Raw genomic sequence first — 144,179 nt, 5'->3', positions numbered from 1 at the left:
AATATGAAGTTTAACATTTTAAAGAGTTTTTTCATTGATTCAAACACTTAGAAAAACATTCTCTCCTTGCTTCACAAGGAGACTAACAAGGCTAAAAAATCTGAGCCCAGGGTGTCCAGCAGAGACTGGTGCACGAACCAAGGACCATGCATGAGAGGACGCATATCCCTGCTCAGATGTAGCCCACAGGAAGCTCAGTCTCCTTGTGGGTTCCTGAGTAAAGGGAGCAGGGGCTGCCTCTGTCAGGAGCTCAGTTGCCTGCTCTTTGATCACTTACTCTGGCATTTCAGCCTTACTAGGCCACCGAGAAAGAGGATCCAGGCAGTCCTGATTAGTCTTGATAAGATATGGACAGATGGCAATGGTGGAGAACTCTCCCTTTCAATGGCATAGAGAAAGAGGAAAGGAGGTTAGGACCAGGAGGAGTTGAGGAAGGGGGCTTCAATTGGGATATAAAATGAATAAACTATAAATAAAATAATAATACATTTTAAAAATATTTTCTCCTTCCTGTGAGTGCTTCTTTCGGTCTGTGTGTTTGCACATATAAGCCAGCTTCAGAAGAACACCACTAGCCCCCAGCAAAACACTCTTAAATAAAGAGACTTTATACCAAAAGAAATATCACATTGTAGGAACTGCCAACAGTTAGTCAGGGAAGTGCAATTCACGTGTGATATTCTAGGCATGCTTTCCAAACTGAACATGATGACTTCTGTTCCTGCTGCACATGGCTCTCAGTATGATTACAGAAGTATAGGCTGTCCATGCAGGATGGATGTTTAATCCCACAGCAAACGGATCACATGTACCTTGTCCCATTTGTTTCATCCTACTTTAATATCAATTACAGTGACTGTAGGCTTGGCACAGTTTTAATACAAAGATTATATGATTGCACTTGGTTATTTATCAACCATGAAAGGAAAACTCAATATTTCTTATCTCTATTATCATTGCCTATTCCCATCTGCCTCCAGCAGTTACAACCTTCTAAAAAAGAAGGTAACAAATTCATGGTCTTGTCAGTGCAGTCTATATTGAAACACAGACAGGAATCTTCACGTGATTCCCGGTTGATTAAGCACATTAAGAGCATGGTGATTAAAAGCAAACTCACAAACTTAACCAAAAATAATTATTCTTAGTACAACAAAATAGTTTTAGTTTTTGGATTTTTTATGTGAAATTGGTGCATTGATCACCAAATACCAACCAGTGATTTTAAATACCCTCCATGTAAATATGATCAAACTAATTTTTAATGTGCATGCCAGTTACTTAGGCAACTATCATCAGAGACAAAAAGGGAAAAAGATGTTCCTAAGGGGAAAAGAACATTTTTAGAGTTGCCCTTCCTTGGGAAGAAAACATGAGCTTTAACATGGTTGTTTTCACCCGTCCACCATTTGTAAACTGGACTTGGAGGGTGTGTCTGCAGCTAAGATAGGCAATGCAGTACTGATGATCTCTGATCAGCTGAGGTTTGAGGTCACATTTACACCCTTTCTTAAAGATTTGTACTTGTATTCATTCAGATGACTTAACACCAATAAGACACATCTCTGAATGTAGGTGAAGTCAGGAGCATCTTCAAGAATCCAGAGAACTTTACTTACCTGGAGAAACCTAGAAGAGAAAGAGAAACAAATGGTGGCTGGTAAAGCCATACCTGATATTTATTCTCACCTTCTCCCATAACCAACACTGGTATCCCCCAACTCTCTACCACCATCTATGCTGGTTCCAAGGGTTTATATGGGGATATGATTCAAATTTTCATTCAGCTGGAAACTGAGCCCCAGAGTTAGAATTCTGCTTCTGGGTGGAATCACTGTAGCTGTTAAACATGCAGACAAAAGCCTTGAACCCATGTGGATTTACTCTTGTGGTTTTCCTAGAATACCATAGGCTAGGACTGCAAAAGTAACAGACATTAATTCTATAGCAGGGAAGACTAGCAGCTCAAGGTGTGTCAAACTTGATTTGCAGTGAGGCTTCTCTCTGGCTTTTTGACATTCTGCTTTTCTCTGTCAACCATTTTATTAAGACATTAATCTTCTTTGGATAAGTCTCCTTGATTTCTAGAGTTTATGAATGATAACAGTAAATAAAATGGTGTTTATAACTATGGTTAATTATCTTGATTTGGACAACTTTCTTGAACTGACACATATGTGTCAGACTTGAAAGCAATCACAAGGGACCTCAAAGAAAAAGAAATCATACACATAGAGGAGTGAAAGAAAATGTGATCTTGGTCACAGAATATGCGATACAACCCCAGAGGATGTCATGGCCTTCGGAAACCATCAGAAGTAAAGAGCTGATTCCATTAGTAACACCAAGGGCTCATAGCCCCAGAATTTGTTCCAGTAGTCCAGATTTTAGACTTCAACACTCCACAGCTGAGAAGAAACAAACCTGCTGTTTAAACTGGCAAGTTGGAGGGGCTGAGCCAAGATGGCGACTAGCACACACAGTTTCTGAGCTGTGGAAGAGCTGAACGCGTGAGTTGGTAAGTTGAAGGACTTCTGAAGCCAGGGAAAAGATGGTGAGGCTTTCTAAGTGACAGGAAACAGCACACCAGGTGAGAACTTTGGTCTCTGGTCACCCATGGACTTGTTTGGGGAAGGAGAGAAACGATTATTTGATCTTCCAGCACTCCCCTTTCTCGGACAAACCACCTCCTTGGCATAGCCTACTCACCAAGATTTTCAGCTCAGAGCTAAATTTGCCTGGGCTCTACAGCCAGCAGCTGAGGCGGAGCTCCTAGCCCCTTAGCAACAACTGCCAGCTGTACCGGGCTTGGAGTCCCAGACCCAGCACCATCCTCCCAGGATCCCAGGTCTGTTGGCCACCATACTGGCCCCGCAGGGTCTCACAGCCACTGACTGTATGGCCCACCCAATCCCTCAGTGACATAATTCGCTTTATACCCACCAAAGCCCAGCAGACTCGCCATACAAGCTAAGCAAAACAGGCACTGGGGCTCCCAGGCCTCGAGAGCAGAGTGGAGGGCCCCCAGGACTTCCCAGAAGGCATCTGGACCAGCAACCCAGTCTCCAGCTGCAGCTGGACTTCCTAACCTGGTGGCTGCAGCATCACTGAGCTAGCAAAGCATGTCAATCCTCCTGCATAAGACCAAGCAGGGCCAAACCAGAGAGCAGAGAGCCCAGATACCCCAAACCCTGCCAATGTGACCTGCTTGAGAGTGAGTGTGCCCTTAAGTGTCTGCAGAGCCCCAGATCCAGGGTCCTTCTAAAATAGAAGCCAGGCATTGGACCCCTCTTACTGACATACCCACTGTGGGAAACAGAGGGTCACTTGGGACAGTGAAGCCCCTGCTCTGAAGGTCCAACTGAAGAGTTAAGGCAGTTAATGCCAGAAATTGCACCATGACCATAACCAGTGCCTGCCACATATACAGTGCATGCACAAATAACCACCTAGAAGCCTGAAAGGCAGAGCCCCTCTTATACACTCAAGGATTCAACATTCTTTATCACTCTGTCCCTGGAAACACACTTCCACGCACACTTCCACACACACACACACACACACACACACACACGACTGCATTTACCCTTTTGCGCCAACGTACATTCCTCCCACAGGTACAGATAGTGCACCAACACACACAATAAGGCCATGGGACCTCTCTCAGCTTCGTGAAGAACTCTCCAGACGCAGAGAGAGACAGTACCAGTCTGAACTACAGAATCAAGAAACAAACTGGGAAGGGTTCAGATAAGCCAATGGCCAGCCGTAGGTGAAAGAATGCATCCAATATAAATCAGGGGGTTGACTTCACCATCAACCCCAAAAATTGATGGCTACTCCAATTCATCAGAAGCACAGGAAAATGACTTTAAAGCTACGCTTACCAAATTATTTGAAGCTCATAAAGAGGAAACAATTCTTTCAGAGCAATAGCCATGCAAATTCAAACAGTGAAAGAGGAAATGAACAAATCTATCAAATAGTTGGCCAGTCCATTGGATGCAAAGAAAGAAGAAATGGATAAAATTCTTAAAGAAACACAGACAAATATTACCAAACAAATAGAAGCATAATTAGGGATGCAATTAGTAGCATATAAACAGGAAATGAACAAAAAAAAATAAAGACCATCATAGAGAGACAGGAATCCATATTCAAACAGATGAAGGAAATGGTGCAAGGCATGAAAACAAAATTAGAATCAATAAAGAAAACACAAACTGAGAAAACTCTTGAGCTGGAGAACTTGGAGAAAAGATCAGGAACCACAAAGGTAAGCATCACCAACAAAATACAAAAGATGGAACAGAGAATCTCCAGAGCTGAAGATACACTTGCAGAAATTGATACTTCCCTCAAAGAGAAAGTAAAATCAGAAAAGTCCCAAACACAAAATATCCAAGAAATCAAGGACGCCATGAAAAGATGAAATCTAAGAATAATAGGAATAAATGCAAAAGAAGACTCCAGGCTCCAAGGTCCAGAAAATATTTTCAAGAAAATCATAGAAGAAAATTTTCTCAACTTAAAGAAAGATGTCCATAAATATACAAGAGGCCAACAGAACTCCAAATAGACTAGACCAGAAAAGAAACACATCATGTCACATCATAGTCAAACCACTAAATCTACAGAACAAAGAAAAGATATTGAAAGCAGCAAGGGAAAAATACCAAGTAACATATGAAGGTAGACTTATCAGAAGCACACTGGACTTCTCATCAGAAACTATGAAAGCCTGAAAGGCCTGGGAAGGTGTCATGTAGACTCTAAGAGACCACAGATGCCAACCCAGACTATTATACCCTGCAAAGCTTTCAATCAATATAGATGGAGAAAACAAAACATTCCATGACAAAAGTAAATTTATGCAATATCTACACAGCAAACCAGCCCTACAGAAGATACTAGAAGGAAAACTCCATTCCAATGAAGACAACTTCACCCAAGAAAACATAGCACACAAGAAAATATCCCACCCAAAATTAGAAGAAAACAAGCTGTGGAACACAGTAAGACCACCGACTCCAATATAAAAGGAACTAACGTTCATTGGTCACTATTATCTATCAACATTAATAGATTCAACTCTCCAATAAAAAGACACAGACTAACAGAATGGGTTCAGAAACAGGATCCAACATTCTGTTGCATCCAAGAAATGCACCTCTGCAACAAGAATAAATAATACCTCAGAGTAAAGGGCTGGAAAAATGTCTTTCAAACAAATCGACCCAGAAAACAACCTGAAGTAGCTATCCTAGTATCTAATAAAATAGAATTTCAACCAAAATTAATCAAAAAAGATGTGGAGGGGCACTAAATTCTCATCAAAGGAAAAATCCACCAAGAGGACATCACAATTCTGAACATCTATGCCCCAAATACAAGAGCACTTACATTAATAAAGAAAACATAATTACAATTTAAATCACACATTGATCCCAACACCTTAATAGTGGGAGACTTCAACACCCCACTTTCACCAAGGGACAGATCATCTAGACAGAAACCTAATAAGGAAATAAAGGCACTTACAGAGGTCCTAAATCTAATGGATCTAATAGATGTCTACAGAACTTTCCACCCAAAATCAAAAGAGTATACATTCTTTTCAGCACCTCATGGAACCTTCTCCAAAATAGACCATATAGTTGGTCACAAAGCAAGCCTCAACAGATATAAGAAGATAAAAATAATCCCCTGTATTCTATCTGACCACCATGGACTAAAGCTGGACTTAGAAAAAAGCCTACAAGCACATGGAAACTGAACATCTTTCCGCACAATGACAGCTGGGTTAAGGAAGAAATAAAGAAAGAAATTAAAGACTTCCTAGAATGCAATGTAAATGAAGGTACAACATACCCTAATTATGGGACACAATAAAAGCAGTGCTCAGAGAAAAATTCATAGCACTAAGTGCCTCCAAGAAGAGAGTTGTGACATCTCATACAAGCAACTTAATGGACCAGGCTTTCTAGGCTTTCTGAAAGCCCTAGAAAAAAATAAAGAAGCAAATACACCCAAGAGGAGCAGAAGGCTGGAAATGATCAAACTCAGGGCAGGAATCAAACAATTAGAAACAAATAAAACTATTCAAAGAATCAATGAAACCAACAATGACATAGCACTGATATCCAGTACATATAAAGAACTAAAGAAGTTAAACAGCAAAAAAATCAAGTAATTGAATTAAAAAATGGAGTACAGATCTAAACAGAATTCTCAATAGAGGAATATCGAATGGCAGAGAAACCCTTAAAGAGATGCTCAACCTCATTAATAATCAGGGAAATGCAAATAAAAATGACCCGAAGATTTCACCTTACACCCATCAGAATGACTAAGATGAATAACTTTAGTGACAACACATGCTGGAGATGTTGGGGAGAAATGGGGACCCTCTTCCATTGCTGGTGGGAATGTAAACTTGTACAACCACTCTGGAAAGCAATCTGGCACTTTCTCAGATAACTAGGAATAGCATTTCCTCAAGATACAGCTATACCACTCCTAGGCATATACGCAAAAGAGTCTCAAGTACACAATAAGAACATTTGCTCAACCATGTTTATAGCAGCCTTATTACAACCCAGATGCCCCTCAGTGGAGGAATGGATGCACAAATTGTGATATATCTATACAATAGAATATTACTCATCAATAAAAAACAAGGAAATCATGAAATTTGCAGGTATATGGTGGGATCTGGAAAAGATCATCCTGAGTGAGCTATCCCAGAAGCAGAAAGATGCACACAGTGTATACTCACTCATATAGACAAATAATATAGGATAAACCTACTAAAATCTGAACATCTAAGGAAACTAATCAAGAGGGAGAACTCTTGCTAAAATGCTCAATTCCTATCCAGAAAGGCAAAGAGGATGGACAACAGCAGAAGAAGAAATGAGGGAACAAGTCAGAAGCCTGACACAGAGGACCTCTGAAAGGCTCTGCCCTGCAGACTATCAATGCAGATGCTGAGACTTATGGGCAACCTTTGGGCAGAGTGCAGGGATTCTTATGAAAGAAGTGGGAAACAGTAAGATCTGGAGAGGACAGGAAATTCACAAGGAGAGCAACAGAACCAAAAAAATCTGAGCACAGGGGTCATTCCTGAGACTGATACTCCAAACAATGGAGATAACCTAAGATCCCTGCAGAGATGTAGTCCATGGCAGTTCAGTATCCAAGTGGGTCCTGTCTCTGACATGAACTGATAGGCCTGCTCTTTAATTACCTCCCCCTGAGGGGGAAGCAGCATTACCAGTCCACAGAAGAAGACAATGCAGCCACTCCTGATGAGAACTAATTGACTAGGATCAGAAGGAAGGAAAAGAAGCCCTCCCCTATCAGTTGACTTGGGGAGGGGCATGCATGCAGAGGGTGGAGGAAGGGAGAGATTGGGACGGGAGGAGGGAGAGAACGACAGGGGGGATACAAAGTGAATAAAATGTAATTAATAAAGAAAAAAATTAAATTAAATTAACACACAAAAAAATAGGGTATGAACCTAAACAGAGACTTCTCTGTAGAGGAATATAGAATGGCAGAGAAACACTTAAAGAGATGCTTAACATCCTTAGCCATCAGGGAGTTGCAAATCAAAACGACCCTGAGGTTTCACCTTACACCCATCTAAATGGTTAAAATCAGAAACTCAAATGACAACACATGCTGGAGAGGTTGTGGCGAAAGGGGAACCCTCCTCCATTGCTGGTGGGAATGTAAACTGGTACAACCACTTTGGAAGTCAATCTGGCACTTTCTCAGACAATTAGGAATAGTGCTTCCTTAAGATCCAGCTATACCATTACTAGGTATATACCCAAAATTTGCTCAAGTACACAAGGACATTTGCTCAACCATGTTTGTAGCAGCTTTATTTGTAATAACCAGAACCTGGAAACAACCAAGATGTCCCTCAACAGAGGAATGGATACAGAAATTGTGGTATTTTTACACAATGGAATACTACTCTGCAAACAAAAAATTTGCAGGCAAATGGTGGGATCTAGAAAAGATCATTCTGAGTGAGGTATCCCAGAAGGAGAAAGACACACATGGTATATGCTCACTTATATAGACCTGTAAGATATGATAAACATAATGAAATCTATACACCTAAAGAAGATAAACAGGAAAGATGACCCAGGTTTAGATGATCAATCCTCACTTAGAAAGACAAATAGGATGTGCATTGGACATAGGAGACAACAAGTAACAGGACAGGAACCTACCACAGAGGGCCTCTGAAAGACTCTACTTAACAGTGTATCAAAGCAGATACTAAAACTCATAACCAAACTTTCGGCAGAGTGCAGGGAACCATATGAAAGAAGGGGGAGTTACTATGACAGGAAAAGGATAGGAGCCCCACAAGGACCAAATATATCTGGGCACAGGGTTTTTTTCTGAAACTGTTTCTCCAACCAAGGACCATGTATGGATATAACCTAGAACCTTTACTCGGACGAAGCTCGTGGTAGCTCAATAACCAATTGTTTCCCATAGTAAGGGGAACAGGGACTATCGCTGACAGGAACTCAATGGCAGGCTCTTTGACTCCCCCACTCCCCAAGGGAGAAGCAGTTCTGCTAGGCCACAGAGGAGAACTTTGCAGCCAGTCCTGAAGATACCTGATAAAACAGGGCCAGACGAAAGGGGAGGAGGTCCTCCCCAGTCAGTGGACTTGGAAAGGGGCAGGGAGAAGCTGAGGGAGGAAGGGTGGAATTGGGAGGGAATAAGGGAGCGGGATACAGCTGGGATACAGAGTTAATAAAATGTAACTAATAGTATAAATAAATAAATAAATAATAAAAAGAGACTGAATTGAAAGAGTTCAATGACAAAATTATGGGGGTGGTATCAAGGAGGAAGGGGTAGAATATTTATGTAATTCAATTATAATATAAAAGTAGAACAAATATTTCAAATGTACTTTATTAATGTTGAAAGTTTAGGGATATGCATATTTTATGTATTCAATAGAATCAACATTTTAATATATATGTGATATAATTGATTTTATAAATTATTTATTAATGTTGCTAAAAAATAAACTGGCAAGTTGAGGGGCTGGAGAGATGAATCAAGAGTAATAGTACACACTGTTTTTATGAAAGACCTGAGTTTAATTCCAACAACTCACATGGGGTGGCTCAAAACTTCAGTAACATAGAATCCAATGCCTTCTCCTGGCCTATGTGTATCCTGTACTCAGGTGTTAATTTCTATAGGCAAACATGCACGCACATACATAAATAAAAATAAAATAAATCTAAGCTACCAAGCTCATGGTAATGTTTCAACATAAAAAACAAAAATTTTGTCTTCCTTTAATATTTCTCAGCTGGGTTATATAATGGTGATTAGGAGGCCAATCTTTTTTTGGCACATGAACTTTATTTTTTAACAGTAAACTAAATACAGTAAAAAAAAAAGTTATGAACCAATCAAGAAAGACATATGTAAACATTACATTCAAAATCTTTAGCTCATTTGTATTTGGCAACCTTGATGAAAATGCTATCAATCCTACCTTGGAGAGTATGAAGGTGTTTACCTAAATCATTCTCAGTCACGTCTTGTATTTATCAACTTAAAAAGAAAACACCTTTTAGACCTTAAAACCTCTTCTTAAATCCTAAACAACTTAAGCCTAACTGTAAAACTCTAGTCTTCAACCCCATCAAACACTTAAGAAGGAATAAAATTATTACTTAAGTAGAGCCAGTTTCCTAGTCAGTCACTCATTCTCTCTCTATAACTCTATAACATCATATCCAGCCTTCTGGACATATTATATCTGGCAGGCATAATTGTGAAGCAGAAAATATGAAGGACTTGCTTACCCTGTGATAGCAGAGTTTGGTGTCAACTCAGCCTGCATCCAAGTCTTGTCCATATTGGAGAGTATGATGTCTGTAGAGAAAGATGGGACATTTTTGCCCAGTGGCTTGCTTGCCGCCAATGATCTTAAGGGCTCTTCACTAGCATTTTAAAAGGAATAAGGGTGGGACCATTGCTATACTGACAAAAAAAAAGTGACTTTTTTAATTTAAATATTAGCAGCAAAAGTAGCTCCATACTGAAATGATAGCATAAATCATATGTACTTTACGAAATTACAGTGCATGTATGCTTCAAAACATCACATTATACATAGTCAGGACATATAACTTTATTTCTCAATTTAAAAATACATTTGAAAAACTAAATAGAACTCGAGTGACAACACATGCTGGAGAGGATGTGGAGAAAGGGGAATCCTCCTCCATTGCTGCTGAGAATGTAAACTTGTACAACCACTTTGAAAATCAATCTGATGCTTCCTCAGAAAATTAGGAATAGAGCTTCCTCAAGATTGAGCTATACCACTCCTAGGGATATATCCAAAATATGCTCAGGTACACAACAAGGACATTTGTTCAACCATGTTTGTAGCAGCATTTTTTTTTGTAATAGCAAGAACCTGGATGCAACCCAGATGACCCTCAACAGGGGAATGGATAAAGAAATTATGGTACATTTACACAATGGAATACTACTCAGCAACTAAAAACAAGGAAATCATGAAATTTGCAGGCAAATGGTGGGATCTAGAAAAGATCATCCCGAGTGAGATATTGCAGAAGCAGAAAGATACACACTGTATATACTCACTTATAAGTGGATACTAGACCTGAAAGAGAGGATAAACATACTAAAATCTATACACCTAAAAGCTAAACAAGGAGGACCTGGGTAAAATGATCAGTCCTCATTTAGAAAGACAAATGGGATGGACATCGGAAGTAGGAGAAAACAAGAAACAGGACAGGAGCCTACCATAGAGGGCCTCTGAAAGACTCTACCTAACTGTATCAAAGCAGATGCTGAGACTCATAACCAAATGTTGGGCATAGTGCAGGGAATTATATGAAAGTAGGTGGAGTTAGTAAGACCTGGAGAGGACAGGAGCTTCACAAGGACCAAATATATCTAGGCACAGGGGTCTTTTCTGAGACTGATTCTCCAACCAAGGACCATACATGGATATAACCTACAACCCCTGCTCACATGTAGCGCATGGCAGCTCAATATTCAAGTGGGTACCCTAGTAAGGGGAACAGGGACTGTCTCTGACATGAACTCAGTGGCTGGCTCTTTGACCTCACCACTACCGAGGGAGGAGCAGCAACTGTACTTAATATAAAAAAAATTTTTTTAATTAAAAAAAAGAAAAGAAACTTAGGAATAGCACTACCTCAAGATCCAGCTATACCACACCTAGGCATATACCCAAAAGATGTTCCACCATTCAACAAGGATACTTGCTCAACTCTGTTCATAGAACCTTTATTTGTAATAGCCAGAATTTGGAAACAACCTAAATGTCCCTCAGCAGAAGAATTGATACAAAAATTGTGGTACATTTACACAATGGAATACTACTCAGCAATTAAAAATAAAGAAATCATGAAATTTGCAGGCATATGGGTGGAATGGGAAAAATATCATCCTGAGTAAGGTAACCTAGACCCAGAATGACACTGATGGTATAAACTCACTTATAAGCGGATATTAGCTGTATTTCTTTTCATTTGAATTTTATTTTTAAATTAAATTTTTATTTTTTTACATTAATTGCATTTTATTCGCTTTGTATCCCAGCTGTAGCCACCTGCCTCATTCCCTCCCAATCCCATCCTCCCTCTCTCATCTGCTCCCTGCCCCTCTATAAGTCCACTGATAGGGGAGGTCCGAGCTCCCCTTCCATCTGACCCTAGCTTATCAGGTTTCATCAGGACTGGCTTCAATGTCCTCCTCTGTGGCCTGGCAAGGCTGCTCGTCCTTCTGTATGGAGCAGGGGATCAAAAAGCCAGACACTGAGTTCATGTCAGAGACAGTCCCTATTCCCCTTACTATGGAACTCACTTGGATAATGAGCTTCCATGGGCTACGTCCAAGCAGGGGTTCTAGGTTATAACCATGCAAGGTCCTTGGTTTGAGAAACAGTCTCAGAAGAGACTCTTGTACCCAGATATATTTATTTATTTATTACAATGTGTTCACTTTGTGTCCCCACTGCAGCCCCCTCCCTCATCTCCTCCCAGTCCCACCCACTCTCCTTTTTCTCCTCCATCTCCTTTCCTAGTTATGAAGATGCAAATTGAAGGAAACACAAAACTTCACAGTCTTCAAGGATCAGATTCAATATAAATACTAGAAGTATAACTCAAGAAAACATAGTTTGAATATAGCAATATGAATTTGTGTATATATTATCTATTCATCTCCTATTACTGTGAGAATTACATGCTCATTCACATAGAACACAAAGTTTAAAGTTTTTGCCAATGCAAAGTAATCATTAATATTTTTATTTTTGCATGTCTAAAACAAGAAATTGAACAAGAAAAGAATTACCTGTGGCTCTAAGACAGAGATGTGATAATCTCTTCTATTGCAAGTGCTAGTGTACCACCAGCTGTGAGCATAGCAAAAAAAAATTATAATAGCAGCATATTATTTAAAGTCAATGGCCTAATTTAAAAAAAATCCATATTCCTTTAAACTCTTCTGTTCAGTAATTACTATATGTGTGTGAGTGTGTGTTTGCATGTGTGTACGTGTGTGCAAACACACACATTTGGGTCAATGGGAGGAAATCATGTCTACCCTTACTAAAATCAAAAGTGTATTTTCAAATTTCAAATAGATGAACCATTTCTTTATAATGAATCTTTCTATATTCCACAACACAGATTCAAATAGCCTAAGCAATAAGTTTTCCATAATGCATAACTAATCATACATTCACCCACTGAGTTAAACAATGAGCTTCGCAGGAATTGTTACGTGACCTAGCTGTAAATGCATAGGATTTATTGCCCTATAAAAAGGAAACTTCTCACTGAAATTTTGTCCTTTGCATTTCCCATGGGAAAAAATAAAATCAGAGTGTCTGTCACTGTCCTCCAGTGCTAGTCAATGTCATCTGAAACTTTTTTGTCACTGCTCTTATAGCCATTACCCTGGATGGAGAATTTAGTAAGGAGTGAAGGTTCAATGTGGGGTTATATTTTGTCAAGCTTAAATCACTAACTGGAAGTCACCCATCACCTCAACCACAGCACAAACATTAATACATTGTGGTATACAGTTCCCAGTTCAGGTAAAGTATTTGCTTAATGTGGTTTCCACTTGTTTAAAATGTTAACAAGAACCCCATGCAGATGTAGCCCATGGAAGCTCAGTGTCCAAGTGGGTTTCCTAGCAATGGGAACAGGGACTGTCTATGACATGAACTCAGTGGCTGGCTCTTTGATCACCTCCCACTGAGGGGAGAGCAGCCTTACCAGGCCATAGAGGAAGACAATTAAGCTGGTCCTTATTGAGACTTGATAGGCTAGGTCAGATGGAAGGGGAGCTCAAACCTCCCTTATCAGGGAACTTAGAGGGGGGCATTGGAGGATATGAAGGAGGGAGAGTGGGATTGGGAGGGAAAGAAAGAGGGGGTTATAGCTGGGATGCAAAGTGAATAAAATGTAATTAATATAAAAAATTTTAAAGTAAATACATAAATAAATTTTTAAAGACGTTTTAAAAAAAACAAAGCTTTCTAAAGTCTGGTTTTATTCAAATCATCACACTGACATCTTGTGGCTGCAGTTGATAGAACAGAAAACTTGGTTACCTCACTCAGGATGATCTTTTCTAGTTCCATCCATTTGCCTGAAAATTTCATGATTTCTTTGTTTTCAGTAGCTGAGTAGTATTCCATTGTGTAAATGTACCGCTATTTCTGTATCCATTCCTCTGCTGAGGGATATTTAGGTTGTTTCCAGATTCTGGCTATTACAAATAAAGCTGCTATGGCATAGTTGAGCAAATGTCCTTGGAGTGGTATAGCTGGATCTTGAAGTAGTGCTATTTCTAATTTTCTGAGGAAGCAACAGATTGATTTCCAAAGTGGTTGTACAAGTTTGCACTACTACCAGAATGGAGGAGGGTTCTCCTTTCTCCACATCTTCTCCAGCATGTGCTGTCACTTGAGTTTTTAGTCTTAGCCATTCTGACTGGTATAAGATGGAATTTCAGAGTTGTTTTAATTTGCATTTCCCTGATGACTAAGGATGTTGAGCATTTAAGTGTTTTTCTGCCATTCGTTATTCCTCTATAGATAATTCTCTGCTTAGTTTTGTACTCCATTTTTCGTTGGATAATTTGATTTGTTGGTGTTTAGTAAGGTAACCAAGAAAGAGAAAAACAAGCATTGTATACACTCACCTATAAACGAATATTAGCTGTATAATATATAATAGCCATAATAAAATCTACAGACTTAAAGAAGCTAAGCAACAAGGAGGATCCTTTAATCTCATTCAGAATGGTAAACAGGATAGACACTAGAAGGGTTGGAAGAGAGGGAACAGGTTGGGGTCCTCTGAAAGGTTGCACCCAAAAAGGGATTGAAACAGATCCTGACACTCACAACCAAGCTTTGGGCAGAGCACAGGGAGTCTTATGGAAGAAAGGGTGGAATAGAAGGACTCAGAGGGGACTGGAGCCCCACAAGGGGACCAACAAAGCTAATAATGCTGGGCTCATGGGGCCCTGCAGAGACTGATGCAACCAAGGATAATGCATGGAGGGGACCTAGACCCCCAAATCAGATGTAGCTGATTGGCAACTCAGTCTCCACGAGGCTTCCCAAGTAAGGAGAGCAGGGACTGTTTTTATCATGAACTCATTTGCCTGCTCCTGGTGATGCAGCCTTGCCAGGCCACAGAGGACGATGATCCTGGCAGTCCTGATGAGACTTGATATGCTGTGGGCAGATGGCAGAGGAGGAGAGCTCTCCCTTTCAGTGGAGTAGAGGAAGGGGATGGGGGAAGAGGAAGTTTGGGACTGGGAGGAGTTGAGAGGGGGGCTTCAATTGGGATATTTGAAGAATAAATTGTAAAAAATAAATAAATAATTTTTTAAAAAAGAACAGAAAACTGATAGGGTTTGAGATACATTGAAACTTCTTCTCCCACAGCATGATGGCATCCAGACTGTCTGGCAGAGGCTACACAGGCTGTGTTCCTCTAGGCCTGATGGGATATGATCCAGGAAGTAAACTTCCATATAATGTAGATTTGATGTTGCTTGGTAGAAAATGTCACATTCTAAATTAATCGTAAAATAAGAAGAAGCTAAGATGAAAGCAGGAATTGTCTTGTACCACATATGCTCCAAAAAAGGATGAGGATGTCAAAATCTGCCTTGGCACCTGCACTATTTTCTCTGACTTTAACATTCACAAAACATACGCTTCTAATAGCATAATAGCTTAGCAGATATAGAGGCCAGGCAGCTTCAGATGAAGGTTAAAACAGAGGCCAGTCTACATAAAGCATATTCCACCTGCCTGGCTGAGTCAGGGAATACACAGAGGCCTGCCTAGAGACATACAAATTTCAAACCCATTTTGTTGCTTTAAATTACACAACCCCGTTTTATTTTAGTTTTCTAAGAAATCTTCATTAGAAACATAAGCACATGTTCCAGGATAGCTAGATATAATAATCATGCAACTGTATCTACCTGTAAAATCATGAAAATCATCAACAGTGGAGTTAGGATCTAATTAAAAATGAATTTTTGTCAAGCGAAAGTAAGTTTTCTTAAGATATATATAGATATAATTATAGATAGATAGATATAGAGACAGAGATAGAGAGTTTGCCCTTCCTGCTCTCCCCTCAGTCCCTCCCACCCACCTCTACTCTGCCCCGCCCCCATCCACTCCTCCATTTCTCTTCAGAAAGGGGCAGGCCTCCAATGGATATCACTCAACCATGGCATATCAAGTTCACTATAACTAGACCTCTCCCTGCATATTTAGGCTGGGTAAAGCAACACAGTAGGAGGAAAAGGGTCCCAAAGCAGGCAAAACAGAGACAGGCTCAACTTCCTTTTTTAGGACTCCCACAAGACCAACTTGCACTAATAAAACATATATGCAGAGGGCCTAGGTCAGAGTCATGCAGGATTCCTGGTTGTTGGTGCAGTCTCTGTGAGGCCCCATAAGCCCAGGTTAGTAGCATTATAGGAATGTCTGGTTTAGGAAAATGGAAAACAATCTATAAAAATACTAGTTTGCATTGTATTGCTTATCTTCACTGGGTAGTACACTTTGTCAAGGAAACAAATTCTGGAAAGTAAGAACACCACGTCTTGCAACATTTGGATTATAAAAACTAGGGTCAGATGGAAGGGGAAGAGGATCTATCAGTGGACTTAGAGAGGGTCAGAGAGGAGATGAGAGAGGGTGGGTGGGATCAGGAGGGAATGACAGAGGGGGCTACACCTGGGATACAAAGTGAATAAACTGTAATTAATATAAAAAATAAAAACAAAAAATGAAATTGACAAAATACCAGTTTGAATTAAGCATTAAAATTCAGGTGTGCTTGCTCTGTCACTGTGTATCAAAGACGGCTTACTCTTTGCCTTCTGTTCAGGCTGAGAAACAAAGTTACTCTGACCTGTCTGATGTCTGTTGGAGGAGATGGTCACCTGTTTGTGCACTGGTGACCAGCTAATAAAGTTCCGGTTCATTTTCACAGGGGAGGGTGAGCTGGTGATGGACATTGCTGTGAGCAAATATGATTAAACAATATTTATGACATTGTAGACCTTGAGTAGGAAAATATAAGTTTGAGTGAGAAATCAACATTCTTTCCAGTTCTACTAGGTACCTAGCTCTCACTGTTTTGAAATACAGCTCTGTGAATCCTAGACCCCAGGGTCTAGCATTGTTTTTGCTGGATAGCAATGGCAACTAAAGATGTATGTCTATGGCTTTAGCAGCCAAAAATGATCTTGGAAAGGGCTTCTGCTGCAGAAGGAAGAATATGGCAGATGTTGACAATGTAACTGCTGATTGACCAGCTCTTTTTATCTCCTGCCTCCTTTTCTTAGGAAATGATATGGTAGTATAATGAATAACAGGCTTCTATCTTTAGTAAAAATATTTTTATTAAGTTTTTTAGAATTCATGATCATCCTTCCCTAATTCCACCTCTCTACTAACCTCCAACTCTGTGTCCTTTTAAAAAAATGAAAAACAAAATCTATCCAGTCCAGTTTCTGCTGATCCTAGATTCATGGGTGGATTGTTGACTGGAACATAGAACACCTGCCAGTGACTACACCCTTAAAGAAAATTGTCTCTGTTTTCCCCAAAACAACTGTCCATAGCTCCTCAGTTAGGGGTGGGGACTTATGATCCTCTTCCCCTCCTTGCTGGAATGTTGGCTAGTTTGATATTGTGCGGGTCTTGTGCAGAAAACCACAGCTGCTATGAACTCATGAATGCAGTTGTCCTATCATGTCTGGAAGATGCTGCTTCACCTCAAAGACCAAGTCAAAACTTTCTAACTTACAGATGCATTAATGAAACTAATACTGTCATTCTCTGGCTTAAAATTTTTTCTTTGAAATATGTTGCATTGCTTTATAAGTGTGGAGAGCAACATAGATGCATGTCACTTGCTCTACAAGAAAAGAGTCAGGATAGTTAAGCATAACTAGGTATTTCTGTTTCAAATTTCTTTATGCATCAGCTTAATAGCAGAGTTCACTCAGACTTCACGATTTTCACTTTGGTGATGTGTATTCATTTGAAAGCATGTAGTTTAATTTTGTGACAATAAGTTAAACTCTAAGTGCAGGCACCAAAAAATTTTCACTTAATCTGACACTGCAATTGATATGAAAAATCACAATTGGTTAAGGAATACAGAACACTGAGATACCACTCATTTTTTTTTCTGATGGCTTTTTTTCCCCATCGGCTTTCTTTAGTTAGTTTCAGTACAATATCACATTTCTTTTTCCATTTTTAACTGCCATTTACAAAAATAAAAATAAGATACCAAATCAAATAAACCTTAAAATAATGGATGTACATACATGTACAGCTACCTAGACAATAATGGACATGAGCAAGGCTGCTGGTTTTCTACCTCCTTTGCAGTCCTGTTACGGATACCCAACATTCTAGAAGCCATAAAATTCTGCTTTCAGGTGGCAATTCTATTGAAATATAATTTATTGATACCCTTAACAAGGTATTTGTGATTATCTAATGTACAAAAAGGGTTTTATTTTATCATTATTAAAGTTAACTGCAAAGAATGAAAGGCTTTATCAAGTAGCCCCGCAGAAAGCCATGAGACATGCCATGTTGAATTCAAAATAAGTAAGTTTGAGACTGTGCAATTTATCTTTTTAATTTTATCTTTTTTATTACAAACAAACAAAATATTCTCACAGAATATATTCTGATCATGGATTCTCCTCCCTGAAACTTCTCCCAGATCCTACCTGAAGTGGAAATTCCTGTTTTCCTTGAAGACTGAATTTTGTCATGTTATATAGTGTGGTGCAAGCTGGGCATGTAATGTTTTGCCCTGGTTGGCTTGTGAGAAGGCACTTGATGTTTTGCTGTGACCCCTCATGTGCAAGGGGTGTGACTTTGGCCAGCTGAGAACATCAGTGGGTGGTGTTTGAGAAGGGGATATATATATATATATATATATATATATATATATATATATATAGAGAGAGAGAGAGAGAGAGAGAGAGAGAGAGAGAGGAGAAAGGCCCATGTAGAGTGAGATATCTACATTGCTGCCCTGATCTTCATGCTTCGACACTCAACTTCATAGAGAGAAACATTTCAGAGATCTTCTCCAGGCAATGCAACTGAGTCTTTGCAATTTTTACTGACTTCGTGTTGCTGCTTGGTGTTGCTGCTTGGAGTTCTGGTGTCCTGATGATTAAGTCTGGTAATCCCCTAATGACTCATAGACCATAAACAGCAGGAAGTAGATAAAGAGCCCTATAGCCCTTTTCCCTACTAATCTATCTAAGGTTGTTGGTGGGAAGGGAGTTGGTAGGGAGGTAAATGTGCTTAAGAACCCTAAATAAAGTAGGGTTGGAGAAAAATCTAAGCCTACACCTACCCATCTACCCACCTGTCCACCTACCCAACTCCAACCTCCACATTCAAAAGCAGTCAAATAAAAACGAACCAGAATTTTTTAATTAAAAAAAAAATAGAAGTACACATACACAAACCCATAAAGGCACAAAATTGAAAACTATAATATACAAGCCAAAGACATACAATAAGGTTTTTAAAAAAAGGAAAAAGGAAAAGCAAATCAAAGAAAATAAAATGCCCAAAGTGATAAGAAACAAAAAGTCTACAAAAATACCATTGAGTTTGTTCTGTGTTGTGTTGGCCACTTTCTGCTGGGTAGGGGGCCAATCCTGAAATGTTGTTACTATACCACTTGTGCAATTGCCTTGCTGTCAACCTTTCCCTTAAAAAAATTAATAACTGTTTCCACAGCAGCAAGCGGAAACACTGCACTGGGAAGGGCTCTCCCACATCCTCCTGCACTTTCTGTGGCTCTGACCTGCGAGTTCCTGTCTCTAGTCTGGATACGGATCTGCTGCTTCATGCTTCATCTTGATCCCCATTTATCTTCTGTTTCTTACTCTTAACAATGAGTGTCATGTTCCTTTTACTGCTCTACTTCTATCTCGATTAGCAGCTGTTGCTAAATTATCTTAATTCTTATATTCATCATGCACAAAGGAAATCAAGAGTGCTCTGAACCTTTTGAAAGCAGCTTATGAATATTTAGCCTTACAGTTCAAATGCCTATCTTTTCACAAAGTGAGAAAAATCTTTCCACTCCCCTAAAAATTATCTCTTAAAAAATATCATAATAGTAATTCCACCTTTATCTTAGTATCGAAATGCCTTAATAATGAGAAAAAAAATTATAAGATCTTGAGACTATCAAGAGATTTAAAAAAATCAGGCAAAGGCTAAAGTGAAAGATTCTTTTAGAAATGTCTCCATTTTCCCACTCCTCCCTTTTGCAAGTATGTCTTGTTCAGATAGTGTTCTGCTATGTAATTCATGCGGGCACAACACTTGCAAACAATAGCCTGTGGCAGTCTTTCCAAGCATTGAGACCAGACTTGGGCCCTCCTTGTTACGTAGGTGGGAGAGTGTGGCTGGGGTAAGAAGGCTGGAAGAGAGAAAGGAAACCAACCGTTGGGAGGGGTGCTTGGGACAAGCCCAGGCACTGGGGCAGGGATAGGGTCCTGGGAAGATATGGGGGTGGGGGGGTGACTCTAGCTGAGACTCCTAGCAACATGGGATATAGAGTATGAAGTGGCCTCTTCCCGTAGCCAGGCAGGACTTCCAGTGAAGGGAGACACCAAACCATCCACAAAGCCTTGGACACAAAATTTAGGCTGCCTACAAGGTATGCATGGATAAGATGGGGCAGAGGCTGAAAGAAGACCCAAACAATGACTGCCCCAACTTGAAGTGGACCACAGGAGAGAGAACCAACTCCTGACACTATTAATGATATTCTGCTATGCTTTCAGACAGGAGCCTAGCATAACTGTCTTCTGAAAGGCTCCACCTATTCCCAGATTGAAACAGATGCAGAGACCCACAGCCAAACATTAGACAGAGATGCAGAAGACTTATGAAGAGGTAAGAGGACAGAGGCACCCACAGTGGACAAGATCTCCACAAAAAGACCAACAGAGTCAGCTAATGGAGGACTATAGTGACTCACAGAGACAGAGCCACCAACAAAATTCATGCATGGACTGGACCTAGGTCCACTAAACATAAGTAGCTGATGGCAGCATCTTGGTCTTCATAAGAGTCCCTAGCAATTAGAGTAGGGGCTGTCTCTGACATGAACTCCATTGCCTGCTTTTAGATCACTTTCTCCTCTCTGGGCTGCCTTCTTGGGCCTCAGTGGAAAAAGATGCACTTAATCCTGCCTGATAAGACTTGCTCCAAGGTGGGTTGGGGATGGGCTCCTCTTTTCTGAGGAGGATGAAAAGCAGAAGAGGGTGGAGGAAGGACTAGGAGGATAGGAAGGAGGGAGCATAGATAGGGATGTAAAGTAAATTAAAAAAAATGAATTTTATAGGAGAGGAGCCTACCTCAGAGGACTTTTTTTTTTTTTTTATGGTGGCACACACTTTTAATCCCAGAAATTTGAAGGCAGAGGCAGGTAGATCTCTGAGTTCAAAACTAGCCTGATCTACAAAGAGAATTCCAGTATACCCAGGGCTATACAGAGAAAAAACAATAGAGCAAAACCAAAACAAAACAACAAAGAATAACATTAAATAAAAACACGTTCAACAAAGAAAAAAGAAATTACTCTAGTCCAAGAAGACTTCCAACTCTTTCTAGCATTGGGGGAAGAAAATATAGTGTCTTAAACTTAACCCTAAGAAGGCAATGATTTGTTTTCACTGTTATTTTGTAAATATATACGTTTGCCCCTGTCCAGGTGCAAAAGTCTCACTCCATTCTTTCAAGTCTATCCTTAGATCACAAATCCAGATAGAAGCATGCCACTTTTCATTTTTCTTCCAAGGTTTCCATAAAAGGTCCTCAGAGGACCCAATGTTTGGCTATGAGTCTCAGCATCTGCTTTGATACCCTGCAGTGTAGAGTCCTCAGAGGACTTCTTAAGGACTCTACACTGCAGGGTATCAAAGCAGATGCTGAGACTCATAGCCAAACATTGGGCAGAGTACAGGGAATCTTCTGAAAGAAGGGGGAAATAGAAAGACCTGGAGGGGACAGGAACTCCACAAGGGGAGCAACAGAACCAAGAAATTTGGGCACAAGGATCTTTTCTGAGACTGATACTCCAACCAAGGACCATAAATGGAGATATCCTGTAACCAAAGCACAGATGTAACCCATGGCAGCTCAGTGTCCAAGTGGGTTCCCATTAACTGTCTCTGACATGAACTGATTGGCCTGCTCTTTGATCACCTCCCCCTGAGGAGGGAGTAGCCTTACCAAGCCACAAAGGAAGACAATACAGCCACTGATAATGAGACCTGATAAGCTAGGGTCAGATGGAAGGGGAGGAGAACTTCGTCTATCAGTGGACTGTGGGAGGGACATGGGTAGATAAGAGGGAGGGAGGGTGGGACTGGGAGGGGAAGAAGGAAGGAAGCACAGGTGGGATACAAAGTGAAGAAATTATAATTAATAAAAATAAAATATATCTTTTAAAAAATTAAAAATTCTATTCTTCAAGAGTAAAACATAATGCTTAATGTGGGGCACAACAGTAATTGCTTAACAACTATGAACAAAAGCCTGAGTTCAATACACACAAACACACAAGCACAAACATAGTAGACACATGCGCATGTACTCACGCACACACACAAACACACACAGAGAGAGAGAGAGAGAGAGAGAGAGAGAGAAGAGAATAAATGAGAAATAAAGACACTCTCAAGCTAAGAAAAAGAGAATGTTCACTAAATACCCTTTTAAAGAAAAGATAAGATAAGCCACAAATGCAAAATAGATGTTTAAAAATAAAACATAGGTAAATAAATACCAATAGAAAAGCATAAATGTGGGTATTCACATTAAACTATTTTTCCATTCAGAAGTTTTCTAAACCACACATGATGCCTTAGAACTTTTAACAGCAGCCGAGACACAAGACACTCTATCTTACAATACAGAGAGTAAGGTTCCATGAGTATAAGCTCTGATATACTTTACTTATTGTCAAAGCATCAGTAACAATAGGCTTAGAGGTTATTTGTTTATATTGTAGAGATAAGACCAAACTCTACAAACTTGGCACTAAGTTTACAAATATAAATACTATAAATAAATTAAGAGAAGGAGGAAAGTGAGCCCTGTGCCAAAGAATAGAAACTTTCAGCTATGAAGAAAAATCTAGAGCTGTAAGGCTCAATGGAAGGGAAATAACAAATAGTACCTACCATTGAGATGTACTAAGAGTAAGTTTCAAGCACACTTAATATGCTCACGTTAAGTATGTAACTATAGAAGACAGTGAAATATATACTTATTCATACTTAACACTGTACTATAAATATCAATATCAAACCAGTATTCTGTTTAAACCCATACAATAATTAAATGCATAAATGAGCATACTAACATGAGCAGATTTTAATAAACTAGGATTGTATGTTTTAATTTTATATCAACTACTTAAAGAACTAATATATGTCAGGTTAAAGTGTCTGATAACTAGAAGAGGAATTCAATAGGAGATATGAATAAGCAAAATTAAAACCATGGGACATGGCTGGAAGATAGTTGAGTGGATAAAACGTTTGCTATGCAAGCATGAGGACCTGATTTGGATATATGGTGCTGTACCTTTATAAAGCATAGCTGGAATTCCCATCCAAATGAAACGAGACATAACAAAGAAGAGCAGCATATGTCTGTAACCCTAGTTCTGGGCTTGGAGTCAGGCAGACTCTAGCAGCTCATTAAGGAGCCAACCAAGATAAAACAACAAGATTCAGAGAGACTGACTCCAGAATTAGGTAGAGAGAATTAAAAGGAAGCAGCTGATGTCACTGACTTTAGCCTACAAACACACACACACATACACACCACACCACTACAACATATACCGCACATCATACAAACACACACTATACCATGCCGTACACCATCCTCATACCAAAAACAGAAAAAGGAAAAAATAAATTTGTAACACCATCCTACTTTGCTTCTCTATTGCTGTGATAACACTAAACAAAAACAACTTTCAAGGAAGGGGTTTATTTGCCTTACAGGTTCCAGTTCATGAGTGAGGGAAACCAAAGCAGAAACCTGGAGGCAGGGACTCTAGCAGAGCCCACAGAGGAATATGATTTACTACATTTTTTCCTTATTCCTATATAGTTACCTTTCTTCTCTAAGTCAGGAAAACCTTCCCAGGGCTAACAGTGCTCCGCAGTCAGCTGGGCCCTTTCTCAAGAAGCAGCAATCTGGAAAATGTCCCTAGACTTGTTCATAGTCCGACCTGTCAGAGGCAAGTATACAACCCAGGTTCCCTCTTCCCAAGTCAGGACTTCTAGGTGGCTCCAGTCTGTGCCAAGTTATACAAAAACTAACCAGTACAATTTATGTTTGTCAACTTGACACAAAACACATTGCTAATAAACCATAAGCTTTCCTTTCTTTTATCATCCCCATGATCTCATGTTAATGACAGGATATATATCACAGTGTACTTTTAAAAGCTCGCGTAGTCTTTATACAGTCCAAGATCTCTTAACTATGATCTCTTGTCAAATTTAAAATAAGTTAACCACTTTCTTACTCCAGGAGAAGAAAACCAAGGCACAATGCAATCAGAGAAAAACAAAACCCAAATCCAACAGTGCAAATACCCGTCTGACATCTGGGATTCAGTCATGATCTCATCTCCAAGGGGTTTGGAGGCCTCCACCTCCTCAGCTCTGTCATCTGCAGAAAATGCTGCCTTTCTCAAAGGCTCAAATTGGTTGAACACCACATTTGCTGCTGTTCTTTTTTTTACTTTTTTATTTTATTAATTACAGTTTATTCACTTTGTATCCCAGCTGTAGTCCCATCCCCCATCCCCTCCCAATTCCACCCTCCGTCCCTCTTCTTCTCCTATGCCCCTCCCCCAGTCCAATAATAGGGGAGGTCTTCCTCCCCTTCTATTTGATCATAGTCTATCAGGTCTCTGCCTTGGGCTACCTCTGTGGAGGGGTTCTAAGTTATCTCCATACATGGTCCTTGTTTGAGGTATCTGTCTCAGAAAAGACCCCTGTGCTCAGATTTTTTGGTTCTGTGGCTCTCTTTGTGGAGCTCCTGTTCCTCCAGGTCTTTCTATCTCTCCCTTCTTTCACAAGATGTCCTGCACTCTGCCCAAAGTTTGCTTATGCATCTCAGCATATGCTCTCATACCCTGCTGGGTGAAGTCTTTCAGAGGCCTTCTGAGATAGGCTCCTGTCCTGTTCCCTGTTTTCTCCCTCTCCTGATGTCTGTCTCATTTGCCTTTCTGATGAAGACTGAGCATCTTAGCCATCCCATGTTCTTGATCTCTCCAATGCCCCAGGGTTTACACTTCAATTAAGATTGCACCTTAATGTCCAGCCTTAGCTTCATTTTATGATCCTTTCACTTCTGCCTCTTTCAGGACACCAAAGCAGACACCATGTGAGAGGTCTATATATTGCCACATTTGGCTTCCAACTTGAGATGCAGCCTTGGCTGCCTCTGAACCAAAGATTTTGTGTGCTGACCCTGAGTAAATAGTTGCCAAAAGGTTACACCTCAGTGATGCTGCTCTCTTGTTAATCACAGCAGGTCTTTCAGCCCCTGCTAGTGAGCAATTTATTGTCTCAGTAAACCAATGCTTTCACTTCCACAAATTTTTAATCAAAAATATCATATACATAGTCTGAATGAAATATTTGTTTTCCTCTGATAATTAACAAACCAGGCCTCCATCATCTGAGATTCTTTAAACAATATTACCTTTGTAAGATTCCACAGAAGAATAATCCATTATGCTCTAGCACTAAATGATGTTTTGCTTGCTTGTTTGGTTGGTTTTTATTTGTTTGTTTGTGTTTTTATTTTTTTAGAAAAGTCAAAAATCCAAAAATCTTCCTCCTTTTACAGTTCAAAGTACAAAGGCCACATTACAGGTCCATCACAGAAACTCAATCCATTCCAGTTACCGGTGCCTGTTCTAGTTTGTTTCTCTGGTGTAGTGATGAAACACTGACCAAAAGCAACTTGGGGAAGGAAAGGAATTATGTGGCTTGCAGGTTATAGCTCTTCATTAAGGGAGCCAAAGCACAAATGCAAGGCAGAAGTCCAGAGTCAGAAACTTAAGCAGAGACAAGAGGGAGAAACCCTGCTTACTGCTTTCTCTTTTCTGATTCCTTCTGACACAGCACAGGTCTACCTACCTAGGGATAGTACTACCCAGAGTGGGATGGGCCCTTTTACATAAATTTAGCAATCAAGAACATGCCCTACAGATATGCTCATAGGTCAATGATGGAAGCAATTCTTCCGTTGACTGCCCTTCTTCCCCAGTATGTCAAGCTAACAACTAACACTAACAATGACACCCTGTTTATTATTACCAAATTACTGTTTTCCCTCTCCTATCTTCCTGTACTCTTTTCTTCTTCCCAACCATCATTGGCATTTTTTTTTGTTTGTTTCTTCTTTCTACATACAGGTTCTACAAGCTTTTTGTATTACCCATCTCCTGTGCTTTGAGGAGTAAGTGAGAAATACTGAAAACAGTGCAGTAATCCTTGCCATCCGTATCATCTACTGTGGACAAGTGACCGAAGCTGGGCCAATAATAGTACTTCACATTTCAATCCACACGCATTTGCCACTTTTAAGATAAAGCAGCCAGGCATACCAGGGTCCATCTCTGTTGACTTTCCTATTAGTGTTGATGAAAAATAACTTGTATCAAGACGCATCTGAAAAGAACAGGACATTTGAAAAAAAAAAAAAAAAAACAGAAAGAAGCCTGAAGACATGAAGGTAATGCCAGAGTATGCACCTGTGGAGAGAGGTAAAGATTTTGACTGGGGTACATGAAGACACTGGGGCTTCCCCTGTGTTGTATATTGTTTTTTTAACCCCAATATTTTTCAAATAAATATTTCTGTTTTACTGTCTTTCTACATTTTAGTGTGTTTATTACAGTTCAGTCAGTTTTCCAATTACTTGCAATTAAGTCCAAATAAATATTTTTGTAAATTCCATTTCTTGGCAAAATGTTCTGATATTCCGTTTTAATTTTCTGGGTTTTGAGGAAGTATCCACACATCCACATTTCTTGAAAGGTGAACACTGGGCAATTTAACTATGAAAATGATGACTGGCAGTCATCAGAATGTAAAATATACTCAATTGGCCAGTTGCAAATTCTACTTCCAATAATCTGTGTAAGGATTATCTCATTCAATGTTAATATAACTTATTTAAAAATAAAAAATCATAATTAGATATTTCAAGGTTATTTAATAGTATACAAAAAGTCACCAAATGTCTAAATATTAAATAATGTATGTAATCCTACATCCATAGTTACACAGACACTATATCTGAAACACTGATGATATCACTATATGTGACTCACTGAGAAATAATTACGGTCAGTGAATGACCCAATGCCCTTATAATTCGCAATTTCTATTCTGTACTTTTTTTCTTGTGTGTTGAATGCTGCAAAACAAAGTAACTTCTTTACTGTAAGCTGTATATTTGATCTCATCATACACAGAATGAATATTTACAATTGTGAGATAGCATCAAGATGCCTTTTAAGGTAAACCATGTTATTGTTTTATACAATGTTACAGGCACAAATCCATTACAGGAAATTTAAGAATTTTTGATTGTTGGTCTGTTTTGTGTGTATGTACGTACAGGTATGTGTGTGCGCCGAGGGCTCATTTGCAGTTGTGTTCATGAGTGAAGTCCCAGGGAGACATCAATTTCTTCTCTTGTCATCCTTCACCCTATACATTGGGGAAGGTTGTCTCTGAACCGGGAGCTCATGCTTTGCTTTCTAGGATTTCTGGTCTTCTCACATGCTCGGAGATTATAATACAAACCAATACCTTTTTTCAAATGAGTTCTGGGGATCTGAAGCCCAGCTCTCAACCTTCTGTGGCAAGCTCTTTTCCCATTAAACCATCTCTCGGGCCTCCTGATACGTCATTTCTATCACAGAATTTGCTTCTCCATTTTGCTTCTTTCACAGCTGCTTGTACCTCACTCTCTAGTTTTAGAAGGTTATGAAGAAACGTATAAAAAGCAAAGTAGTTTAAGCTGAGACACATCATTTAAGGTTATAGGAGGTAATAAAGTTTGGAAGGAGAAGGAGAAACAGATTCCTAGTACAGACTCTTCTGCCAGGCATTCGCCTGGGAGGAACAGAGAGCAGACCTTGCATTTCAAAATCTATCTTGCATTGATTTCTCCAGCACTGCTGGAGGCCAGGCTTAGGAAGGATGCACCTAAGCAATAGGAAATCTCAAGGAGGTCTGAGGACTGCAGTGTTGTGCCTCTTCCCACAAGTGATTCATTCACTTGAGGAGAGAAGGCAGCGGTAAATTGGAATGTGTGAAGGTGTGAGCATGTAAACAGAACAGATTTGAACCACCGTCTTCAATGGAGAGGAACATGGTATATTGGATTTTTTTTCATGATATGACATAGTACAACTTAGTATATTGTTGCTGCAAAGAATTTATCATGAAAGGTATCCCAAAAAGGTGTAAGCATATTAATTTTGTTAAGTTAATAAATCAAATTCATTGTTCATTTACTAAGCTTTTAAATGTACACTATAAAAATACAACTCTAACAAAATATGTTTATTAAACATGTGGATTCTGTGTAAATTTTACATGATTTTACAGTCTTTCCATAACTGCACCTTCCCAGGCTTGGTTGAGCTCAGGAGCCTGACTTCCTAAATGTTACGTAAGGTATTGTAGCCTGTCTTTCTCTCAACACTGAGTAATAAATTGAATCACTCCCCTAAAAACGTATGTCATGAAGAAAAGATGTTAGAACAAGGCTTCACCTCATTATTCTGCACCCTAACCCTATATTTAATAACCTTCCAGAGGAAGTTTCTTACCTTTACACTAAAGATTAATTCAGAGGTTGATAAGTCCCCTATCTCTCATAAGATATGTGAAAACGGAACAAATAACGTAACTGTATTCAGGAAGAAAAACCTATTCAAACAATGGCTTTTATTTATAAACATAGAAATTCACTCTCTTTTAACACTGATTTTTCCACTTGCAAATTTTAAAAGATAAAATGAGAGCTTGAGAATACTAGGAATGGGCCAGTCAGAAAAAGAAAAAAGAAAAAACACAATTTGTATGAAGAAGCTTTTCCACTGTGAATAGTGTTCTGGTTAGACTCCTGCAAACTTGACAAAAGCTAGAGTCAGCAAGAAAGCAGGAACATCGATTAAAAAGATGCGACCACCAGACTGGCCTGTGGACAAGCTTGTGGGCCATTTTCTTCCTTAATGATCGATGTGAGAGAGGTCATCCCACCCGGAACGGTGCTGCCCCTGTGCAGGCACAAAATCCACTGAGCAATCCATAGGAGAGAGAAAGCCAGGAAGATGCTGTCCTATGTGGACTCTGCTTCAGTCTGTGCCTTGAGGCTCCTGCTCTGACTTCTCCCAGTGATTGATAATGATGTGGAACTGTAAGTTGAAGAAAACTCTTTCTTACCCAAGCTTTTTTGGTTATTTTGTTTGTTTGTTCTCTTGCTTATTTTGTTTTTATTCATTCACTGACTGTTTATTAAATACGTGCTTGGTGAGTTGCTATGCCTTATGCAGGTCAACATGATGGTTAATCCTGGTTGCCAACCTAATTGGGTTGAGAGACACTTAAGAGACAGTAAAAATACACTTTGTGTTGTGTTTCAAGAATGACTTAGAATGTGGAATAGCAGCAGAGAGAGGAAGACCAGTAGTGAATATGGGCGGCACCTCCCAGTGGGGTAGGGATCAAGATAGGGCAAAGCAGAAGCAGTCATAGCAATAGAAACCCTCAGATGAGCAGCGTTTCTAAGGTTTAAAATTTAGATATTTCGATGATACTTCATGTTTTCTTTGTACCACAAAGTGCATGAAAGAGACCAGTCATTCTAAACCAAACCTTTTCTCAGCTGCCCTTAGAAGTCATATGCCTAGGAGTTAGTATGATGTGTAAGGATAGGAGTTCCACAAGGACCAAATATATCTGGGCACAGGGGTCTTTTCTGAGACTGATACTCCACCAAGGACCATGTGTGGATATAACCTAGAACCTCTGCTCGGATGTAGCCTGTGGTAGCTCAATAACCAATTGGTTTCCCATAGTAAGGAGAACAGGGACTATTTCTGACAGGAACTCAATGGCAGGCTCTTTGACCTCCCCACCTCCCAAGGGAGGAGCAGTCCTGTTAGGCCACAGAGGAGGACTTTGCAGCCAGTCCTGAAGATACCTGATAAAACAGGGTCAGATGAAAGGGGAGGAGGTCCTCCTCAATCAGTGGACTTGGAAAGGGGCAAGGAGGAGATGAGGGACGGAGGGTAGGATTGGGAGGGAATGAGGGAGCAAGATACAGCTGAGATACAGAGTTAATAAAATGTAACTAATAATAAAAATAAAAAATAAAATAAAAAATAACACTAAAAAAAAGAAGTCATATACCAGTTTCTAAACTGCTATAACTAAAGAAAAACAATGAAATTCCATTTTTCCCTACTGACTTCTGTAATTGATAGCAAAACACCTAAGAATTTTGTAAATTTGCATTACTTTTGAGCTGGAAATGTCTTTGATTCTTAGTTCTGAAAGTCTTAGTCAATGATGCCTTATTATTTTCCCAAAAGCCTCATTATTCTATGACCACAGCAAAACCTTTGCAAAGTCAGAGATACACCTCATAATGTTGCTATGTTAAGAAAAACAAAATGCTTAGAAAACAGAGGTTGTGACTCACTCTTTTGAAGAATAGTATAGTGGAAAAGGTGAAAAAAATGTGGTTGCATGTAACTATGGTATAAAAAATAGCAGAGTCAAATATTTGAACCAAGCCAATAACTGCATTTCAGTAATTGATTCCACATTGTACTATATAAGTCCATATTTTTCTGGTAATTTCGCTCTGACTGAAGGAGAGAAAACTATTGCACAAGCTCTTAAATGAGAATATGTATCAGGAATCTGTACAATTAAATAACAAAAGAACAAATAACCTGATTTAAACATTGTCAAGAAACAATGCAAATGCAGACGTTCCTAAAGAATATAAAGCAGTAGCCAAGATGTTTGTGTGAAAGTGATCAACGTTACTGTTCACTTGGGAATGTCCATCAAAACAACAAAGAGATTTGATTTTACATCCTTTAGACTGGTCACTACCAGGAAGAAAGATAAATGCTGGCAGTGATTCCAAAGAAAGAAAACCCTTTGATCTCATCCATGTACAAAACTAGCATTAATGTGAATTGTTACACCAATGGTAGAAAATGGTATGAAGATCCTTTAAAAGTTTTTTTTAATTGCTATATGATCTAATAATTTTAATATAGCAGAAGTATGTACAGGTATCTCTCAGTTCACTGTGATGTTCTTTGATGCAGGAAAGAAGAAAAGTTAAGGGATGAAAGGCAAGAAGGAAATCCATCTGCTGAGAATCTAATTTGCTTTTCTGCAGATGGAGTTAGGAAACCTCAGCACCACTGATAAAGTCAACATTCTCTGTAATATTCTCATACAATGAAGATAAATACAGCAAGCATGTTTATCTTGGGTGACAATATAACATTGACTTTTGCCATGTTTACAGTTTAGTTCATCTCTAAATCTAGATAACATGCATCACAATACCTTATGATTGTATGAAATCTTATGATTTCATTTACAAAGTATACTCATTTAAGAGAAATAAGTACACTAGCTTGTGTATTTTACTTGGTTTTAAAATTTATTTAATTTTACACTTTGCTTAATCTTTTTTTTGTATTTTCTTATTTTTCCTTCATCAGATTTTTCATTTTCTCTACTGCACCATTAGAAAGACAGTTCAGCTTAAAATTATCTATATGTATTTAATTTTTAGAAGATAACAAGTTACACTCTTCAAACAATTTGACATAATAATCTAAGGATACTATATAACATTTGCAAAGACAATACACACCGTTCTCCCTTGAGAATTACATACCCAAACATAGTTATGTCTTATTATTTCCTTGACAACCTTTCCTTCTACTAACCCCTGTATTTAAGATCTATGTCAAAGGTAATCCTTTAGTAGGCTCCACAGGCTAGCTTGGTTGCTCAGTGGTTAAATGCACTTGCCTTCCAACCACACTACCAAACTTTGGTGCCCAAGATTTATATGATGGAAGGAAAAAGCTGGCTCCTGCAGACTGTCCTCTTACCTCCCTGAGGTTCACAAACTCAGACTTATTCTAGCTCATCCTGAAATTATTATCTTAGAAAAACAAGAATTCAGGTTAGCCTGCATCAAGGCCTCTACAAAAAGTAACAAGGAGGAATGATTCCGCCTTCACCACTATGAACACTAATCATCATAGCCAAGACTTAACAACTTAAATGTCCATCAACAGATCAATGAATACAGCAACTGTGGTACAAACACATGCGTGTGTGAGTGCACACACTCAAAAACACATGCACACACTGACATCTTATTTGTTCTTAAACAGGAGAGAAATGATGACATTTGTGACAAGATGGGAGAATCCATGAGACACTGTGCTAAGCAACAAGCCAAACAGAGAAAGGGAAATACATGGCCTTTGTTATTTGTGAAATAAAAATAAATCAGAAAGAAAAAGAACAATGGTATTTACAAGGTGCTGGTGAATGGAAGAAACGGAAAGATGCTAATAGGGTCCAAGTTTTGTTTCTGAAAGGTGAGTTAATTCTGGAGACCTCGTGTATAGCAATGGAATAATAGCTGACAGTGCTTTGTGCATACATGGAATTTTTGAAATAATATACCTTATGTTGTTACCAAACACCTATAAAAAGAATAGATGGATAGTAAAACTGAAAACGTTAAAAGACAAGGTATTGTTTTTGAAGTTTATTTTTGTTATTATCCTATTGATATATATCCCACAATCCACTTCATTTTTGCATACAAATGACTTTTAGGTGTGTGGGTGTGTGAGTGTGTGTGTATATGTATATATGTGTGTGTGTGTGTATACATATATATACACATATATGTACACATATTATGTCCAATATATAATATACTTTTTTTTCTAACTTAGAGAAAAGCTGAGATGACATTGCTGCAGCAGAAACCACTGCTGGGATTACACATGGTCCCCCACATCAGTGCTGTCCTCGGGTTTCTGTGCTCAAAACTCTGACTAGAGAGAATATGAGGCAGTAAAAGCAGAGCAGTGTTATAGTCACAGGATAAATGGGCAAAGGACTCTGAGTCCTGTATCTTGGGTTTTGTTATCCCTGATCATAGAACCATAGCAACTTAATGAACCCGTTGCCTTTTATTACTTTAATGTCAAAGCTTCTGATACCCAGATAACAAACCAACTGATGAAGTGAGTAGGTTAATTTTCATTTTCCAGTATTTTCTTAACTTAAGGTTACTTAACAATGGAGAAGTGATTATATTACTTTCTTCAGAGTGCTTTGCCACAATTTATCTACCGGACTTTGATTAGTAAAGTTAAATGAAGCAAATGATTCTTAAGTTATGCACTAAGCTAAAATTTTGCTCATACAACTAAACCACAAAACTTTCCGTTTTAGACATTTCCTGATTTTTTTTTCCATGACATAAATTACAACCATTTAGTGTTCATTCAAACTTCGGATTGTGCTACTGCAAATAGAGAGTTTGTGAAATCCTGAGGAATGGAAAGGGTTCCCAGAGATATCAACCAAACATGTCATATCAGGTTTAAATAAGATTAGATATCTCTTCTCACTATGACTGAATTTAGGCAACCAAGTAGGAGGAAAAGCAGGCCAAAACGTCAGATAAAGCCCCCACTCCATCTTTTCGGAGTTCCACAAAAGCAAGCTGCAAAACCATAACACATATGCAGAGGACGTAGTTCAGATCCATGCAAGTTCCCTGATTGTAGGTTCAGTTTCTGTGAGCTCCTATGAGCCCTGGTTAGCTAATTATGTAGATTTTCCTGTGGTATCCTTGACTCCTGTGTCTCCTACTATCCTTTCTCCCCCTCTTCCTTGGAGAAATAGAATGAGAAAAAGAGTAATGGAGGTTGCATCACGTTCATGAAATTTAAAAGTATGTTTAAGACAATCCACTGAAAATCCAAAAATTCCTTTGTAAGTCAAGAGTTTTATCTTACAATACTCAGTTTTCCTCCATGAATCTAGAGATTTTAAACTTTATTACTTATGTAAAGAGACTCTCTAAGGACTTTGAAGTAAGCATCTTTGTTTATAAAGGCAAGAGTTTCCAACCAACGCCTACTACTTCTTACACTGTATACTCGGCAAACATCAGTCCTGCAGAAGTCACATACTCATGTCTACTTTCCATTTCTTATTTATTTTGTAGCACACATTAATGCATCTTGATTTATTAGTACCAGCTATTGTCTATTCAATGCAGCCTCATTTAGGTGGGTGGAAATATTAATGCTCTTACCATGCTTGTTCTGTACTCACCTATGCACGGTGTTTGTTTCTCTGTCTCCATTCAGTTGTGATTTATATTGTCAACTGTTACAAAGCCAAAAAAATATAATCATGTGTTTTTTTATCCGTAAATTGTTGTGGTGATTATTTTGTAGCCTGCTTTTATTCATGTTTTTCTATTTGTTTGTTTTAATCTAGAACTATTTTTAATCAATCTAAACAGAAAAGTACAGGTTTGGGAAATGTCTTGAATCCAGCCTCCTCCCGACCAAAAATAAAATAAGAAAAAAAATTTTTTCTACAAAGGGAGAAGAGAAAGAAAACAATTTTTTTTTGTTAAATAAACACTAAAAGCAAACTGTGATGTGCATCAAGCCCAACCCCCTAAAGACAATGTAGTAAGTCTTTAATGTAGCCAAGCAGATAGGACATACTACTTTTGTTGTCTCAGGATAACAATCATTACAATACTTCTCATGGATGCATTAAGAATTTTTATTCTTTTTTTAATTTAACTTTATTTTATTAATTACATTTTATTCACTTTGTAGCCCTCTCTCCTCTCCTCCCAGTCCCACCACCCCTTCCTCTTCTCCACACATGCCCCTCCCAAAGTCCACTTATAGAGAAGGTCCTCCTCTCCTTCCTTCTGACCCTAGTCTATCAGGTCTCATCAGCAGTAGCTACACTGTCTTCCTCTATGGCCTGGTAAGGTTGCTCCCCATCAGGGAGAGGTGATCAAAGAGCGGACCAATCACTTCATGTCAGAGGCAGTCCCTCTTCCCATTACTATGGAACCCACTTGGACACTGAACTGCCATGGGTAACATCTGTGCAAGGGTTCTAGTTTATCTCCATGCCTGGTACTTGGTTGGAGTATGAGTCTCTGGGAAAACCCCTGTGTTCAAATTTTCTGGTTCCGTTGCTCTCCTTGTTGGGTTCCTGTCCTCTCTAGATCTTAATATTTCCCAGTTCTTACCTAACATTCCATGCACACTGCCCAACAGTTGGCCATCAGGCTCAGCATCTGCTTTGATAGTATGCAAGGCAGAGCCTTTCAGAGGCCCTCTGTTGCAGGTTTCAAGGTTATTTCCTGTTTCTTCTTCTTCTGATGTACTTCCTCTTTGCCTTTCAGGATGGGGATTTTAGTCAGGGTCCTCACTCTTAATTAGTTTCTTTAGTTGTACAGATTTTAGTAGCTTTAGCTTATGTTGTATGTCTATATGAGTGAGTATTTACTGTGTGTGTCTTTCCGTTTCTGGGACAGTTCACTCAGGATTATCCTTTCCAGGTCCCACCATTTACCTGCAAATTTCATGATTTCCTTATTTTTCGTTGCTGAGTAATACTCCATTGTGTAGATGTACCACAATTTCTGTATCCATTCTTCAGTTGAGGGGCATCTGGGCTGTTTCCAGATTCTGGCTATTACAAGTAAAGCTGCTACAAACATGGTTGAACAAATGTCCTTGTGTACTTTAGCCTCTTTTGGATATATGCCTAGGAGTGGTATGGCTGGATCTTGAGGAAGTGATATGCCTAGTTGTCTGAGAAAGCACCAGATTGATTTCCAGAGTGGTTGTACAAGTTTACATTCCCATCAGCAGTGGAGGAGAGTTCCCCTTTCTCCACAACTTCTCCAGCATGTGTTGTCACTTGATATTTTCATCTTGGCCATTCTGATGGGTGTAAGGTGAAATCTCAGGGTTGTTTTGATTTGCATTTCCCTAATGGAAAATGACATTAAGCATTTCTTTAAGTGTTTCTCTGCCATTCGAAATTGCTCTACAGAGTTCTCTGTTTAGCTGTGTTCCTCATTTTTTAATTGGGTTACTTGGTTTGCTGCTTTTCAGCTTCTTTAGTTCTTTATATATACTGGATATTAGCCCTCTGTCAGATAAAGGGTTGGTGAAGATTCTTTCCCAATCTGTAGGCAGTCGTTTTGTTTTGATGACAATGTCCTTTGCTTTACAGAAGTTTTTCAGTTTCATGAGGTACCATTTATTGATTGTTGTTCTTAGAGCCTGTACTGTTGGTGTTCTGTTCAGGAAGTTTTCTCCTGTACCAATGAGTTCTAGGGTCTTCTCCACTTTTTGTTCTAACCGATTTACTGTGTCTGGTTTTATGTTGAGGTCTTTGATCCACTTGGACTTCAGTTTTGTGCAGGGTGATAAGTATGGATCTATATGTATTTTTCTACATTTAGACATCCAGTTAGACCAGCACCATTTGTTGAAAATGCTCTTTTTTTCCATTGTCTGGTTTTGGAATCTTTGTAAAAGATCAGGTGTCCATAGGTGTGTGGGTTTATTTCTGGGTCTTCTGTTCAGTTCCATTGATCCACCATTCTGTTTCTATGCCAGTAACATGCAGTTTTTATAACTGTTGCTCTATAGTACAGCTTAAGATCAGGGATGGAGATACCTACAGAAGATCTTTTATTGTAGAGGAATGTTTTAGCAATTCTGGGTTCCTTGTTATTCCATATGAAGTTGAGAATTTTTCTTTCAAGGTCTGTAAAGAATTGTGTTGGCAATTTGATGGAACTTGCATTAAATCTATAGATTGCTTTTGGTAAGATGGCCATTTTTACTATATTAATCCTGCCAAGCCATGAGCATGAGAGATCTTTCCATCTTCTGATATCTTCTAATTCTTTCTTCAGAGACTTGAAATTTTTTTCATACAGTTCTTTGACTTGCTTGGTTAGGGTTACACCAAGGTACTTTATGTCATTTGTGGCTATTGTGAAGGGTGTTATTTCCCTAATTTCTTTCTCAGCCCTATTTTCTTTTGTATACAGGAGGGCTACTGATTGTTTTTTTTGTTTTTTTTTTTTTGAGTTAATTTTGTATCTGGCCACTTTGCTTAAGGTTTTTATCAGCTGTAGGAGTTCCCTAATAGAATTTTTGTAGTCACTCAAGTATACTATCATATCATCTGCAAATAGTGATAATTTGACTTCTTCCTTTCCAATTGCTATCCCCTTGATCTCCTTCAACTCTCTTATTGCTCTAGCAAGGACTCGAGAACTATGTTGAAGAGATATGGAGAGAGTAGGCAGCCTTGTCTTATCCCTGATTTCAGTGGAATTGCTTTAAGTTTCTCTCCATTGAGTTTGATGTTGGCTATAGGCTTGCTGTATATCGCCTTTACTATGTTTACATATGTGCCTTGTATCCTTGATCTCTCCAAGATTTTAAACATGAATGGATGTTGGATTTTGTCAAATGCTTTTTCAGCATCTAGGGAGATTATCATGTGGTTTTTTTTCTTTCAGTTTGTTAATATGGTGGATCACATTGATGGACTTCACTACACTGAACCACCCCTGCATACCTGGGATGAAGCCTACTTCATAGTGGTCATAGTGGATGATATCTTTGAGGAGTTCTTGTACTCGGTGTGCAAGTATTTGTTGAGTATTTTTTGCATCGATGTTCATAAGGGAGATTGGCCTGAAATTCTCTTTCTTTGTTGGGTCTTTGTGAGGTTTAGGTACCAAAGTGACTGTGGCTTCATACAATGAGTTTGGTAATGTTCCTTCTGTTGCTATTTTGTGGAATCATTTGAAGAGAAGTGGAGTTAACTCTTCTTTGAAGGTCTGGTAGAATTCTGCGCTGAAACCATCTGGTCCTGGGCTTTTTTTGATGGGATACTTTCCATGACTGCTTCTATTCCTTGGGGGTTATAGGAATATTTAATTGATTTACCTCGTCCTGATTCAGCTTTGGTAACTTGAATCAATCAAGAAAATTGTCCATTTCATTTAGATTTTCAAATTTTGTGGAATACTTACTTCAAAAGTAAGTCCTAATGATTGTTTGGATTTCTTCAGTGTCTGCAGTTATGTCCCCCTTTTTGTTTCTGATTTTGTTGATTTGGATGGTGTCTCTCAGCCTTCTAGTTAGCTTGGCTAAGGGTTTGTTTATCTTGTTGATTTTCTTAAAGAACCAGCTCTTGATTGAATTGTTTTATTTGTTTCTAATTGATTGATTTCAGCCCTGAATTTAATTAATTCCAGCCATCTACTCCTTTTTTGGTGTGTCTGCTTCTTCTTTTTCTATGGTTTTCAGGTGAGTCATTAAGTTGCTTGAATGAGCTGTCTTGAATTTCTTCTTAAAGGCACTTAGTGCTATGATCTTTCCTCTTAGCACTGCTTTCATTGTTTCCCACAAGTTTGGGTATGTAGTGTCTTCATTTTCATTGAGTTCTACGAAGACTTTAATTTCTTTCTTTATTTCTTCCCTGACCCAGCTGTCATTTTGTAGCAAGTTGTTCAGTTTCCATGTGTGTGCAGGCTTTTTGCTATTTCTGTTGTTGAGGTCCAGCTTTATTCCATGGTGATCAGACAGGGTACAAGAGATTATTCCAATCTTCTTAATATCTGTTGAGGCTTGCTTTGTGACCCACTAGATGGTCTATTTTGGAGAAGCGTCCATGAGGTGCTGAGAAGAAAGTAAATTCTTTTGTGTTTGGGTGTAAGGTTCTGTAAATGTCTGTGAGGTCCATCTGATTCATGACCTCTGTTAGAGACATTGTTTCTTTGTTTATTTTCTGTTTTGTTGACCTGTCCTTTGTTGAGAGTGAGTTGTTGAAGTCTCCCACTATTAATGTGTGGGGATCTATGTGTGGTTTAAGTTTTATCAATGTTTCTTTTACAGATGTGGGTACCCTTGTATTTGGGGCATAGATGTTCAGGATTGTGATGTCTTCCTGGTGGAATTTTCCCTTGATGAGTATGAAGTGTCCTTCCCCATCTCTTTTGATTAATTTTGGTTGAAAGTCTATTTTATCAGATATTAGAATGGCCACTCCTCCTTGCTTCTTGCATCCATTTGCTTGGAAAGTTGTCTTCCAACCCTTTACCCTCAGGTAATGTCTATCTTTGTGACTTAGGTGTGTTTCTTGTATGCAACAGATTGCTGGGTTTTGTTTACACATCCATTCTGTTAGTCTGTGTTTTTTATTGGAGAGTTGAGTCCATTGATGTTGAGAGAGATTAATGACCAGTGGCTGTTAGATCCTTTGATTTTGATGTTGGCTGCTGTCATAAGGGTGTGTGCTTGATTGCATTTTTTTTACTGTAGTGAGGTCAATTATTTCCTATGTTTTCTTGGATTGTACTTTCCCTTCTAGTGTCTTCTGTAATGCTGGAGTTGTGTGTAGGTATTGTTGAAGTTTGTTTTTGTCATTGAATATCTTGTTTTCTCAGTCTATGAGGACTGAGAGTTTTGCAGGGTATAGTAGCCTGGGCTGACATCTGTGTTCTCTTAGGGTCTGCATGATATCCATCCAGTCCCTTCTGGCTTCCATAGTCTTTGTTGAGAAGTCAGGTGTGATTCTGATAGGTTTGCCATTATATGTTACTTGGCCTTTTTCCCTTGCAGCTTTTAGTATTTTTTCTTTGTTCTGTATACTTACTGTTTTGATTATTATGTGGCAGGAGGATTTTCTTTTCTGGTCTAATTTATTGAGTGTTCTGTATGTCTCTTGTATTCTTATTGGCCTCTCCTTTAAATTGGGGAAATTTTCTTCAATGATGTTGTTGAAAATATTTTCTGGGCCTTGGAGAAGGAAATCTTCTTTTTCCTCTATTCCTATTATTCTTAGGTTTTGTCTTTTTATGTTGTCTTGAATTTCTTGGACGTTCTGTGTCAGGAATTTTTTAGATTTAACATTTTCTTTGACAGATACATCTATTTCTTCCATTATGTCTTCCACACTGGAGATTCTTTCTTCCATCTCTTGTAGTCTATTGGTTATGCTAACCTCTGTAGTTCCTGTTTTCTTCCCTAAGTTCTTTCTCTCCACATTTTCCTCCATTTTTGTTTTCTTTAATTTTTCCAATTCTATCTTCAGATCTTGAGCCGTTTGTTGATTTCCTTCACCTATCTGACTGTATTTTCCTGTTTTTCCTTCAATTCCTTCAGCTGCTTGTTTGAACAATCCTGTTTCTTTTATTTCTTTCAGTAATTTCTCTAAAGGCCACAAACTGTTTGGCTGCAACTTCCTGTATTTCTTTACAGATGGCCATAATCTGTTTGTTTTTATCTTCCTCTCTTTCTTTACAGATGGCCATAATCTGTTTGAGTTTACTTCCTTTAGATCTTTACACATTTTATTTGTTTCTTATGTTATCCTCTTCATGAGCATAGATGTTAGGTCATCTTCTTGAATTTCAATTATGCTGAGGTATTCAGGGCTACTTGCCCCTGGCTAACTGGGTTCTGGAGATACCATATTGCTCTGTCTTTTGTTGGTTGAGCTTTTACGCTGGCCTCTACCCATTGGGCTATCTTAGGTGTTTAGAGTTAGTTTCTGGTGGTTCCTGGAATCCTTTGGTAGAGAAAATCGCCTTGGCAGGAAGTTGGGTTTTCCTGTAGGAAGCCTTCTTAGCCTTTTTGGGTATAGTCACTGGATGGCCGTTGTTTTTCAGGAGTTGCCTCTGCTCCCCTCAGGCATAGAGACCTGTGTGGTAATTGTGGTCCTTGTTGGTTGAGAGTGCTCTCCGCTCACCCAGAGAAGTCCTGAAGACAGCTGCCCTGCTTCTGGGTTTCTTGCTGTAAATTTAGTGATCTGCTGCTGTAATCTGTGTGTCCTGTGCTTTGGTCAGTTTTGTTAGAGAAAACTGATTGCCCTTTGGAGCAGTATCTGGGGGTTAACCTTGGGTATTTCAGGCTTCTGTAGGTCTAAAGTTGGGGCTCTGTGCCCCAGTACCCAAGTGGTAATCTGTGGCATGTGGGTACCACTCTCCTGGTAACAGCAGGCTATCTGATGCACATCCCTGGGTTGGGCAGTTGTACTGGCCCTTTTCTAGGGATATACTGGGTGGCCTAAGTCTATCCCCTTTGCTTAGTTCCCTGTGAGGATTTCTCCCGACAGTGACTCACAGTCTCTGTTGCCCTGGGGCACACAGCTCTCTGCTAGAGAGCTGGGTGCCCAGCAAATGTCTGTGCTTGCTGCTGGAACCCAGTTCAGTAATGGCGGCTGGTACCCACTGGTCTGAGAGACTTTTTCTAGGGAAAGACTGGGTGACCCAAGTCAGTGCTGTTTCCTTCCTTCCCTGTGGGGTTTTCTCGAAATTGGGACTCCCAGTCTCTGGTGTTTTTGTGCCCACTGATCAGCCTGATCAGGACATGCAAGCATGTGGCTCTGGTCTGGCGACCTAGTGCCTGTGGAACCTGGGATCTCTTCTGGGTTCTGGCTGGGTGACCTGAGCGTGGACCTGACTGATTCCCATGCCTTCGGGGTCATATATTTGAATACTTGGTCATTAGGGAATGACTCTACTTGACAGTAATTAGCAGGTGTGGCCTTCTTGGAGAAAGTGTGTCACTGGGGATGGGCTTCAGGGTTTCAAATGCTCAAGCCAGACCCCTTGTCTCTCTCTCTCATCCTGCTGCATAAGGATCCACAGAACTCTAAAACAACTCTCCTTCATTGTGTCTGCCTGTGAGCCACCATGATTAGTCTTTTAGACCAGGATGATAGTAAATTAAACTTCTGAAACTGTAAGGTAGCCCCAATTAAATAGTTTCCTTTGTAAGATTTCTGTGGTCTTGGTTTCTCTTCATAGCAATAGAACAATGACCAAGACAATGGCTTTCTCTGTCCTGAATACTTTTACTCTAAAGAGATGGTTCCCGTGTCTTTATGGAAGGGTGAGATCCCTTACAAAGCTTTATAATGCAGGAGAGTTGGCTGAAGCAGGTAAGAGCACTGTCTGCTGTTCCAGAGGACCTGAGTTCAATTCCCAGCACCTACGTGGTATCTCACAACATCTGTAATAGGATCTGATTCTGTCTTCTTTGCAGGCATACAAGAAAATAGTGCACTCATCTATATACATAAATATTTTTTTAAAAAGAAGCTTTTTAAAAGATATATACCTTTAGAAAAGGTAATCTCAAATTTTGAAAATAAATCTTTTTAAAGAAAAACTTTGGGCAGAGTGTAGGGAATCTTATGAAAGAAGGAGTAGAATACCTGGAAGGAACAGGAGTTCCACAGGAGAACAACAGAACCAAAAAATCTGGACACAGGGGCCTTTTCTGAGACTGACACTCTAACCAAGGACGATGCATGGAGATAACCTAGACCTCCTGCACAGATGTAGCCCATGGCAGCTCAGTGTCCAAGTGGGTTCCCTAGTAATGGGAACAGGGACTGCCTCTGACATGAAATGATTGGACTGCTCTTTGATCACCTCCCCGTCATGGGGGTGTAGCCTTACTAGGCCACAGAGAAAGACAATGCAGCCACTCCTGATGAGACCTAACAGACTAGGATCAAATGGAAAAGTAGGAGGACCTCCCCTATAGACTGGGGGAGGGGCATGGGTGGAAAAGAGGGAGGAAGGGTAGAATTGGGAGAGGAAGAGGGAGGAAACTACAGGTGGGATACAACGTGAATAAACTGTAATTAATAAAAATTTATAATTTAAAAAAGAGAAGTCAAAATTTTCTCTTAAAAATAGGAAACTTAATTGTTTAGAATTTTTATATTTCTATTTATCTTTTTAAATTTATTCACTCTACATCTTTATTGTAGCACCCTCCCTTGTCTGCTCCAGGTCCCACCCTCTCTCTCCTTTCCTCCTCTGCCTCCCCTAGTCCTCAGGAAGGGGAGCCCTCCTACACTTTCAGCTAACCCCAGCCTATCAAGTCTCGTCAGGACTGCCTTCATCCTTTTCCTCTGTGGCCTGGCAAGGAACACCACCACCACAACCGGGGGAAGTGATCAAAGAGCTGGCAACAGAGTCCATGTCAGAGATAGCCCCTCAGTCCCTTACTAGGGAACCCACATGGAGACTTAGCTGCCTATCTGCCATATTTGAAGGGGTGGTCTAGATCCTCTCCATGCATGGTCCTTGGTTGTTGCATCAGTATATCGAGGCATCCCTGGGCCCAGATTTGTTGGCTTTGTTGGTCTCCTTGTGGGACTTCTATCCCCTATGGGTGGGGTCCTTCTAGCTCTTCCTTCTTCCATAAGATTACCTGGGTTCTACCCAAAGTTTGGCTGTGAGTCTCAGCATCTCCTTTGATCCCCTGCTGGGTGGATCCATTCAGAGGACATCTATGGTAGGCTCTCTTTCTGTTCCCTCTCTTCAACTGCTTTCGGTGTTTATTCTATTTGTTTCCATATTCTGTCCATTATGAATAAAGCTGCTTTGAACATAGATGAGCAAAAGTCCTTGTTGTATGGTGAAGCATCTTTCGGGTATATGCCCAAGGGGTATAGCTGGGTCTTGAGGTAGCACTATTACAAATTGTCTGAGAAAGCACCAGATTGATTTCTGAAGTGATGGAAAAAGTTTGCACTCCCACCAGCAATGGAGGAAGTTCCATTTTCTCCACATCCTCTCCAGCATGTAAGTCACTTGAGTTTTTGATCTTAGCCATTCTAATTGGTGTTTAAGATGAAATCTCAAAGTTGTTTTGATTTGCATTTCCCTGATGACTAATGATATTGAGAATTTAAGTGTTTCTTGGCTGTCCCGTCTAGCAGGAGTTCAATGAATTCCTAAGGAGGGGCAAAAAGAATGAAATAGAGACAAGGAGACACAAAGAATGAGAGCAAGTCTATAGTCTTATTTTGCTCTCGTTTATTTGACAAATTTCACACAACTTTATAGGGAGAAGGCAGGAAGGGAAAATGTGTCAGCAATATAGTTTACAAAATATAACAGAGTGATTAATGGTGATGCAGAACACTGCAAGAATGTTTACTAAAAGAGATACTACAAGAATGTCAGCTAAGATATCTCAAAATGTTTAGCCTGTTGCACAGATGTCTCATAGGTTCCGGAAACATAAATCTGTCACCTACGACCTTGTTGAGGCTGTCTGTAACTTTCTGCTAGCTGGCCTTGGCTCCTGGCACTTGGCCATTTGATATTCTTCTGTTGAGAATTCTGTTTAGCTCTGTTCCCCATTTTTAATTGGATTTTGTTTGTTGGTGTTTAATTTCTTGAGTTCTTTATATATTTTGAATATTAACCCTCTGTTACATATAGGGTTTTTTAAGATCTTTTTTCAGTCTGTAGGTTGTCATTTTGTTCTGTTGACAGTGTCCTTTGCCTTACAGAAACTTTTCAGTTTCATGATATACCATATATTAATTGTTGATCTTAGAGCCTGAGCTGTTGTTGTTCTGTTCAGGAAGTTATCTTCTGTGCCAAGGAGTTCAAGGTTCTTCTCTACTTTTCTTCTCACAGATTTAGTGTCTGGTTTTATATTGAGGTCTTTGATCCACTTGGACTTTAGCTTTTGCAGTGTGATAAATACGCATCTATTTGCAATTTTCTACACGTAACCATCCAATTAGAGCAGCACCATTTGTTGAAAGTGCTATCTTTTTTTTTTCATTGTATAATTTTGGCTTCTTTGTCAAAAATCAAGTGTCTGGAGTGTGTGTGGTGTTATTTCTGGGACTTTGTGTTCCATTGATTCACCAGTCTATTTCTATGCCAGTACCATGCAGCTTTCATTACTATTGCTCTTTAGATAATCTCAAAATTTCTAAAATGAATCTTATTAGAGAAGAGAGATGTCATTTTTTTCTGTTGTTATCAACAGGAAAGTTTGTTGTTTTGAATTTTTGATTGTTCTATTACATTAGGCATGCAGTTACAAAATCGCAAGCATTTCCAGGATTTAGAAATCTTTTAGAAAACAGAGCACTAAGATCTTCCAGTGTTATATAAACTGCTAGCTTAAGGAATTCTGTCTTAACATTTCATTGATCTCTTCCTGTTGTGATATCCTTGTTCTACAGAGTTGGGTACTCAGCAATCTTTTTTTATTTTAAAAATAAAAGCAATTCTTTGAGGTGAGATTGGTGCTACATACCTGTCATTTCAACCCTCAAGAAGCTGAGGTGAGAAGATTACAAACAGTCTGAGCTTCATAGAGAGCCAATGACAGCTACACAGTAAGACTCTGTTATAATTACCCCAGAACGAATGAAGATATTCCAAAGAAAAGTCTGCATTCTTCCTTTTGGCTATTAGACTGATAAAGTAGTGATCCCCCAGAGATTAAACAGTTCCCACCACCATGATCTCATTCTATTTATTGACATTTTTTTTTAGATCAAAGGAACTTTTCTTGACTCTTTTTTTAAATCAAAGTTTCTTTTATATTAATTACAGTTTATTCTCTTTGTATCCCAGATGTAGTCTCCTCCTTTATTCCTTCCCAATCCCACCCTCTTTATTTCCTATTCCCCTCTCCAAGAAACCAAAACCATTCAATGGAAAAAAGACAGCATCTTCAACAAATGGTGCTGTTATAACTGGATGTCTACATGTAGAAAAATGAAAATAGATTCATATTCATCACCCTGCACAAAACTAAAGTCCAAGTGGATCAAAGACCTCAACGTAAAGCCAGACACACTAAATAGTTTAGAAGAAAAATTGGGGAAGAGCCTTGAACTCATTTGCATAGGAGACAACTTCCTGAACGGAACACCAACAGCACAGGCTCTAAGAACAACAGTCAATAAATGGGACCTCATGAAACCGAAAAGCTTCTGTAAAGCAAAGGAGACTGTTGTCAGAACAAAACGACAGCCTACAAACTGGGAAAGGATCTTCACCAACCTTATATTTTCTTGACTATTTCTGAGTTTAACTCAGGGAGTTATGGCACAAGCCAATCAAGAAATACCAAAGCCACCTCAAGCCAGTGGCTTCCACATAAATTATCTAATGCCAGGAATAAGGAAATATGGATTAAAAAGTGAGCAGAGCAAAGATAAAGTCATTAAGACAAAATAAGAAATAGGTGTAGATAGCTATGGACCTATACTTAGATCAAAATGTCATGTGAGAACAGTATAGATAAACTTGGGGTGGGAGCTGCTGGACCTCTTTGCTCCTCTTTGCAACATGGCTACATTGAATAATCTCTTTTTTATGGTTTTCACTACTATTATTTTGTTGAATTGTTTCTGTCAAGCGTGGGTGGCTGAACTTAACTAGCTAGGGCTGTAAAAACTTGGCAAACCTGTCTCATAAGTAAATTAAAATATTGAATACACAATATAAATTAGCTTTGAAAATCAGCTTGGGATAAAAAAAACATGATGGGCTCATCAAGTATTATTCCAAAGATTAGGAAGCTTCAGAGGTTCCACCATGGACAAATATTAGTAGTCTTGATTGTTTAAGAATAAAAAAATGCTTTCTTTTACATTTATTTATAGGGCCATTTTTCTGGGCATAAACAAACTATAGATAAACAAGTACAAATAGCTCATCAATAGTTGGCAGATAAAATTATATGGAAACATCTAACACTGATAGAATCTCTGTGTGGTACCTTTTAAGATAACTATTAAAATATGGGAAATAAATATTTCCTTATTTTTGACTAATAAACAGAAATATCAATCCTTTTTGTGTATCTAGGTGAGCTGACCACTAAAGTTGACAACTAAAGGGCAAGAGCCTAATCTCTGCAAAAATGTCCTACTGTCCAGTACTGTATTAAAGTCATCCAGTCTGGGCCTCTTTCCTTCATCATTTCATGAATAGAAAGGCATTTACTCTCTCTCAGCTTCTCAAAGTTAACTGACTATTCAAAGGAATGTGGATGAGTATAAAGCAATCATCTTTTTCTAGGAAAAAGGAACACAGACTCAAAGCAGTGCAAATTAGCTTTTCATTTTTCCATATAAACTCCCGTGTCCATGTCTGTATTACCATAAAAACAAAGAAGCTTATTATTCATACTTATAAGTATATGACGATGGATTAATTTCAGCTAAGACCTTCTGTCAACTTCCACATAAGAGAGGAACATAACATGCATGTGACTCACTGAAAAATGAGAGAAGCCTTTGGCAATGCATGTATTCATCAACCAGTTATTAATATATAAATTTAGCTGTGATGTGGCTGACGAAGAGGATATGTCGTTGGAAAATGCCTGTCTTCAGCTAGATAATCACAACCTATTCCATCTCCATTCTTTGAGGTTTCATGTATATGGATTGTGTATCTGTAATGTAGCTAATTATCCAAGTCATAAAAGGAGAAAGATAAGAAAAGAAACAGGGAAAACAAAAAGAAGTTAACCTGTGTCCCATTCTGACTTAATTCATGAACCATTGTCAATGAAGGTCATTCACTGCACCGGAGTAAAACACAATAGCAATGCAATTTTCTTAATCTCCCATATGATTTTCTTCTACACATTACACTTCCATCCCTCATTTCTTTTGTCTCATTTCATGTCTTCTATTATAGTGGTTTTAAATGCTTACTCCCCAATCTCTTATTGGCCCACATTCAAACCATTTACTGCAGGTAATTAGCTTCAGTGTGTCTGAGCCTTGTTATCGCAGTCTTCTCCTTTCACAGCGGGTCTTTATGACTACTATTCCTTGTATCAGAATTTAAAAGCATAAAAACAGAATCAATGTCTGTTGAGAACACTGTGGCTTATTTTTTTTCAGCCCTAGTAACTAATTGCTTGGCTTTGTTTGCCTGATTAAAGCCACAAATCCATTGACAGATGGGCCATTTAATTAAAAATATAATACAGTGAGTCAGACTAAAATTTAAGAAGGGCCCTTGTATCACTGAGTCCCTGAACCCACACTGAAATAGGAAGTGATCACAGGTTATACTTAATAAAACCTGCTTAGAGAAATTTCCAGACCAATTAAACCAACTCAAAGAATTTGTGAGCCTCTGAAATGTAAGAGCCTTGATATTTTTCTCAGAGTGTCATTAGGGTAGAATGGCTTCTTTCTGGCCCTATTTACCTGTCCCTCCCATGTTCCATTTGTTTCCCGAAAGCTTGTCATTACACCTTGACACTCTGCTCCTTTGAACTATAGATTCAATGTACAGATTCAATTGAAAAGGAATGCCCTTTTCCAACTCTTCAGTGCTAGCCAACTGTAAAACCATGAAAGGAAAACTCATCCCTGTCTGTAGTCCCCACCAGACATCAGAGGCAAACCTTCAGCATCTCTCACTCAAACTTGTAGGTACCCTGTGTACTGAAAATGTAAGAAATCACTTTTCCTCGTTAAAGTCAATGCTAATACAGATGCTATACAATCAAAACCTACTTTCTGAAAACAGTCACATCATTGTTTCATCAGAGTTGAGTTTAGGTTTAGTTGAGTTTAGTTTAGTTGAGTTTAGTTCTCCTGTTGCTATTGCAATGTTTTAGCATATAGTTTCCATTTGCCATTTAATTTTGATAGTTTCTGATCTGCTACTCCAATGATGGATAAAATTATGAAGCATATTGAAAGTCATCAGTTTTGCTTCATAGGTTTTCTCAAGACTGACTCTGGGTATCAGCAGGATGTGGTACAGCTAGAAAATAAAAATTCAAGAAAATAAACACTTCTATTTCCAGTTTTCATCACCAAGTGATTAATTTTTATATTATTAAGTTATCACATATTCATGAAGTAAATAATGTTTGAAAATAAACGTTATGCTATGTAAGAACTGAAAAAGCTACTCACTGTCAACGAGTCTGTGGTGCCTTGAGTGAGAGTGTTTCCCATCTGCTCAAAAGTCCGAGTTCTTAGCTCCCAGTTAGTTGAGATTTAGGAGGATGGCCTGGATGGAGGAAGCATATTATTGGAAGTAAGCTTTGAGGTTTCAAAAGCCTTCTGTTATTCCCATTGCACCCTCTTCTTCCTGCTTGGAACTTATGATGTGAGATCTCATCTTGTGCTCCAGTCACCATGTCTACTTGCTGCCTTGCCAACCAAAGTGATGGTAATGTGCTTTCTGGCTCTGGAACCTTAAGGCCAAATAAACCCTTTCTCCTATAAGATGCCTTGGTTATGGTGTTTTATCACAGAAATTGGTTCTTTGAGACAAGGTCTCTCTATGTAGCCTTGGCTGTCCTGGAACTTACTATGTATACCAGGCTGACCTCAAACTCACAGAGATTTATCTGAGTACTGGGACTAAAGGAATGAGCAACTACCACTTAGTGAAGACAAATTTCATTAGGATGATTGGGGAAAATAAAAGTATGCAGATCCAGTGCCAATTTATTTTGTGCTATCTTCAGCTCTCTTAAAAACCTGCCATGCCCACCTCTGTTCCAACCTAACATCTTTGTGACTACCCGGTAAGCGCTTTGAAATTTATCACTTTAATAGACCACTAGCTTCTACCAACCCAAACATAAACATTATCAGGTTCCACTTGCAATCTGTAGCATAGACTCCCCACTTTCCTGAAATCCACCTTCTTCCTGTACCCACTAATATATTTTAAATGCTTTGATTTATGACTTTCATTAGTTTTGTAACTATAAAAAATTTATTAAACTGTTAAGTCATTGGAATATCATATATTTGCTTTAGTAAAAGAGATTAAAATAGATGCCCTGTCATTCTTTTTTCTTAAATTGTTTCTTAACACTAAATGTAAGATAAGAGTAAATTTACTATACATCTAGACATACAACATTCAGTTCTATTTTGATATAGTGAAAGCCAATGCATAGTCAATGAAAAAAGCTTTAAAAACAAGTTTATCTTTTATCCTTTTCTTTAAATTACAGCCATTATATGTTATATCTGATGGCAATTTACAAATTGTATTGTTTACATAGTGACTGTGGCTAGATTCAGAATACATTATTAAGATGGATTAAGTAGGAAAAAGGCACTTTCCACCCAGTCTAATGACCTGAGTTTGGTCCCCAGAAACCACAGGGCAGAAGAAAAAAGAAAGCTCCTATATGTTGTTATCTTATAACCCCCTCCACACAATAAATTATAAATAAATAAATAAATAAATAAACATCATGGGTTGTTAGTAAGCTAGAATGCAAAGGTAGGAAGCTGACTGTACGGAGGATAGAAGTTTTCAGGACTAGGCCTAGATTAGCAGACAGAGGCAGTAAGCCTCAGAGATGACAATTATATAGGCAAATTAAAGTTACTTTTATTTATAGTGTCACAGGCTTCTCATGTACCTGCCTGGGACCTAGTATCACTAACATGCTATGCCCTGCCATCTATGCTTAATGGGCTAATTGAAGAGACAAAGAACAGTGAAGAACAGAGAAAGAAGATTTAGTTAGTGAGGCCACACTGAACAAAGGAGCAAATAAAGCAATGTAGCAACCCCCAAGTTTGTCTTCTAGATACTGCCATGAGGTTGTAGTTGAACAAAAGACAAAGGGAATGTTTAACTATGCATATCTGCCCAAGGTGTGGCTCCCACAGTCACTTACCCATCACTGTCTCCAATCTGAACTGCTCTGCAAAGTGTTCTAAACAGTTGTCTGAATTATGAGTAATCTCCTTCTGCGTGACAAGCTCCTTCTCTGACTAGAACCATGCTTCAGTCTTGCATTTTTTTCCCTTCCTCCAAACATAAGACTCCTGGGTCCATGGGATATATTGTCTCAATAGTCTGTTAGCAGGAGGGGGTTAAAAACATCGCTCTTTAGACTGCCTTAGTTTTGTCAGGACCTTTAAAGGGTTGTAGCTATAATCCCATGATAAGAGGAAGCAGCGCTGGAGGCCTGGCAGCACACAGGAAACTTTCTCTGTTCTAAAGAATGAAGCCAACCTGAAGCCCATCCTCACCCCACCCGAGGAAAAGCCCAGTCGGTTACACAGAGCTAGTCTCTTACCAACATCTACATATCTGCTCTTCTTGTCTCACAGATTTCTATAAACGGCAAGACTGTCCCAGATACCATCAAGACAAAATAAATTATCTATTACCTTGATTCCTTGAAGTTACAAATAAAACCATTTTTCTTTATCAATCTCTATTACTTAATTTCTTTTGAATGTAGGAAAACTAAGGTGATGAATTCTAGTGAACAGTAACATTAGTGTTGCTAGGTTTAATTCCAAACTCTTTCATAACTCAGTACATGGAAAATAATTGAATTGCATTTTAATGTTATCAATTATTTATACTCCTCTTTACAAATCTCTTTAAACTTATGAATTATATGAGCATAGCACACCTACTCCCTCTCTCCTCCTTTCTTCTCCTCTCCATCCCCTTTCCTTTCTCTTTCCCTCCCCTCCCTTTTCGTCCTCTCCTCCTCTCTCTCCTCTCTTCTGTCTCTTCTCCTCTCATTTCCTCTCTTCTCTTGCTATCCATCCCCTTCCCTTATCTCTCCTTTCCCACTTCCCTCCCCTCCCCTGCCCCTTCCCTCTCTCTTCCTTTCCCCTTCTCCTCCCCTCTATTTTTAAAATAACATTTTTATTTTTATTTTTCATATACACTGGTGTTTTGCCTGTATGTATGTCTGTGTGATGCTGTTGACTATCCTGGAACAAGATTAACAGTGTTTGCTGCCATGAGGATGCTGGGAATTGAACCCCAATTCTCTAGGTGAGCCATCTCTTCAGGTCCCTCTTGTCTTATCCCATCTTATCTTTTCTCATCTCATCTCCCTGTTTCTTTTGTACAATGTTTTTGGTCAAAAGATGTTTATAGAAGCTGACTATTCTGCCTTTAATGTTTTTCACTCTGGATTTTGTGTGTTTGCTTTAGAAGTACTAAGGACTACAACCAGGAACTCACATGATAGGCAAGCACTCTCCCACTAAACTAAATTTCCGGATGAGTAACTTTTCAATGGTTTTTGTTTGTTTGTTTGTTTGTTTCTTTTACTTTACAAATAGTAATACTTGCTTTTACAATTATATTTCAAAGTCTTGGAATTGTTTTGAAAGCTTTGCATATGTAATAAAGCTTTGCATATGTAAAAACTTAACTTTTGAAAACTTTAGAAGAGGCAGCACTTTGTATCATGTATGCCATAGCTGAACCAAATAATCAAAAACACAATTGATAATTTTTAACATCAACTATGTAAGTGATTGAAATGCATTATATTCTCAAACGCAGGGATTTTTTTTCAAATTTTATTTAAGAGACCTTTTAAGCTAGCTATCAGAAGAAATAATAGCATTAATATTAAGAACTGTGTTTAAAGTCCTGGATCTGATCTCCAGTCTCTGTGTTAAGAGAAGAAAAGTAGCCTTTTTTTCCTATTTATTTATTTATTTATTTATTATATTTATTCACTTTGTATCTTGGCTGTAGCTTCCTCCATTGTCTTCTCCTAGTCCCACCCACCATCCTTATTCTCTCTCTATGCCTCTTCCTTAGTCCCCTGATAGGGAGGTCCTCCCCTCCCCCCTTCTATCTGACCCTAGATTATCAGGTCTCATCAGGGTTTACTGCATCATCTTCCTCTGTGGCCTGGCAAGGCTGCACCGCCCCACCCAGGGCAAGGTGATCAAAGAGCCAGCCATTGAGTTCATGTCAGAGACGGCCCCTGCACCCCTTACCAGGGAACCCACTTGGAGACGGAACAGCCTATGGGTTTCCTCTGAACATGGGGTCTAGGTCCTCTCCACACATGGTCTTTGGTTGGATTAGAGGTCTCTGCAGGACCCCCTGGGCCCAAGTTTTTTGTTTCTGTTGGTCTCCTTGTGGAGTTCCTGTTCCCTCCAGGTCTTTCTGTCTCCCCACTTCTTCCACAAGGTTTCCTGCATTCTGCCCAAAGTTTGGCTATGAGTCTCAGTATCTCCTTCAATTCCCTAATGAGTAAAGCCTTTGTGGTATACTTTCACACAATGGCATACTACTCAGCAAACAAAAACAAGAAAATCATGAAATTTGCAGGCAAATGATAGGAACTAGAAAAGATCATCCTGAGTGAAGTATCCCAGAAGCAGAAAGATACATTTGGTATATACTCACTTCTAAGTGGATATTAGCCATACCATATAAGATAAGCTAAAATCTGTAGTCCCAAAGAAACTAAACAACAGGAGGACCCTAGGGAAGAGGCTGAAACCTCACTCAGAAGGTAAACAGGATAGACTTCGGAAGAAGGAGAAGACAAGGAGCAGTACAGGAGCCTTCCACAGGGGGGAAGTAGCCTTTTAATTGCCCTAGCCCTGAGCATCTCATGTGCGCCAAGCCAAGTATTTGGGGTCTGCCTTGCCTCCCACGGGCTGGAGCAACTCCCAGCACCAAAGACCGCATGAAAATCCCAGACAGCAGGAAAATCCCAGACATCTTGGTGCAGCAGGGTGACCTCAACTAGATTAACAAGGTCATCAGTGAGCTGAGTGAAAACACGATAAGGTTGTCATTGCCCAAGGTGTTGGCAAGCTTGCCAGTGCGGGTGCTGGAGGAGCTGCTTTGGCTGGTACTGACCCAGCTACAGCAGAGAAGCGGGAAGGTGTTGGCAAGCTTGCCAGTGCGGGTGCTGGAGGAGCTGCTTTGGCTGGTACTGACCCAGCTACAGCAGAGAAGCGGGAAGGTGTTGGCAAGCTTGCCAATGCAGGTGCTGGAGGAGCTGCTTTGGCTGGTACTGACCCAGCTACAGCAGAGAAGAGGGAAGGAGTCTAGGGAGTCACAGGATGACACGGGGTTAGGCTTGTTTAATTAAATTCTTGCTGTGCTGCAAATAAAGCCCGTTTATGTATTTTGAGGAGGTTGGGAGAGGAAAAATTATCAATATTTTTAGCCAGATATGCTATCTCATACCTATAATACCTATAATTCCAGCTCTCAGGAGATTGGAGCAGAAAAATTGATACGAGTTTGAAGCCAAACCGAGTTACAGAATAAGACCTTACTGAAAAGAAAAAAAAAGTGAAATAAACAGAAGAAAAGACAATAAAATAATATATATTAATATGCAAAAACATGTAAACTGTTAGAGAGGACTGTCTAGATAATTTACTGATTTTTCAAGCTTTTCTGTTTTTGAGGACTAAATACTAAATTTCTCATTTAAAAATAAATTATGGGATAACATCTAGCATCTGCTGTTGGGGGATTCTTTAAACAAAACTCATAATTTTTTTTAAAAAAAGTGCCATTCTCTTTTCAAAATAGAAAAGAAGACAAAATAGTAAAAGCTGAGTCTACAAAATATTTTTTAAATCACTGTCTTCTCTTTGAACTAGAAATCTTCATAGTTATTTGTAATATGGAAATAATTCTACTAAAATGAGATAGAGAATGACAGTAACAGTGGTGAGAAAATGAAAATAAAAGTTTTATAAATGGTGCAGAAGTATTCTATCATGAACAAGCCAAGAGGCTAGTTTTTTTTTTTAGTGCACAGTTGCTGTGCTAGCACTGAGAATGAGATACAGGATCATAAGTTCAAGGTCAGAAGATTCTGTGTCAAAACAACAAAACAACCAGAAAACAAACAAACAAAAACAGAAACAGGTTTGGAAAACAAAGTACCTTTTAACACAGTAACAAGTACAATACTTCCATCTGCTGGTGAAAACAAAACTCGACCACTGAAAAAATAACTTCGCTCTTTTTTTCATGACTAGCGCCTCAAATTTGCCTACGAAAATATTTCTGAGTTGTAAAAAGATATTTAATAATAGCACCAACTAAATGTGTTTTCCTTTTATTTTAATCTAAAATGTTACCTTTAGCTAATATTACTGAAAAAGCCTGGATCTGGGGCCTACACCTAAGTTCTAGCGTTGGGTCTCTGATAATTTACTTTCCATTGTTTTATAAAATGTAGTACATCTACCATAGTCCACAAAGTTACTGACAATAGCTATCACACTTTCACCAGCATGATCTGTTCTTAACTAAACTTTGTTGAAAATGTTTTTATTGGTGATGTTATCCAACGTGTTCATAATTTTCAGATCCACAAATCAATTTGGTAATCAGAGGCAGCTGGATGTCTGTGAGTTCAAGGTTCCTATAGAATAAGTTCTATGACTGTCAGTGCTACACAAAGAATCCCTGGTTCAAACAACAAAAAGCAAAACAAAACAACAAAGAAGTCAGACTAATTATCTGTACATCATTTACTTATATAAGAGAGCAGCCAAGAGTAGTTGTAGTTAATATAACCGGGACAAAAACAAGACGAGTGTAAGAGGAGGGAAGAGAGGGAAAAGAGGAAGCATATTCAGGCAATTTGATGCTGTGGTTTGTTTTCCCTTTCCATATGCAGACATTGGCTTTGCTGACATAAACATTGGCTTTGCTGACAGCTAGTGAGGAGAACAGCCAGAGAACTCTACAGCCTGACAGCCAGACAGTCACTTGTTCTGTATCACTGCAGTGGTGGAGAAACAGCTCTGCAGAGTGTGTATCAGATGTTCCGTGATGGCCAGTGCCTTCAGCATCCGCAGCACAATCATGCCAAATCTATATTCCCATGCTAGAATTTCTCACATTATCATCAACATATGTTTCCTTACGCTCAGCTCCACCATTGTCATAGCTCTCCATGAAATATCCTGTAGTGTTATACCTGTAGCATTACTGATGTGGTTCATTAAATGCAGCAAATAAAAAATGAAAGTGGCATCTTCCAATGATTTTGTTACTTCTGAAAGAAAATGGGTGACATTTTACAAGGACCCATTTCCTCCCGTTCATTCTCCAGCCTCCTGACAATGCTCTTCCCATCCCACTCGTCTCCCCCCAAAGAGTGTCTATTTTAAAATGAAACCCCATTAAAACCACTATCCTCGGAAACTGCTCCAATCTTTCTTTCTTCTCTTTTGCTTTACAGATTGTGTTTTTATTATCTCAAATTTAAAAGTTGAAAGTAAGAAGTAATGCTTACACATACCCCCCACACACACAAATTTAATAGAAATAAGATTTTGTGTTGGTCCACATTCATAACTGGTGTGAGCTGCATGTCGCCTAAGGACTGTGGATTGGTTAGACTATAATACAGCTCTGCTCATTTGTCCAGGGAGCTCCGGCTTACAACAGAAAACATTCCTCTTGCATGAATTTTGTCTCTTTCAGTGAAGTGAGTATCTTGTCTTCTGCTTTTGTCTGTTTGAAGAAACGGTCTTACATGGGGGTCTTCTGTAGCCTAAAACCTGTTGTGTAACCGAAAATAACCTTGAGCTTCTGATCCTCCTGCCACCACCACCTCCTGAGCTCCCTGACCGGACATGGATGTGAGCCATCATGACCGGTTTCATGTGTCTTCTCTGGAGAAAGAACTCACAACCTTTGCTCACCTTCATCTTTGTATATTTGTATATTTCACTTCTGAATCTTGAGAGATCTTTATATACTCTGGATACAGTTCTCTGAGAAGACACATACATAACTGGCAAACACATTATCCTTCCTTCAGTATGTGTCTTGTTTTCCAGATTGTAATATTTACAGTGCTACAGTGCATTAAATATATACAAAGCACACACATTCACACACATATTCACAAAGTCTCTGAGATTTTGGTCTTATATTAAATAAACTATTTTATAATCCCAAAATACGAAGGCTTACTCCTTTACCTCCATCTAAATGCTTTAAAAACATTTTTGCTCTGACCTACAATACACTTAAAATACAATTTAAAAATTTTATGTGCTATGAGGCATTAGTCCAACTTCTTTGTTTTTTTTTTTATATGGAAAATTATCATTTTTACATGTGAAGATGAATGAGAAAACACAGTCCTAGCTTCTTTGTGTGGTGTCAAGTTTGCATTGTCACCTGAACGAGATTGGTTATTACCCAGGAGACATTCATACCTACGAGTGTGTCCCTGAGGATGTCCACTGAGAGGTTTCACTGATGACCCACCCTGGCTGTGAACAACAGCATTCCATCAGTTGGGCCCAGGCTGAGCTAAAGAAGAGGAAGAGGAAGAGGAAGAGGAAGAGGAGGAGGAAGAAGAAGCAGAAGTGAATTTGCCATCAGCATTCACCTTGGCTGGCTGTGCGTGCACCACTTCATGTATCCATCACTGGGATGTCACTGCCGTCTCTTCCAACCATGAGATAAAAATAAGCCCATCTGAGGGACTGGGAGGGAATGAGGGAGCGGGACATGGCTGGGATACAGAGTTAATAAAATGTAACTGATAAGAAAAAAATAAAATTCAAAAAAAATTTATAATAATAAGCCCATCTAAAACAAGAGAGAAAGGAAGGGCCTTAAGTGTGATGAAGGCTTTCTCAGGTCAGATCAGTGAGATCCCAACTCACTCAGGAGTTGGGATGCCGGAAGTTCACAGTCACACAAAACATTCATTGTGTGGCTATGAGCTCTTGAAAGGCTCACGAATTCAAACAATGAATTTCATAGCCAACAGGAAGGGTAAGCTTTTAGAAAGGAATTCACTACAGGTTCATGGGTAAGACCTTGAGACAAAGACAAATAGAGTGCCTGTGCAGCCGGAGCAGATGTCAGGGGCAGGTTGAACCAAGCTGCAAGTGTGAGGAATTCGTAGAATTTATGAAAGAAACTGAGTTGCAGTACAGGATGAACTGGTCAGTCCAGCTGGCTCACCAATACGGTGTCGGTTAATTTTTCTGTTCTAGTGGCTACAACTGGGATTCTAGTACAAACCTGAGCCTCTAGTAGAACATTTCTGGCATTCCTGGCCTCAGTCTAGGGTACAACAGAAACCAGCATATGCATAATTATCTCTGGCCAGAGCTTTTTGGCATTCCAGGCCAAAAGGTATTAGTCAGACCTGCTCAGAGGATTTGTTTATTTATTTGTTCACTTATTCATTTTTTTATTCATTGTCTGACCATGCTTCTCTGTCATTCTCATCACTTCTCTTTTTAAGTTGCTTTTATTGGGTATTTTAACAGAGAAAAAAAAAAAAAAGGTAGCTAGCCAATATATGCCATGTGATAATTTTTCTAGCTCTTTGGATTTTTTTCATGAACTAGTTAAAACTGTGTCCATTTTCATTGTCTTTCTTCTCCTTATAATAGAGAAGACAAGTTCTTTCAGTATTTTTGGTTTTTGCACATCTCTTTATCCCACCAAAGCATTTGGTTCACATATTTTCTGAACATAGCTTCCATAAGCTCTTTCCCTCTTAGCACATAGTCTCCGCTATCGTCTGCCCCAGCCATTTTTGAATTATGAGAATTCAGTTATTAGCTGTGTTGTTTTCCTTCTATGTGTGATAAGTGAATTTCCACTCACTGATTTTTATTTTTTTTTCTCCTTACCTTTCAATAACTTGGATATGGTGTGTCTGGTTAAGAATAATTTTGTTCATCAAGAGTTTGATGGTTTTCTTGTTTATATAGTCTAAACTTTCCAGCACATTGGGAAAGTTTCTCACCCAGTTTCTTGGTTTGCTATTGCTGTTGTTGATTCTTTTATATTTTGATTTTTTACTATTGTTGATTTTTTTCTGTTTCTTTGTTTTATATTTTATTTGAAACATGGTTTCATTTATCCTAGGATAGCCTAAAACAAGGATATTGTGAGTATATCTCTGAACTTCTTGTGATACTCCTGCCTCCTCGTACATAGTACTAAAGTTTCATGTATGTACCACAGTGCCCAGTATGTGGTGCTGGGAATTGAACCCAGGTCGTCAGCCATGCAAGGCAAGCCCTCCTTCCACTGCCAGAGCCCCTAATGTTTCTGTACATACTTTAGTGCCCTTTTCCCTCTGTGACAGCTGTTACCTTGTGTGTTGGTATCCTCAAAAGTGTTTCACATATCCCAAAGCTTTTTTTATTACATTTTTTATTTTGTAATTTTCAGATAAGATATTTTCATTCAGAATACTTCAACTTTGTTAATTGCTTCTTTTACTGTTTGTAATCTGATGCTGAGTCTTCCAGGCAAATTTCACATCTAAATTATAATATTTTTTGTTAGCCATGTCCATGCCATTTTCCAACATGTTTGTATTAATTCTTTGGAAATTTCACATCATATACCCTGATCACACTCACTTCCTAGTGAGCCATGTCTGTTCCCTTGTCCTTGTGACCTCCTGCCTGAAAGGTATAAAAACAAACAAACAAACAAACAAACAAAAACCAATCAGTTTAGGTTATCTATATATTGACTGGAGCATGGTAAAACTCTCGATGGCCTGCCCCTTAAATAGAACCCAGTCCTTCCATTCGCCCATCCCCACAAGAAGCCATCAGTTGTAGAAAGCTATACTTCACCAATCTTACCACACTTTAAGAGTTTTCTTTGATGGCTTCCTGTTTAGGCAGTTGGTTTTCTTGGTTGTGTTTTTCATTTTTGGAGGGAGTTGTAGGAGTTGCCACAGGAGCCTTCCAAGCCCTTCTTTCTCAAGTGTACATCTGCAGTCATCAGTGTTGTGTCACTGCAAAGTAGTTTCCTTCCTCTGTACTATCAGCAGGAACATGGATCATAGGCTTCCACATGGTCTGCCTATAGCATAGACCACACGTAAACACTCCCAGCTGCAGTAGGACAATGGCCCCAGACAAGGCCGCGGGAGGCAGCCCAGACCACCGACATCTTTATGGACTCAGATGGCAATGCAAGCCACTCACATCAGCCCAACCCCCTCCCACACCCTCAGCACCAACATGTATTCAGGATGCAACAGAGTATATCCACATTGATCTGGGGCTCCATCACGGCCAGGGCCACAGCATAGACCATAGACAGAAATACAGCCTCCTCTGGCATGACAGACCACAGTGGTCCTTCAAGGAGGTCCAATCCAGAAAACGAACCATTCCTCATCCCAGACTTTGTTGTTGCCCAGAAACAGGAGGGTCCCACAGCTTGCAGGCTTGTTTGAGTGCTGTGTAAGCTCCAGGCTGCTGCACATCATCCCACCCAGCCGGCAACCTTGTATTCCATCATTGACCAGTTTTTCCTCTCTTCACAGCATATGCACTGCTCTGCTCTTTCATCTTTTCCACATGCCTCCATCACACAGTCATCCATCATAGTGGCCCTTCTGCCCCGCCCCCACCATGCCATTTCTCGTGTCAATTTATTTTGATTAAAAATGACAGTTCACGAATCTAACTAATCTAACTTGTTTTTCTAGATTCTTGTTCTCCCCAATCTTTTCAACCTCTTATAATGGACAGCTATGAGTGATGCTAATTGATAACATATTATTTTCTGATCTAACAATCACTTAATTTCCTTAGCTCTTGCTAGTAACAACCAATCAGGAAGCACAACAGGGAAAAAGTTCAGTCCCCGTCTCCCTTTCTGTGTGTCACCCCTCAGATTAAAAGCTGCAGGGTCTGATTTCATACAGTAGACATTTCCCCTCCACAGATTTTCTCAGATGCAGCCTTTGCATACTGGTTCTTACTTAATGTTCCATCTCACTCACCTTACATCTTTCAATACCAAAATTTCCTTTTGTTCATTTTAAAATTTTGTCATTCAGTGGTGTTTCTTCATTAGTGAACTTTCATAAAAATATTTTGCACATATACATTCATCTAATTCCTAAACAATAGTATTTTTTCGTCTCTGTGAGCCCATTTATGTGAGTTGTGTTGAAGTCTTTGCACACTAAGTCTTCCTTTACAGCAGCTCCTTCTGGTTCCTTTCCAGAGTGTAAGTGGGTAATGATTGTGTGCAGTTGCTATTGATGTGGATATTTTGTTAGCACAGCTATGTTGTAGAGGAGCCTGAAATGATTCTCCAACCCCACTCCCCCACACCCTGCCAATGAAATATAGATTTCCCCGGTAAGTTTCTCAGTAGGCTGCTGGTATCTTGTTTCTGCCAGTATAACAAACTCAAGCTAGCTGCAAGATTGACCGTTGATATTCCCAGGACCTGGGAAAATGCCCAGGGCCCCTGGCTGTAACTCATCTACTCCAAATCAAGTCAGAATTTCCACCACCAAAACTGCTAATGTTCACCTTCAGCCCACTCTCATTCCTTGTTTCCTACCCAAACTTGAGAGAATGCTTCTAACCTTATTGTACAGCTTTGTTTGGTTTCCAGAGGTGGGGGCTGATACATTTGCTTTTATTATTTTGCCTAGTTTTGTGGCATAATCTCATTTTAGGAGAGAGATTGATGAGTTTCCTATACCGTCATCCCAAGCAGTTGGCTCAGGAAATTAGATTCCTGTAAAGTTGGTGGATTCTAACACTGATGCAAACTTACATATTTATTAGGTATGGTAGACAGAATTCTAAAAATGTCTCCACAAAATTCCCGTCCTCTGGACTGTTTTGTGAAACTTCCATAGATATGAATGAGATATTTGTGAAACTTCCAGAAAATTAGATTAAAGAGATCGTACTGGAGTGTATAGATTTGTCAAACTGCAGGAGTCCTTAAGAGCAGAAAATGTCATCCAGCCAAGCTCATAAAGATGCAGTTAGGGAAGAAAATAGATATTACTGGAGTAAATAGGGTCAGAGCCTGAACATTAACAGTCTCCTACCAATCACTTTAGCACACTCATTGTCAATAAGTCAAATGAATTAAGCAAGTAATTGTGGAAAGTGGCAAAAGAAGATTTATTTTGTGTGGCTACCGTGAGAAGAGAAAACAGGCCCAATGACCTCCAGATTCATCTCTCATGTGTTAACTTAAGATAGATTTCTATTCAAATACAGAACTCAGAGTTAGAAATAACTAAGCAGTCCCAGTGAAGTTCTGTTCCTATTCAGCCTGTCACATTGTCCACACTCCAGGCAGCAAGGGCTGTGACAATGAGTCCTTCCTGTTGCCCCAGAAGCCTTTGCATTTTCCTGTTCCCAAAAGATATCTGGAAAAATTGCAATTTCTAATTAACAAAAAGAGGAGGATCATTGGTGTTTCTTTAGAATATTTTCATCACTTCAAGAACAATTACAAAAGGATAATCAAATATTAAGCACCCGAGAAGCTGAAGCAGGAGTAAGAACACTCACTCTGTTGCTGTGTCATGCACCTCCCTCTGTGTTGTTTTTCTGGCTGTTTTTCTTATTCCTTTGCTTCAATCATGTCTCCTAAAGAGACTATTCACCCTTAGAGCTCCATCATGTTGTCTCTGGTATGTCTGTTACCCAGGAAACAGACACCAGACTCACACCAGACTCTGAGGGTCTCAGCAAGCCCAATGACACCATGCCAGATATACGAGGAATACGTCAATGATAAACATGAGAAGGCACATCAGCACGAAGAAGTACACTTAACACAGCCATGCAAAGTGGTGGCCTGTTTCCAGAAAGCTTTCCTGCCCACTGAAGCTCCTCCCACCTGTCATCTTCCAACACGAAAACACGTTTGTACATTCGATACTCCTGATTTAGAGATGACTCCCTTTTTTATATTATTTTTCCCAAAAATGTATAATATTCTTACAAATTATAGGATATAACAGAAAAAAACAAAACTGAGGAATATTTTATAAAAACAATTGGCCCAAAGTTTCCCAAGCATTAAGGGCATGTGCCACAGCCAATCTTCAAGATTACTTATTCCAGTGAGCCTGTCTTAGGATGTGCATATATTTTTGAGATTTTTCTCCCACATAATATTAGGCACAATAGGGAGAATTCCTCAGCTGCCTTAGTAAACCAAGTATGGACCTTGGCCTATGGTAATGGTTTGGTTTTGTTTTTGTTTTAACTTTTTTTTCTTTTTCTTATTATCACTTATTAAAATGTATTCACTTTGTATTCCAGCTGTGGTCCCCTCCCTCATTTCCTCCCAATACCACCCTCCATCCCTCCTCTCTCTATGCCCCTCCACTAGTCTACTGATAGGGGAGATCTTTCTCCCCTTCTGTCTAACACAGAAATAAACCTACACACCTATGTATACTTGATTTTTGACAAAAAAGCCAAAACAATACAATGGAAAAAAGATAGCATCTTCAACAAATGGTGCTTGTCTAACTGGATGTCTACATGTAGAAAAACGTAAATAGATCCATATTTGTCAACGTGCACAAAACTAAATCTAAGTGGATCAAAGACCTCAACATAAAACCAGACACACTAACCCTGTTAGAAGAGAAAGTGGGGAAGAACTTATTGGCACAGGAGACAACTTCCTGGCCAGAACACCAGCAGCACAGGCTCTAAGATCAACAATCAATAAATGGGACCTCATGAAGCTGAAAAACTTCTATAAAGCAAAGGACACTGTTATCAGAAAAAAACGACAGCCTACAGATTGGGAAAGGATCTTCACCAACCCTATATCTGACAGAAGGCTACTATCCAGAATATATAAAGAACTCAAGAAGTAAAAAAGCAACAAATCAAGTAATCCAATTAAAAAAATGGGGTACATAACTAAACAGAGAATTCTCAATAGAGGAATATCAAATGGCAGAAAAACACTTAAATATCCGTAGTTATTAGGGAAATGCAAATCAAAATGACCCTGAGATTTCACCTTACACCCATCAGAATGGCTAAGATCAAAAACTCAAGTGACAGCACATGCTGGTGGGAGTGTAAACTTGTACAACCACTTTGGAAATCATTCTAGCACTTTCTCAAAAAATTAGGAATAGTGCTTCCTCAAGATCCAGTTATAGCACTCTTAGGCATATATCCAAAATATGCTAACCTATACAATAAGGACATTTGCTCAACCATGTTCGTAGAAACTTTATTTGTAATAGCCAGAATCTGGAAACAACCTAAATGTCCCTCAGCAGAGGAAAGGATACAGAAATTATGGCACATTTACAGAATGGAATACTACTCAGCTATTAAAAACAAGGAAATCATGAATTTTGCAGGCAAATGGTGGGAACTAGAAAAGATCATCTTGAAGCAGATCATCCCAGAAGCAGAAAGAAACACATGAGTATATACTCATTTTTTAAGAGGATCTTAGCCACATAATATAGGATAAACATACTCAAATCTGTACTCCTAAAGAAGCAAAGAAAGACCATAGGGAAGATGCTCAATCCTCATTCAGAAGGACAAACACAGTAGGCATTGGAAGCAGGAGTAGACAGGGAGCAGGACTCTGAAAGACTCTACTGATAGAGGTGTCAAAGCAGAGACTGAGTGCATAGCCAAACTTTGGGCAGAATGCATGGAATTTTATGAAAGAAAGGGTAGATAGAAAGACCTGGAGGGGACAGAAGCTCCAAAAGGAGACCAACAGAGCCAATAATAGTAATAATAAAAATAAACTGAGCCTGGGTGCCCTGAACAGAATGATACCCCAACCCAGGACAGTGCATGGAGAGGACCTAAAACCCCAGCTCTGATGTAGTCCATAGACTCAGTCTCTAAATGTGGTCCCTAGTAACGGAGCAGGGGCTTTCTCTGGCATGAGCTCAGTGGTAGGCTCTCTGATCACCTCCCCCTGAAAAGTGCAGCCTTTCCAGGCCACAGAGGAAGACAATGCAACCCTTATTGATAAGACCTGATAGGTAATAATTTTTTGAAAATACAAGTGGTGGGCTCTTTGATCACCTCCCCCTAAGGGGTGGGGAGCAGCCTTACCTGGACACAGAGGAAAACAATGCAGATCGTCCTGATGAGACCTGATAGGATGGGGTCAGATGGAAGGGGAAGAGGACCTCCTCTATCAGTGCACTGGGGTGGGGGTGGGGGTCATGCGAGGAGAAGAGGGAGGGAGGGTGGCTACAGCTGGGATACAAAGGGAATAAACTGTAATAAATAAAAATTATTAAGTAAATAAAAGAAATACAATTAAGATGACTAGTTTGTCTGCATGGCCACTTTCAAAAGTGTTTCATAAAAACATGGCTTGAGTTTGGTTTCTCTTTCATGCTCTTTGTATCAATCAGTCTTCCAATCCAGCCTTATGCAGTGTCTCACTGCCTAAGGAATGAAGATTTTCCTTCTGACCGCCAAATGAGCATACCTTTTAACAGCAGATCATCCATTTCCAGCAAGTCTTCAGACGATTAAACTCCAAGTCATCATCTTTATTAGAACCTCTTAGTAGACTTCAAACTAGAACAGCCAGCCAAACTGATCCTAGGTTCCTGTCAGAAACTTATGATAATTCCCATGTGTTTCAAGGTAATAAAGTTTGAAAATAAAGATTCAGCAATAGAAAAAATAACATGGAATAAAAGGAAAAAAAAAACAAAACTAAAAATTGTTCTTGATTGGAAAGGAGTAAAGATCCAGGACAAATAAACACTGAATCATAGATAAGACTTAAACCATATTAATGATCACTATTTTCTATTAGGATTTCTTCCCAAATATTATGTTAGACATTCTGATAAGCAAAGATGAAATGAATATGGGGACTAGCGTTAACTTGTAAGCCCCACATGTCCAAGGAGAGATAACTTCCTGGAATGTTGGGAACTGTTCATGCAATGTAACAAGTCAGGTGTTTTCACCTCAGTAAACAAGGCCAGTTGTTCCAACTGTACAGGATGTGCTCGTTCACACACATAGGCAGGAGGTATGCAGGCAGGAACTATGCCAGGCTGTATCCTTACCCCTGACTGGACAAAGGTTGGAGCTACAATTCCCTTGTAGGTTTTGCCTTTATGAGCACTTGACTAACCTAATTTACACCATCCTCTGGGAATCTCAGCTAAGAACCTGGCCAATGTCCATCTTCTTGGCCTATATTTAATAAAACTTGCTTTAATTGGACAACAATGGATTTGGACTTTCTCCTCACAGTTTTCAGGTTTAGCAATGGACACATTCCAAATAAAATAAAATAAATTGCCTTTGTCAGTAGCAGGTATTTCACATCTGTAGAAACTTCCATGTTTTGTTTAACACAGAAAAATGTATGTGTTATTCTTACATGATTCATACATGTAAAATCATTCTCCTAGTATAATAATGAATACTGTTTTATTGAATTGCATATGCCTACTAAGTTACAAAGTCACTGGGTTGTATTGACCAAGTTCAAAAACACATTCATATTCCTTTCCCATTCATAAGATGTGTTTAGATTCATAAATAAAGATATGTCATCCTCCAAAGACTCTCAGACCTATGTTACAGTTTGCATTCAGAATGTCTTCAAAGCTTTGGTTGACGGCTGGCGTCATTTCGGGGAAGTGGTTGAAACTAAGAAATTAGAGGAAGTCAATCATTATGGGCATATGCTTGAAGGGTATATTGGCTCACTAGCCATTCCTCTCTTTATGCTTTCTGGTCATTAAGAGGAAGGCAATTTGGCCCCAACTTTATGGTTACCATAAGCTCATAATTACTCATAAGCAAGAACATAACCAAATGGCCATGGACTAAACCTTGAAATTATAAGTGAAATGTCTTTTCTCTTAAGTTATTTCTGATAGTCGTTGCCTACCTGATGGGTTTCAGAATCACCATGGGAACTGATATCTGGTCATGTCTATAAGGCCGATATTTAATAAAACTTGCTTTAATTGGACAACAATGGATTTGGACTTTCTCCTCACAGTTTTCAGGTTTAGCAATGGACACATTCCAAATAAAATAAAATAAATTGCCTTTGTCAGTAGCAGGTATTTCACATCTGTAGAAACTTCCATGTTTTGTTTAAGGATTGACCCAGGTTGATTGACATGGGAGGCTCTACACTAAATGTGGGCAGGACCCGTCCACAGGCTAGGGCCCTGTGAGCAGACTGAATAAAAAGGAGAAAATGAAAGCAAAGGCGTTCCTTTTTCCTGCTTCCTGACCTGGGTACCCTGTGATTAGCAGCTTCATGCTCCTACCGCCAAGCCTTCTCCGCCATGATGGAGTACAATCTCAGAGGGGGCAAAATATATCCTTTCTCCCTTAAGTTGACTTTCATCAGCTACCAACATAATCAAACATTAATTTAAGACAATGTGAGGCAAGAGGAATGGCTCCATGGGTAAGAGCACTGGCTGCTCTTCTAGAGGATCTGGGTTCAATGCCTAGTACCCACCGACAAGGCAGCACACAACCAGCTTCAACTGCAGCTCCAAAGGATGACACACCCTCTTATGGCCTCTACAGATACTGAATGCATGTGGTACACAGACATACAGGCAGGTAAAACACTCATACCCATAAGATAAAAAGAAATAAAACAATTTGGGGGCTGGAGAGATGGCTCAGAAGTTAAGACCACTGGCTGTTCTTCTAAAGGTCCTGAGTTCAACTCCTAGCAACCATGTGGTAGCTCATAACCATCTATGATGATATCTGGTGCCCTCTTTGTCATGTAGGTGTACATGCAGGTAAAATACTGTATAAATAATAAATCAATCATTAAACAAAACAACTTATGTTAAATGGAAAAGTGTAATACTTAAAAGAAGAAGTTAAACAATGTAATATAAATATTCTGATTTAATAGAAGTTACATATACTAATTATTTACAGAGTTGTCTGCAACAAAAACAGGTCTACTTGTTATTTACATCTTCCAATTTACAGAGCAAAGGCAAATGTACACAATTTTTCCATGTTTAAGAGTTTTGCATTTTTATTTTTTGCAGTTAAGAAAATTAAAATATTACAAATTTTAAGATATATTCAGTTAAGTACAAAATTACAGCAGGCACACCTGCAAGTTATTTTAAAATAATTATGAACTGAGGCAAGTACGTATTATGAAAATATATTCTAAAAGCAGCATATCAACACATATAATCTGCATGAATTTACAAGTGAAAACAATGAAGATTACAGTAGTGTATTTACTTTATTATCCTTTCTAATAAAATATATGCAAGTGCCAAAAGTATTGGTTCCCTTTAGCCATTTTTATTTGCAAGTTGGTGTAAAAAATGTGAAAGAAATACTTCAAAATTGAGTATACTGAAGATATGTCAGTTTGATGACACTAACCATTGAGGATACCAATTCTTTCCTGACCTGTTCATCAGACTATATGTTTGGGCTTTTTTTTCTTTTTCCTCCTCCCTGTGTTAAGTGGCCACATACTCATGTTTTTCTACTCATAGTCTGTTTTCTTTCTTGTTCTCACTTCACATTTCTATCACTGAGCTTCTCAAGACTGCATTAGCTTATCGTCTTCCACAGGAATCTATGCTTCCACACATGGGATATAGAAATTCTAACATCTATTACTCTTGTCCACAATGGAGGCATTATTTAAAATGTGCCTAAAAGGTGGGGAGGAATATTCTCTCCTGGCATCATGTGTATTTCCCCATCTTTCTTGTGCTGTCCCTTTGCTTGATGAAGCTGTCTGATGCCCAAATATCTAAATTTTGGCTGTATTTTTAAGTTGATTTTTGGTATGTAAATATTCCTGAGATGAGTAGGTCTAACCCCGTTTCCTGAGACTGCACCTCTCATTTAATATTCAAGGTTTTTGCAAGGCTTACTTCTAGCTCACCCTTCCTTCTTGAATTTCAGCTTACAAGGGCTGCCAAGTTCTCAAGTCATTCAAAACCCATAGCTTGCCACCGGGCTCTGACTTTCTTCGAAGTCTTTTCTTTGGCCTTGTGTTTTCCTGATTGGGAACCTGATACATAAGGCTTGTAAAGAACTAACTTTGTGTGTGTATGTGTGTGTGTTGGGCGGCTGGGGGGGGGGAGGGATTGGTTGGCTGGAAGGAGAAACAGCCCTTTAATTTGCAAAAATAACTCAAATATAATCACCCTTAGTAGATCTTTTCAGCCCTGAGTATCAAATTCAGACCTTGCACTTAGCTACATCCTTAGCCCTTCAATACTAATTTACTATTAACAATAGTAAAATTTATTATTGGTTCTCAGTGACCTATTCCTTCGGTATTTTAAGTAAATTTGTCAGTAACCAGCACAGATGAAATTAAGTTACTGTGATTAATGAGTATTAAATACTTGAGCAACCAGTAAATGCACCCCTGAATTTAAAACTTTCACTAAGTAATAGTATCTGATACCTATTAAATGAAACTCTGCTTAGCTTAGAATAAGTAATGTGCTAAGTGAGTAGTTTGTAAAATAAAATTTAAAGTATTCTATACATAAGCATTTGTCAATAGTGCATTGAGACATCCTGTCATGTCTAGTTGGCACATTTCATTACGGGAGCTTGTTCTTTACACTGAAAATATGTAATTGAATAATACTATCACAGTCATAAATTTTAGTGTTAAAATTCAACAATAGTAACAAATCATTTCCTAGAATTCTTAATCTAAATTAAGAATGTGTAGTCAATGCTGTAGGGTAGTAGTGGGACACAACGAAGGAGATAACTATCTCACATTCTCTCAGTTCAGTAACTTACTGTGAAAATATATGAGTGAAAGAAGATATAAAAGCTAACTACATTGTAAAGTTGCCTTTAATTTCATGAGTTTTAAACAACCAGCCCCCAAAACCATTACATAAATTTGATAAGCTTAAATTTTTATGCTGTAAACTTCTCAAATAAGTCAAACTATTGACAGTGAAAATTAAAGTGGAACCAGTTATAGAAATAATATTAAAAATGTTGGTGTGAGCCAACAATAACATAGACTTATAACCTCAATAAGTGAGATATAAGGCCAGGAGAATCTGGGATCAAAGGTCATCCTTGGCTAGGCAGTTGCGGTGTGGGAGGCCCTGTCTTACAAAAAGTAACAAAAACAACAACTAGTATTTTAATTTGTGTGTGTGCACCTGTGTTCCAGTGTGAACTTTTATCTACTTGTTGTTGGCCATTACTTCTTGATGATTTCATAGGTAGACGGTGGAAATAAGAATCAGTTTGGTTAGAGGCTTTTGGTGAACTTCAAAGGCACTGGCCTGTTTTGTTTTGGGTTTTTGTTTTGTTTCCTTTTCCTCTCTAACAAAAATAGGAATCTGTACATAGACAACAAACACCCTCTCTCTCCACCATGTTCCACACAGGCTAGTCAATGGTGCCTTGGCACAGTGTTCTTACAGACAGGAACCAATTTTCCAAAGCCATTTCCTTTTCTTTTTCACCCTTCATTTTCGGCTTTGTTGAGATCCTCTTCCACTGAAATAGTAGACACAACTACAGTCTGACTTTGAAACGACACCTCTGCACCTGGGGGTGGTGGCTTGTACAGAACAATCGCAAGTCCATTGAAGAACATGGTGATAATTTTACAGGTAACAGCTAAGTACAAAAACAGAACAGAAAACCAAAACAGTCATGCATTTGGAACATTAATGATCAATAAAAAAATGCATTGAGTAATTCTTCACAAAAAGAAACTCTCTATTTTAAAGTGAATAATTATAAGTAATAGTAACTTTATACTCCCAAATTTTAGACCACCAGAGGGGCTGTATGTGGTCATGCAAACCTGTAATCATGGCCTCAGGTAGCAGAAGCAGAAGAATCACATGACGCCAACCAGGGTTTCTTTTTTTAATTTTTTTCTTTATTATTCTTTATTATAATTTATTTACTTTGTATCTCGGCTATAGCACCCTCCCTCATGTCCTCCTGGTTCCAACCCTCATTCCCTTTTCCTCATCTATGTCCCTCCCCTCATCCACTGGAAGGACCTCCTCCCCTACTATCTGACCATAGCCTATCAAGTCTTATCAGGACTATCTCAGTCCTCTTTCTCTGCGGCTTAATTAGGCCACTTCACCAGGGGGAAAGAGAAAGCAACCAAGTTCATGCCTGTGACTGCAACTGCTCCCCTTATCAGGGAACTCACATGGAAACTGATCTGTCTATGGGCTTCCTCTGAACAGTGGGGCCTAGGTCCTTGGTCTTTCATCAGTCTTTCCAGGAACTCCTGGGCTCAGATGTTTTGGCTCTGTTTGTTTGTGGAGCTCCTGTCCCCTCCAGATCTTTCTATCTCCCCCTTCTTCCGTAAGATACCCTAGATGTCCCTCAACTAAACAATGGATACAGAAATTTAGTACATTTACACAATGGAATACTACTCAGCAACTAATAATAAGGAAATCATGAAATTTGTAGGCAAATGGTTGGAACTAGAAAATATCCTGAGTGAGGTAACCCAGAAGCAGAAAGACAACCATGGTATATATTCACTTATAAGTGCATATCAGCCACATAATATAGTATAAATATATTTAAATCTATAGTATTAAAGAAGCTAAACAACAAGAAGGACCTTAGGGAAGAGGTTTAATCCTATTCAAAAGGTCAAGACTTTGGAAGTAGGAGAAGACAGGGAACAGAAAAGGAGCCTTCCACAGACGGCCTCTGAAAGACTCTACCCAACCAGGGTTTTACAAGGAATTTCTGAGGAACTCAAAACAAAACTGTCTCAAGTTAACAACAATTTAATAATGACTATGATAATAATAATAATAATAATAATAATAATAATAAATGTTGCATACATTTACTGGTCATACATTTTTTCTTTTTCTAAACAATGCAAATAAAAATATACAATAGTGATTATTTTATTCTTTAGAATAACTAAAAAATTAATATTATGTGTTAGGTAGGAGCCAGAAAATCCTTAACTGATATTCCTTTCCCCATTTTTGTTTTTCTTTTTGAGATGCTATTTTGCTATGTGGCCCAGACCAACATCAAACTCATGATCCTGTGTTCTCAGCTTCATGGGGGCTGAAATAATACATGTACACCACTACACCCAGACTCCATGATTTGTTTCTAAGTTGATGAACACATGCAATCAATAGTCAATAAGGAAATTAAATAGCTCACTATCCATATATGAATAAAATAAAGCAATATTATGTCAAAAATTTTTTAAAATGTTTAAAAAAAAAGGCTGCAGAGTTCTTAGGAAAAGGCCTGGATATGAATATATCATATATCATACATATTTAATACTCAAATTTACTCTGCCACATCAGTGAAAAACATGATCTATTCACATTTATCACATAAGCTATCATATAATTTTTTAACACAACTACATAAAGACAAAATAATTTCCACCATAGTATCCAGCTTCACTGATCTCAAAAAGTAATCTTTACAATAGCCATTCCTCCACCCCTCAATCATGCCTATTTACTATAAAACATATGAAAAGTTAAAATTCTTCTTGATCTATTTAAGCTTTAATTTTTTAAGATCATTGATGTATATACAAATGTCGCAACGCTTTATTGTTGACTTGTGTATGAAAATGCAAGGTTATCCATCTTTTTAAAACTTTTGAGATTATAAGTGCAATTACAATATTTCTCCTTTTATTTCCTCCAAACTTTCCCATACACCCCTTCTTGTTCTCTTTCAAAATCATGGCTTCTTTGTTAATTGTTATCACATACATATATATATATATATATATATATATATGCATAAATATTCATAACTATAACCTCCATGATCTATATTTCATTTGTATTCATGTTTTTAGGGCTGAACATTTGGTATTTGATAACCAGTTGGTTTTTCAAATTACCGTTTATCTTTTTGTATACTTTCCAAAAATTTGAGAGAAGTTTTTTTTGAAAAGGCACATGACATGGTATACAGAAAGTGAAAATATTATTCTTTTTCTACCTAAAAAGACGCAGAGACCATTCACAGTCTCTGACATCACATTAGATAACTGCTTTTAGCTTCAGAACTCCAGGATGGCCCAACAGTATGGCCTGAACATTGTACCAGAACTAGACCATAAGTCACTCAGATTAACTTACTGTAAAGATATAAGGATGTCAACTTACTTATGGCTACCAGCATATGGGCCATCCTAATGTTATCATAAATCCAACAAGCTCCTTTTACTCCACATTCATTGACATCCCACAGAGAGCATGTGCTGTCTATTATGACACCAAATATAATTGGTCCAGGTATTGTACCTAGAGAAATTAAAGACAAAATGCAAATAAGTAAAGATTATAGCTTATTTGGTACATCAGTCTCTGCAGGATCCCACCAACCAAGGATGCCCTGCTCAAATATAGCCAACTGGCAACTCAGTCTCCATGTGGATTCTCAAGTAAGGGGCACAGGAGCTGCCTTTGTCATGAACTTGATTGCTGGTTCTTTGTTCACTTGCCCCTGGCAATGTGGCCTTATTAGGCCACAGAGGAAGAAGATCCAGGCAGTCCTGATGAGACTTGATAAGTTATGGGCAGATATCAGAGGAGAACTCCCCCTTTCAATGGAGTTGAGGAAGGGGATTGGGGGAAAAGAGAGGTAGTTTAGGACTAGGCGTAGTTGAGGAAGGGGGCTTCAGTCAGGATATAAAATGAATAAACTGTAAAAAACAAAACAAAACCAAAAAAGATTATAGCTTATAATCATAGGTTTTAATATATGTATAGTTATACATATTAAGTATATGTACATATAAATATATATATTACAAATAGGTTTTACTCTATCCACATGCATATTGTCCAATTTATATCTAAGTCAAAGGGATAGAAAAATCTTAGTCAAAATAGTTTAAATAATTATTTGTAATTATATGCTTCTAATCAATTCCAAAAAGTACTTTAGTACTAGGGTCAGTAAGATGGCTCAGCAGGTAAGGGCAATCTGAATCGGATCCCCAGAACCTATGTAGTAAGAAGAGAGACCTGACTCTTGAAAGTCCTCTGTCCTTCCCATGTGGTTCATGTGCACCCACACATACAAAAACAGAAACTAAATAATGTTCAAAAAATTAAAGATAATTTTACTTTTATGTTATGTTAATTGTTAAGAAAAAGATGTTATATTATTTTAAATGATACAAAACTATAGATAATAAGAAGGTACCATGTAATGTTTGAGAATCAGTTAAACCTTTAAATCTAGGGAAAGAAAGTTATATCCACAAACATATTTATTATTTGTAGTTAAAAAACTCAAAAAAACTATTTCCTAACTTTTTAAAATGTCATTTTAGTAAATATTTTAGTTCACTGCTTTCATTACGATAACGAGTGAACTATCTTTGAAATTGGCTATGGTAGAATTAGAAAAAAATAAATTTTTTGGTGCATAAAGAAAACTAATAAACTACTATCTGCATCGTCTGTACATTTTGTACCTACACACTCACTAATGTGGGCACATATTTATAACGTAACACAAATGTATGAGTGAACATGTCTGCAGAAGGCATATAGGGGAGTGTATCTCATACACACACATACCAGAAAGCACTGAACTTCCACAGGAAAACAATTTTTCCCACATTTATATATTCCACACTAGCAAATTCAAACAAATGAAGACTAACAGTATTAAAAAACATACTGAATATGTTCAGTTATTAAATAAAAGGCAGTGAGAAAAAAAATATGTGCTGAGATTCATAATTGATATTTCGAGTAAATCAGATATTCCTTTAATTAACATTATACCTGCAGTGGGACTGGAAACAGATAAGTCAAATAGGTGAGATGTGAATCTCTGTATTCTCACTTCATGTAAGTAGTGCTATATCATGAATGTTAGAAAACAGCTTCCACCAACGACAACTATGCATTCTCTATCCTTCATCATTTGCTTGATGTGCAAAGTATCTGAACAGATCAATAACAGTAATGTACCACAAAAGCACATACTAACGTTTTTAAAAACATACCTAACAACCGAAGCAGCAGGAACTGCACTCCCAGCGCTAGAGAACGCTGCCTCTGATTGACACACCTGGAAATATATTCAAAACAAGTGAGAAAAAAAATCAAGGTAGATATTAGTTATAGCCATACTTTCATATCCACATCAGTTTATCATTTCTACTCAAATATATGCTATTCATATTAAAACATCTGTAACATCTTACAGGTAAACTATTCTTGGATTACAAAAGAGAAATATTATTGGTAGTAAAACATTATAAATAACACCAAAAAGTAACTGGTCTCTGAGTTGAAACAAAGTTAAAGGGGGGAAAAATGGCATTTAATTCCAATCTTTATCTTTTATAAAGCTCCTAACCAAATTAGGAATGGAAGAATGAACCTCAGCAAAGTAGACGTCACAAATGACAAAAACCAAAGGCAACACAGGAATGGGAAAGGGTGCCCACTTTCAGGGCTCAAAATTCTCTCTGGAGGAATTGGGTACCAAACACATAGAAAAGACATACAAATTGGAAAAGAAGAAACTGCCTGTTTTTAGATGGAGTAAAGCCTCCATGAAAGAACTATATGCATGAATAAATGAAGCTAATAAATTTGAGAATACCAAACTAACATTATCGATCAGCTACATTTCTACACAGTATGAAAGACACATAAAGGAGACTAAGAAAGAAATCCAACTACAAATAGCACCAAAAAGTAATTAAATATCTGGGATTAAACAAATGGAATAAAAGCCATAGAGAATAAAATAATGTAAAACCAATGTTGGAAAGAAAACACACATAAAAAGAGACATCTTAAAATGTCTATGGATCAAAATAATGTTGTCAACATACCCATACTATCCAAGGCAATTAAAATGAGATCCCCATCAAAATGCTAATGAAACTGTTCACAAAAATAGAAAACACAATACTAACATTCATATGGAAAAGACCCCGAATAGTAATACCAATTTTGGTCAATAAGAACAAAGTTGGAGGCATAATATTACCAGGTTTCAAACTATAATATCAAAGCTGTAATAATAAAAACAGTCTGAGTCTTACATAAAAATGTACACAGAGATGAATGGAACAGAATAGACTCACACACACACACAAATATGTTTATTTATATGAAAATTATGTTCAAAAAGAATGTCAAGAACACATAATAGGGAAAGAAGATTTTATTCAATAAATTATGCTCAAAAAATTATATATTCTATATTCACATGCAAAACAATGAAATTGGAGCCTTATCTCAAACTGTATACAAATCACATTCAAATTGGCTAACGACTAAAAAGGAGTCCTATCCTTCCAAAAACAAAAACAGAAAGTTCTGGACATTTGTCTGGGCAATGACACTTTTAGCTATCATATCAATAAAATAGAATAAGCAATCAAAGCAAATAGAAGCAAATAGGACCATCTCACAATGCTCCTTAACAGCAAAGGGAAGAGAGAGAGGACAGGAAAGAACCGGCAAATGAGGTACTATTTGCATATTACCCAAAAGGAATAATAAACTCAGGCAACACAGTAACAAAAAAAGAATTCCAAAGAGAGGGAGACATCTGACTAAGCAGTTCTCCAAAGAAGACAGCAATGGCTGGGAACAGTATGGGAAACAACGTTCAAACTCAGGAGTCCTGAAGGAATGTAAATCGAGACCACCTGAGAGGCCACCTCCCTCTTACTAGTTCATTTCTCATGATAAAGTGAAACAAAATGCTCCTGAGGAAACGGAAGAAGAAGCCGGTGTGAACTACCAGAAGGAAAGTGAACTGGCACCATACATACAGCAGTTTCTTACTAAAATTAAAATCGTTAGTAACATGTGGCTCAGCAGGATGTCAGTGATAACTGCCCATCTGTGTTCATTGCAGTGTCATAAACAATAGCCGAGCTATCAAGCAACTCAACCATCAAATGAATGGACAAAGAAAATGTGGCATATAATACGGTACCACACTAGGAAAGGAACACCCTGCCATTCCTAGAGCGTGAATGAACTTAGAGGACATTGGCTGGGATGAGGCAGACAAAATCAAAGTTCTGTAGGAGTGCATGCTCCAACTCATATGTGGACCCTGAAGCATCAGCCTCACTTAGACGTAAAGGATAAAGAGCAGGCTGGTAAGACAGTTAAAGGTAATGGTGGAAATTTCTGATCATGCAGGTTAAATTATGAAGACAGAATGCAGTGTGGTGACTGCATTGTACATAAAGGCAGAACAGTCTTAACCACATAGCGAGTTCAAGACCAGACTGGGCTACTTGATACCCTGCATTTAGCCCTGATCCCTATCCCCAAAACTTGTATTATATATTTGAACTTTGCTAAGAGTAGAAGTTACTAATTCTTACTGTACATACACTTTAAAAACAGCTTGTGAAATGATGGATTAGCTTGTATAAATAATTTCATGATGTATAAGTATTCCAATATATTTAAAAATAAGACATACAAATTTAATGGATTAGTCATTGCAAGGAGTCTGGAAAGCAAATGAAACAAGCTAACATCTGTACAAGCAAAACAAAAAATCAAAAAACAAAAACAAAAAACCCAAACACCGTTTTAGGCAGGGATTATAGGCATGTTACACCATACTCCTGTTAAAAAGAACCTGTTTTATTTGTCTTTTTATTTTTAGTATCACCATTAAACAAGTTTTTAAATACTATCACATTTTCTAACATTGAGACAGAAACTGCACATATGGGAAAAAGAACTGAGGCAATAAAATGGTTTCTGGATTCAATAATGTTAACAGTCCTTTCTTTGATGATAGTTCAATGACAATATGTGTGACATCAGCACACAAGAAAGTCCTGAGAGATGCAGAAAAGATAACTCAGCTTTGAAAACAAGTAAATAAGCCAGGCAGAGGGGCACAAGCCTGTAATCCCAGCATTTAAGAGCCTAAGACAGAAGGGTCACTGAGGGTTCAAAGCCTCCCTGGCCTCAATAGCAAAATGCTGTCTAAAATAACAAAACAATAAAAATCTACAAGAACAAACAAGTTGTTCAGTCTCCATGTGCTTCTAGGCTTTTTTCTAATTCCATTATTGTTGATGTCCAGCTTTATTCCATGGTGGTCAGATAGAATACAGGGGATTATTTCAATCTTCTTGTATCTGTTGAGGCTTGCATTGTGACCAACTATATGGTCTATTTTGGAGAAAGTTCCATGAGGTGCTGAAAAGAAGGTATATTCTTTTACGTTTGGGTGGAAAGTTCTGTAGACGTCTATTATGTTCATTTGATTTAGGACCTCTGTAAGTGCCTTTATTTCCTTATTGGGTTTTTGTCTAGATGAGCTGTCCCTTGGTGAAAGTGGTGTGTTGAAGTTTCCCATCCTGCCAAAAGCAATCTACAGATTCAACACAATTCCCATCAAAATACCAATTCAGTTCTTTACAAACCTTGAAAGAAAGATTCTCAGCTTCATATGGAGAAACAAAAAACCCAGAATCTCCAAAACGATCCTGTACAACAAAAGATCATCTGGAGGTATCTCCATCCCTGATCTGAAGCTGTACTACAGAGCAAAGGTAATAAAAACTGCATGGTATTGGCATAGAAACAGAAAGGAGGATCAACAGAACCAAATAGAAGATCCAGAAATAAACCCACACACCTATGAGTACTTGATTTTTGACAAAGCAGCCAAATCTATTCAATGGAAAAAAAGACAGCATCTTCAACAAATGGTGCTGGTCCAACTGGATGTCTACATGCAGAAAAATGAAAATATATCCATATTTATCACCCTGCACAAAACTAAAGTCCAAGTAGATCAAAGACCTCAACATAAAACCAGATACTCTAAATCGGTTAGAAAAAAAAAATGGGGAACAGCCTAGAACTCATTGGCACAGGAGACAACTTCCTGAACAGAACACCAACAGCACAGGCTCTAAGAGCAACAATCAATAAATGGGACCTCATGAAGCTGAAAAGCTTCTGTAAAGCAAAGGACATCGTCATCGAAACAAAACGACTGCCTATAGATTGGGAAAGAATCTTCACCAACACTTTATCTGACAGAGGGCTAATATCCAGTATATATAAAGAACTAAAGAAGCTGAAAGGTAACAAACCAAGGAATCCAATTAAAAAATGGGGAACAGAGCTAAACAGAATTCTTGATAGAAGAATATTGAATGGCAGAGAAACACTTAAAAGAAATGTTAAACCTCATTAGCCATTAGGGAAATGCAAATCAAAACGACCCTGAGATTTCACCTTACACCCATCAGAATGGCCAAGATGAAAAACTCAAGTGACAACACTGTGCTGGAGAGGTTGTGGAGAAAGGGGAACCCTCCTCCATTGCTGGTGGGAATGTAAACTGGTAAAACCACTTTGGAAGTCAATCTGGTGCTTACTCAGACAATTAGGAATAACACTTCCTCAAGACCCAGCTATACCACTGCTAGGTATATACCCAAAAACTTGCTCAAGTACACAACAAGAACATTTACTCAACCATGTTTGTAGCAGCTTTATTCGTAATAGCCAGAACTTGGAAACAACCCAGATGTCCATGAATAGAAGAATGGATACAGAAATTGTGGTATTTTTACACAATGGAATACTACTCAGCAATCAAAAATGAGGAAAACATGAAATTTGCAGGCAAATGGTGGGATCTAGAAAAGATCATTCTGAGTGAAGTATCCCAGAAGGAGAAAGACAAACATGGTATATACTTGCTTATATAGACCTACAAGATATGATAAACATAATGAAGTCTATACACCTAAAGGAGATAAACAAGAAAGCAGACATGAGGTAAGATGATCAATCCTCACTCAGAAAGACAAATGAGATGTGCATAGGACATATGACAGGAGTCTACCACAGAAGGCATCTGAAAGACCCTACCAAGCAGCGTTTCAAAACAGATACTAAGACTCATAAACAAACCTTCGGCAGAAGGGGAGTTAGTATGACAGGGAAAGGATAGGAGCCCCACAAGGACCAAATACATCTGGGCACAGGTTTTTTTTCAACCAAGGATCATGTATGGATATAACCTAGAACCTTTACTCAGACGAAGCTCGTGGTAGCTCAATAACCAATTGTTTCCCATAGTAAGGGGAACAGGGACTATCTCTGACAGGAACTCAATGGCAGGCTCTTTGACTCTCCACCCCCAAAGGGAGAAGCAGTTCTGCTAGGCCACAGAGGAGGACTTCGCAGTCAGCCCTTAAGATACCTGATAAAACAGGGCCAGACGAAAGGAGAGGAGGTCCTCCCCAGTCAGTGGACTTGGGAAGGGGCAGGGAGAAGCTGAGGGAGGGAGGATGGGATTGGGAGGGAATAAGGGAAGCAGGATACAGCTGGGATACAGAGTTAATAAAATGTAACTAATAATAACAAACAATAAAAAAAAGAACAAACAAGCAAGCAGCCAAAAAGTCTACATACCTCTAATTCCAATATAATGTTGACTATTTAATATAATTTAGAAAGCATACACTTTCTATTTATTTAAAAAAATGTGAATAATAAGGGGTGAAAATTAAGAATCAAAGTACTAAGGAAAAAAAAAACCTTGGTGTTTGTTAGGAAAGAGACAGGAAACATACAGATGGAAGGTAGAAACTCCTGTAAAACATTTAAGGATGAAGAAAAATAAAGAGCAAAAATGCCAGTAAATGCCCTGGTGACACTAGCCGCATGTTACAGGGCGCTGACGCGGCTGTTTAGAATGATGATTGTTGTGACTAGGCCAGAATACTTGCACACAATTTAGCGAATCTCTAGCTCACACTGGTCCTGTGTGAAGCCCATAGAGATACACTTGAGGCAAGGGCAGCAGGGAGACACTTTCACACATCAGCATTTTTAAACCTCGGGCAACTGGGCCTCTATGGAGTCCAAGAATTCATGACGCATCAGGGAGGTATTGCCTGAATCAATAAAAGCCAAATTGAACCTCTAAGTCTACAACATGATTCTACAGAAAACACAATTAAAAATGAGGAAATCATGAAATTTTCAGGCAAATGATGTGACCTAAAAACAATCATCCTGAGTGAGGTATCCCCAAAGCAGAAATACACACATGGTACACACTCACTTATATAGACCTGTAAGATAGGATAAATATACTGAAATCTATACACCTAAAGGAGCCAAACAAGAAAGAGGACCCGGGGTAAGATGATCAATCCTCACTTAGAAAGACAAATGGGAGGAACATTGGATGTAGGAGAAAACAAGTAACAGGACAGGAGCCTACCACAGAAAGCCTCAGAAAGACTCTACCTAGCAGTGTATCAAAGCAGATACTAAGACTCATAACCAAACCTTCAGCAAAGAGCAGGGAATCATATGAAAGAAGGGGGAGTTAGTAAGACCTGGAGAGGACAGGAGCTCCACAAGGACCAAATATATGTGGGCACAGGGGTCTTTCATGAGACTGTTTCTCCAACCAAGGACCATGTATGGATATAACTTAGAACCCCTACTCGGATACAGCTCATGGTAGCTCAGTATCCAAGTGGGTTCCCTATTTCTGCCATGAACTCAATGGCTGGGTCTTTGAACCTCCCCCCACCCCCGAGGGATGAACAGCCTTACTAGGCTACAGAAGAGGACATTGCAGCCAATCCTGAAGAGACCTGATAAGCTAGGGTCAGAAGGAAGGGGAGGAGGTCCTCCCCTATCAGGGGACTTGGAAAGGGGCTGGGAGGAGATGAAGGAGGAGGCTACAGCTGGGATACAAAGTAAATAACCTGTGATTAATATAAAAAATAAAAATTAAAAAAAAAGAAAACACAAGTTTCAGAGCGCAACACTTACCTTAATATAGACACAGTTATGGGAGTACCTGCCATAAAGGTAAAGATAACTGTAATGAAGAAAATTCCAAGAAATATGGGCAAGTTTGTGCACCGAGTTTTACATTTTCCAGCTCTAGCTTCAAAATCAATGCTTTCGGCAGTAGATGTGATTTCTAACTTCCTTTCAATACAGGAACAATTATAATATACCTAAAATTCAAACACAAAAATATCAAAGTTGCTTTATACTTTGAAAATATATCTGGATCATTTTGCCACTGTCCTCATTTATTGACAGTCAGTAGTGCTGAGAGTTACTAACTCTAAGAAATTGAGGAAATAGTAATAAGCCACTTGTATGAAGTACAATCACCTACATTTGACTTTATGGCTGTTTCTCCAACTTGTAGCCTATTATCATGACATGAAAAAAATTTGACAAGAATATAACCGTTACATACTTTCTTATGTTCTGCATATATTACTTTCAGTAGACCATAACTGCCCAGATAATGTCTTCCTACTAACTCTTCTTTTCCATTATAGGAGCTAGAGAGGCATCCATGCTGACAGTCTCATTTGAAAGAACAAACTCTAAAATTTTGATAAGTGCCACAGTGAAATTACCTGTATCCACTACAAGTTTAATAAAATGCTGCTTTTAGCCACAATATTTTAAAATTTTTTTCTGAAATTTTGAGCTACTTCACAGACAGCAAGGTATCCTTTCACTCACGTGTTAATGATAACAAAAAAGGAGTTACTATAAATAACTTAATTTCTCATGTTCTTACATATAGGCATAGATGTATACCTATGGGATCATAATATTGTGAAGGATAATGACAAAAAGAACATGTTTTATCTTTACAGAAAAAAAAATCAGCTATTTAGAAGCATTATTAATGCCTAAAAGCAATGTATAGCTCAATGTTATCTTTAATGTAAACGTTTTAGACACTTAAAACTTCAACAAAATCATAGTAAGATGGTGAAGTCAAATAATGTGCTGTTTTCATGGTTCCAAAGGATAGCTTCTTTCTCTGTAAAAACATTTTGAAATCAGCCATGCTAATTTGGGAAGAGCAAATGTGCTGACAATCCTCCAGTATGCATTATATATAGGAGTCAATCAGATGGACATATAAAAAGATCATTCAACCATAACACTTAAAATTTATGACATCTATCCATTTACTGTGAGGGGCGGATGAGCCAAGGTCCAGTTCCAGAGGATCCAAAATCCTCTTCACTTCCTCAGGCAGTAGGCACACACATTGTACACTTTCTAACTAGAGGAAAATACTAGTCACTCATCCACCTTGCAGGCAGTTATGACTACTTTGTTGCCACACTCACTTGTGTAGGACCTTGATGTCTGACAAGTGACAAGCCGTTTTGTCAAGATGCTCAACTCTAAAGTCTTCCACACAACTGGAGCAAGCAGCCCTCCCTTTGCAGGCTAAAATCTTAAGTTCTCTTGCATTGTTTGTTTGTTTGCTTGTTTTTCTTTTATTTTTTAGACAGCACCTCTGTAAGCTGGCTTCAGACTCAGAGATCTACCTGCCTCTGCCTCCTGAGTGCAGGGATATAGGTGGAGTTGAGCCAAAGCACACAGTGTACACCACAGGTCATGCTGGGATGGAATCTAGTGGCTCACACACGAAAGGCAAGCACACTGCCCACTAAGTTAGCTGCTTGGGTTGTCTGAATTTATTTAATTGCATTAGAAAGAAATAATGGCTGATTAAAAGTAAACGTATATTTGAGACTGAATTAATGATCTGGATGTTTTACAATATATCTGTGGTATGTGAAATTTAAAAATAATTAATGAGTTTTATTATTATCACTGGTTATATCACATTGTAACCATGCTCTCAAGGATCTTATACCTGGAAACAATAGATAATGGTAATATAATTAGCTCAACAATGATTGCCTGAAACAGGAAGGAGTCTGAACAGGTTATGGCTGCTTAAGTGGGAAGGTAAGGCAAACAGAAGGAAAACACCAAACAGCCCACTAGGAGAGGCAAGATGACAATTACAATAAACAACACACATTGCTTCACTAAGGCAAAGCAGAAGACATGGCTACCTTTGATTTCCTGTCTGAAACTGAGTTTAAACAGCCTGCAAAGCAGGGAGAAAAATACTGGACTCCATCACTTCCACAAAGTGGGTAATAGTAAGACCGCAAACAGTTACAATTGCTGTTACAAGGTGCAGTCAAATTTCCCAGTTCTCCTGTTCTGTAAAGAAGAGAAGACAAAGGTGAGATTTTTCCATGAAGTAACTCCTAAGAACAATTGAAAAGCAGTTGTTTCTTACCATTGTATCATTTAGCCAGTTACTCAACACTAAATGTATACTAAATGCGTAAAACAAAATCTTCTGCTTTTCTATAAGGCTTAGCATACAATTAACCTACCTCTATCCATAGACTGAAAACATTGAGGAAAGATGTGATCTTAGTTTCATGCTCCCATATAAGGTCTGCTTACCACCTGCTTCAGGAACATTTTTGAATGAATAGGTGAGGCACCAGGAAGAACCTTTAATTAGAGTAAGCCTTTAAGAAGAAAGTTGTCATATAAGAAATATTAATAACTTTCACACAAGAAAAAATGAAATGAATGTCTTAGTAAATATCAGGGTTTCCTGGTAACAAACAGCTCTCGGTTCTGTGGATTTACCATGGGATGATTATAGTATCCCTCCTGCTACCCACCAGTTACAAGTAGCATTTTCTTTAATTATGGCAATGACAAAAACAAAACAAAACAAAAAAACTGTTAAGTCTTTGCAAGCATCCTCACAAAGTATGCCACATTTTTAAACAAACAAAAAAGGCACATAAAATCATGTTGTTCAACATTCATATCACCAAAGAATCTCTTCTTTGCAAACAGTAGACTTCCTGATTTCCGACTTGGTGATTTTGCTTATACCCTCTCTTCCTGACTGTGAGAAGTCACACAAGTTCTGACACACAGAGGACAGAAGTCCTAGCATAAGTGGTCACAGAGGTTCCTATATAAAATGGGAGATGCCTCCAGTGCCTCACCTATTCATTCATTCAACAATGTGTCTCAAACAGGAGATAGGAGGAATGTGAGCAATGTGAATAGGGTAGCATCATTCCTCAAAGACTTCAGTCTAGGGACAGAGATGGGCTCATTGTATGCTAATCTGCTGACTATGGTTTACTGATGCCCTTTAGAAATCCCAAGGCAGGACAATTAACCCGAGAAAAGGAGACAGGAGAAGTTACTTCCTAGTTGAGTCTTAAAGATAAGCAAAATTCAGCCAGACAGTGGGTTCTTTGAATATGAGCAACAAGCACAGGAGAAATGGAAATGCTATCTGAAACAGAAAATTAAACAGTATGTTCTTATAAGAAGTCAGGGTCTAGATTAACGGTGGCTTTAGGGACTTTGTTAAAAATCAGTGACTGTTAATTATCACACAAATGTATGCTACATTCAGCAGCAATGTGGTCAAAGCTCAAAACTGTTTTGATACGTGCATAGTATGTATGGTTGTGTGTATACACGTTTGCATCTGTGTAGGTGTGTGCATGTGCCTGTACATGTGTGCATGTGCCTGAGGTTAACATTTGAGTATCTTTCTTGATTACTCTTTCAGTTGAGACAGGATCTCTCAGTAACCCCAGAGATCTCTGACACAGGGTGGTCTAGCTAGCAGGGTTGCTTTGGGGATCCAGAGTCTCCCTCTTAGTGATGAAATTAGAAGTAGGCCACCATGCCCATCCAACATTTGCATAAATTCTGGGCATCTGAACTTAATTCTCACACTTGCTTAACAAGCATTTATCCTCTAAAGTTGCACAGAGCATGAATTTGAGGGAAGGAAACCAGTTATAACATGCAAAAAAAGCCATCAGATTATAAAGACAAACTGAAATACAGCTAGATTATAAGAAAGATTAAAGTAAACTTTTGAGCACAGAATCAGTGAGATTTGGGACCTTGTAGAAAATAATGTCTGATTTCAAGGAATTCAAAGGAGAACCCATTTCCAAGGAAGAAATGGCTTTACATATATTCAGAGTCTTAAGTTAGTGGACAACTGATCCAAGGTTAGAAATCTCAATATCTGTGGTGGTTTGAATAGAAATGTCTCCCACAGGTTTATGTGTTTGAATGCTTGGCCATAGAGATTAGTGCTGTTAGGAGAAGTGGCCTTAGTGGAGAAAGTTTGTCACTGTGGAGGCTGGAGTTGAGGTCTCATATACACAAGCAACATCCAGTGTAGTACACAGTCTCCTTCTGCTGCCTATAGACCAAGATGTAGAACTTTGAGCTCCTTCTCCAGCACCATGTCTGTCTGCATATTGCCATCCTTTCTGCCATGACAATGAACTAAACTTCTAAAATTATAAGCCAGCCCCAGTGAAATATCTTCTTTTATAAAATTATAAGCCAGCCCCAATGAAGTATCTTCTTTTATAAAATTATAAGCCAGCCCCAATGAAGTATCTTCTTTTATAAAATTATAAGCCAGCCCCAGCGAAGTATCTTCTTTTATAAAAGTTGCTGCAAGTCATGGTGTCTCTTCATAGCAATGAAGCCCTGAGACAGCATCCGTTTGCATACAAAGTTAGCAGAAGTTATAAGAGTAATGAGATCTGCCATTCAGAGTGTAGACATCCAACCTTTCAACACCATGATGCATATTTTAATCTACAGTATTCATACTCAAAAATTCACAAAAATCTAGCTATAATATACAATCTCATGCTGTTTTTTAAAGATTTATTATATATATATATATATATATATATATATATATATATATATATGATTGCTCTATCTTCATGAAGTCATCCTCAGAAGAAGTCATCAGATCCGAGTATAGATGGTTATGAGCCATCATGCGGTTGCTGAGAATTGAACTCAGGAACTCTGGAGGAGCAGACAGTAGTACTCTTAACTGCTGAGGCATCTCTCCAGGCCCTCATACTCTTTTATGTAAGATTACAATTTGTGTTGGACTGTATTCAAAGGCTGTCCTTAGCTCCACTGAGGTCGGGATACACCTGGTATTAGGAGATAAGTAGAGGTCTTTAGAAGTCTGCTGACTTTGAGTTTACAGAGTGAATCTCAGATATGCTATCTTTTGTTTGTTTTTTTAAACAGGGTTTCTATGTATAACAGAGCCCTGGCTATCCTGGCCTCAAACTCAGAGATCTGCCTGCCTGAGCCACCACTTACAGCAGATATTCTGTCTTAAACTGAGTGGTAGAAACATAACTGAAAGATGGAACCAGAGCCAGAGATGAGAGAGAAGTGCTTGAAATAATCTGCCAAACTGGAAAATGATGGTACTTAAGTAGTAGGCAGATTAGAGGTAGGAGGTAGAAAACAGTGGAAAGTCGATTCTGAGGGGCTGGAAATATTGTGGAGGGAGAAGGGGCACTTGTCACCAAGCCTGATGACCTGATTTCAGTGCATTTTGGCACTCATATTAGGACAGAAAGAATGCCCACAAATTGTCCTGGCCTCCACATACATATACACAGAAGTAAATTACTAAGTGCAAAAGATTGTAAGCAATCTGTCCCTCCGAATAGAGTATCTTCTTGTGCATCTATGCCCTAAAAAAACGTTGCCAAGTGAGTCAGGAACAAGTTTAATACAAAAGTATTCTACTGTTTGCCTACAAAAAGCTTACAGTGGACAACAGAAAAAAAGACTAGAGAAAATCTGTCCTTGAAACTCAGGCTAGCAATATAAAATTATACAATAGTTTCAATATTAAATTCCAGATACTTAATTGTCATATTGTGTCTAAGCACAGGCTGAAAATATTCAAAGTGTAAGATGGCCTTAAGCATAGCACAGCAGGAATAATGAAAGGAGCATTGCTTATCATCAAGCTTCTGTCAACTTCTCTGTATTTCCCTAAAATGTATGTCATATGATGAAAAGGAAAAGGAAATTTTTGTTAGAAAACTTGTAAATGCTTGTGAAATATTTTTTTTTCTTCTTTCCTTTTCTTTGTTCCTTCCTTTCTTTCTTTTTCCTTCGGAGATAGTCTCTAAGTAGCCCCGCCTCTGCCTCCCGAGTGCTGGAATAGAGTCATGCACCACCACACCCAGACCGTGAGTTGTATCTTCACTGTTTCCGGTTTTCTTTTCTGTTGCAGACATGTAATGCAAATTCCGCTCAAGCTAACATGGACAGTAGCCTTTACTAACGATATCATTTACACCCTCTCCCCGTCCCTCTGCAGTTCATCCTTTGTTCTCTCCCTTTGGCCGTTCACCATTTCTCTTTTTACTCCTCAGCTCCTTAACACCTGCAAAGCCCAGCTTGCTTTTAGGTCACAAGCCTTTCCTAAGTATACTCAAATAAAATTAAAAAGACTTCCTCTTGTGAATGCTACAGAACTTTCTCAAGCTCCAGTTTCCTAATCCATTGTTCATTCTGCATTCTGTGTTTCCAATATCTGTTTTAGGGTAAGAGTTTACTGTCTCTGAAGGAGGAAGTATGAACACATTTTGACTAAATGTAATGGAGCTTAACCAGACACTGATTTAGAGCACTCGACACCATATTAAAGCGATGGAATGACAGACATGTGATTATAAAGACAAATCAAGATTATTGTTATTGGGAAAATTTCCTAAACAAATTTAATGTCATGTGAATACAGTATTACACAAAATCTTGGAATCTTATTCCTGGAGTGACACCTCCCTCTAAAGCCACACAGACAAAGTAAAGAATTAAAACAGCACAATGAGGTTCCAAGATACAGTGCTGTTTCCTTTCAAGTGCTTGATCTATGCTTTAGGACTTCACAACAAAATAAACCTGACCAAAATAACTGTTTAGGTGGAGAAACTTGTCTACAGCACAGAACAAGAACTTATTTATTTCTCTAAAATAAACATAAATTTCAAAGTAAATAGAACAATAACCATGATGCAGGCTTGGTAATTTCTTTTTTAGTATACATATTAACACATAAAATAATTTTATCATAAAAATAACTCACATTTTAAAATGTTTAAGTTAATAGGAAAAACTTGTTAAATTCTTTTTAGGATGTTTGAAGATGGAAGGTCCAAGCAAAAGGAAGAAGTATCTGCCTGGCCTTTGATCATAGATGAGGATATCCCAGGACAGATTAGAGAAGACAAGCTAGCTTGGATGCTTCTTTTTAGAAAGCCATTAATCCTAAACCTCAGAGCTCCTACTGATTTCCCAAAGTTTTTTTTGTTTTGTTTTGTTTTTTTTCCTCCAAGCACATTTAGCACATAGATCTGGAGGTTGTTTCCAAAAAGTTAGCTTTTGGGAACACATTCAAACTCTATTATGTATGAATCCCTACAAGACAAACTCTCTGTAATGTTTCATTTCTTTTTGAATTTTTGAGCCAAACATGTTGCTTTTAAACTGCATACTTAATTAGCACCTACAGCTTTCAAAAAAGCACTATATATTCAAATTAAAACAAACAAAAATGAGACAAAATCCCACACAGTGTTATACTCCAACAAACAAACAGAAGGTGCCTAATTTTTTTAAAAGGCAATTCCTAGTCATGTAGTTTAAGAAAGGAAATACTAGTAAATGCATACATAATATCTGATATTAATGTAAAAAGCAATGAAATATATTTACCCATTATATGATTCAGACACACCAGCAAATGGCCCATTTTCACACTTTGCATAAATAAATACAAAACTCAGCATAAGTGCTACTCCAGATGTAAACAATGCAAACTTCATTGTATTTTTACACTTCATTTTGAATTTTGAAACAAGAACACCACCTAAGATTTGACCAAGAGCAGCTCCAGGGATTAAAACAGCCCCTAATGAGAAGTAAGATAATGAAAAACACACAATTATGCTCAGTAACTCATACTGACATCTGGAAAACATCAAAACCAGCACCACCAAGGCTTCCACAAATAAAAGCCATTTACCAGACAAAACATAGGTGCAAAAAGTATAATTGATACAGTAGAGGGTTGATAAAAGTATTCACCTAATTAATATATTCTTCTTAACCCAGATTTGTGTGTCTTAAGTTAATATAAAACACTGATTTTAGAGAATCAAAGACTTCAAACTTTAAGGTGTGGGCTATCTAAAATGATACACTCTCCCAACAAAAACAATTTGCTTAAGCAGAACCAGTAAGTATGCTGAGGGATAACACAAAAAGCTTTTACCTCCAAGGGTAGCTGCAAAGCTGGATGTCAATCCAAATTGATTTTCTATAAATTTAGGTAAGAACGTGGCAAATCCCGTGGTAACTAATGCTTCTGAAGTAGTTGATAGAACTAAACATATAAAGACAGTATTCCTCATCAAATTCTAAGGAAAAAATACAGTTCAAGTGAATACCTGTGATAACAGCACAAAGTGAAGCAATGAAATGCAAACATTGAAACTACAGTGTTCCCCTGGCAAGAAAATATAAGTATTGTTGAAATATATGCACACACACACACACACACACACACGGAGGGAGAGGGGGAGAGAGAATGAGACATTTGTATGGGAAACACATAGAGAACTGACATCTGACTCACTGTGAGGGTTATTGTGCCTTGATTGCCCACAGGAGAGGAGGCTGATGCTCATTTGAGAAGGTCCCCTTTTCTAGGATTAGTGTAAATATCTGTACTATAAAACTACCTCTTATTAGATTATTTAAAATAAATTTAAACCCCTGTAACTACTAAATGGGGAACTTGAAACTGAGCATAGATGAATATTGTTTCAGAACTACTTTTACTTTTACTTTTAGATATAAAGTAACTTTACATTAAGTATCTACACTGTCAATTCTCTCATAGTATTAGTGGATAAGCCTTACATACAAAATTTTCACATATCAAGGACAGAAGAGAATCTGGTATGAGCATAGCTGCCTGCTAAGAGTAGATGAAACCTTCACGTATTTACACAGAGGAGGAATGCTGACAAAGAACTTCCCAACTATCAATAGAAAAGGGGACGTAATAACCAGAAACTGCTGAGAATAAGGAGGGATGATCCAAAAAAAAAGGTTTAAAGACAGCTGAATTCAGTGACAATGGATAAATGCATAACATAAGAGAAACAGCATGAAATGATAGACTACATGCTAATGAGGAAACGCTAAATATTTGCACTGTCAAAGAAACAAAAATACTCTTTCAATTATTCTATTTTGCAGCTCAAAGGGCAATGAAATTCAATCTGAAAAGTTACACATAAAAACTTCAAAAAAGAAGATAAGTTATAATTAAGAAAACAAGTTATTTCAAACAAGCCTTTCACTTGCTTGGTCAGTCACACCAAGGAACTTTATGTTATTTGAGACTATTGTGAAGGGTGTAGGTTCCATAATTTCAAGTCTCTGAAGAAGAAATTGAAGAAGATATCAGAAGATGGAAATATCTCCCATGCTCATAAATCGGTAGGATTAACATAGTGAAAATGGCCATCCTGCCAAAAAAATCTACAAATTCAATTCAATTCCCATCACAATACCAACATAATTCTTTACCTATCTTGAAAGAACAATTCTCAGTTTCATATGGAAAAAAAAACAACCCAGAATTGCTAAAACAATCCTGCAAAACAACAGATCGTCTGGAGGTATCTCCATCACAGATCTCAAGCTGTACTACAGAGCAATAGTAATAAAATCTGCATGGTACTGACATAGAAATAGAATGGTGGATCAATGGAATGGAATAGAAAACCCAGAAATAAACCCATACACCCAGAGAAACTTAAGTTTTGACAGAGAAGCCAAAAACAATTCAATGGAAAAAAAGACAGTATTTTCAACAAATGGTGCTGGTCTAACTGGATGTCTATAACTAGAAAAATGTAAATAGGTCCACATTTATCACCCTGCACATAACTAAAGTCCAAGTGGATCAAAGACCTCAACATGAAACTAGACACACTAAACCTGGTAGAAGAAAAAGGGGGGGAGAGCCTTGAACTTATTGGCACAAGAAACAACTTCCTGAACAGAACATCAACAGCACAGGCTCTAAGGTCAACATTCAATAAATGGGACTCCATGAAACTGAAAAGCTTCTGTAAAGCAAAGGATACTGTCAGCAGAAAAAAAAAAATGACAGCCTACAGAATGGGAAAGGATCTTCACCAACTCTATAAATGATAGAGGGCTAATATCCAGACTATGAAGAACCCAAGAAGTTAAAAAACAAGTAATCCATTTTAAAAATGAGGTCAGAGCTAAACAGAGAATTCTCAATAGAGAAATGTGGAATGGCAGAGAAACACTTAAAGAAATGCTCAATGTCCTTAGTCATCAGGGAAATGAAATCTAAACCACCCCGAGATTTTACCTTACACCCATCAGAATGGCTAAGATCAAAATCTCAAGTGACAATACATGCTGGAGAGGATCTGGAGAATGAGGAACCCTTCTTCATTGCTGGTGGGAATGTAAACTTGTACAACCACTCTGGAAATCAATTTGGTGCTTTCTCAGACAATTAGGAATTGTACTTCCTCAAGATCCAGCTATACCACTCCTAGGCATATATTCAAAATATGCTCAACTATACAACAAGGACATTTGCTCAACCATGATTGTAGCAGCTTTATTTGTAATAGCCAGATTCTAGAAACAACCCATATGTCCCTCAACGGAGGAATGGATAAAGAAATCGTGGTACATTTATGCAATGGAATATTGCTCACAAATTAAAAATAAGGAAAATATGAAACTTGCAGGCAAATGGTGGAAACTAGAAAAAGATCATCCTGAGTGAGGTATACCAGAAACAGAAAGACACAAGCGGTATATACTTAATTATAAGCAGATATTAGATATATAATATAGGATAAACATACTAAAATTTGTGCACCTAAAGAAGCTAAGAAAGAAGGAAGACTCTGGGTAAGATGATCAATCCTCATTCAGAAAGGCAAATGGCCGGACATAGGAAGAAGGAGAAAACAGGGAATAGGACAGGAGCCTACCACAGAGGGCCTCTGAAAGACTCTGCCAAGCAGAGTATTGAAGTAGATGCTGAGACTCATAGCCAAACTTTGGCAGAATGCGGGGAATCTTATGAAAGAAGGGGGAGATGAAAGACCTGAAGGGGACAGGAGCTCCACAAGGAGAGGAATAGAGCCAAAAATTTGGGCACAGGGGTCTTTTCTGAGACTGCTACTCTAACCAAGGATCATTCATGGAGATAACCTAGAACCCCTGCATAGATGTAGCCCACGGCATATCAGTGTCCAAATAGATACCCTAGTAATGGAAACAGGGTCTGTCTTTGACATGAGCTCAGTGGCTGGCTCTTTGATCACTAACCCCTGATAGAGAACAGCCATACCAGACCACAGAGGAAGACAATGCAGCCAGTCCTGATGTAACCAGATAGGCTAGAGTCAGATGAAAGAGGAGGAGGACCTCCCATATCAGTGGATTGGGGAGGTGCATGGGAGGGAGGGTGAGATTGGAAGCGAACAAGGGAGGGGGTACAGTTGACATACAAAGTGAATAAATTACAATTAATAAACATAAATAAATTTTAAACAGAAAATAAGTTATAAAATGATATGAGTATGCATATGTTTTTACTTAAATGAGTATATAATATATACACCTGTGTAAGTACTGTGCTTCTATGAGACACTGAGGAAAATTCACACATACACACACAAACACACATGGTGAGACAGAGAAAGAAAGAGAACTTCTCTTTTACCTTCACAGCAGTTGGAAAATCTTTAATACTCTTTCCAAAATTTTCATCTATATATTGGAAGGAAGTGCTGTTATTCTGATGAGTCTGGGAAGTTTTGCCAGCTTGAATTTTTGCTGTCCCTAGGAGTAAAGAGAGAGAGAGAGAGAGAGAGAGAGAAAGAGAGAGAGAGAGAGAGAAAGAAAGAAAGAAAGAAATATGCTTGTGTTACTATTTCTCATTCCACTAATTAGTTTTAAATACATTTATTCTTTAATTGACTTACACAGTATGCATATCTAAGTTGCACTAGAATTCAGTTTTTTTTCCCCTCTGGTAATAAAATTGTATCAATATCCATGCCTACAATCTAGCTGTGCTACTATTTATTAATACTCATAAAGGGTGGCCAGGTGGGATGGCTCTGCTCTATAATCTCAACACTCAGGAGGATATTCCAAGGGAACTGACATGAGTCTTTGGGCTACAATGTGAGACCTTGTCTAAAAATTAAAAACCCAAAACAAAACCAACCAAACCAACCAAATACCCACTAACAAACAAAGTTCTAATCTGTCTAAACATTAATGTTTAATCAGTAAATTTTAACTCAATGACATAGTTTTGCTCCCAAAATGTTATTTTTTTATCTGAAGTTTCATAACAGTCTTTGTTTATTTGAAATGTTTTTCTTTGTTTACTAAAGGAAGAGATAGACATGTGCTTGGAAGATGAGGTAATATTGCTGTCTATCCTCATGGCTCTTTGCTTTAAACCATAGTAGCTCTGGGAATATGTCTGAGAAAAGTGTTATCATGTGTCATTATGATAAGATAGCCCAGGATGGAGAGAGAACAGAATTCACCTATGTACAGTGTATCAGGTTCCTTTCTGCCCACCTCCACAGCTTCCACACACTTCCACCCACCTCCACACACCTCCATACTCTTCCAAAAGCTTTGCTGCAAATTACAATTAAAATAAATGCCTTCAAGTTTGAGTAAAATGCTTTAGAAGCAAGATCTCATAAAAGAATGAATATTCATTTCCACTAAGATATTTTTCAGACTGTCTAATATTGAAATATGGGTTACAAATTAATATGTAACAGAATGAGTTTGATGATTGAAAAAATTAATAGTAATACAGTTATTAATAATTATCCTGAATGATTTAACACAAGTTGGTCCTTAAAAATTACTGACTAAGTGAACATGAAGTAATAGTTTATGATTATATCTTACATAAAAATAAGGCAAGAATTCAGAAGAAACACAAGGAAGATTTTAGGAAACCATAGTATTTAGTTGTTAAAGTCTTCTAGGGTGCAATTGCCAAAGTGTCTGTCTGCTTTGGAAAGGTTCCCTAAGCTGATGGCTCAAGCAACAGATCAGCAGCCAATCAAGAAAGATGATTGAAAGAAAAAGAAATAGATGAGGGAGCCCAGGATTCCTTCACAATGTTTAGGGACTGACTACACTGCTACTAAAGGGAAAACTTTAACTGGTCACCTTTTTTTAAATTTAATTTTATTTATATATTTATTTATTACAGTTTATTCACTTGTATTCCTACTGTAGTCCCCTCCCTCATCTCCTCTCAGTCCCACCCACCCTCCCTCTTCTCACCTTAGTCCCTTTCCTTGGTCTCCTGATATGGGAGGACTTCTTCCCATTTTATCTGACTCTAGTCTATCAAGTCTTATCAGGACTGGCTGCATCATCTTCCTCTGTGGGCTGGCATGGCTGCATCCCTTCACGGGGAGGTGATCAAAGAGCCAGACACTGAGTTCATATCAGAGACCTGTATCTCTTAACAGGGAGCCCACTTGGAAACTAAGCAGCCAATGGGCTTCCTTTGAACAGGAGATCTAGATCCTCTCCATGCATGGTCCTTGGTTGGAGTATAGGTCTCTGCAGGCACTCCTTATTTTTTTTCTGCAGTGAAGACTGTAAACTGCAAGGGGTTGGGAAAAGAGGCTCTTTGATCTGAGATTAGCTCCTGCACAGGGGTAGGATGCCCAGGAAGCCTCCATAGACTAAAGTAAGCTTTTCCTGCCTCTCCTAGGCCAATAGTTAGATCCTAAATCACTATTAACTTGTTTGTAAATCGGTAAGAAAAGGAAAAACGGGGAGAAACACAAGATCATTCACACACACATGCTCAAGGGAAAAAGGGTGGATGAAATTAAGAAATTTATCTTCAACTTTGTTTATTGTTTGGTTACTGTATATGTACTCAGAAAAGGAATTACCTCATAGCCAAAGCAGGCAATTAATCACAAAAACATCTGAATTCTAAAATACAACAGGTTACATGTTTTAAAACTGAACATTTCTTATTTATGTATCCATTTCATAAATCAATTTCAGAGTGAGTTCAGAGTGACAAAGGTTGAGAAGGTCTAAAGGTTAACAGGGTCTAAAAGTTACATGAATATATGTCTTTTCAATTAAGACTAACCTGGGTACACATTTTTCAGCTATCTTTGGGGTGATAATCTTATCTGTCTTTCATTTCAAAAAACAAAGTATATTTTAAAATGACAGTAAGGTGACAAGGTATAAGGAATTACAACAGAATAGTTTGTATATAATGATAACAAGGCTTGTACTTAACTAGACATTGTTTATAATTTGAGTTCATGGAGAGTTTAAACCAATTTGACTGTATTTTTATGGTGTATACCAGGATTCCTGAGTGAAGGCTATCTCAGGCTACAAATCAGCCTGGCACCTGTCTCCTAGTCTTGAGGACCACAAAGGTACTTATTGCAGCCATAACCACTCTAAAGTTGTTTTTGAAGCTCTAAAACAATTTAACTTTAAAATCATTTGCTTCAAGTCAGGAATTCTGTAATGAGGAATTAATTCATCTGAATGGCAATAAATACCCAGAAAGTGACAATTCATACTATACCAGATTATAGAGAAATTCAGCTGAGCACAAAGAATTAGTGTCAGATACTGGAAGCAATTCTGGAGTGTATCATAGTACAGACCTTGCAAAACACTAGATCCCCCTCCAGAAGGCCCACCTGCCTCATGAGAGCTCCTTTAACACAATGGCTCCTGACACTTAGTATTCACTAAATGTAAATGGAAATTAAAAAATAACCATTAATGCATCTACTGAATTTCTTCTAAGAAGTTAGATTTCAGAAATTTGCACTGGCAGAACATGAAGATCTGTGAAACAGAGTAATTCGATAGTTCTTATTAATCAACTTGAAAACAACTAACCTAGAATTACAGTAAAGCTCTTGGAACTTAAAGGCAATGCATTTACCTGGTAAATACTTTGGAAAACAGGAGAAAGGCATTATCAAAGACCAAGCAAAGAGCCACGCTAAAAGAAATCCAATCCACCAAGCCCCCAACCACCTGGGGTCATCCTCAGTGACATCAGAACTATAAGGACAGGAAAAAAAATTAAATGTTAAATTTAAATGTTAAAACTCATTCAGTCTTAATTAATTATAATATAGTTAATATTACAATTCCAGTACAAAGGGTAGGCTCTTACTATATCTAAAATTGTAATGAAGCCAACACAATAATGACGTAGTAGAGACATATGGGTATAATGAGGTTTAAACATGGTTTGGAAAACATCATAAAGTGGCAAACATGGGGGGATAGAGAGATGACTCAGTGTTTAAGAGCATATGCTGCTCTTGCAGAAGACCTGGGTTTGACTCTCAGCTCCAATTTGGTGCCTGACAACCAGCTGTAACTCCAGTTCCCAGGACCTCATGCCTTCTTTTGGCCTCTCCTAGCACTAGACATATAGATGGTGCATAGACACATATGCAGGCAAAGCATTCATACACAGAGAATAAAAATTAGTAAATCTTTTATAAAGTGGCAAATAGAGAATGACAGTTTAAAATATTTAATAGTAAATATAAACATGACAAATTTTAAATTTTAAAACATACAGAATTCAACACATTTAGGTATTTTTTTCATTTATTATAAACTAGACACATCTCATAATAAAGCACTGATATGCTAAATGTCTCATATAGTGTACTTCAAAGAACACTTTTATTATCATATTTTAATATCAATGAGCCCTTCTCTCAGACATATCACTCTGACAATCTCCCCTTGATATTAAATATCCTTTCCCAGGGACTGTCCTGGTGAATTCAGAATTATTTGGGGACCTGAATAGGATAATATATAGCATAAGCTTACACAAAATGTGCTATATAAAATATAACTATTGGATAAATAATAAATATCATTATCTTGACTTTCTTGGCAATGAAAGCAACATAGTTTTTGTTTTGTTTTTTATAACTATCAGAGCTATCAGAGAACCTGTTCTCATTCAGATACCTATAAGACAATTCATATTCTCCATCTGCAACTAAACCTATGGAGAAACTACTTTTTTTATTTAATAATTATTCTTGAATGAGACAAAGAGTATATAAAGTATTTTTTTAAATCACCAGTGATTCTATTAGATATCCTTAATTATGAACATTATTGTGTACATTATTGTGCTTAGAGATCCAGGAAGCAATACAGACACAATGTGCACATTGTTTTATTTCCTGAAATCCTGTATGGCATTCTGAACAAGGAAATTAGGTTTACTTTACAACAATAGAACAAACAACTAAAAAAAAAAAAAAAAAAACAGATAGTGCCTTGCCTTTTTCCTATAGCAATATCAATGTACATTTTCAACAGCTGTCCACCCAACACATAGCCAATGGCAGGACCTAGGACTGACATAGAATAGCCGATTCCTAGGAAAAGATTAAAGGCATTAGGAATAGTCATTTAAACAGCTTTGCTCCACATTCTAACAATAGGGAAGAAACTTATTGTACTAAAGAAAAATTTTAAGCCTACATCAAAATTACAAAGATTAAAAAAAAATGTGCAATGTATCATTAGGTTAACAGTTACGTCAAGGAACCTAAAAATAATGACTCACTATAAAAACCACTTGATTATAAGAACAGCAGTTAAAATAAACCCATAATTACAAATCCTTGTATATTATGCAACTATCTGGTGATGAAGTGGTACATATACTGTTTTTCCTTTAGCAATAATGCTGCTTGCAGTCTTGCAGAAGACAAGGTGAAGTAAGAAGCTCCCCCACTCTGTATCCACTTAGACATCTTTCTTTCTTTACTCTGCAGCAGGTTCTAGCATCTAGATCTGCTTCTGGGTTTTGTTTTGTTGTTTGTTTGTTTGTTTGTTTTGTCCAGACAGGGTTTCTCTGTATAATCCTGGCTGTCTTATAGCCCACTCACTCTGTAGACCAGGCTGGCCTTAAACTCAGAGACTGCCTCCCAAGAACTGAGATTAAAGGTATGTACCACCATCATCCAGTAATAGGTCTATACCTTAAAAGCAAACCATTCACCCTTAGACACTATTCCTAATGAGTTCTCTCACTTTTACTAGCAATAGCAGTAAACAGCTCTAGATATTATTTAAACTGTTGAAATATATAACAAAGCATTTGCAAAATGAAATTTACTGTATTGACACCTTCTAAACTTTTCATTTGCTGTAAAATTTCTGATATACAAAGAAATACATAAGAAATTGGTTTTTCCCCAACTAAACATGCATACATCAACGACAAAAGGACTGAGGTACCTATTATTAGATCAAGTCTCTAATTAAAGTTGATAATTGATGCAAAGTAGCATGAAAAGGTGTATTGATCTGTCAGATACCTTAAAATACATAATAGCCAAGTTTCTAAATTTAGAAAATGTGCTCGAAAACCTCAAGTATACAATTTATAAATGAATACATATAAAGGTTTGTGTTCAAATATTTTGTAGACAAAAAACATGAAAAATTTTTTACTAGACAGAAAAATTCCTAGAAATGGACTGGATGTGTGAGTAAATGCCTTTAATCCCAGGAGGCAGAAGCAAGTAGATCTCTGAGTTTGAGGCCAACTTGGTCTACGTAACAGTTCCAGTCCATCCACAGGGTACATAGTTAGACCTTGTCTCAACCCTCCTTCCAAAATGCTAAAAATTAGTGATTTGTAAATTCTTTGGGTGATAGACTTTTTAAATATTGCAAATTGTATTGTATTAATTATTTTAAGGATGCTTTGTTACTTTTGTAAAGATGTAAAAATGGCTACAGTTGCTTCTCTGTTGGGGATATTCCCAGTAGACTTTGTCAGGACTAAGCCTTACCCACTGACTTGCAGCAACTGTAGCCAAGGATCCCTCTTATACTGTAATACACAGACAAACTCAGGTGCCAGTAAATTATAAAATATTTACACACAAGGCCTTTTATAGGCTGTGCTAAATTTCAAAGAATTAGAGAAAACAGTGGCTTCTAAATGAAAACTTCCAGTGTTTTGGGAAACTGGTGTATTGTTTTGTCTTTGTTTTGTTTTGTTTTGTTTTTTCCTTATGATTTCTTGTCCCATCCATATAAGATTGAAGAAGTCTCTATACCCTGAGTAAAATTGCCTGGGTTTTAGGCAATAGAGGCACAGGTTGCTGACCTGGCTCCTCCCACTCAGGAATGTCAGGCATGTTCAGGATAGACCACAATAAAACCATTGTGGACCCCAATAACTGACGTGATAGCACAGTAAACAATTAAACAGAGTACAATTGGATTTATCCAAATGAAACCATCATAGCATTAAAACTAACCTGGTTTTGTTTGTTTGTTTGTTTGTTTGTTTTCTCCCCTAGTGATAGGAATGGAAGCCATGCCAGGCAAACTCACCACCAACTCTCCCTACCAAGTGATATCAAGAATTTACTCACCTATATAGAGAGAAGATTTGTGTGTGGGCACAGAATCATCAATAAAGGCTGTTCCCAGGGTGTAGAGCGGAGTTCCTCCAGTTCCCAGAAAGAGTTGTCCCAGGACAAAGACATATAAGTAGTTAGAAAGCAAAGAGGTTGACAATGCACATCCCGTGCTATTCCTTGTGGCTAAGCAAGTATCTTTAGTGGGGGAGAAACAAGAATTTATAGTTTAGTTAACAAGTTATATATCTACTTAACAAATTACATTCACCTAAGATACTTCTTCCAATCACTTAATTTTGTTGCTTTTAAGACAGCTAAAAGTACATATAGAAACAAACCCCAAAGGGTTTATAAATGACTTCAGAAATTTTAGAAATTGCTATCATGCTAGAATTTAAAATATAAAGAAATATTACTTAAGATTTTAATCTAAGAAGTTTTCAGGTAACCAATTTAACTGTATCCATGATGATGAGGGGCCAAAAAAATACAGTTACCTATTCAGTCAAGAGTTCAATATATATGTGCTTACGATGTTGTATAAGAAAGCATAAACTAGAAATAACAGCACAAAACAATAAGAATCAAAACAGGCAAAGAAAGGGGAGTACATATGTATATATTATATATACATATTCCACAAATAAATAAAGATAAATTTATAATTTCAAGGACACAGAACATCACAAGAAAATCTGTTGCAGAAAGTTAATGTCTAATGATGTAAAAAGTTAATGCGTTTACAAATGAACAGGCATAAAATGTAACTTATGCAGAGAGGAAAAGATGAGTAGGTGTGCACCCACTTGCATAGATGCAGTGAAGAAATAACAAAAAATTAATCAATGAAAGGTGATGTGAGTCACACATTTTATTCTCAAAATGTTCTGCAGTTATAATCTTATTTTAATCTTTTAAAATAAAATGAGCCCTCTCTGAAAAGAAAACTAGTAGGGAATAAATTTCAGTTTATTAATTGTTATGTAATGTCATATAGGTCCAAAGACATGAGAAACAGACACATGCAAAAAAAAAATTGCATTATGCTGTTCAAATCCAATCTGATGGGAACTGGGTGCAGGATTGGTATTAGGGTGAAGATTGGAGTTCATATCCCCAGATCCCACATGCTAAGATGGGTGGCAGCCACTCGTACTGTGCATTCAGAAGGAAGAGAGAGAGAGGATCTCGAACAAACTGGATAGTTAAGCCATCTGTACTGGCAAGCTCTGGGTTTGGTGAGCGTCTGCCTCAATGAATATAGTCGAGAGTGTACAAGCATGATTTGTGATGCCAAAGTCTGCCCTCCACATGCACATGCATAGGCTCACATCCACAAATGCATGTGTGACCACATACATGTGAACCCACACCCACTCCAAAACCACACACACATGCATACATGTACAAAAAAAGAAAAATGTCTAGAAACATCTGTACTGTATATTCTGGGTACTTTTAATTGAGAACAACTGTTGGAACTGACTTCTATTAAGCAATCAATTTTTGATTCCCAGTGTTAGCTGACGCTATTAAATATTTCTAATATTGTTTATAAGAGAGGAGAATAGTCAGCACCCAAGTAGTTACATCAAAGGGACACATTCATGCCAACATTTTACAGAACCGCAGAGTGACCACATGCATTTGTTGTAGTTGATCATATTCTATGAAGAGCTAGAAGACAAGAGTTCTAAAGCTCCAAGAAGGTGGACAAGCAAGAACAGGGTTAGAGCTGATAGAAGATGGATCCTCCCTATCTTGATCTACTTTGGACTCCACCTGCTAGGTTCCTCTACAGCATGAGTTCCGAAGGGAAGCAACACTAACACATCTCCTAAGAATTAAAAAAAAATCCTGTGTGAAAGAAAGAAGGAAACAACGCAATTTTCCCTCAAGATTTAAAACATCATATGAAGCGGGGGTGGGGGGAGTGGGGGGTTTGGTAGCAGGGCTTTGTTGGACATCATTAATTGAAGGCCATTTTCTTCTTCTGCAACACATGTTTGTTTGTTAAACAGTTTGGGTTCTCTCTCTCTCTCTCTCTCTCTCTCTCTCTCTCTCTCTCTGTGTGTGTGTGTGTGTGTTTCTTTTCTTTTTTTATGCATAATCCTGGCTGTCCTGGAATTCCATTTGTTGACCAGACTGAACTGAACTCAGGGATCTATCTGTCTCTGCCCCATAAGTGCTGGTATTAAAGGCATGTGCCACCACACTTAGCATATAGTCTTGTTAATTTTTATTCAGTTTTCTTTAATCTCCTTTGTTACATGATTTTTGATGAGAGACAGAAACAGAGAGAGTGAGACAGAGAGAGAAATTGTATCTGGGTGGAGACTAACATACTAAACTGGCCCAGATGTCACAGACACTACTGTCATCCCCTCCTGCAGGAGTTAATCCATCCGAGCCTATCAATCGCTGTCCAGGAAGCATCCTTGGGGAAAGGTGGGAGGAACAACCATCCCCTACAAGTGCTGCGCATATAGACCGCGACGCCTCTTGGTCTGTGCCTTATATACTTACAGACCTCACTGCTATGCTTGCCCACTCCTTTCTCTGAGTTCTCACGGAGGAAGCAAAATGTTTCCCAATCCCTTCTTCAGACCCTGGCCAAAATCTGAGGCCTATCAGGTGTGACACCTGAGAGTTCTCACTTGCCTTGACTACCTTGCTGTGCAGCTGCACACGAAGTTCCAGTTCTAAACCCGCCTGCTTTCACAGCCTCTCCTAGAGCCAAGGATTTCTCTTTGTCTTTTCTATTCCCCTCTTCCTGGCAGTCCCTGAGATTCACAATTTGCCTCCCAGGTTGCTTTTCTCTCACACTGTCATAAATGGTCCTTGAGTTTCTAAGACAATTTTCAAAATTTTTTTTTTTTAATCATCAAGACTAAGAAGCAGCAAACAAGGCCCATGTTCCCTGAGTGACAAAAAGACAAAGGATCTTAACAGGATGAAAATGTTAAATAAGATCATTACGTATTATACACTCATATTCAATTATCATAATGTATTCCATTAATATGTGTGACATTACATTAAACAGGAAAATAATTTAAACAGAATACAAAATGCAATTTAACAATAACCACAAGAGGGAGCCCCCATATCATTTATGAATTCAGAAATAAAATGCAGGTAAATAAAGGATGAAAATTTTCTGTAATAGACCAACCAGTGGACAGTCTTGCAAGTTTTGCCTGTTAATATAATAAACAGTATAAAGACATAAGAGGAGCCACACACACTCTCATTCCAACCCTTATCACTAGCGCCCCTATAAACTCCCCATCCCTGTACCTCTGCTAAGATCCATAATTCCAGCCATGTGCACTAACAACCTAAAGGTTAGGCCCTGCTTGCTCTTCTGCCCACCCTACAGCTAGAGTGGAAAGGATAGCCACTGGACATGAGATGGGATCCTACTCTTCCAGTCCTGGTTTCCGGTGTGAATTTTAGGGAGGAAAGATCTCGAAAAGACTGAGGAGAAGAGTCATTAACAGAAACCAAAACTCCTCAGTTACTGTAGCAGGCAAAGGAAACTAAGGTTAAACAAAAGCAGCCCCGCTTCTTCCACGCTGTGTTTGGTTTGTTTGAATTTCGTGTGTGTGTGTGTGTGTGTGTGTGTGTGTGTGTATGTGTGTGTGTTTGCTTCCTCTGTTTCAACTTTCCACCTCCTAATCAGAGCTCTAAGAAAGAGAAACACCTCTGTATTTGTTTACATCCTCTGACCATCCCAAGTCACCATAGACTCTTCCGGCCTGGGGAACTTAGCTCTCTCCTACATTCCTCTCCTATAATCTCATTTTGCTTATCCTGTTACCAATATTTCAAACAATTCTTATAAAATGTGACTAACACAACTAAAGAGTCTCTGATCTCAGGCCTGGGGTTCCTCTAAGCACCTGGCTAGAGACGGGCCCTTCTTATAAAGGGCAGCTGGTGACAGGAGCCCTAGAAAAGATGCAGGAACAATGCTTCTCTTCCTGAAGCTGAGAGCCACCCTCCCATATTCAAGTTACAGGCTCTGCCTGTAACAGGAGAGGACCCAGATGCAGGGTGCCAAACAGCCTTCCTAAACGGCATCATTTCTAAAATTCAGAAGGTACAGTGGAAAGGGCTTACACAAAGAATCCCACAGACAATTCAGAAGTCTACCTTTTTTTTTTCAAGTTCTTTTTTAAAATTATTATTTATTTAGTGTACATACCATCATAACCATGTCCCGGACCCACCCCCTCTCCCTCTTCTCCCTATCCTCTCTTCTCCACTCCTTAGAAAATGAGAGCCCCCTAGCAACCCAGCTGAGCACATCAAGTCACATCAGGACTGACAGCATTTTCTTCCCCTATGGCCTAGCAAAGCAGCCCTGCCAGGGAGAATTGATTGAAAAACAGGCAACAGAGTTCGTATCAGAGACAGCCCCTGCTCTCCTACTAGGAAACCCACATGAAGACTAAGCTGCCCATCATATACATTGTGTAATACTCCTTAAACTACTCCACAAAATAGAAACAGAAGGAACATTGCCAAACTCATTCTACGAGGCCACAATCACCCTGATACCTAAACCATGCAAAGACTCAACAAAGAATGGTCAAGCAGTATACCTTTGTAAGGAACTAACATTTGAGAATTTGCTTGCACAGCCCACCTGCCTGGGATGCCAGCCTGGGCAATGTTTTCTCAGAGAACCTGACCCTAACTTGGAACACGAATGGAATTTAAATTTAATTAAATTTAAAAAGAGGGAGATGGCACTGCATCTAAAGAAGGATATTATAAATAAATTAAAGAGAAAAAAATGAAAAGAACAGTTTCATTAACAGCAGGGTCTTCGCAACAAAAAAAAATGTTTTCATGGAGCAGATGAAAAATGTGAAAACATTTCATCATGATCATGAAATGAAGCAATTAACACAACTATTGGATTCAAAGGACAATAAAGCAAAAACAAAAGAGAAAAAATAACTGTGAAAAAAGAGATGAAACTAGTAAAGGGAAAATAAAACCCCCACAGAAATGAAAACACAATGGAAAGTGGCACAAAGGAGACTGTGGGAAGCAGGAGAGCATGGCAAACAGGAAGGGACATGTTGAAGTGAGAACCACATAGAAATAGATCACAAAGGCAGAATAATGAAAGGTGCACAGGAAACAGAGATGGTGACCTGAGTCAACAAAACAGAACACCCAAAGACCCAATTTAAGAAAATGATACTCAGCCAATAGGAATTTAATATGGAGATTCTGCTTCTGTTTAAGCAGGTGTGTCACAAGAATTAAGCAATTTCAGAACACAAAGGTGTACAAAGGCTGCTTGGTATCATGCATTTCCATTCTTAGAAGGTAACCAGTGAGTTAAGAATATACTCTAACAAAGTTTCAAGGTATATTATCTTCATGCATTCAAAATTTTTTGTGTCTCCACTAATATTCAACATGTCAACAGATGGTGGAAAAAGTACTAGTAAAAAGTATGACTAAGGTATAAGTAAAAGAAATAATCCAAAATATACTATTGTGGAGAAAGGAGAACCCTCCTACATTGCTGGTGGGAATGTGAACTGGTACAACCACTATGGAAGTCAATCTGGTGCTTTCTCAGACAATTAGGAATAGTGCTTCCTCAAGACCCAGCTATACCACTCCTAGGCATATACCCAAAATTTGCTCAAGTACACAACAAGGATTTGCTCAACCATGTTTGTAGCAGCTTTATTTGTAATAGCCAGAACCTGGAAACAACCCAGATGTCCATCATCGGAGGAATGGATACAGAAATTGTGGTATTTTTACACAATGGAATACTACTCTGCAATCAAAAACGAGGAAATCATGAAATTTGCAGGCAAATGGTGAGATCTAGAAAAGATCATTCTGAGTGAGGTATCCTAGAAGGAGAAAGACACACATGATATATACTCACTTATATAGACCTATAAGATACGATAAACATAATGAAATCTCTACACCTAAAGAAGATAAACAAGTAAGAGGACCCGGGGTAAGATATCAATCCTCACTTAGAAGGACAAGTGGGATGTGCATTGGACATAGGAGAAAACAAGTAACAGGACAGGAGCCTACCACAGAGAGCCTCAGAAAGACTCTCTAGCAGTGTATCAAAGCAGATACTAAGACTCGTAACCAAACCTTCAGCAAAGAACAGGGAATCATATGAAAGAAGGGGGAGTTAGTATGACCTGGAGAGGATAGGACCAAATATAACTGGGCACAAGGGTCTTTTCTGAGAGTGACACTCCACCAAGGACCATGTATGGATATAACCTAGAACCTCTGCTCGGATGTAGCCCGTGGTAGCTCAGTAACCAATTGGTTTCCCATAGTAAGGAGAACAGGGACTATTTCTGACAGGAACTCAATGGCAGGCTCTTTGACCTTCCCATCCCCCACAAGAAGATCAGTCCTGCTGGGCCATAGAGAAGGACTTTGCAACCAGCCCTGAAGATACCTGATAAAACAGGGACAGATGAAAGGGGAGGAGGTCCTCCCAAATCAGTGGACTTGGAAAGGGGCAGGGAGGAGATAAGGGAGTGAGGGTGGGATTGGGAGGGAATGAGGGAGCAGGATATAGCTGGGATAAAGAGTTAATAAAATGTAACTAATAATAAAAATTTAAAAAATAAAAAAATGTTAAAAAAATAAAAATTAAAAAAAAAATTTAAAAAATTGTACTAATTGAGCATCGTAGATACAAGATACATTTAATTCTTGACATAAGACTCTGTACAAAATTATCAAATATTTAAATTATTTTCTGCATGTGTTGATTTATAACCATTAAATTCATGATCAGACTTTATTTTAATTATTGGGCATGTGATTGTGTGTGTGTGTGTGTGTGTGTGTGTGTGTGTTATACACACCTAGGAACCATGGAGAATGTGGATGGATGTGAAGAGCAGAGGAGGACATTAGGTTACCTGCCCAGCACTCTCCACCTTATTCCCTTGAAACATCATCTGTCACTGAAAGAGAAACTATACTGGCAGTCAGCAAGCTCCAGCTGCAACCCCCGTGGCACTAGTACTAAAGGCAAATGAACATCCTGTTTTTTAAATGAGTGATGGGATTTGAACTCAAGTCCTCATGCATGTGTAGGAAGTGTCCTTGCTTTTTGAGCCAACTGCTCAGATCCCTTGATTAGTCTTTTCTAATCCATGTTTAATGGCTAGACCAAGGGTTGTTATTATTCTATATTTGCCCAGCACTCTAAAGGCCCATAGGTGAATTTTCAGCATAGGAAAAAAGAAATGTTATTTCTATCTTGACAGAATCTCTATTATAAATGCCTTTAATTTCCATCTTAAATTATTGAAGTCACCTGCATACATACTTCCTTTCTATTTTAATTACAAGACACAGAAGTAAAAGCCAGGGCAACCTGTAATGCATAAAGAAACAAACAGACAAAACTAAATTCACTCATTTCCCAATGAAAACATGCCAGAAGTTGCCTCCATCCACCCACTATGCAATAAACACAGCCGACATCTGGTACAGAACTCTGACTTATTTTTCTTCCCAGTAAAATCTGGGAGCCATATTTAAAGTCTAATAGATGCCTAAAATGCCTAAAGGGCATTTCTGAACTCCAAGCAATATTTGGTGCTGTGGTTCTAGTATAGTATATAATGCAAATAATGGATGCTGTGACAGAGTCCCAGATGCTGAGTCCTAGAAATTTAACTACTATAGTAGACCTTTGAACAACTTGTAGTTTGTCCTTTATCTTCTGGCATGCATACACTTTTACAAGTTGTTTTCAGTACATCAAATCCAAGCAGCTTAATGCCATCAATATTGAAGGCCAGAACAACATTCTATGAACCACTAAAATAATCACAGCTTGAGAACTACTGTTATTAAAGACCCAACAATTGTCGCTGTGGAAGGGTCCCCTATGAATTGTATGATGTTCAGCCATGTCACTGGATCTACTCTAGAGATAGGAGACACACCCTCTTCTCTCTAGTAGCTGTAATTAAATAAATAAATAAATAAATAAATAAATAAATATATACAGGCATGGCTAATTGTCTGCACCCGAATATTATGGTAACTATCATATCAGGGGGGATTTAATAATAACACTGAGATAGAATCCATGTAGTAGAAGAGACCAGCAAGCTGCTCTCCGGCCCACAACAGTGCCCACACCTGTACCTGCATATGTAAAATTAATAAATAAAATATAATGTAAGTTTTTAAAGAACACATGGCTTTGTTTTAAAGAGGTGATAATGGTGTGATTGTGTTCTTCCACAGAAAAGTAAACCACCCTGTTTTTGTAAATAACATTAATACAAAATTATGGATTGTATCTACCCAAGGGTAGAAAAAGACATGAAATCCGCAGCTGCAGCTGCAACAAATATCACCTCCTGCCTGTGTTTGCAAAGGCTGACAGTTGTTCTCCATTACTTTGTCTTGAGTTTGCAATGGACAAATATGAGGCAAAGAGTGATAACATTTTAACAGTCATTCCTAAGCCTTTCAGGCTATTGATGATGTTGCTGAATTGCTCACTCTATGGAGGATATATAGTCAAGATGTCAAAAGGCTGAATGTTTTCATTCCTCCATTCGCATCTCCAAAAAGAAAACATGTCAGAACTCTCTGGGATGAATTTGGGAGATGTGACATACCTTACAAACCTAACCTGCCTTCTCCATTGATGAGAGCTTCAAGTGGGATGATATTAAGAATCTCTATTATATAAAAGGTTCAGATTTGTGGTGTTTTTTGTTTCTTTTTGTTTTTTTTTTTTGTTTTGTTTTGTTTTTTTTTTTTTTACTTAGATACTCAGCACACTTCCTGAAACCTATTTGGAAAATTGGGCCAACTTTGCTTCTGAAGTTGACATTATCTTGAATCTAAGATCAGAGTAGGCAGAAAGAACATTGATCACAATGAGCAGTCAGTAGATCTATGAATTTATTTTTGAAAAGCAAAGTTTACTCTAGAATATTTTTAAATAAGTCTTTATAACAAAGGTCTTCTGTGTTAGTTCTATTTATTAAACATTTATAAAGTCACACATACTTTAACCCCTGAGTAAGATAACCCATTATGACTTCCACACTTCTGAAAGACTGACCCAGAAATGAAGGAAATGATGAAAAATTAAACCCTAAAAATTCATAAATTAATATAACCTAAATGTTATAATAACATTTCAAGAATTGGTAGAAATGTAAAAATGCAAGAATGTCAGAATATGATCAGAGAGGCAAAAATGTAATTATAAATGGTCTGGATACATGGAGCGGTGCAGCAATAAACAAGACTAGTTTGTTCTTGGGCCCAGTGAACTTATCAAATGCAAGGTTAGCCTTTAGCAGATGGAACACTCTAGAGCTTTTCTCCATTAGGAATTCACCATGGCCCAAGTCCAAACACCAGCAGTTACAGAGGCCAGAGAATGCAAACTATAACCCTATTCTCTCCCCTGGACTGTTTTTATAAGTGGGAGTTGTTTGAACCAGCATGCCCGTTTTTTTTAATGTGTTGCTAGGTCCGCTTTCTTGAAGCAACAGTGTTCTCAACTGTAATAGACTGAACGAGCTAAGGCTGCAAATATTTAATCCTTTGCGGTTTATAGGAAACGCTGACTGATACCTCTTACACTACAACAATGCTGTTCAAACACTGTTTGCCTGTATGTGTGCCTGGATGTATGAAAAGTAACTTTGTTTTGCTATTTATTACTGAAAGACTGAAACAAACAGAATGGACGGTAAGATTAATTTTTTGGTTGGCTGTATTGTATATTATTCAAAAATTATTTGCCATTCCCCTAGGAAACATTTAGCATTTAGCAGGTCAGTTGCTTTACACAGTAAAAGGTGTAGGTGAACTAATTCACATCAGAATAGTTGCTTTGAAAGCCTGAGACAGACAGATCATTTCCTTTATTCTATAGTTTACAGAATGTAAATTAAAAAAAAAAAATTACTCAACAACTTAAACCTTTGGATAAAGATGGCTAGAGATTAGCTGTATTTCACTAATGAAAACCACACAGAGCAAATTTGAAATAGGAATGTTTAGTGAAATCACAATGATTTGGAGGTTGTTGCTAATATATAAGAAAATCTATTCAGACTATAGTTTACAGTTCCCTCATTCAGTGATACCATAAAAACATTCAAAGACTTAGATTTTTACCAATGTAATACAAAATACTAGGGATAAATGCAATGATAAAGCAGACATAGAGGACATCTGTGAAGATGGCATATCCATGCTTTCATCGATTTCCCGTCAAGTACAATAAAAGTCATTGCATATAATAAAAACAAGTATAAGAAGAAAAAAGTGATTATGCCTTGGTATTTATTATGTAGATAAAACTTCTATGACATTTTTAAGGTAAAAATAATGTTACACTGAATGAAAAGTGTTTGGAGCTGTGGCCTAGATTTGTTTGTTTGTTTATTTGTTTTCTCTTTTTACTTGTTGCAAGTCACTCTTCTTGCCTATTTGAATAGATAGTGTATTAAAATAACTGGTAACCGAATACAGCTAAGATTGTGTACGTAATTCATAGGGACCATTGCAAAATAAAAATACAGTAGAATTTTGTAAAAACAAACAAACAAGCAAACAAAGAAGACTGTGGTGCTGGTGGCTGAGATTTTCCTCTTTATCAGCAGTGCCGCACCCATTCCCTTCTTTGCTTCTTCTAACAGAAGATAAGAAGGAACCTACCTAGCAAAGTCAGGGCTCTCTGCACAGTGCAGCACATTCCCCACTTGTGTCAATACAGTTAGTTACTGCTATCTCTCTGAGAGCATAGTGTCGGTAATGTCCTAAATAGGTTCAGGGCATCCATTCAACAAGGACCTCTTTCCCTGTTAGTAAAGGCCAACAGGGATCCCGGACTAGAAGCTAAGCAAGAATTGAGAGTTGGGTGTGAAAAAATATATGCGCAAGTTTGAGGCCACAGAGAGCTTCAAGCTAGCCAATGCTAAATAGAGACCTTCACACACACACACACACACACACACACACCAGAGAGAGCCAGAGAGAGAGAGAAAAACATTTAGATCTAGTGGCCCCTGTGTGCCTGTCTTGGCTAAGAGTGATATCTGCTACAGCAGGACTTTCAGAAGCCTTAAGCCCACTTAACTGATTTAGCTCTAGGACCCTAACTAAGCTTAGTAATTTCCCTGCTTCTTTTATTGATCAAGGGAGAGGACTCTCAATCACCCTACTGTGCAGCTTTCTTGATGTTCCCCCATGCATTGCTGTGACACTGTAAATTCTGTGATCATACCCTATTCTCGGACACATGCCCAAGGAATTTGGGGCCAACACACCACCATCAGTAGTATGTATCCTCCTTTACCCCATTCCCTACAGTCCACGATGAAGAGAACATGGGAAGGAAATCAAGGCAAGACCCTAGAGGCAGAAACTGAAGCAGAGGCCATGAAGGAGGACTACTTACTATTTTGGTTTTCATCTGATTCTCCCTGTTCCTTTATGGCACCTGGACTATTTTCTGAAGAGTAGCAACAAACACAGTGGGCTGAGTCTTTCAACATCAATCATTACTCAAGAAAACGGCCCCAAAGACTTGCCTACAAGGCTATCTGATGAAGGCATTTTCTTAATTGAAATCTCTCTCTATTCAACAATGAAAACTTTAAACACAAAATAAGGAAACTGAAGAATATTCTAGAACATAGAATGATTTCCCATGGTCACAGATCAGTAAAATTAACACTGTGGAAATGACTATATATTACCAACACCAGTCTACAAATTCAATAAAATCCTTCAAAATTCTAATAATTCTTTTCACAGAAACAGAAAAATCAATTTCAAAATTCATTTAGAAGCAAAAACACTCTGGATAGTCAAAAGTCAAACTGAGCAAAATAACAAAGTCAGAGGTATCACAGTTGTTGATTTCAAGTTATGAGACAGTGTCATGAAAATATCAATGTATAGACACAAAAATGTACACATGAGTGGAACAGAGAACCCAGAAATAAATACATACAGTTACAACTGATTTCTAAACAAACTATCAAAAACATACAATCAATAAGACTTTTCAATAAAATGTGCTGGGAAATCTGGATAACTATATGCAAAGGAATGAAACTAGACCCTTATCTCTCAGCCTGCACAAGTAATGTATTCAAAAATGAAAGAAAGAAAACAGGAAAAATGCTTTAAGGTATAGATGTAGACAAGGGCTTTCTGAAAAGAACTCAGAGAATTGACACATGAGAAAGCAGGAAAATAAAAATCTTCTGCACAGCAGAAGACATGATTAACAGAGTCTGAAAATAGTCTACACAATAGAAGAAAATCCTTGTCATATCTGTTGGGCAATGAGCTTTTAGACTATGTATGTACTCAAAAAATAAATACAAAACTCCAATAAATGAGCTAATGAAAGAGTTATTGCTCAAAGGACAAAACACAAGTCAAGTTGTTCAACCTCATTTACCAATAAATTGCAAATTAAAACCATGTTGATTGTCTATCCTTCCCTACACAAAATGCCTAACTATCAAGATAAGAAATAACACATGCTGGTAAGGATAAGAAAAAGGGAGCCCGTATATTCTGCTGGTGGGAATGTAGTACTAAAGTCGGCATGAGGCTCTTCCCCAAACCAATTGCAGCACTACAATATGGCCCGGCTAGCCTACTCTCGGACACATGCCCAAGGAATTTGGGGCCAACACACCACCATCAGTAGTATGTGCCCATCCGTAGATACTGCAGGAATGTTTGAAAGAGCCAAACTGTAGAATCAGGGCAATTGTTTGTCAGCAGATGAATGGATAAAGAACACTGAGGCTTTCATGCGCCGTAATTTTATTTTAATTTTGTTATGCTTATTTGCATTTGCATATATGTGGGGGTACAGACATGGCACAGTGCATAAATAGAAGTCAGAGGACAACACGTGGAATCAGTTCCTTCTATTGACCATAAGGGCTTGAGGGGTGGAGCTTAGGCCATCACCCATAGTGGAAGTTTATTCAACCATACACAAGCATTAACTAGATCCTTTTTACTCATAACCATAAAATGTGAAAAGAACGTTATAAAGGAGGGTTTATTAAATGAATTACCTATAAAATTAAGGAATATAAAACACATTCTATAGCCCCACCTCTATTAACAGCAAAGATAACCAACATATATTATAAGTAAAACATGTTAATATCCACTGGTTGGGCAACTTGTTTCAGTAATCTGAATTTTAAATACACATGTGTAGCTAGCATGTGGACGTGGAACAATGACCACTGAGTGTGACTGAGATGCATGAGACTGCATGAGTAGCCGTGAGAAGGACACATGCACTGTGAATATTTGCCAACACATGTACATTTTCAAAGCCTGAACAATGTTAAATTAATAGTGGGTAATCCAGGTAATGTCACCCTAATATATACTTCCCCTCCCGTTCTATCTTTATTAGTTTATTTTTTTTCTGAAAGTCTTAGAAAATTGCATAAAATAAGAAAAATGAAGATGTTTAAAATTATGGGAAGTATCGCCTAAAAAGGCAGTGTCATAGATGGATCCCGTTATCTGAGCTCCATTAGGTAATTCTGTCTTAAACATGAAGCCTTGGAGAACTAGCTAATCTTTCCTAATGTGGTAGTTTCAAAATGTTTCGCAACATTTTGGCAAGACATCAAGGCCCAAGTTGCTTCTAATGAAATATAAATGCAGTCTATGGAAAAGCTTTTACTTATGTCGTATTGAAACTATCATTGCCAATAACAACTAAACACACACCATTTTTAGCACCGTGAACTTCATCGTTAATTCTACACTGCTGTTTAAGGAGCACTGAAGCTCACATGGCCACAGCCCTAACTATGAGGTTACTAACTCCAAAACTTCTAGTCGAAGAAATGGAAGTGGAATCATAGAGCTGTCACATAGTGCACAAACAGAACTTCTGCGTGACTCTCACCCGTGCAATTGCATCTATAGAGCAATAGTATTAAAAACAAAACAAAAGAGCTCACTAAGGCTGGTAGTAACCAATTTGTGCACTTTTACGGAACGTGACTACAAAGATAGAATTTCCTCTTTTTTCTGTTTTTTTTCCTTGCCACAAACCACATTTTTACTAATCTTTTTGAGGAAGCCAAAAATTACTTAATTTTTACCTACCCAGACACAACTATGTTATGCCTTACAGACATGACTTAAAATTAATCCTGCATTGCAGCATCCTTCCAAGCGCCTCAATGAAATCTGCATTTTATCAAATATTTATGACAAAAGTCAAAAGTAGTTTCAAAGCATTTCTATAGTACTCTAAATTTGCTTCTCTTTTTACCTTCCTTTTTTACACTGTAAAATTTCATATCTGAAACATTACTAACAAAGCTGTTTATAGACAAGAAATTTTTCCAAAATTACTAAAGAAAAAATTAATTTAACATACATACATACATGCACACACATACACACGCAGGCATATACACATGGATAAGTGTGATCTATGAATCCCAATGTCAGTCTGAAGTCATTGACCAAGGGGTGTGATTTTCATGCTTGTCCCTTTTTTGTTGATTTCAGTTCTTTGTTTCTCTTCTTGGTTACTATTTTAGCAACTATGTGTTGAAAAAACACATAGATGCTGTCCTAGGTCTAAGTATATGATTATCTAAGTATATGATTAAGTACTTCCTTATTTGCACAGATTTTATGTAATAATGGTTCAACTGCTTCTCTGATGCAAGCAATTTAGAGATGTATGAAAAGACCATAAAATATGTTTGGTAACTGCATTCAAAGGTTACATTGGTTTTTGCAAAAATGCCTTCTCATGAATTGCTTTCAGAAGCGTTGGCAGTTATATACATACTGAATTGTTCACACTGTTTTTATATAATAGTGTTTCAACTCCTACTTGATTCAGAGCAATAAATGTATTGCCTTATTCATTCTGATTTCCAATAACCTTCTATAAATAGGAATGTTTCAAATGCTCCTCTGATGCAAACAAGTACAGTGTTATATGAGAACATATCAGCAGCATGTGGGGTAGAATACTTGCTGAACAAATGACCACTGAGGTGTCAAATACTCAGTGAATGGATGCTTCCTATAGAGAGTTATAGGACAGCATGTCCTTCCAAGGTGGGCACGAACTATGCAATAATAAAGGAAGCCTTAAATAAATAAAATAAAAAACACAAACTGATCATTACTGTTTAAGATTTTATGGGAAGATTGAATGAAGCACCTGTAGTGGTTTGAATGAGTATAGCCCCAAACGTTCATATCTGAATACTTAGATGGAACTGTTTGGGGAAGAATTAGGAGGTGTGGCCTTGTTACATGAGGCGTGTCACTAGGGGTGGGCTTCAAGGGCCCACCCCAACCTAATGTCTGTACCTCTGCCTCATGCTAGTAGAACAGATGTAAGCTCTCAGCTACAGCTCCGGGGCCATGTCCACCTGCCTGTGCTCATGCTCCCAACATGTCACACCCTCTGAAACTGAAGCCCCAGAGAAACTTTTCTTCTGTGTTACCACAGCAATGAAAAAGTGATTAAGACAACCTCTGACCCCAAATCAAAACTTCATCTGAAGTATTTACTAGCCCTGAAAGTTAGCTCTAGCCCTTTTGCTGTGTGTGTTAGTTAAACGTATATCATGATTCAGTCTTTCCCTTTTTCTATATTCTTTTTGTTGTTGTTGCAGGAGAGTACACTTGAAATGTAAGAAAAACAAAAGTGATTCCCATTTGAAAAGTAGCATCAAATTAAGAATCTTCATGATCAAACAAAACCATAGAATTAACAGTTAAAATACCTTAAGATTCTTTGGCATATCTTCTTTAATAAAGATGAACAAATATTCCATAATTCAAATGAACAAACAAGAAATATTTGCCAGAGTATAAGATAGAAGAGAAGATAGAAACTAGAAATTAATCCTGATTGTACACATTCTCTTGGAGCAATTGTTTTAGGTGAGTTGCTCAGGACAACCAACGTCCTTTGTGCAAAATTCTCTCTAACATACCGATCATTTTTTTATTTTAATTTTTAAATTTTTTTTTCCATTTATTTTATTAGATAATTCAGTTTACATCTCAGTCATAGGCCCCTCCCTCCTCTACTTATTTTAAAGTCTTATTAATTTAATGTTTTGCAAACATTAAAGAAACAGAAAATAGCTACATGAAAATTGGTTATGCAGAAAAAAAGAGCTTTCCTGGGTTTAGTAATTACTCTTCATGTTGTTTAAAATGAATTTGCAGAGTCTCTCAGAGAGAGAGATGTAGAAGTTATTTTGATCAGCAAAATTAAAATAATGCTCATCCAAAAAGCATAAAGATGACCTTGAATAGAACCAAATGTTCTATAGTAAAGATTTGGTACATTTTAGATCATACTTTTATTACTAATTAGTAACCTTACACCTAACTAAGAAACATCAGAAAGGCCGGGTATTGCTGTGAACAACTTTAATCCCAGACGCAGGCAGATCTGTAAGTCCCATGCCAACCTGGTTTACAAAAGAATTATAGGACAGTCAGGGCCACATGAAAAATGAATGTCCTACTGTGTGTGGTGGTGCACACCTGTAATTACAGGGAAGATGTAAAGTTCAAGATGATCATCAGCTACCTAGGGATAAACAGTCAAAGACAGCCTGGGGTGGGCCCTACATAAAAATAAAACTGAAGGTAGACATCAAAACTGAAAAGACATAAAAAGTGATGGTAGACATCAAAACTGAAAAGCTAAGTTGTAAGCAGTGTCAAATATTAGTCATTTGGAAATGCTTTGAAACTTTTCATTTTCAGGTGAATAAGTTTAACCCCTAGAAGTATTTATTTCTCTTAATCTTAAAAACATTCTCTTTTTTGTATCCAATAACAACAGCCAAAACTTTCTTGTGATAGCTTCTATCATCTCCATTCAAAGTTATTTATCTCAATTCTTAATATCCCTATAGAAAAATTTGCCTTTCTCCTGAATCTACTTTGTTTTTATACAAAACAGGAAACCACGTGATTCCAAATCCCCCATTTCTGACTCACACTCCTTTTGTGTCATTCACACCTGTAAAAATTTTACATGCTTCTCATGTTTCATATCTTGTTTTTCATCCAGTTACTAACATATAACATTACTTTAATCTTCTCATAGAGATTAACTCATCGAAAGCGATTTCCTTCAAGTTAAACACACACACACACACACAACAAAGCATGCAATTCTGCCCATTTCCTCACTGTTCATTTCAAATGAAACAACGAAGGTGATTTCAGTTAACAAATTGAGTTTTGTGCTTTTCAAGTTATTTTACATTCAGGGCTTTTGGTGCTTATTTTTTTTTTTTTTTTTTTGAAACATGTCTCACACATTCCAGACTGCTCTGTGAATTGCTATGGAACCTAAAGATGACCTTGAACTTCTGATCCTCTGGCCTCTACCCCCCAGAGTTCAGATTAAAAAGGTGTGGCTCCATGACCAGTTTATGCTCTGCTGGGAACTGTTATAGCACTAGAAAAAGCTGATACTGCTGGATTCCATCCTAGCTCCTCCCTGATGTAGGTATTACATCACTTAAGAAGGCACTGTGTACTCAGGCTTCTAAATTAGTTACTAGTGCTTTCAACAAATTTGTTCTCCTTTTGCCACTTAAATATCCAGTTTCGTTTTTCCATATTCCTCTGAGTTAGACAAATAATTCATATTTTTGTCCCAGGTTTCCATATTCATGAAAGTGAATTAACTTAAGTAGCTAAGTAGTTGTTATCATATATATATAATATATATGATATATATATATTATATATATATGATACTTTGCTTCTTGAACTAAGAAGAGATAAAGATGCAGCTTAGTTGGTAGCTTATCATTCAAGAAGCCCTTATCCTCAGAACCACATAAAGTGGTAGCATACACTTGTAATTCCATAACTTCAGGAGGTGAAATCAAGTAAATCAGAATTCCAAGGTTATCCTTGGGCTATACACAGGTCAAGGCCAGTCTGAACTACATGATACTGTCTGGAGGTTAAAAAAAATGTTTAAATTTAGAAAACACATAAGTCATTCAATACATAACAAACTATGAATAATAAAATCTTTAAAGTAGCAAACAGAGCATTAACGGTAGGATAGTCTTAGTAGTCAGGTTCCATTAATGAAACCAGTGCATCATTTATGACAAAGTTTGAGACAGTAACCAAAAACAAAAAGAATAAAAAGAATTTGTGAGTTCAATATTCCTTCTCTGTTCAAATGTAGGGCTTCCTTCAGATGTATAATGCAATTTCAGTCATGTATTCTATGTGTGCTAAGTATAAGATCTCTCTCTTTATCTCTCGACCTTTCAGTGCAAACTCTATAGTGATATTTTTGTGGGGGAAAAGAAACCTACAGAAATCAAAATAGTAGCTAAATAGCAGCTAAATATATATATATTATATATAATATATATATACATATAATATATATATTGAACTAAGGAACACACACACACACACACACATATATATATATATATATATATATAATATGAAGAGTAAGTAACAAAAATTTCCCCAAAAGTCAATGTGGCACTACCAAAATTAGAAAAAGGATGCCCTTCCAGGTCAGTGTTTGCCCTTCAAGGACTGGCTTGCACACTTAGGCTAGCATATTTAATTATATATGTACTGCACTCTGAATTCAATAAAAATTTCATCTTGAAGTTAAAAACAAAATTATTGATTTCCACTCCTGACTGTATTCTATCTAGTTTTGTACGTTCTAGGAAACAGTTTCAGGTATCAAACCAAATACAAAGGGGTCAGCCTGGCTGGCCTCCAGCTCTCCAGGTTCACCTCAGAGCACATTTCTCTCTATGTGTGACTGACTGTGCTTGGGAACAACTGAAAATTCCTGAAATTCTCTAGACATTCAGTTTTTTCTCTAACCTGGAAATTATCCCTGAAGATTGTCCTCTCATGATGTAGCTATCACCACTATAGCCTTTCCTGTAACCCACTAGTTAAATAGACCTTTAACCTTCAACTGTCTTATTTATTTGCTAATTATGTATTCTTCACCAAATAACAAATGAAATAAAATGTTTTACTATTGCTTTTCCAAGCCCTGGGATTATAGACATGTCCAACTTCTTCATGCTGTTATTTGTACTTTGTGTACTCTATTTCAACAATATTTATTATATGGCACAGTAACATAAAGGCAAGCTAAATATTTTCCTATTTCAATGGTCTAGTAAGTCTAATCTACTAAAATATTGAAGAAGTCCGCCAGTGCAGTAAGAATTTTGTGTAAGTTTGCAAAATACACAATAATTATTAAAAGTTTCTTCTCTTGCTTCAGTAATATCTTAGTTTCAGCTCTGAGACATTCAATTCTTTCCACAACCCACAAGCACCTTAATTTGTAGATGTTCCCCTTTGGGTATCAAGAGTTCAGGTTGACTGTAACTCAAGGTGTGTACTAAAGGAGATATACAATAAAGACACTGATGTAGATGCCAAAGTTTTGTAGAAGAGGCACTTACTTTAGCTTTATAAAATTTGAGACTTAAAAAACAAAGCTCCTTTAAGAACAAGAAAGGCATGATGACACACATCTTTAATCCCATGCAGTTTAAGGGCAACCAGAACTACACAGAGAAACCCTTTCTCAAACATACAAACAATCAAACAAATAAACACATAAGAACATGAAAGTTATTGCACAAAGAACCACAGAAACTAAGGAAATCTGAGAGCAGGAAACAGCCTCATCCAGGAAGAATACACGAATTAGTTATCCAATATGAAATTGCCAGCTCTGAAAACATACATACAAGTAACATACAGACTGAGAAAAGTTATATTTAGGAATATATACATATATTCCTATACAATGTACATGTAACGACATTAATAAAAAAAAAAGAGGCTGTAACTTGAGAAGAGAGCAAGGAAGGGTATATAGGAAGTTTTAGAAGAAGAAAAAGGAAGAAATGCTATAATTCTACCATAATCTCAAAAATTTTAAATATATATATATGTATATATATATATATATATATATATATATGTTAACCCCTCCAAAAGAAGAAAGGCACCTACTTCACTGTAGCAAAAAGAAATGTCCAAACACTGCAAAGACAAATACACTTACGGTATCACAGAATCAGTAGGATGTGTTCTTCTGAGGCAGATTGGTTTGAATGTTCCGTACAGTTTAGATGTCAAGGTGTAACAACACAGCCTGTGCTGCAATGTGTCCCTTGTTCCTACATCTACCCTCAGTGAAATTATTCAGTTGGTCTTATGCAACATTGCCCAATGTCCGATAAAAAAATTCACATAAGTACTTATTTCACTGATAGTATCTTCTTCTATCTAATTTGTTCTAAATTTGTCATATTTTAAGTGCATCCTCTCTTTATCCATATGCTTGTATTTTCCATTTTTGTATCTAAATGAAATATTCTTATGTAATAAGTGTCCTTCTAAAAAAACCAACTGCATAATACGAATCTTTTATTGAGAATGGGGTCTTATTTCTTACTTTCTTGCAGTTGGGAAATCAGTCTTGGGAAACATTAACAATATTATTTTTAAAGGTTTATTTTTTGTTATACATATACATACACATATATGAATGTATATCTTCTCTACATGTGTGTATGTTATGACATGCATGCAAGATGCATATGGAAGCTGGAAGAGGCCATCAGGTCCATTAAAATTGGACTAACAGATTATTAAGAGGTATCATGTGGGTTCTGAGAACCAAACCCAAGTCCTCTGGCAAAAGGAGCAAATGCTCCGAACCATTGAGCCATGTCTCCAGCCTGCTTCAATATTATTTTTAATGTTAACAGAAGACATATTATTAAAATATTAACTTAAAAAAAGAGTGCCTACTGCTGGAAAGATGACTCAGTGGTTAAAAGCAATGAGTGCTCTTTCAGAGTGCCTGGGTTCAATTCCCAGCACCAACATATCAGTTTACAACTGATTCTGTCTTCATTTCCAGGAAATCTAATACACACACATGCGGGCAAAATATCGATGTACATAAAATAAGAACAAATCATTTAAAAAAAATTTTAAATGCCTATAGGTCAACATCTCAGTTTCTCCTTTCTCTCTCCAGAACTCTCCTCAGTTGCCAAATCCTTAAGGCTTCTCGGTGTCTGTTATTGCCAATCCCAAAAAACTACAATTTTTGTGTGTTTGTTAAGCTGAACTTCCACAATTCAGAAGCACATTCCTCAGGCTCTACTGTCATTGTTTTACCATTAAAAGTGATTGTTTGCTTGCGGGAAGGCTGGGGAGGCTCATTAAACTTCCCCCCAACCCTTTGAATAATGGGCTTTGTGTACTTAGTGGGTAACATGGTCTAGAGGTCACTCTGAAGCTGTCAGCCCAAAACTGGGCTTCGGTTCTGAGAGAATGTGCTGCTAGGGCATTTCACCTGTCTTGTAATAAACCAGGAATGTGCACATCCAGAACACAGAGCTGTAAACACTGAAAAACAAAACAAAACAAAAAACAACAACAACAGTGCAAGAGAAAATCTGCAAGTCTCAGAGATCTCAACACCTGCAAACTTGATACTTCCCTTTCTGTTTAAAGAGGACTGTGAACAATATGGGGAGTCAGAATTAGAGAATCACAAACCTGGAGAGCCTCTGAGGTGGCAAGTAACACACAGTCTATCTCTGGACTCTCCAGACTTTCGTAATTCACACAAAGCATCGGAAAAGACCTTAGACCCAATCTTACTGCACACATGTCAAAGAACCTTTTTCCAAGTACTTCTGTGGATTAATGCGAACACATAACAGAGACTTACCTTCAAAAACAGATCCCAGTTCATATCTTCCACTGAAAAAGTGTGGCAAGGAAAACACCAGTGCTCCCAGCCCTATCATAAAGGATGCAAAAGCGAGCCAGTGAGGTTTGTGGCCCCTCTCACCAAAGAACGATACAAATAAAGACAACACGCAAAAGGAGATGTCGTAGCTTGATGATATCAGGCCAGTCAGTGAACTCTTCATTTCGTAGCGCTTCTCGATGGTAGAGATGCTAATATTTACTAGGCCATTTACTACAATACCTAAAAAAGAGCAAACACATTGTTATAGCTTTGTTATATGCCCACTAGGCTTGTTCCATTGTTGCTTCTGCTATTCTTCTGCGCCAGCTTAAAATATCTCTCAATCCTCAAACTTAGGCGTTCCAAACACATTTCCTCCGAAACCATTTCACTTTTTATATTGCATGATTGCGTGTTTTCAGGTGTTCAACCAAAGTGATGCTTACAATGTAATAAATCATATGTTTAAATTTACTTTAATTAACAAACAAAAGTCAGACTGATGAAATCAGTTTTCTAGAGAGTTCTTAAGTTAATTCAGGGCATTCCTTAGAACTCTCTGGAAAGAGTACAGCAAGTACAAGTGATCACACATCACAACAAGGCTCAACGACCTCCTTAGCCTCACACATGTTTAGCTGTAACTACAGTTCATCCTGATCCTGCAGTTCAAGAAGGGGAAATTGAGCTCTTGAGTCTATTTTTTCTAACACTTTGACAAACACTAAAGCTTTCTTTACACACTTTGAGCTCTGGAACTTTGAAGTCCCTTGGCTGACCAAGAATCAATGCCCCTAGAGCCTTGACTACTCAAGTGGTAAGATTATCAGTGTGCACACCAGGTCCACCTTAGAGGTATCATTTAAAAGAGCCAAGATTAAAAGTAAACAAGAACTAAGCATTATTTTGACCACTAATGTTCTAAATCATATTCAAAGCATAATATAGAAGAAAATGGTACATGTAGTCTACCTGCCGATTATAAGAGTAATAAAGAAGTGAAAAATAAAAAAAATATAATAATAAAGTGGCTTTTAGAAAGTAATGATAAAGCATAATATATAACATATGTTTATTTATGTAAAGATATATTTAAATGTATATTACATATAATACATATGTAGCATAAAATTAATAATAAAGTAGTTAAACTAATAAAATGTTGACTGATTTTAATTTGTCCTGTGCATATATGAGTTAAATCCATAGGAAAAGAAACGTGAAAATAAACTAAAAACTAAAAGTTGACAAAAAGTTTTAGTAAGTGTTCTCTATGAGCTACTAAGAATTATTTCAGCCAGGAGCAGTGGTGCACACCTGTAATCGCAGCACTCAGGGAGGCCGAGGCAGGAAGATGTCTAATGAGTTTGAGACCAGTCTGCTCTACAAAGTCCAGGACAGCCATAGCTAGACAGAGAAACTCTGTCTCAACCACCCCCCCCTCCAAAAAAGTATTATTAATGAGACTGAGTATAAAAATTTCATAGTATCTACAGTCTGTACTGTTGTTTTATGAAGCCTGCAACTAAAAATATATATTAACAAAATTGGTATCACAGTTTTCAAAGTCCTAGAATTATGTTTGCTTGTTGCTTCTTTTTAAGACAGTAAACCAATTAGTAATTCAGAGATTATAAAATGAAATGTGTACAGCATCGAGAACTGACTTTTATATGGATAACATGAAATTTTTCCCATCCAAACATCAACTTTCCACTATTCCTACAACACTGATTAAAAATAAGTCATGTTAGGAGCACTGGTGAGCACCTTTAATCCCAGCCCAGTAGAGACAGAAGCAGGAGGAGTCCTGTGAGTTAGAAGCCAGCCTGGTCTACGAAGAGAGTTCCAGGACAGACAGGACTGCACAGAGAAACATCTCAAAAAACAAAATAAAATGTAGTCACTAGAGATCACTGCTTTTACAGTAAACCTTCCTTTTGCAAATATCTGGAAGAAGATAGCACAAAGCCCAGCGACTCCCCAAACCTTTTTCATACACATTCCAAATGCACTGCACTTGAATCAGTTCAGAAAGAATGCAGACTATGTCTCTCCTTTGTAGAGCGTGAGGAAGGGAGGGTCCCTGGGAAGTTGAGTGCTGAGAAAGACACACATTGCCTAGGAGAAATGTCTGCTAAAATCATTCCTCAAGGTTTTCTTCCTGTTCAAACATCCACTAACCTAAAACAGAAATGGACTTCCCGAGGGTAGTGAGATGCTCAAGTACACATTCAGTCACTTAAACCTAAACTTCATCATAAAGTAATATATTGAGTTATTTTCTTCTCAGCCTTTTCTTTTTTCCTTTGCTTCTCTATTTGTTTTTGTTTTTGTTTTGTTTTGTTGTTTGATTTCGTAGAGCAAGCTGGCCTAGAACTCAAGAGAACTTCCGGCCTCTGCCTCCTGAGTACTGGGATTAAAGGCGTGGCTACCACCCATGTATTCAGACTATTTTTCTTAAACTAGAGTAAATGATGTTTTAAACTAAACCAGCCACATTTTTCTCCCTGAGACTACCATTTTTATTTAATAATAACTTAAGGCAATGTTTTATGTTGAATATGAAGTGTCTTGGAGTAACAAACATTGCAGAAAAAAATTCAAGGCAAAACACAAGATATATTTTACTTTTTAATTCTATACTGTTCTAGCAACTATGCTTTACTATCACTAGTTTCATATTCACTACAACCAAGAAATAACTGGGAAGAAAACCTCGTAGGGATAAGAAATGGAAAATGACTACAGCCCAAATCTTCAGGACGGGAGCTGAAGTCTACTTTTGATCAATAAATATTTACTTAGCACCAAGAGGGTGTCAAAAAAGAGGAAATGAGTTCCTTGAAGTGGAGGAAATGGAAATAAAATAAGAAGAGAAAGGACTTCAATTTAGTTTTCTATTAATTTAGAAAAGAACAATTTCCGGTAATGCTCCACTGTCTCTTGGATTGTATTCTTTTCAACCAATCCTTGACTATTACAAAATAGTCTGGGATTATGCCTCAAATAATACCAAAATGTCTACATACCAAATTCAACGTAAAGTTCAGCACGTCCTACAAACCATCCCACCTTCTGCCCACCCCTCCCCAGTCTGTCTCTTTAGAATAACTTCCCATTTATTGTATCCTTAGCATTAGAGGCAAACCCGGCAACCTCAACTTTTTTTTTTTTTTTGCTTCCTTTCCAAGAAGCCTCCCTCCAGCCAGCCAGCCACACCTCTCAAGGAAACTGTTTAGATCACAAACTCCTGGGGGTATAAATCTAGGCTTAATCGGTTAGTCCCAAGAGAGTTTAAAAGAGATCCTAGAGCAAACAGACACTGGATAACACTAGAGACTGAAGAGCTGATTAAGGTTCACCCTGCAGGGCTGGGAGCTTTTTCTCATTTACTCAGCCGGATGTGCTTGTACACTCTCAAATATCCAGAAAATAAGATTATACCTACATCGAATCTAGGCTACAGAATTTAAGCACTTCTATCGTACTCCTCTTTTTGCCCATTGCTATTTGTAAAGCGTTTAATCTTTTTTCTGTAAAAACAAACAAACAAATCTCCTCCCTAGATCCCAGTAGACAGTAAGGTTTTAAAATACAGGCCAGCCTACCCTAAGGCTTATAATTTTCCCAAAGGAAGGCTCTCATAATCTTCCCTAGAGGAAGCCACTCCGCTAAACTGAAGCAGAACACAAAATACGAAAAATGTGCATACCAGGTTTTAAATGATGGTATACTTGGGGAGACAGAATGTGGAGGGCAGAAGCTTCTTCAAGTTCCAAGCCCGGGGATGGGAGAGGAGGGGTGGGGATACCTAGTCCGGAGTCAACTACCTGGTCAGCCTGTGGGGTCTCCTGCACCTGTCTTCTCGTCCCCGCAGCCCGACCCCCCAAGCACCAGTCAGACCCCAGAAGCTGGCGCTGGACTTTACCTTGCGTTAGGGCTAAGAGGCAGTAGTGAAGCAGAAAGCCTTGGGGAGTGTTGCAGTGCTGGAGGCAGCGGGGGTGGAAGTTCCTCCACCCGCAAGGACCCTCCTCAAGCTCGCTTAGCTGTGTCCCAGGCGGCTCATCCGAAGCTGGAGGAGTTGGAGCAGGTAGAGATGGCTCAGATGACTTCTGGTGGTCCCCAGATTCCAGAGGCTGTGAATCCCCATTCTCATTCCTGGAGGCTACAGCAGAGACCTCCACGTGGGAGGGTGAAGCCGACGTGCGGCGTGGGGTGTCTGGGCTGGAAGGGACGAAAGCCGGATTCTCGATTCCTTTAGACCCCTGCATGGTCAAGAAAGGTTCTCCCGACTCCTGGGTCTGAGATCAGCGAAAGACTAGTTTCGTTCGTGGCTCCTCCCCTGGGCAGGTGACAGCGCCAGGGGGCCGGACCAGCCTCCGCCTCCAAGCCTTCCCCCTCTGGCGTCCAGTGCAGCTCCCAGGACACTGCTGGAGCGCCTGGTCCTCTGCTACTACCGGTGTCAGCTCTTCTCTGAGCCATACCTGTCGCCACAAGCGACAACCCCAATGCTCTGCGTTGGCGTGTGATCCGGTCTCCGCCAGGTGAGAGAACAGAGCGACACTATCTTGGATGCCAGGGCGGCACTCTAGGAGATCTCCGCGCACAGCTCTTTTCCGGAGCCCCGGGAACAAATAGAGACTGTGGGAGTCTGTGGGCCAGCGCTCCTCCTGTGTGGTTTGTATGAAAGCTCTGAACACAGTGCGTCAGGAGACCTTTCAGGAAAAGGTCTTTCTCCTTTGCTGCTTATTTGAAGCAAGATCCCTGTGCTCCAAGAATCAGGACGCCCCCAGGTATTATACTTTGAACACCGAAATATGACATTCACCTGCCAGCCTTCCTAAAAGCAAATCCTTCCACAACATCACCAACATTCACAAGGCAACGTAGTCTTTTGGTTTTCGTTTCTCCAAACCGAAGGAATAACAAAACTTTAAAAATGCATACACAGCATCCTCCTGGCAGTATGTTGCATGCCTAAGGTGGAAATTCATGATTTTCATTAAATAATTTTTGTATATGAAACAAAAAAAAAAACTGATCTGAAGACATTAATACTATTGCATGATTGTCAGTAATTCCAATCTATTTGCTGTTTCATTGATCAGAAAGTATTTATTTCCTGCCTGATAAAAACTGAGTCTGGAGGAGTACATTCTCCAAGACAAACCGGCAAATACGCCAAACATCGCAGTGCTCACATTCCAATAGGAAGCAGTCCCTAGTAATATGTACACGGAGTTCTGCATAAGACCAAGATAAATGCTCTCTTGTGAAATCTTTGTTTTGATTGTACATGCTGTACTTAGTGGGTTGAGGGATTGACATGTAAGCTAGATCTATTATCTTAAACAGTTCAAAACTGATCAGGACTGCCATTCGGCCTGGAAGAACAAAGATAAGAGCTGCTTTGTTCCGTGCTATTGGTCCTTAAATGAGTGTGATTACAGTTACATACATCCCATACACTGAGGAGTCTGTGTCCCAAAGAGAACAAAAATAAATACATAAACAACCTCTAAGGCAGCACGTTTTCTCACTAACCTCAGCCTCCTGGGAGGGTGAGATTATTACACAGCCACTGCTTAGTCCAGTTGTTCCATATGCCCCTAGTTCTAGCATTTGGGATGCCAAGGCACACAGATCTCTTATGAGTTCAAGGGCAGGATGGTAAGTTAGTGCATCAAGGCAGCCAGAGCTACATGGAGGGCCTGTCTCAAAAACCAACAAAAACCTCACGCTTCTCTGATGAGAGCTTTAGAACACAGGAAGCTCTGAATATCTCAGATCCTGGGGAATTAGCTATCCTCCTAGCCCTCTTCCAAGTGAACTGGATTTAGAGTGGGTATCAGTACAAACAGGGATCACCATACTTTGTATGGAATATGAAGTATTCCAAAAGAGCTAGATTTGATGAAATGTGCTCACCCACAGCAACGGCTCTATGGTAAAGCTGAATGAAGGGGTAGAGTAGCAGCAACAGCACACCTTCACCTTTAAGCTGAGGAGTCTTCCCTCTCAGTGTTACAGTGGACGCCTGTTCAAAGGTTAGCAAAAGCGTTGTTTCCTCATCTCGAATATGCATTGATGTTACTAAAAGTATTACCAACATCGCTTTCCTGTTACTTTACATTCTTTGTGTTGCAATGACAGAAGGAAGAAGACTGAAGTGTGTAACCAAGGTGAAAAATGCTTTCTCTTAGAAGTTACCCTAGTCATGACATCTCCTCACAGCAAAAGAACAGTGACAAAGACAATATATGAGTGTTTTGCCTGTATGTAGGTGTGTATGTGTGTGTGTATGTATGTATGTATATGTACTACATGTGTGCCTGCACCCTCAGAGGCTGTGAGAGTTCCTGGAACTGGGGTTAATGACAATTATGAACTTAAATGTAGGCACTGGGAAACACACCCAAGTCTTCTGCAAGAGCAGCAGTTGCTATTAAGAGCTGAGGCATCTCTTCAGCCCCCTCTCCTGAATTATTACAACAGAATCGTGGTGTATGTGTGTGTGTACATGTCTGTGTGTCTATCACTGGGAATTATACTCAAGACTTTGTTAATTCTAAGCTAGCATCTACCAATGACTTACACTCCCAGACTTAAAATTTTTGTTTTTGAACAGGCTCTCTCCACATTTTCCATGTTGGCCTTGAACTTGGAATTATTCTGCCTTTGTCTCCAGAGTTATTGGGATTATAGGCATGTGCTACTCTGCAGCTCCATGGAATCTTATAAGTAAAAGCAAAGAAAGAGCCTGACTGCTTTGTTGGTATAATGTTCTTTTAAAATGTATATGCCTTACTCTTGTTAATTCAAATGCTGATTTCCCCACTCCCAACTCTCTGGTTTCAATCTGGATATTGCATTGTGATACTCACTATAAGCATCCTGTCTCAACTCTTGTGTAAACAGGACACAAATAAAGCAAGTAGATACAATGTTGTGCAATGGGAGGAGCCAGGGGACAGGAAAGAGGGGAGGAGCTAGAGGACAGGAAAGGGCGAGAAGGAGGAGGAGCTCGAGGGGAGGAGCACGAGGAGAGCAGAGCTGGAGGAGAGAGCTTGGAGGACTTGGAGCATGAACCAGACCTAAGATTTCACAAAAAGCAAGTATAATGTGGGAAATCTAAATGTTAGGAAACTGAGGGCTTGGAGGTTTAGGAGGGAGTAAATATTGCCCAGCATTGTGTTCTAGGTTAACTAAAAACCAAGTCTCTGTGTGGTGATTTGGTTATATAGCTGCTGAGGATTAACAGCAGGGTTACCAGAAGTTAAACCCATAGTAAATATCAATAACCGACTACAACAGTGCTTCATTTATCTCTTCCACTTAAATATTTCATACAAGGGGGCTAGAGAGATGGCTCAGTGGTTAAGAGTACTGTCTGATCTTCCAAAGGACCTGGGTTCAATTCCCAGCACCCACATGGCAGTTTACAACTGTCTGTAATGCCCATTCCAAGGGATCTAATACCTTCACACTAATGCACATAGAATAAAGTTAAATAAATTAAAAAAATATATTAAAAAAAGATTCAAAATATTTCATACAATGTATAATTAAAAATAGTAAGAAAAAGATTAGTGCTTATCTACATCATTCTAATGCTATAATTTTACAGAGATATATTTATATTAAAAGAGAATAAAACTATGCTTTTCAAAATGTTTTTGTTTGTTTGTTTTGTTTTCATGGTGAACCACTTGGTATTGAATAAGCATTTGGTGTACTCTTCTCTGTGAAAAACTTTTTCTTCTGCTCTCAGCATTCCTTAGTTGCCTGTAGCTCTTTGTGTAGAGTTGAGGCCTGTGGGTGTTCCTCCATTTACTTTGGCATGCAATATTCTTGTTCAGCTCATGTTTAGACAGTATTGATGGTGAGACTTTATAGGTCTAGCTTCAGACATTTTAAGGAGACAGTCTCACTACAAACTCCTTGGTCTTCACCATCTCTCCATCTCCTCTTCAGTTACATTCCCTGAGCCTTAGGTGCCAGTAGCTGTTTTGTAGATTTAATACTGCAATTGTAATAAGATATATTTATATTAAGAAGAAATATAACTAAAATTTAAAAAATGTTTTCTTGTTGAAGTGTGTGTGTGTATGTGTGTGTGTGTATAAATAAAAAGAGGCCATTAATTGGAAAGACAGTGAGGAGGATTACATGGGAGAGTTGGAAGGGAAGAAAAGGAAGGAGGAAATGATGTAATTATATTAAAATCTCAAAAATAATTAAAATTTTTTTCTTTAGTCTTGAAATTTTTATGTGTATAGAGAAAGAAATATGATCATATCTACCCCCTCTCTTCCTTCCAACTTTCTACATCATCTCCATAATATCCCTCTCCCAAGTCTGTCTTTTGCTTTTTTTTTTTTGTAACCCACTAAGTGAATGCTACCCACTACATAATATAATTTAAGATCAAATAAAAAAGAATTGCTGAAACTCATTACATGTATTTGGCTGAATAAACTAATACATTTTATTCTAAGAAAAATATAATGGTAACATTAATGATATCATTAAGCCATGTTTTTCTGTTTTTTTTAATAAATCTAGGAAAATATTTTTATTTAACATAGATATCTTAGTCCCCATTTTTATACATTTCAATATATCAAGTTTATATATTTTACATACATGTAAATTTCTATTTTTTAAATTTCTAGAAATACAAATAGTCAATGCTTTCAATGAGTTGGACATATTCAAAGACTGAGTTTGGAGAGGAGTTCATTTGGCGACTAGCAGTTTGAATGGAAAACAATTCTGCTTAGTGTCAGGACTTGGGATACATAGACATGCAGAGATGAGATAGATAATAGCTAAGTCGTGACAAGTAAGTAGGTAGCTAGAAAGAAAGAAAGAAAGAAAGAAGGAAGAGAGATGGACAGAGATAAAAGATAAAATGGTGATGCCACACACTTTAATAACAGGCTTTAAATGTTGCCTGCTTATATTGTGGAAATAGACACAAACAGAAAGACATAGATAGGGATACATCTATAGATAGGGATATAGTAACAATGGGAAACAAAAACAAAAAAAACGGTTATAAAGTTCAAGTGTTAACAAAAATTATCTTGTGGAGATATCTTATATCTGATTAGAGAGCTTATTTTTAGAGTCCCAATCCAAAACCAAACAGCTTGGTGATAAAAGTTAAGTTAAGAGCTTTCTGGAATATATATGTCCAGTTTCTGTTTCTCTCTCTTCTCTGTGCAAGCACCTCAGGGCTAAGGGTTTGAGGAAGACAGCAGATACAAGGAAGTTGGACTTTATCTTCAAAGGCTAAAATTCCACAAGGATGGGCAAAATGTGACAAGGGCACTCTGCCATGGATAGAAAGATATGAGTGAAAAAGAACACACTGGTATTCTGTCATCTATGACTACTGAAATGAGAACAAGGATATAAGTAAACAATAAAAGTGGACTCAATGCAATAAAATTTCAACAACACCCTAATGTTTTGGAATTTATTATCTGTATATTGAAAGAGAAATATGCTTATTGTTACACTTCTTATTTCTTTTGTATTAATTGAGAAACATCTTTTTTTTCCCCAGAAAAATCAATACCACAATATCTTTTTGGATACTTTTGAAGAGAAAATATTTAATGTAGACAGTCATATAAAGCTTGTGTTTTCCTATCACTTGATTCTTGTGAAAATGTCATGGGTCTTCAATATATATTTTCACAAACACAAAACAGAAATACTTAACAAACACAAAAAACAAGAAGGTAAGTGACTCCTCAAGACCCTCTTCAAGGGACTGACAGGCAGTTTAAGTTTAAATGGAAACAAAGGTCAGCCTTGGTCAAGCTCTTTCCACCCATCAGCATCATCTGGCCTCCGGATCTCCCACAGCATAGTCTGACAAGTAGTCAGGACTTTGCACAGTCTCTTCCCGGGAGGCTGGAGCCCCTCCTCTGGCTGTTAATGGCCTTTAGACTTCTCCCAGCAGGAGATTGACAGTGAAATTCCACTTCCTCAGAGATCATTGTTTCAACAGCCTGATAACTAAAGGGAGAAGCACAAACTTTATTCCTGTATAATTGCACTGTCTTCAGGAAAAAATAAATCCTTAATAAACTTTTTTTTTTTTTTTTATCAAATCTGTTTGAAGGTATTTAATGAACAGGCAAACATAATGTCATGCGTTTCTCAAAGGATTTCAAAGTAATGGGTACTATTGATGAAATTATTGTCTTTTTTTTTTAACTTTGTAATCTTAGCCATGTTGTTCTGGTTTTGTTGTTGTTGGTTTTTTGTTTTTTTTGTTTTTTGTTTTTGTTTTCTCTTTTGTAAAATGGAACTGATAACAACTATGACATAAAACTATGGTGTTACATTTAAATCAGTTAATTCACTAATGGCCTTAGCAGATTGTTGACACATGAGAAGGCTGCATTCAGTTATTTAGACATTCAGATTAAGCATCCTCTACATGAAAATGTGTTGCTAATTTCTTAATATACAACAGAGAATGAACAGATAAATCACTGACCTTCAGAAGTTTACATTTGTTACAGAAGCATTTTTTGTTACAAAAGTATAACAATTGTAAAAGCAGAAGTAATTGAAGATAATATATATTGATGGAAATATGCTGCAATAATATGTGTAGAAGATATTTTGAAAGATAATGGAACTAGATAAGCCTGGTTGAGTAGAGATGGTCAAAGACAGCCTCTTGGTGGAAATATATTTAAATAGAAACTTAGTGAAAAAACTCAAGGGCGCCATATATGCACAGTCTTAAAGGAATTTGTAAACTAAGCCAAATTGGAGGCTTTTATACAGAGAATAAACTTCAATTCTGGATTTAAATCAGACAAAATAACATTTGCTTTGTAGCACTGCTCTTGGGGAGGGGGGAGTAGGATCTCTTAAGGAGTTGCAATAAATTTAGTTACAGGGACAAAATAAAAGGGCATAATACTGAAACAAGTATTTGTAAGCTACTTGGAGCTTTCAATCCATGGTGATTTGGAGTCCAAGGTATCAGCAATCATGCTCTGTCTATATTATTGCTGTATCATCTACAATTTCTGTATGCCAGATTAATACTTCCAAAATAATCCCTGAAGTTCTTACTGTCTCTGACTTCAATCAAACAAGAAGAAAATGACAGAAGACACTTCCTGGAAGTTACACACCACATTTGCTTGCACCCCCCAAACCCAGAAACTATTTACATCTGTCTAAAGAAAGATCAGAAATCATTGTTTCTGCATTCTTGAATTCCATGCATTCAAGAAGGTCATTAATATTGCAGGCTTTAATTACTTAGGAAAAAATGTCTGGATTATAGCTGAAATTCAGTTATTGATGACTTAGGTTTATTAATGACGAGCTTACAAGGGAAGAGAAGCTATCCCAGTGATGGGGATAGAGAGTGCACTGCTGTCCAAGCTGCTTCGCTTGTCATAATTCTATTTCACTTGGGCATATTTCTATTTTAGATGTGATATTTTAGGGTTCAAAGGATAGGATACATCGATCTTTGAGTAACATATGTTTTGAAATTATATTATTTGTCAAAGTTATTTTAGTGAGGAGAAAGAGATACATTTTAACCCTGCCTTTTACAGTTAGGGCAGCAATCATGTGCAATACTATGTTCCTGAAACTTGTGGAGTTTTTTGTTTTTTTTGTCCTAGGCTTTCTTGTATTGAGGCACCTTGGGGATGCTACTTCAGAATGCTTCAACTTCTTTTTCTTTTCAAATGTGGCAAACGCCTGAAGTCACATAGTAACATACAAAACCGTGCATCCAGCGGGCATGAAGATGTTCAACTTTAATCCCAACACTGACGTGGCACAAGTAGGTGGCTCTATGTGAGTTTGAAGCCAGCCTGGCCTGTGTAGTGAGTTTCAGCACTCCTAGGACATTATAATTAGTGTCTCCTTAACAAATACATAACAAGCCACAAATAAATACAAAGCAAAATAAAAATTTGCACTTATGTGAAGTTTTTGAGAAAAATACATATGTACCAATCAAGACATTTATAAGAAAAATGTGGTATGTCTACTCTCTGCCAAAGTTAAGTCCTGACTTAAGTCCTAACTTTGTTTGGTCCTAAGGCAAGAGATCAGACTCAAAGTATGTTTATGAAATTATTCATAAGAAAATACAAAGTCTCTCTGAAACTTCATTTGTTCTTTGAGACAATGTTTCCATGTGTAGCCCTAACTATACTAGAAGTACTTTGTAGACCAGGCTGGTCTCAGAATCACAGAGGTCCACCTGCCTCTGCCTCCTTGACTGCTGGGATTATAGGCATGCACCACCCTGCCTGGCCCTCTGAAGCTTTTTATCATTGAAAATGTCACTGTTCTATTGTGTAAAAGTACCACAATTTCTGTATCCATTCCTCTGTTGATGGACATCTGGGTTGTCTGGAGAAGACAGGAGCTCCACAAGGACCAAATATATCTGGGCACAGGGGTCTTTTCTGAGACTTTTCTCCAAACAAGGACCATGCATGGATATAACCTAGAATCCCTGCTCAGTATCCAAGTGGGTACCCTAGTAAGGTGAACAGGGACTGTTTCTGACATGAACTCAATGGATGGCTCTTTGACCTCCTCCTTCCACCTCCGAGGGAGGAGCAGCCTTGCTAGGCCACAGAGGAGGATATTGCAGAGACCTGATAAGCTAGGGTCAGATGGAAGGGGTCCTCTCCTATCAGTGGACTTAGAGAGGGGCAAGGAGGAGGGAGAAGAGGGAGGGAGGGTGGAATTGGGAGGGAATGAGGAAGGGGCTACAGCTGGGATACAAAGTTAATAAACTGTAACTAACATAAAAATAATTTAAAAAAAAGAAAATTTCACTGTTACAGAGGGAATAGAACAAAGAGTTCCACAGAGTGATGAGCTTCTGGAGATCTTATCCCTTCTTACTTGTTCCTTGCACTTTGACAGTAGTAGTCCTTGCAGAGTAGACTTGCAAGTGTGGAGTAGAAAACACACAAACAACACAACTGTGGTGGAGATGCATGCAACTATGCATGCCAGTACTTGGGAGGTGGTGACAGGAGGCTTGGGAGTGAGAGGTCATTCTCTGCTACCTAGCAACTTTGAGTGAAGTTTGAGTTATACTGATCTTGCCTCAGAAAATTTAGAGAGAGAGAAGCATACATGGTAGGGGCAGAGAGCAAGAGAGACAAAGAGAATGAGGATTTGCAAATGACATTGACTCGCATACTAAAATTATTAAAGTGGAACAGTCAATACATACTATTTAGCTATATAAATAAAGGTTTGAAGAACCAAAAAGGTATTGTTAGTATTCATTAAGGTATTTTTCCTTTTCTTTTCTTTTCTAAAATGAGCTCTTGCTCTCTTTCAAAGGAAAATAGCTTCTGCTCCTTTCAGTGGTGCTTACCTCAATAAGCAGTTTCACCAAAGCTTGAAATTGCAGGAAAACTGTTTATCTCATCTGTCTCATATGTGATCAGTGATTTTATGAGTCCACTTGAAAGTGCTATAGGATGCTCAGATCACTCTAGACAAATAAGACTCTCAGTGTCAGTGTTTCTGCACAATGTTAACTTTTAAATCAGTGGACTGAGTGAAGTAGATTGTCCTTTCCAATGTGGGTGCATTATAATCAGTCATTTGAAGGCTTGAATGAAATTAAAACCTGGTCTCCCCTGGGCAAGAATATTTTCTTGTAGACTGCCTTCAGACCTCGATGGAACGCCAGTTTTCCCAACTCTCCACCAGCCACACAATGACAGTTTGGGACTTGCTAGCCTCTACATTGAAGAAGGTAATTTCTTGGTTTTACTTACGTAATCCACTTACAGCACCACTTTGGTTCCCTCTTTTGGTAGACTAAGATATCATATTAATACTTCAATAAGTATGTTTTATTCTGATTTCAAAATATTCAACATCCATCCATTTTGTTCTGCTTCCATTGATATTAAAATTTAAAAGTCACAAATCTCCCACTAAATGACTATACTACCTTCCACTACAGCTCAGATACAGAAACTGTTACAAAGGTATAAAACTAGTCCTGAAATTGTTGCTAGTAGGATGTGGTAAAAGCTTATGACTTGGGGATGAAATGGAGATCATGACTGAGTAGGACAGCATCTCTGCTTTTCTTTTTCGCACCGTGGCTGTGGAGCGAAGACTTATTTTACACTCTCTTCTATGAGCACCTGTCTTAGCACAAGTTCATAAGCAATGAGGCTGTCCAACCATGGGCTGGAATCTCAGAAGTTGTGAAACAAAATAAACATTTCTTATCATAAGCTAATTATCTCTGTTATTTTGTCACAGTGACAGAGTTGACTAATGCAGGTTTCTATAAGGTTCCCTTAGTTCCACTACAATTTGATTTTGACAGGACACTCAACACTACTCTTTAAAAATTTATTTTAAATTTGCAAATGACATTGCATTTATTGATAAATTGTATGCGTGTGTGTGTGTGTGTGTGTGTGTGCAATATACCATGGTGTGTATGTGGAAGTCAAGGACAATTTGGGTGAGTCAATTCTCTACACTACAGGATTCCACTATTGAGCTGAGGCCATCAGGCTTGTTTGGCAAGTACTTTTGACCACTAGGCCATCTGGCTAGACCAAAATTATTCTTTTAAAGCACAAAAAAGTGTCCAGCAGTGATGGTGCATGTCTATAGTCTCAGCACTAGGGAAGCAGAGGCAGGGGATCTCTCAGAATTTGAGGTCAGCCTGGTCTACAGAGTTCCAGGACAGCCAGAACTACACACACACACACACACACACACACACACACACACACACAAAGCACAAAAACAAAAAAACTTGTCAAAAAAAAAAGGAAGAAGACAAAAAGTTTAAGGATCAATATAAACTTTGTGAATTATAAGAGCTGTTAATTTATACCCACATAAACAAACAACAGGCAAAGACAAAGATTATGGTAAAATAGCAATCAGTAACATGGAAATAATAATAATTAAGGTACTTAAATTAATGGGTAAAATGGTAAGGAAAAGAATGTTACATAATTTCAGACTATTCACTATCAGCATGTATTCATTACAAAATAAAAAAATATAATCACAACAGGGAAAAAGCATTGTAGAAATCATCTCCACGATACTGATGATCTGATATGTCAAGACGGGCTTAATATAAAGTATATGGGATTCTGTCAGACCTACATAATCTAACTCATCAAAAGGAATTATTAAATCTATCTAAGATGTTTTGTATTCATTCTTCTGCTATTTTAACTAGAGTATGTGACAGAAGCAACTTGAGAGAAGTCAGATTTGCTTTGTCCCAGGACTTCAGCCCATCAGAGCTAGAAAGACAGGACAGGGAAATCCATCAGGGTCAGCAGGTGTCCCTTAGTCCTCCTAAGAAACAGAACTGGAGGCTGGGTGAGACCTGTGAAGATTAACACTGTGGCCTTCTTCCCCTTCACTGGCTTTTTCCCGTAATGACTCCAAAGCCTTCAAAATAGTGTAGCGTTGAACTACACAATTATTTCTGTCTTGGTTTTTTTAATGAAGAAAAATTATATTATCATTTTAAATAAATTGCCCAGAGTTATGTGATTAAATGAAAAAGCTGAAATTAAAATTCTGTTCTGTTGTAGAAAGTAAAAATGCTAATAATGTTCATTATTGAAACCTATTATTATGATGACTGTTTTTATTAACCCACTATCATATTAATAAAAGTCACAGACAACTGTTGTATTTATATAAAGCCTGTTTCATTTGGGGCTGGGCAGATATTATCCCTTAATCTACCCTGTTACCTCTCAGCCCCACATCCTCTCCCATTTGCTTTAATCAGTCCTATCTGGGCTGCTTACCATTCGTAATCCCAAAAATACTTGAACATGCTTTCCATTTGGGCCACTTCTCTCCATGCTGTTCCTCCTCCTAGCCCATGTGGCTCTTTATCTAGCCCATGAGCCACTAATTAGCATTAGAATATACAGAACCAGACCAACCCCCAACATTGGTGGTAGATACAGAGTCTGTAGTCTTGGTTGTTGTGTGATGATTTGTTCTCGGTTGTAGTTATATGTCTGCTAATAGAATTGTTCTGAGCCAAGATAATCTTTTACAAAGCATTGAAATGAACTGACAAATAAACATAAGAAAAACATACCCCTTAAATGTAATCCAATCGCTACCACCAGGCATTAGCCATGAGTCATACTGGGCAGACTGCTCAGACCCTGAGCAATCATTTAGCCAATGTAGCTCATGCCTTAGTTGTACATAAAGGAATTAATGCTCAACTAAAAGGAAGCTTGATGGTGTTCAATCAGAGGATTGACCTCGTACAGGAGCAAATTGATACCCTATGGCAAATCGCTCAACTTGGCTGTCAATGAAAATATGCTGGACTTTGAGTCACTAGCATATAACATGAGAATTTTTCCTGTGCTGCAAATCTGTCTAAACAATTGTTGAGCTATATTTTAGGTAATTGGACTGGAGAATTCGATACTATGGCAGCTGAGAGTGGCCATTGTCACAGTAAATTCTACCAGAGTGGACGCAGGACTAGCCACAGGATTATCATCATGGATTGCTGTAGCCATGAATCATCTGAAGGAATGGGCGGGCATGGGAGCATTAGCAGGCCTTCTGGTGTTGGTCTCCTTGGTTTGCCTGTGGTATATATGCAAGATTAGAGTCTCACAACAGTGTGATGCAGCCATGATCATTCAGGCCTTTACAGCCATTGAAGCAGGACATTTTCCCCAAGCATGGTTGGATACCATAAAAAGCTAAAATGTTATGCTCAGGATGCGAGGCTAAGCACTGCACTCAGGGTCAGCCGCTTTGGACCCAGAGAAGAACATGTCTGGTTGCATGCGGGTTGATGCCCCAGGTCCTGCCTCTGAGAAAAAGGTATCAGACGGGTCTGATGCTCTTTGGGTGGATGACACCTAAATGAACATTGGTACAAAGTCCCAATTTATTTCTAATATCAGAGATCAGACCTCTACTCTTGCCTGATGCGTCTAAAACAAAAAGGGGGAACTGTAGAGAGCTGTGGAATGCTATGCCTTAAAGATGGAGCTGGTTTCCGCCTTCCACCTTCCCGATGGTGAGTGCTCTCTGTCACGAACAATTCCACATTTGGCTAAGGCTGAGGATCTGGCTTGCTTCCATGTATGTGGACCTATCTGCATTGCCCACATGGCATGCCTGGGGTGGCTACCCAGAGGCTATTTAAGCTGTGCGCTGGCTTTCCCCAGGGTCCGAGGATTGTTCAAGGTTCCTGAATAAACTGCATTGAAAAAAAAATGTAATCCAATCAAAATAAATGCTTTTTTAATAATTTGTTTTATTTTTCTTTTTGAGTATGTCTGCATATACATATGTTCACATGTATTTGTGCTCTTGCAGAGGCCAGAAGAGTAGATGAGATCTTCTGAAACTGCAACACAGTTGGCTGTGAACCAACCAGTGTGGGTGCAGAGAACTGAACTCCAGTCTTATGCAAGAGCAATGAACTCTTTTAAAACAGCCATCGCCCCAGCTCCCAAAATAATGTTGTTGAGGGGAACACTTGTAGAGTCCCAGTAGATAATAGGAAGTCATTTCATTTAACTGGGAATGTTTCTCAGGTACCTGGAGGTGCTTTTGTAAACTGATATTCTGCTTAACTAGCAACACAGTGTTTATTAGATTCTGTAATGAGTTTGAGTGATTTCAGAACTGATCAATGAAAAAGATATGGAACAGATTTTGTTTGGACACCATCTCAACAGGTGTGTTGTAAAAGGAATCCTTCACACATGGCATTGTCAAAGGCTACAGCTCTTGATAGGATGAATAGGAGATATGGGTACCACCAATGAGGGGAGGAAGGCACAGCATGCAGAGTAGAAAGGGTCATAGAAGGATGTCCCTGAGCAGCACAGCCACAAGTCTAAACCAGGGAGCTGCAAAAGGTAGCAGCACTTTGGGATCCTTACAAATCTGGTATTCATTTCATCTATGGCTGGTATAATCTTTCCTGGTAGGCAAATTATAAAGGCTGTGAATGGCCAAAAATATGTTTGTTGAGGCAATGTTATTTTTTTAATCCAATTTATTTATTTATGAGGCAATGTTATAAACAGCTTTTCATATCAGCACCAGTAGGCTCGCGAGTTCACAAGTTGCGAGTCACGGAAGGAAAAAACTTAGGACTGAAGAAGCCGTGGGGGAAACTGGTAAAAGGTCCTTGTCTAGCCTGTGCAAAGCCCCCGATCTGACTCCCACCCTGGTGACTCCTTGAATCACAGCACATTGTAGGAAAATGGTCCTCAAACTTTCTAATGCTATGACCTTTTAAACACAGTTAGTTCCTCATGTTGTGGTGACCCCCAACCACAAAATTATTTTTGTTGCTACTTAATAACCAATTTTGCTACTGTTAAAAATCATAATGTAAATATCTGCGTTTTCTGGTGGTCTTAGCTGAAAGAGTCATTGAACGCACATGGTGAAAATCATTGCTATATGACAAGGATAGACAGGGCTAGATGACACCGTGTCTGGGGGGGGGGTAGGAAAGAGAAATGGGAAAAGGAAAGGAGAAAAGAAAATAACTTGAGGTGGGGGTCATCTTTGGTTTATTTGTGTAACAATTCACATGGCAGTAACACAATTCACTGGCCAGGGGCCAGCAGGATATCTCAACAAGGAAGTCACTGTTGGGCAAGTCTAACTACCTGACTTAATCCCTGGAACCCATACAAAGGCTGAAGAGAAGCCACGCCTCAGGGTTGTCCTCTTGTTCACATATGCACCACCCCTAGGACCCACATATTAACGATAAATGAAAATTAGAAAGAAAAAAAAAACTGGTCAAAATGCCACAACTTACCTCATACAACTTCTAGGCCGAGATAAAATCACAAGTTTCTGTTCTTTGGCTGGTAAACACTAAAAGTCACAGAAGTATTTGTTTAAGCTGATGAGAATATCAAAAGTCTTTGAGAAGATTGGCTAGCTGCCAAGGACTGGGATATTTGCTGTCCTGGGCACTTCCTGAAGAAAGTGGGGTTATCTGTGTGTTCAAAATAACCCAGACTTTTTATTTGTATATTTGCATCTTCACCTGGTGCTAGGTGGAACTGGCTGGTCTGCTGAAAAGTATGTGACTTCTCTCAGGAAGGTGGTGGATTCATGGACTTTGCTTTTGGCCGTGGAGTCAGTGTGATTCCTAAGTGAAACGTAAGTTTTACTTCAGGCATCAGTGAGGGAAGTCAAGTTAGAACTGTGAATCTATATGCCAAAGGTGTTCAAAGGAGAATGTCAACCAGAAAGGCTTGTAAAGGGACAGAGGAATTTTGGACTTGCTATAAATATCTATGTTAAGCTATGCTTTGGCATCTGTGGATGTCACAGAGAGATAACAGCTTTCTCTTTAAACGATAAGATAGTAGTAGAGGTTAGAAAAAAATATTCCAGCTGTGATACATATCTATTGAGAGCATGAAGAATATTTACTGCAATGTAATCATTCCGGAGACTAGATTAACAGAAGGACACCATCCTGTGACTGTGCCAGCTGAACTACTACAGACACAGGAGAAAGAAAATGAAATCTCAAAGATGATATATCTTTTCAGTGATCAGAATTAGTAAATTTAATAGAACCACAAAATGTGAGTGGGGAAGAGTAGAAATATAGAATTGTGAATGAGTATTACGGTCCGTGTCAATTCTACATGACACTTTGTGCACTGGTTAAATTCTGTTTTATTATGTTATTGTTGTTGTTGTTGGTGGTGGTGGTGGTGGTGGTGGTGGTGTGTGTGTGTGTGTGTGTGTGTGTAAGTCATAGAAGTCAGAGGACAGTTTGAAGTGCTTGGTTCTCTCTTCTACCCTGTGGGTCTCATAGACTGAACTCAGGTCCTATCTTTCTGGCCCAAGCTGCTTTTAAGAGTGTGTGTATTTAGTGTGTTTTGTTTTACATACATATTAGCCTTTGGTCAACCTGATTCTTGCTATGTATATAAGGCTGGCACTCCAGACATTTGCCTGTTTTAGCCTCCTAAGAGTTGGAATTAATGACATAACACTGTGACCTGCATATTCTTGAGAATTAATGTATTTTATTTGTTTCTTATTGGTCACTTAATACAAGACCCAGAATAATGACTTAAAATCATACATATATGCTCAAATAGTTATGGAGGTCTAACATCCAAGATGGGAATCCCAATACTGTCATCAGTACGCTGGGAACCTTGACGGTGGCTCCCTCTGTCCTCAGCGCCAGAATATCTAATACAGTCTTTCTCTTATCCCATCAGTCAGTCTGTGGGTCTTGTGCTTCCTTTTATTACAGATGACTCTTGAGAGTGCATTCAAAGTGGATAGCCCAGAATACTTTCTCCATGTTAAAGGATCAAGTAATTAGATCCCTAATTCCACCTTTCATTTCAATTCTCCTTGGCCCTATAACATAACATACTCATAGAGTTCAGAAATGCAGACAATTCTTCTTACTCATTTTCCTGCCTACCACAGTAAAATATCAAAGCATTTGTAAGTATCTGATACTTGCTAATAATGCTAATTATTGTACAATGACATTGATATAAAATTCACATTTTAAAACTGTAAGAATTACAAGTTTGTTGTTAGCTTACAAGAATAATTATAATACAATGCATTTCCCTTTTTGTTTTAGAGACAAGGAAGGAAAAAGTGATTTCAGCAATATTGCTGCAGGCATTTTTAATGTCAGTTTCTAGTACAGTATATGCTGAGTTTTTCATCTTGGCCATTCTGGTGGGTGTAAGGTGAAATCTCAGGGTCGTTTTGATTTGCATTTCCCTAATAGCTAATGACGTTGAGCATTTCTCTGCCATTCAATATTCCTCTACAGAGAGTTCTCTGTTTAGCTTTGCTCCCCATTTTTTAATTGGATTACTTGGTTTGTTGCTTTTCAGCTTCTTTAGTTCTTTATATATACTGGATATTAGTCCTCTGTCAGATAAAGGGTTGGTGAAGATTCGTTTTGTTTTGATGATGGTGTCCTTTGCTTTACAGCTTTTCAGTTTCATGAGGTCCCATTTATTGATGGTTGCTCTTAAAGCCTGTGATGTTGGTGTTCTGTTCAAGAAGTTGTCTCCTGTACAGAAACAGCCCAGATGCCCCTCAACTGAAGAATGGATGCAGAAATTGTGGTACATCTACACAATGGAGTATTACTCAGCAATGAAAAATAAGGAAATCATGAAATTTGCAGGTAAATGGTGGGACCTGGAAAGGATCATCCTGAGTGAGCTGTCCCAGAAGCAAAAAGATGCACATGATATGTACTCACTCATATAGACATATAACATAGGATAAACCTAGTAAAATCTGTACATCTAAAGGAACTAATTAAGAGAGAGGACCCTGAATAAAATGCTCAATCCCCATCCTGAAAGGTAAAGAGGATGGACATCAAAAGAAGAAGAAAACAGGAAACAACTTAGGAACCTGCAACAGAGGGCCTCTGAAAGGCTCTGCCCTGCAGACTATCAAAGCAGACACTGAGACTTATGGACAACTGTTGGGCAGAGTGCATGGAATTTTATGTAAGATGTAGGAAATAGTAAGAGGTGGAGAGGACAGGAACCCCACAAGGAGAGCAACGGAACCAGAAAATTTGAACACAGGGAACTTCCCAGAGACTCATACTCTAACCAAGGACTATTCATGGAGATAACCTAGCACCCCTGCAAAGATGTAGTCCATGGCAGTTCAGTGCCCAAGTGGGTTACAGAGTAATGGGAAGAGGGACTGCCTCTGACATAATCTGATTGGCCTGCTCTTTGATCACCTTCCCCTGGGAGGGGGAGCAGCCTTACCAGGCCATAGTAAAGGACAATGCAGCCACTTCTGATGTGATCTGATAGACTAAGATCAGACGGAAGGAGAAGAGGACCTCCCCTATCAGTGGACTTGGGGAGGAGCATGCATGAAGTAGGGAAAGGGAGGGTGGGATCTGGAGAGAAGGAGGGAGGGGCTTATGGGAGGATACAAAGTGAATAAAGTTTAATTAATAAAAAAATAAAATAAATAAACAAGATGTTTTATCACAATGATTTATTATTTTATAAAATTTTAATGAATGATTCATTTTATGGCTAATATACTCTCTATACACAGAAAAGATAAGCCTCTACATTGACCTTTAATTTTTCAGTTGATGTGAAATTTTACTTCTCCTCACTACACATTTTCTTTTAAATAAGTATTTTCCTCTCAGTAAAATTTGCATAACCTCATGATTCGTGTGATCAAGTTTTAGAAAAGATAGCATATGATTATGTAGATATTGCCAATTGCTTGCCCCTTCATATGTGTTTTTATAAATCAATACTTGCAAGCTTTTCACAATTGCAGTATCTAAATATTACCGGTCCAGCATTCTGTGGTTAGAAATGCCCGAGGAGGATGTGAGGCTGATTCGGCTGTGACATATGTCACCCCACTGTTTATCACCTGTGGATCTGGTTTGCTAGGCCGTTGTCCCCTTTCCCTCTTACACACTGCCTGTGCATCCCTCTTAAAGTTGTGGCACTGTGGAATAGAGAAGGAATGGTCTTCAGTCAAGGTGTACAAGCAGCTGTGCTCCACCCCCTGCTAGCTTGTTTAAACAAGCACACATGGAATGTCCAAAGAACAGTTCTGGACAATGGGCTTAAGGAGTCTACACTGTCACTTGATGAGGATGTTGACTTGTGGCTTTTTCATGATTGCCTT

The 144,179-nt window shown here is 38.2% G+C and overlaps 1 protein-coding gene across 1 annotated transcript; it reads right to left on the bottom strand.

Annotated features, from left to right (window-relative positions):
• Positions 1–67,125: 67,125 nt before the first annotated feature.
• Slco4c1 (solute carrier organic anion transporter family member 4C1) lies at positions 67,126–125,806 on the bottom strand. The gene is made up of 13 exons (XM_060368307.1): positions 125,359–125,806; positions 121,404–121,667; positions 99,557–99,739; positions 97,441–97,537; positions 96,061–96,182; positions 92,797–92,915; positions 89,275–89,419; positions 88,716–88,911; positions 83,159–83,312; positions 81,078–81,268; positions 74,267–74,331; positions 72,408–72,545; positions 67,126–69,882 (listed from the first exon to the last, which is right to left on the bottom strand). The coding sequence occupies exons 1-13, from the start codon at positions 125,699–125,701 to the stop codon at positions 69,722–69,724; spliced, it is 2,178 nt and encodes a 725-aa protein (XP_060224290.1). The 5' UTR covers positions 125,702–125,806; the 3' UTR covers positions 67,126–69,721.
• Positions 125,807–144,179: the final 18,373 nt, after the last annotated feature.

Source organism: Meriones unguiculatus, chromosome 15 (assembly GCF_030254825.1).
Source record: "Meriones unguiculatus strain TT.TT164.6M chromosome 15, Bangor_MerUng_6.1, whole genome shotgun sequence".
In the NCBI taxonomy this organism is placed as follows: Eukaryota; Metazoa; Chordata; class Mammalia; order Rodentia; family Muridae; genus Meriones; species Meriones unguiculatus.
The sequence above is the reverse complement of the archived record's forward strand: the minus strand, read 5'-3'. Positions and strand labels throughout refer to the sequence as shown.

Coding starts and splice junctions, on each gene's coding strand:
- Slco4c1 (XM_060368307.1), bottom strand. CDS start 125,701: ATGCAGGGGTCTAAAGGAATCGAGAATCCGGCTTTCGTCCCTTCCAGC. Junction 92,916..96,060: donor TTTTCCAAAGTATTTACCAG/GTAAATGCATTG, acceptor CTTTACTCCTAG/GGACAGCAAAAATTCAAGCT. Junction 83,313..88,715: donor GTGTCTGAATCATATAATGG/GTAAATATATTT, acceptor TCTTCTTTACAG/AACAGGAGAACTGGGAAATT.